Source organism: Trichomycterus rosablanca, chromosome 12 (assembly GCF_030014385.1).
Source record: "Trichomycterus rosablanca isolate fTriRos1 chromosome 12, fTriRos1.hap1, whole genome shotgun sequence".
Taxonomy (NCBI): domain Eukaryota; kingdom Metazoa; phylum Chordata; class Actinopteri; order Siluriformes; family Trichomycteridae; genus Trichomycterus; species Trichomycterus rosablanca.
Genome location: NC_085999.1, coordinates 8862572 through 8991573, shown reverse-complemented (window position 1 = coordinate 8991573; position 129002 = coordinate 8862572). Strand labels below are relative to the sequence as shown.

Below are 129002 nucleotides of genomic sequence, written 5' to 3'. Positions count from 1 at the left end.
TCCAATTCACCTGACTGCATGTCTTTGGACTATGGGAGGAAACCGGAGCACCCGGAGGAAACCCACGCAGACACGGGGAGAACATGCAAACTCCACACAGAAAGGACCCGGACCGCCCCACCTGGGGATGGAACCAAGGACTTTAACTAGTAATACATAAATCTGGAGAACATGATAAATGGACTTGTAGCCAGCAGTTGTAGCCTAGCGGTTAAGGTACTTGACTAGTAATCGAAAGGTCACTGGTTCAAGCCCTGCCACTGCCAGGTTGTTACCCCAGGACTCGAGGAAGACAAGCATCAAGGCTCTTCTCTGTACTTGCACCCAAGTGGTGGAACAAACTTCCCTTGTCTGTCCGAACATCTGCCAAATCTCTCAGGGGGGGGCAATTGTTGCGATGATGGCCAAGGTGACCCGTTCAATGGGTAAATTAAAGCTTAAATAATTAACATCTTGAGTCATCTGTCAGTTTGCCCTCACAAATAACTTTGAACATGGAGAGAGACCAGCTTTACCATTAATCATCAAATTAAGTAAAGCCTTCACACTAACAATTTAATTCAGTCGTTATCAGATAGCATTTTATTTTAGGTGCAGCAGATCCAGAATAAAGATTGGCATCGGGGCTGATGTGCAATGAATAAAGAAGTACAATTAAACAATTGGGGAGATACAATAAGTGCAATCACAATTCACTATTAAAAAATTACATTACTTACTTGTAATTTACTTGTGACTTATATGATCCCCCTCCCCTTTGTAGATTTGGTCTTGGTGGCCCTAATTCTTTAGGGCCACCAAGCTAATGGTGTAGCTAATTTATCCTGATTACTACGACGACTGAATGGCATTTCCCTTAATGACATGATGGAGTTCCTCTGAACTGAGGTAATGGTAGTCATGGTGACGAGATCGCGAAACCAGGTTACGTGTGACGCAAGCACGTAAGTGCGTGTCCTCCCGGAACTCATTTAGAATGTATTGCAGTGTCTGCAGTTTGAAAAAAAGAGCCTTAACATGAGAGTCTATGAGAGCAATCCAGGGCGACTTTCAATCAGACTGAAATCGCCCCAAAAGGGGCGGTACTGTACGGAACACAACTCGACGCTGATTGGACTACGATATTCTGAGGCAAGACTCCAGAACAGTCACAGCTGTGATAGAAAAATTTCTTCCCTTTCGCCCTTTGGTGGTGCGTTGCCCGATCGCCCTAAGGAACGAGCCGCCCCTGCATCTGAGTCTCTTGCTGTCTTTAAAAAACGATTAAAAACCCACCTCTTTACTAAGCACTTAAGCTGACTTGTACTTACTTACTGACTTACTTACTAATGCTCTTAATCTTATTCATTTTTTGGAGAAAAAAAACACCTTTGGTTCTAACAGGGTTTCAGCAGGTTTGTATTCTTGTACTGCCTTCTACTTAAACTAGAGTAAGGAAATGTTTACTATGGAAGCAATTCTGTAAGTCGCTCTGGATAAGAGCATCTGCTAAATGCCGAAAATGTAAATGTAAAGTGTCACTGCTGGGCCCTTGAACAAGGCAACTGACCCTTAATTGCTTAGACAGTATACTGTCGCTTTGGATAAAAGTAGTTTACATACATGTATAAAAGCAATTGCATATTATCTCAGAGGAAACAGAATCCTAACACAGAGATCCAGGCTAAGCTGTTTTGTTCTCATCCTTCCTTTCAGTTACTTGCAGACACACCACAAAGGGCCCTGTATTTGTCAAATGCAAACAAGGTAGCCAACAGTGCTCAGATAGCCATGCTTCAAGCTCAAGAAGAAAGTATGACCTCTGTCTTTGTAGCTTAAACGGTAACTACTGTACTACATTCTGCTCTCTGGACCCTTCATTTAAATTTCTCAGTCATTTAGTCAGTAAAAGTCAATATTAAAACAATTGTTGACACATTTAAAATACAATATTGTGTTGGAGGGTGGCACAATAGTGCATCTGGTAAAGTCGGTGTTGCACAGCAGTGAGGGTCCTCGGGACTTTTGTATGTTCACCCCAGGGGTTTGAGACACCTATAAACATGTAGATGGAGAATTCCTACTCTAAACTGTCCCTTGGTGTGAGTAAATATGAGTTACCCCTGTGATTGATTCCCAGCTTGTTTCCAAGTTTTCAAATAGTTTTCAAAAATACATTTATCAATATCAACCTAGTGCTTAGTGTTTGTAACAACATCAAGTATTGTAGGCACCCTACAATACTTGATGTTGTTACAAACACTAAGCACTAGGTTGATATTGATAAATGTATTTTATTCAGTGATGTATATTTGTATTCATTACATCTGTGTGGATGTGACATATGTAAGCTAGACAGTTTTTTTTTTTCCTTTTTTCCCAATTTTTCTCCCAATCTAGTCATATCCTATTGCCTAGTTGTATGTTGCTACTTCTTATGCTGCTGGCCTCCACTTGTGACCTAGGAGAGCAGCAACAAACACGCCCCCTTCAGCAGGTGTGCTGCAGCCAACCACTTATTTTTCACCTGCAAGAGGCGAGCTCATATGGAAACCCGTACAGAGCATGGAGAAACATGCACCAATCCCATATCCCCTGTCATTTTCACCCTTCAGACGAGCCAATCATTCTTTGTACATAAGCCCACCCTGCCAATAGTAGAGCTGAAATTCCAACTTGCGAGTTTGAGATGTCAGCTCTGGTGTGCTACCGTGTTTTACTACTGTGCAACCCAAGCGCTGCTAGACATATCAACACACACAACTCTTAACCCAGCTTTTTAATTTTTTATCTGGTACTTTCTTAACAAATATGGTTGCAAATGATTGATGCCTGAGAACTGTACTTGGCATTTCTTTTTGGAAGCAGGCATTGCACAACAAACCCGTAGTAATTTGTGGCTGTGGCATTTTTCTGGAGACTCTTGTTTTCTCCCACCTCCCAAAACATGCAGAAGGTTACCTGGCATATATAGTAACTATGAGAAAAAAAGAAAAGAAACTGTTTAATTGCCCTTGTTTGTTATATTAGCAAATTATATTTAAAACTGACTTATTTTTAATTCGTATTTATGCTATATCAACTGTTAGTGTGCCCTACTTTTGAAAAGACATAACAGCAGTTCTAAGAGCTTATTTTTCTGTCATGCACACATCTGATCTGCACACATAGCAAGTGGCTCACGGTCCCAGTGTGATGTGGCAGTTCAGTAACTTCCAGCCCTGCATTCCCACATGTCTGACTTTTATTTCTAACAGACCTCTGCTCTGGCAAATAGCTTATTTTGAAAATCTTATCAGCCGATGTAGCATGAACTCTTTATGTAATGGCTGTATTGCTTGTATTTTAAAATAAACAGCATGGCTATAAAATGTTTTACATAAGAAACACTGGACATAGCTTTTATATGTTACATAGCTTTTAGATAAATCTATAAAAGCTATAAAAGGCAAAATAATGCTATTTGTTTATTGTCTGTTAATACTGAAAGGACATATTTACTGTTTCTGTAAAGTGAGAGATCAGTAATCAGTGCATGACTCTCCATACATGATACTGATCCCTGTGTGAACTTCTCTCGGGCAGGTGAAAAAAGCTGCTGGGTGCTACACACCTAGTATGTAGAAATGTCTAGAAACAACTACAGCTCAGCCACAAAGAGAACACCACACAGTCACACAGCATTGGACAACCTAATGCTAAAGCGCATATGACTACCTCTGGGCATTAAAGGCAGGACAGAAAACATTGTAAAGAGTTTCATTAATTGGGTGTCCAAAGCTAAGTAGTTATACACACAAGGCATCAACATGTGAAATAACTGTAAACTGGTGCGGTGTAAAGCACACTGCTGCTGGACTCTAGATGTTGCAAATGGAAGTGAATTATGGAAATAACTCTGGAGTAAATACTTAACCATCTGGCAGTCTGAAAGAAGATTGAGTAGCTCCCACGTGTAGTTGTTTTGAGTATTTGGGCTGAGAAGTTTCTATTTTGAGTTACAGTATTTTAGCATTTTAGCAACAGAATACTGTTACCTGTTCATTTGAGGACCTTTTACCTGCCAGAGATCAGTTTAGGTCCAAATAAAAGTATTATCACATTTCAAATTCTCCATACACTCCTTACAATTTTGAGAAGAGGCCAATAATTTTGTCCAGTCCATTTCTAGAGCTCTGTGTACAATCTTTTCAGCTTTTTCTGTTGTTGTGTTGTTCCAGTGTAAACAAAAGAAATATGCATGTGAATACAAAGCAGCTGAAAATGCAACTGTTTTCTTGAAGTGCAGGAGTGCCAATATTTTTTGGCCATGACTGTATATGGCTGTTATTTCTGTAGAGTTGAGTTTGGCATTTCCGTCACTTATCTGCTTTTTCGTTCTTGGCTTGACTGAATTCACGCTTATCTGATGAGCTTAACTTTACACAAATATTCAGTCCTCCTCACGTACACAGCTGATATAATCTTCTTATAGCTTTAGGCACTACAGATTTAAAAGCATTTTCTGATGTTGTGCCAGGGGATTGAGATGATTTTTGTTGGTGTGTATGTGACTTTATTTATGAATTGCATGAGTCACCTCTTAGTCCCATATGTAATCCACATCCACCCACTGTAAACATGATCTCCATCTAATACAACACGAGATTATTGTATTTTGTAACCATGACATTACTGAGATAACCTTTTTGGGCTTTATGGTGGCACAGCAGATAGTGCAAATGCCACACAACTTTAGGATAATAATACCACTGTACTTGTGAATACACGTTAGACCTCATAACTGTTGTCACTCTTTCTAATGTTTAGCACAAAGATAGTATGCTGTATGTAAATAGTAGATTGCATATGTTTGCATATAGTTTTTGATATGCAATGCACTGATGGGTCTGGTTAGCATTTGTTAGCATATGCACTCCACAAGGACTCATATAAACTTTTTCTGAGAACAGCTGGCACTCTGTTTATCAACCACTCTTCCTGGTTGAGGTTGTGGCGGGTCCGGTTTTACGGAGAAACACTGGACACAAGCCAGAAACATAACGGAGAGAAAATCTATAGCAGGGTTTTAGCCAACCACCCTCAGACACCCAGCTGGCTGGTAAATAGCACCTCTGAGATTCAGACCCTGATCTCAGTGGTGGTGGGCTAGTGTAATACAGTGCACCTTTTCCAGTTATATTAAACTTTTAAGCTTATTAGAATGTCTAGGAACTTTGAAGCAGTAATCCATGACTTGCTGTTTCACTCAGTGTGTGTTCCTTACAGAGGTCAAATTCTTTTACATCTGAAAGACAAGAGACCACACAATTCAAATAGGGAAAAAATGTGTTGACCTTCATTATTCAGGAAATAGCTAAAAAAAAAGCAACTTGCCTGAAAATGCCCATATAGTTAGGACAATAATTAAAAAGTTCCAGTCATCTGTAACTGCCTAGTTGAGAACCTAAGTTTGTCACCCTGCATTAAAGGTGTGAAAGACTTTGCTGAATGTTACTGGGATTTTTAGTGGAACATTGTTCTACTGTCAGATTATACAAGAAATTAAACTTTTTGGCACTAAACTCTCAAGGTGGGTTTGGTGTTAAAAAGGGTCCTGTGATGTTGTTGGGCTGTTTTTTCTTCAAAGGCCCTGCAACGTCTGCCTCTGCCAAGAAATTAAAATGGCTTATCTTTGTATTCTTCAGCAGGACAATGACCCAAAACATATGTCCAGATCAACACAAAAATGGTTTAATGAACTCAAGCTTCTGCCATTACAATCTCACTTCCCTGAGAAAATGTGTAAAGTTAGCTAAAAAGGAGAGTGCACAAAGGAGGACCTAAAACCCTGGATAATCTGGAATAATTCTGTATTCACTACTCTACACTACCCTTATAAGGTGTTATATGTGAAGACTAAGTGCTGTTTAACTGGTGAGGGGGGCGGCACGATGGCTAAGTGGGTAGCACTGTTGCCTCACAGCAAGAAAGTCCCAGGTTCGATCCTCAGGTGGGGGAAAAACATGCAAATACGGTAAATTGGAGATACAAAATTGTCCATGACTGTGTTCGATATAACTTTGTGTGAACTGATGAACCTTGTGTAATGAGTAACTACTGTTCCTGTCATGAATGTTTTAGGTTTTAAAACAGATTTGTGTTCTTTGACTGTTGTTTTCCTAAACTTGAGAAATGAAATGTTCACTATAGAAACACTTCTGTAAGTCGCTCTGGATAAGAGCGTCTGCTAAATGCTGAAAATGTAAATGTAAATGTAATAAACAGGCCACTCAGGTGGCGCAGCGGTAAAAACACACACTGGAACCAGAGCTGGGATCTCAAATACATCGTATAGAATCTTAGCTCTGCCTGCCGACTTAAGCTAAGTGGCCACATGAACAACGATTGGCCTGTTGTTCAGATATGGGCGGGACTAAGTCGGATGGGGTCTCTCTCCCATGACTGGTGCAATTGCAACCTCTGCGGACCTGCACAGAGATGAGAAAAGAGTGCTGAGCTGCACTGCACTCGTCAAAGTGCAGGTGATAAGATGCATACGGCATGCTGCCCAGGGTTAGCAGGTGATAAAATGCATACGGCATGCTGCCCAGGGTTAGCTTCGTTCTCCACAATCAGAGTGGGGATCGGCATTGGTGGAGAGGAAGCATGACGCAGTCGGGCAATTGGACACGCTAAAAGCAAGAAAAAAGAGAAAAAATGCATAAACAAAAAAAATCCTAATAAACAAACAAACAAAAATATTAACTGCAGAGAAGCTAATAATTTTGGTACATGTAGTACATGTATTGTGGTAAATGGATTTTTTAAATTAGAGGTTAAATTTTTAAATTAAATTTTTCAGTGTGAGATTCAGGCAATTCACCAACCAAAAGAAATTTACTCACAACCTGGTTTACTCATCTTTTTCACAGGCGCCAATGTGAAGTAGCCTGTATATGTAAGAAGGATGACTTGCACTTTGGTTAAACAAAAACACAAAACTAAACAACTAGTGTGCAGACATGATCAACCGTCAAACCTCTCATTGTTTTCTTCCTGAAACTGGGACCAAACTAACAAAACAACCAAGCCAAATGTTATTATAACTTTTGGTTTATTCTACTGCATGGTTGAGAAGGATGCACTTAAAAAGCTTTCTAACATGACTCAAACCTGACATGTAATTAGCAAAAAAAGTTTTAAAACATTTACTAACACTGCAATAAATATTTGTTCTTGGTAAACAGTTGTGTGTAAGGCATGCATGGATGGCTCCAGTACCTCAGCAAACACACATGAGCCCAGCATGTGTGCATTGAATACTATATGCCTTCTGCACATCTCCTAGTAACAACCTTTAATCCAGACAGACAATTATTAACGGCGTCTCTCTTCCCTGCCCTCATTTCTCTGGAGAGGAGCGTTGTCAGGCCAACACCCCACACAACCACCACCCTACACTGAATCTGTTACTCTTAAGATTACAAAAAGTCAGGCTTAGTTTTGGGATGAATGTGTGTGCCATGCTGAGCTACGTTTTGATCCCCCACAGTAATAGACTAAAAGACTAAACTTAAGACATTCCAATATTTTGACATACACTGATCAGCCATAACATTAAAACCACCTCCTTGTTTCTACACTCACTGTCCATTTTATCAGCTCCACTTACCATATAGAAGCACTTTGTAGTTCTACAATTACTGACTGTAGTCCATCTATTTCTCTACCTACTTTTTTAGCCTGCTTTCACCCTATTCTTCAATGGTCAGGACCCCCACAGGGCCACCACAGAGTAGGTACTATTTAGGTGGTGGATCATTCTCAGCACTGCAGTGACACTGACATGGTGTGGTGGTGTGTTAGTGTGTGTTGTGCTGGTATGAGTGGATAAGACACAGCAGCTCTGATGGAGTTTTTAAATACCGTGTTCACTCACTGTCCACTCTATTAGACACTCCTACCTAGTTGCTCCACCTTGTAGATGTAAAGTCAGAGACGATCGCTCATCTATTGCTGCTGTTTGAGTTGGTCATCTTCTAGACCTTCATCAGTGGTCACAGGACGCTGCTCATGGGACGCTGTTGGCTGGATATTTTTGTCTGGTGGACTATTCTCAGTCCTGCAGTGACAGTGAGATGTTTAAAAACTCCATCAGTGCTGCTGTGTCTTATCCACTCATACCAGCACAACACACACTAACACACCACCACCATGTCAGTATCACTGCAGTGCTGAGAATGATCCACCACCCAAATAATACCTGCTCTGTAGAGGTCCTGTGGGGGTCCTGGCCATTGAAGAACAGCATGAAAGGGGGCTAACAAAGCATGCAGAGAAACAGATGGACTACAGTCAGTAATTGTAGAACTACAAAGTTCTTCTATATGGTAAGTGGAGCTGATAAAATGGACAATGTGTGTAGAAACAAGGAGGTGGTTTTAATGTTATGGCTGATCGGTGTATATCAGAGCAACACAATCACTATGTCACCTAAAAGTATGTAGACTCTTTTAAATTCCTATTTTTATTCATAAGCCATTTACACAAATATGAAGTTGGCTCTTTCTTTACTGCTTCTGAGAGGTCTTTTTTGTAGATTTTGATATGTGATTTCTTTTTTGCAAGTTATTTGCTTCAAAAGTACATTAAAACTCAATACCATCAAGAACCATTGCTGCTCCTAGACATACGATGGTTGTCTAGGGCGGCTTTTGCAGAATTAAGAATAGTTTAATTGTTGAAGAGGTGGTATGCTAGGACTGTACCACTGAGCTCTTTATTATAGCCCATTCAACTGCATCTGTGTTAAACATCATGTGTTAAGCTGAGCAAAGGTTAAGCCGTGTTGTTTAAGTAATACGTGGCTGCTTTTCTGCAAACAGTACTATGGCATCACGTGTTACTAAGAAAAACAGGGATTAAGTGCTTCATTTATCTTGAAGTGCTGTGAAGTTGATTCAGACTCCTGGCAACCATATGGATAATCTCTCCAAAACATTTTTGGTTCTTCAGGCTTCTTGATGGCTCGTTCATTGTTCATGTTATTGGCCAAGAAAAAAAGGCAACAACCCCAAACATACAGCCAAAATAACTCTTGATTAGTTTTTAATAGAAAGGTGAAGGTGTTTATAGCCGTAGCTAATCTCCTGACTTAAATTCATGTTTAAATTGATAAAGCATCTTAAAATTGCTAGTCCATTAGCATTTAATCACCTTGGAGGTTAAAAATATTTCTATATTATTTCAACAAAAAGTGTCATTTTTCCACTGTATGTCATATCAAAGTTTTTTTTTATAAAACAGATAGTTCCGGTCTTAAAATCTGATTGGCTGAGCCGCGTTCGAAGCCGTTGTAAAATCCCCGATATACGCACACCTAGGACCACCTCACATCATTCCATATTAATACGCCACTGAAAAGAAAAAGTACAAACTTGGTTGAACACTATTTTAAGTCATGTACTATACATGGAAATGTCCAGATTAATATAAACAGTAATCCTAATCATTAAGCAGGTGTTTCGTCCAAGAAATAGTGTAATCCCAGCTAACAGGGAACGTTCCCACAACTTTCACTAACGTTACGTGAAAGTTCTCCTAATGTTATGAGTAAACGTTCTCACAATAACGTGAATAGAACGTTCTATAAACGTTACGTGACCTTGATAAATATTCTGTTCAATGTGTAATATTATATGAACGTTCTTTTAACGTAAAGGAGTACGTGTGTGATATTCTTTAGACGCATATTAGGAAAAATTATATATACAGTGTATCACAAAAGTGAGTACACCCCTCACATTTCTGCAAATATTTCATTATATCTTTTCATGGGACAACACTATAGACATGAAACTTGGATATAACTTAGAGTAGTCAGTGTACAGCTTGTATAGCAGTGTAGATTTACTGTCTTCTGAAAATAACTCAACACACAGCCATTAATGTCTAAATAGCTGGCAACATAAGTGAGTACACCCCACAGTGAACATGTCCAAATTGTGCCCAAATGTGTCCCCCACAGTCCAAATTGTGCCCAAATGTGTCGTTGTCCCTCCCTGGTGTCATGTGTCAAGGTCCCAGGTGTAAATGGGGAGCAGGGCTGTTAAATTTGGTGTTTTGGGTACAATTCTCTCATACTGGCCACTGGATATTCAACATGGCACCTCATGGCAAAGAACTCTCTGAGGATGTGAGAAATAGAATTGTTGCTCTCCACACAGATGGCCTGGGCTATAAGAAGATTGCTAACACCCTGAAACTGAGCTACAGCATGGTGGCCAAGGTCATACAGCGGTTTTCCAGGACAGGTTCCACTCGGAACAGGCTTTGCCAGGGTCGACCAAAGAAGTTGAGTCCACGTGTTCGGCGTCATATCCAGAGGTTGGCTTTAAAAAATAGACACATGAGTGCTGCCAGCATTGCTGCAGAGGTTGAAGATGTGGGAGGTCAGCCTGTCAGTGCTCAGACCATACGCCGCACACTGCATCAACTCGGTCTGCATGGTCGTCATCCCAGAAGGAAGCTGACGCACAAGAAAGCCCGCAAACAGTTTGCTGAAGACAAGCAGTCCAAGAACATGGATTACTGTAATGCCCTGTGGTCTGACGAGACCAAGATAAACTTATTTGGCTCAGATGGTGTCCAGCATGTGTGGCGGCGCCCTGGTGAGAAGTACCAAGACAACTGTATCTTGCCTACAGTCAAGCATGGTGGTGGTAGCATCATGGTCTTGGGCTGCATGAGTGTTGCTGGCACTGGGGAGCTGCAGTTCATTGAGGGAAACATGAATTCCAACATGTACTGTGACATTCTGAAACAGAGCATGATCCCCTCCCTTCGAAAACTGGGCCTCATGGCAGTTTTCCAGCAGGATAACGACCCTAAACACAACCTCCAAGATGACAACTGCCTTGCTGAGGAAGCTGAAGGTAAAGGTGATGGACTAAACCCAATTGAGCACCTGTGGCGCATCCTCAAGTGGAAGGTGGAGGAGTTCAAGGTGTCTAACATCCACCAGCTCCGTGATGTCATCATGGAGGAGTGGAAGAGGATTCCAGTAGCAACCTGTGCAGCTCTGGTGAATTCCATGCCCAGGAGGGTTAAGGCAGTGCTGGATAATAATGGTGGTCACACAAAATATTGACACTTTGGGCACAATTTGGACATGTTTACTGTGGGGTGTACTCACTTATGTTGCCAGCTATTTAGACATTAATGGCTGTGTGTTGAGTTATTTTCAGAAGACAGTAAATCTACACTGCTATACAAGCTGTACACTGACTACTCTAAGTTATATCCAAGTTTCATGTCTATAGTGTTGTCCCATGAAAAGATATAATGAAATATTTGCAGAAATGTGAGGGGTGTACTCACTTTTGTGATACACTGTATATACTGTCAACTGATTTACATTGATTTAGAGAGGTCATAAGATGCACCACTGTAAGACTGAATTCATTGCTTACTACTGAACAGTTTTGCTTTATATAATATTTTATTTAATAAAAACTGCAGGACAAATATTACATTACATATCATTCAGTTAAATGACTTTATAGCGCTTTGTATTATGTCTATTCTGCACAAACTTCTCTTCTTTACACAGCACGTCAGTCTCCGTATACGGACAGTCGGACACCTCGTTCTGCACATGCGCACATCCGCACTTGACTTGAGACCGTTATTTTAACCAACCGTCTCTGCCTCGACACAGAACTTTAAGCGAAATACAAATGTCGTGTTTTCAGTTATTTTACTCTGAAACATGAGTCTGCCAAAGTACGTGCTTGTGTACTTCTCTGAAGATGAAATTCCTGCCACATGTGTTATTGAGTCAGTGCTTATTGAAGGTCAAAAGAATCTGACAAGATCTCATCGACGGCTAAACTGTTGTCGTCAACTTACAGTGAGAAATGAAGAAAAGACGCTCGTCATGCCCTGCTAAGCAACTGAAGTTCGATGGTAAGTTATAAACTTAAACAGTTTATAATAATAAACATGAAAAATGTTATTAAAAATAAGTGGTCATTGTAGAAAGTCGAAAACAACCCAGGTATCAGCATGAAATGTTTTCAAATAAGTAACTTGGGACATTAGCTAAACGTTAACATTAGCCTTCTCACTAAGCATTTTAATTACTTAGTAATGCTTGTTAACACTGGTGCAATTTGCTTAGTTTATAGTGCTGTTATTGTGCTGAACTGCACTATAATAAACTTATGACTTTTAATGATTTTAGGTTTACAGATAATATTACTTAGAAATGAACGTAGAGAAGTTTGTAAATGCTTTTAACATCTCTTACGAGACAATTCACCTATATGATGACATATCTATACACATATCTGTACACATGAATTAAATGTGGACGTTAACCTGCATGTTACACTTAAAATACTGGAGGTCCAAAATGTTCTTTCAAATAATAGGTTATATGTGTGCTTTAAACCACCTAAGCCCACCAACAACCCAGGTAAAACCCTGCATTTGTGCCATTGTGTTTAGTTATTGTAGCATTCTGTTAACTACAGATTTAAAATATGAAATTAAAAACAGGTTTTTTTATTCCAGGAAAATGGCCACATGTGAAGGAGGGCTGCTGAGGTAGAGAGAGTCTCAGTGTATTTGCCTTCATTCACATCAGCACAAAAGGATCGGTCGCCCATATTCAAGTTTATAATAGTGGCAACAAGTTTGACATTTAGTACACTGCTCCACAACCAGATTCACAGAACGTCAATGTTTTTGTAGCCCATATCCTAAATCAATTGAAGTAAGTGCTAGTTGACTTTTTTATTAAAATATATTGTGTTGAAAATATATTTGTGTAAAAATATTTTGTGAAACAACTCCCTTTTTTCAGTTCTGGTGCTGACAATATCTATTCATTCATCCACCTTTGTGCCCACTCGCCCACCTCTGTATGCTTAAAGCCCTGACTGTTATAAAATTTTGTTGGGTGTGTTCACCTGAGCTACTTTGCAAAATAGATGTACTGCAGCATAAAATAAAGAAGTTAAAGAGAGAGAACATCTGTCTGAGGCAGTGCATTAGTGCAGGTGAAGGTAAGTCATGTTTTTCAGCAATAAATATTTTGTGCACCATAAAAAATTATGCTGAGATCACAAAAGTTTATATATCTCTTGCAATATACTGACCACCCAAACAACAGATTATCTTTAAAAATTACATTATCTTTGAAAATAACGATACTCCCGATAGTCCCTTTAACTCCTGCTTAGGCTCAATCAATGTTGTAACCATTAAAGTATTTCTTTTCTTTTTAAAGATCGTTTTCAGTTGCTGCTACTATTAAAAAAAACATTCATAGAGTTTAATACCATATTGCAGCCAGGAGAGTTGCACTAAGAGACTGTAAGAAAAGTGCTCTTCCCAAGTAAAAGATTTAATCTGACCAGTCAAACCAGCTGCTGACTCACAATCAGAGCCATAACAGGTAAGTTTATAGAGCCTCACATTAGAATGTTTAAGCAAAATGGCACAAGTGAGAGTGGTGATACATTCTTAATAATATGGGTGAGCAAGAACAACATCTGGTTATGTGGACTGTACTCTGCTAGATGTGAACATTTAAATGGAACAGTATTTGGGCTGTGAATGATGACGTTTCTCAAGTCCGTAAGAATGCAAGTACAGAGAAGAGCACAGATTGAGGAAGCAACCAATAGCTGATCTGTTGCTGCACAGTTTATGTTAGTCGTCCTCTAGTCCTTCATCAGTGCAAAAACAGATTTTTATTCATAACTTTAATAGCATTTAAAGTATTCAGCATATTAATAACTTTAATAACTTTTAAAATACTCATCAGATTGCTCCAAAACAAGTTGTATTTTATCAAGAGTAACCCACATTACATACTACAATTCTTATACTGACACTTTTACCTGGTGGACTATTCTCAGTAAAAAGAAGATTAATTAGATAAAAAGATTAACACTAAACGTTTACTAACTACTACGTCTTTTTTTCCCCGTAGCTTTTTAATGTGACATATATCCTACATTTGTCTGAACAGTTTATAATCCTAAACTAACGTGTATGCACAAAACAACAATGCTTTACTTCACATGTAGGGTTGCAACTAACGATTAATTTCCTAATCAATCTGGTGATTATGCTATTTCATGATTTTAACTGTAAAATCACACATACGAGTAATTCAACCATTAAAAAAGAGCCACAGACACCTCTTGCACATTGAAGACTTAAATTAAATTAAAGACTGCAACAAGCTTTGTATTTTAGCAGCCCAGAATGACTTGGTTACAGTGTAAAATGTTTTACATGTACTGATAAATATGCAGAAATACTTAAAAAATCTCTTTGTTTACTTTGCAGGTGGAGAATGCAGAGACGCCCTGAATTACTACCTAACTATTTGTTTTTCCCCCCATTTTCTATTTATTCATTTACATTAGAATTTATATATATTTTTTCCATTTTCCATTGATTAATTTAAATTAATTGCTTGATAATAATAACATATAATAAATACAATATATTCTAACTGATTTTATTTCATTTTATAATGGATAGAAAAATTGAGGGATTGTTCTTTTTTCATTTTTCGTTCATTCAATTGAATTTGATTGATGATAAAACATTTTTTTAAATAAATATGTTTGCATTGATTTTGCCTCCGTTTATGTCAGTATGAATTGTTTGAATTAGACCATCATAGCAAATGTTATCAGAGTGATTCAGATATTTTTTTAATTAATGGTAATGTCTGAGGGGGTTGGGGGGTTCAAGACTGTAGTATATTAGAATTATATTTGGTGATATATAACTAAGTTAGTTAACGGTTAGAAGGTGGCAGTAAATACTTAATGATGGGGAAAGACTCCGCTTCGCGTCGTGCCAAAACATCCTTCCCCGTGATAAAATCGCAGTAACGCACGGTCTCTTGAGGCTTATTGCTTTATTTTACAAACCCAATTTTCAGAAAAGTTAGGACGTTTGTAAAATGCAATAAAAAGAAGGTTCTGTGATTTGTTAATTCTCTTGAATCTTTAATAAACTGACAAAAGATTTCCAAAATTTTCACTGATCAACTTCATTGTATTTTGTGAATATGAAGACATTTAAAATGTGATTTTTGTAACACACTCCATAAAAGTTGGGACGGGGCAAAATAAGAGTGAAAAGTTTATAATATATAATAATTAAGTTAAGTTAATAAGAAACTGGTTATGGAATGCTGTGCTAAACATGCCTCTATTCTAACTTCTTTGGTGTGTTACAGGCATCAGATTCTAAATGTGTTTATATTTAAAAAACAGTGTATTCCCACATTACGTTTCTAGGTGGTTCCAGGAACCTTGCCCAGTACAAAGCGGTTACTGGAAATGAATAAACGAGTAAAATAATGTGGTTAAAAATGCTGACAGGAACGTTTTGTCATCCTGGAGCTACTTTCCGAATCCACACAGTCATATAAAGATGCTGCCACCTCCTGGACAACCACTGTCTGCTATAATAGATCAGCAACACTTTAATGCCAAGTTCACACTGCACGACTTTCAAGTCGTCAGGTCGCTGTACAGTTCACACTACTCAACTGGATCTCTTGCACTCGGGAGTCTTTTTAGTCGTTGTGTATTTCACACTACACGACTGATCGGTGATAGGGGGTTTCACACTACACGATCTACCATCATGAGGAACTGCAGATGAGTCTGCCTGCTCTCCCAAACTACGTTTGTCACAAAAACACACGAGAAGTGACGAGGGGAATAATGATACCATGTTCAAAAATGCACGTCAACAATAAGCGAGTGATCAAAGTTGTTTGTGCGCTGATGCGCAGCGACCAGCTGGGATTATCTGTACTGTAATGAGTTGGAAGTAAACAAATATTTTTTGCAATGCAGAGTTGGTACTATGTTTTGTCGAGAACAATAAGGTCAGAAATACTGTAAAACGTGTGTGTACTGATGTATTCTGATAGAAACTACACCGATCAGCCATGACATTAAAACCACCTCCTTGTTTCTCCATTCACTGTTCATTTTATCAGCTCCACTTACCATATAGAAGCACTTTGTAGTTCTACAATTACTGACTGTAGTCCATCTGTTTCTCTGTATGCTTTGTTAGCCCCCCTTCATGCTGTTCTTTAATGGTCAGGACTCTCCCAGGACCACCACAGAGCAGGTATTATTTGGGTGGTGGATCATTCTCAGCAGTGCAGTGACACTGACATGGTGGTGGTGTGTTAGTGTGTGTTGTGCTGGTATGAGTGGATCAGACACAGCAGCGCTGATGGAGTTTTTAAACACCTCACTGTCACTGCAGGACTGAGAATAGTCCACCATCCAAATATATCCAGCCAACAGCGTCCTGTGGGCAGCGTCCTGTGACCACTGATGAAGGTCTAGAAGATGACCAACTCAAACAGCAGCAATAGATGAGCGATCGTCTCTGACAAGGTGGACCAACTAGGAAGGAGTGTCTACACACTAACACACCACCACTATGTCAGTGTCACTGCAGGGCTGAGAATGATCCAACACCCAAATAATACCTGCTCTGTGGGGGTCCTGATAATTGAAGAACAGGGTAAAGTAGGCTAAAAAGATATGTAGAGAAACATATGGACTACAGTCAGTAATTGTAGAACTTCAAAGTGCTTCTATATGGTAAGTGGAGCTGATAAAATGGACAGCGAGTGTAGAAACAAGGAGGTGGTTTTAATGTTATGGCTGATATATTATGGCGTATATTATAGTTCGACATAGGACTCATGTGAACCAAGCACCCACCAGTTGCACCACAGAGTGTCAAGTGGAAAAGTTCGTTTGTTTGTTTATTAGGATTTTAACGTCATGTTTTACACTTAGGTTACATTCATGATAGGAACGGTAGTTACTCATTACACAAGATTCATCAGTTCACACAAGGTTATATCAAACACAGTCATGGACAATGTAGTATCTCCAATTTACCTCACTTGCATGTCTTTGGACTGTGGGAGGAAACCAGAGCACCCGGAGCAAACTCACGCAGACACGGGGAGAACATGCAAACTCCACACGGAAAGGACCCGGACCGCCCCACCTGGGGATTGAACCCAGGACCTTCTTGCTGTGAGACGACAGTGCTACCCACTTAGCCACCGTGATGCCCCAAGCGGAAAAGAAAAATTTATTTCAAAAACACATCCATGTGCAACTTGTAAAGCATATCAGGTGTAATAATGGACATGAGCTCTAACTGACTTTATTTGAAGTCTTTTATGTTGTTACCTAGGAAACAGTGGCTGATGTAAGATCAGATCTTAGTTTGTGTCTGTATAGTAAGAGTAAAGCAAAGCAACTGTTTCGTTTGTCTCTTTATGAATTGCCATAAAACTGTAGAAGTCATTACACTGCTGAATTAAAATTGTGTGTGTTAAAAGCATTTGGAAAGAAATGAGGTAGTCCCTGCAGGATGTGTAATGTTGATGAGAAACACTCCTACCTTCTTTCTATTGCACTGCCTCTATCTCTTATTATCCTTGCAGAACTGAATTCCTCTGGGTTGCTGAGTGGACACTTTAATAATGAGACTCTGTGACACTGCTGCTTAGAACTCCTGGATTTCATACAACAGAAATGATTTTTTCACGTTTTTACACGTGTAAGAGTACTCTATACTGCACTGAATCCCATTTTCTATACTGTAAAAAGCACTCTTTGTGACACTGTCAAGTAGGGGTGGTATAGAATACACTTCATAACAGCACCCTTTTCTTTTGGAAGGGCACCTATTAAGACAGATTGTGGAATTTTCTTGCTCTAGAGAACACATCATCATACTTTATTGCAAGAAGGGTTTTCCCATGTGAAGGGAAGCCAGTAGGGCACTTTTTTCATTTTTTGCCACTTTAGAGGACACTAACATTGCATTTCAGTCTGCCAGTGCCAGTGGCCTATTATCTTTCCCTTTTTTTATTTTCTTTATGAATTGCAATAAAACTGTGATGGCCATTACACTGCTGAATTAAAACTGTGTGGGAAGCATTTGGAAAGAAATGAGGTAGCTGCTGCAGGATGTTTAATTTCGATGAGAAACACTTCTTTCTATTTCACTGCCTCTGTCTCTCATTATCCCTGCAGAACTGAATTCCTCTCGGTTGCTGAGTGGACACTTTAATAATGAGACTTGGGATTTGACCATATTTCAGTGGTATAATGGTCAATTCATACTGCTAAAATTATTCAACAGTGGTTTGATGAACACCAGGAATGGGTCAAGCACTTTATTTGTTCTTCTGAACCAACAGATCAAAGCATTATTGGACCTTCTGGACTGCGAACAGTGGAGTGGATCTAAACCTCCTAAAGAAATGAAAAAAAAAAAAAAAGAATAGTCCATCATCTCACCACAAACCATTCAGGACCTGTATGATGGTATTCTATAAAGGATCATGACAGTTTTGGAGGCAAAGGGTAGCCGTAATTCTTAGCAGTTTATTAGATAAGCTGTAACAGCCTCTACTCTTCTGAGTGTGTCTGTAGGGATTTGGTCCATTTGGTCAAAGGTGCATTTGTGAGTTCAGGCACTCATTGATGTTTGATCAAAAGTGCAGGCTCACAATCAGTGCTTCAGTTTATCTGTACAGTTCACAAATTGGAAGTAAATGACTTCACACATAATGAAGAGATATAATGAGCTTCTTCACTGGTCCCACTGCAGATATTTAATGATCCAGTTTCCATTTTGTTCTGACCTACTTGGACAAAATGCAATGACTAGGATTGGAAAATGAACTATGAATCACAGTTAGCTCCACCTTATAAGCTACTTAAGCAGAGGCCTAGGGCACAGTAGAGGCACTTGTCTGCCATAAAGCACACCTGTGATCTCCGATCCCTCAGGCAGCACGGCATCAAGAATCATCATTCATCAATAACTGATATCACCACGTTGGCAAGGGATTGGCAAGACAAAGCAAAACCACATGGTGCAAATATTCCAAAGACATGACTGTAAAAAAACAAAGGTACGGGTACTGGACTGGCCTGCCTGCAGTCCTGACCTCTTTCCAATAGAGAATTTTGAAACGAAACCCTGTACTGTTGCACAACTTAAGACGTGTTTGCAAGAAAATGGGACAAAAATAACACCTGAAACACTTTATTGCTTGGAATCCTCAGTGCCAAACAGTGTTTTGAGTGTCATGAGAAGGAATGGCAACATTACAAATCTATCTATCTATCTATCTATCTATCTATCTATCTATCTATCTATCTATCTATCTATCTATCTATCTATCTATCTATCTATCTATCTATCTATCTATCTATCTATCTATCTATCTCTCTCTCTCTCTCTCTCTCTCTCTCTCTCTGTGTGTGTGTGTGTGTGTATATATATATATATATATATATATATATATATATACCAATTAACCATAACATTAAAACCCCCTTCTTGTTTCTACTCTCACTGTCCATTTTATCAGCTCCACTTACCATATAGAACCACTTTGTAGTTCTACAATTACTGACTGTAGTCCATCTGTTTCTCTGCATGCTTTGTTAGCCCCCTTTCATGCTGTTCTTCAATGGTCAGGACTCTCCCAGGACCACTACAGAGCAGGTATTATTTAGGTGGTAGATCATTCTCAGCACTGCAGTCCTGGTATAAGTGGATAAGACACAATGCTGATGGAGTTTTTAAACACCTCACTGTCACTGCTGGACTGAGAATAGTCCACCAACCAAAAATATCCAGCTAACAGTGCCCCATGGGCAGCGTCTTGTGATCACTGATGAAGGTCTAGAAGATGACCAACTCAAACAGCAGCAATAGATGAGCGATCGTCTCTGACTTTACATCTACAAGGTGGACCAAATAGGTAGGAGTTTCTAATAGAGTGGACAGTGAGTGGACATGGTATTTAAAAACTCCAGCAGCGCTGTTGCGTCTGATCCACTCATACCAGCACAACACACACTAACACACCACCACCATGTCAGTGTCACTGCAGTGCTCTGAATGATCCACCTGAAGTAATGCCTGCTCTGTAGTAGTCCTGTGGGGGTCCTGATCATTGAAAAACAGGGTAATACCGGCTAACAAAGCATGCAGAGAAACAGACTAGAGTCAGTAATTGTAGAACAACAAAGTGTTTCTATTGGTAAGAGGAGCTGATAAAATGGACAGTGAGTGTAGAAACAAGGAGGTGGTTTTAATGTTTTGGCTGATCGGTGTATATACTGTATACATAAATAATTAGAGATATATAGATATATGTTCTTGTTTCTTGTGGTCACGTGGGTGTGCCAGTGGCCAGTGGTGCAGTGAGGGCACTACAGAAGCCAGTGACTGAAGCAGCCATGCCTCCAGAGTTAACAGCTGTATCAAGGTGCGCGCTGTCTCTCCCTCGCAGCCCATGATCTCGCAAAAGATGGTAGCAGCTCACACCTCTGCTCATTCCTCAGCCTCTTCAGAATGGATCGCCTGTCTGGACAAACGGTAAGCTGACACATTTCCAAATTCCATCACGGTGGTCGCTCGTTGTGCTCCAGGCTGATGAGTTGTATGATGCGGGAGCTGGACTGAAGCATGCTAGCGGTGGTTTGTGGGGAGGAGGATGATGTTGAACAGGTAGACCGACCGCAGTGGTGCGTTTCTAGAGCTTTCTTAACGGGAGTAGAGATCTGTAACACGAAAACGTGTCAGAGGAACGTTTTGTTTTAATATTACAGCTCGGGTTTATGATGCATTATAACCTAACGTGCTTTACTGCAAGCTCAGCATCTCTACAAACCTCAGGACGCATCATCTGACCTGCCGTATTCAGCACAGCCTCTGTGTTCCATACAACTAATTATAGCATTAAATAGCACCAATAAATAAATGTTATTATTATTTACAGATCAGTAAAACAAAGAAACAGCACTGTGAACTGTACATCTTTTTGTTCACCACCACCACCCAACTGTCTGTGCTTGATGTAACGTGTGTTAATAGCTTCTGGAGTAGCTGTAAAAACAACTGTTGTGGAATTGATCCATTTATTTATTACATCCACTAACCGCATTGTCATGGTCAGGGATGTAGTGGGTCCCACCCAGAAAAACGGGGCACAACGGGGCACAACAATACACTGTGGATACACTCACTTACAACTAAACAATTATTTTCCATTTTCAATAACTCCATCTTTAATGCTCCATCATGGTTAAGTCAGCAGGACACCGGCCGCTCAGGTGGGGTTTCGAATACATCGTATCGAACCTCAGCTCTGCCTCTCCGACTAGGCTGGGCGGCAGTATGAACAACAAATGGCTGTTGTTCATAGGGTTAGTGGTAAAAAGTCGGATCATAGGTCCTCATAACTGGTGCAACTGCGGCCCCTGCTGGCTGACTGATGACGCCTGCACAGGGCTGAGGAATAATGCTGATGGGGGTGTGTCCCTCCGTGCACAGTGCCTGTCAAGTATATGAACTCGGCTCGTGCGGTTGAAAAATGCACTATCTGTACTGACTGTGCGTACCGGAGGGGGCGCGTGTCAGTTGAGAGGCGTCCTCAGTCAGCGGTGAAGGGTCGAATCAGTATAGATTGCAATTCTATTGCAATTCTGAATTGTTTAAGGGAGCTGGCCGACAAACCACAGCCCTCATCAGGGTGAAGCTGTTAGTGAAAATAAATCAAAATAAATTGCCCCTAAATGAGAGGGAGGATGGATTGCCCCCCCCCCCCCCCCGCCCTGCCATACAAACAATCTTTTGACTGAACAAATTCCCACAGACACTCTACTTTAACACCATTTGTTTTTGAAATGGGATGTCCAACAAGCTCATGGTCAAGTGTCCAAATACTTTTGTCCATAGTGTATTTGGTTACAGTTGGATAATTTAGGGTTTAAAATGCAGGTAAGACTTTACCCCAGAGCATATACAGCTGCTGCCTGTGATGTGTACACAATACTGTTACCTTTTTTATTATACAAAAATAAATAATTAATGCTGTCCATTGTTTTTCAAACTAGGGTGTTTGTAGTAGAGCATTTATCACCTGAGGGAGAGCAGCAGCATGGCACTGACAGCAAACTCATTATGTTTTTGGCCTATGATGCATATCCAAGTAAAGCAAATAATGATAAAAAACAAGAACTGGTGGTAAAACAGACAATGAATGAATGAATGAATGAATGAATTGACATATTCATATAAAAAGTGCTTTCATATAAAAGGTGTTTAACCCCTGTAAGGTTGAGGTTGTGGCTTTGTGTGGGTCACAGTAGTTTATTCACACCAAACTCAATTTGTGCATTGGTGTATACTGTAGTTATGATGGAACAGGAAAGGGCCTTCCCCAGACTTGGCAATTTATTTCATATAATGGATTGTATGCATATATTGTATGTATGTAGCTTCTAGTATAGTTACTATCAGACACAGGCGGCACTGTGGCTAAGTGGGTAGCACTGTCGCCTCACAGCAAGAAGGTCCTGGGTTCGATCCCCAGTTGGTGCGGTCCGGGTCCTTTCTGTGTAGAGTTTTCATGTTCTCCCCGTGTCTGCGTGGGTTTCCTCCAGGTGCTCTGGTTTCTTCCCACAGTCAAAAGACATGCAAGTGAGGTCAATTGGAGATACAAAATTGTCCATGACTGTGTTTGATATAAGCTTGTAAACTGATGAATCTTGTGTGATGAGTAACTACCGTTCCTGTCATTAATGTAACCAAAGTGTAAAATATGATAATAAACAAAACAATACTATCAGACACACATACAAACCTCATTTTCAGAAAAGAAAATGAGAATCTGTTATTTGTTAATTCTCTTGAACCTTTAACCAACAAAAATATGAAGAGAGTTCCAGTGTATTTACTGACCAACTTAGTTGTATTTTCTAAAAAGGCATTTCTTTGTACTTTTGTCAGACTTAAAATAATGCATCTTACAAACTGCACTAATTATACTGGATTTTAAAAAAATACAAATTACCATCTTTGATACACGTAAACTTTTTAGGTCAATCTAATTCTAAAAAAGTGCATGTACTCCCTAAAAAATTGAATGAAATGGGTTAAACTTTTTCCTCCTGTTTTACACAACACAGTGGTTATGATGATTTGCTGATAGGCCACCTACAGGTATAACAGAACTACACAAACATGTTCAGTCCACGATTATTGACTTCTGTACTTCCCTTAATGTGTTTATGGCACAGACAGACCTCACTGTGCCAGCGTAATGATGGTCGACCCATCTCTGGCTGACGTTAATCGATGTATAATTTCGGAGTAAATCAATATAAGTACAGTTTTATAGCCATCTTCACTCAGAGAAGGATGTGAATGAGTAGGGAATTTAGCCAAATCACTGGGCGTGATGCCAGACAAAGCGATCTTTTAACAAACACTTCACTTAAGCTGGGGAACATGGGTTTCATTCCTGGTCTTTGTAACCAATTTTTTATATATTCTCTCAGTGTCCTTGTGTGTTTTTTTTATTGGATACTCCGGAACTTCCTTTTATCATCTTAAAGCAGGTTAAAAGGTAGATTGGTTACTTTAAATTGCCAGAAGTGAGTGAGTAAAGATGCGAGTGTGTAATACACTGGATTGGATTTTGTTCCTAGTCCAATCTATCTATGTGGGCTTCCTCTAAGTTCTCCAATTTCCTTTAATTCTTACTCTGAAAAAGAATGAATGCAGGTTGAGGTGTGGTGCAGGGGTGGTGCAGCAGTCTATTAATCTAGCCCAGCACCGCTAAGATCCATTGCTATTAGATGGCCAGGCATTTACACAGACATTGGCTATGTCAGGGGAAGTGGATTGGCGTGTTCATGCCTTGCGCCCAGTATTTCTTGGTGGAATCGGACCTATGATCCCGACCAGGATAAAGCGATCGATTAAAATAAAATAAACGATGAGGTGCGTCTGCTGTGCACAGTGGCTAGGCAGGTAATGTGAGTGCTGCATAGATCCAGTGTCTTGGATTTGATTCTTACCTCTGATTACTATGAAGTAGATAAAGAGGACCCAATTGAACAAACAAAAATATTATACTTGGTCATTTATTTATTGATTTTTGTCTGATTTTGACCAGTTTTGTCTGCTGCAGGCACTGCCAATTGTGCCTGCTAGGGGGTGCCCAGCCGACTGCTACCAGAGCTGAGATTCGAACTCAAACTTGTACTGAAACAAAGAGTTTAAGGGTTAAGCAAGTTATTAGTTTAATTATATGTGTTTGCTTTAAAACATATTGTCCCTGTGTTGAGAAATACCCCCATATGTGGTAGTAAAGCATTTTGTATTTTGTAAAGATATGAAGGCAAAATAGTAAAAATTACAGTGGTTTCATTTTCATTCTCCAAACACTGTGTTTCAGTTGCTTTCAAACCCCAAAACGCGTTACGCCAGAAATTAGTTCACCCTAGAGATCGGGTCCCTCGACACGAGTGTATGCTGTTAGGTGCCGGGAGGATTGCCGGGAACTGTACATCGGGGAAACTAAACAGCCACTGGTGAAACGGATGACCCAGCATAGAAGATCGACCTCTTCTGGCCAGGAGGCGGTTTACACTCACCTGCAAGCCAGTGGCCACTCATTTAATGATAAAGATGTGCAGATCCTTGACAAGGAGGAACGCTGGTTTGAATGTGGAGTCAAAGAGGCCATCTATGTGAAGAGGGAACGACCATCTCTTAACTGGGGGGCCTGAGAGTACATCTCTCACCAACTTACAATGCTGTGATAGGAGCTGTACCCCAATCTTATGTGAAAGGCACACATGGCCATTGTAATTAATGGTCATTGTGATTTGCATATGGACGTGATCACCGGTTTCATTGTTATGCAATGGGCAGTGATCAATCGTCATGCAAATCAACTGCATGTAAGGTTGGGGTTATTCACCATCAGCTCAGACTGAAGAAGTCACTTGGATGAATGACGAAATGTTTCTCTACAACAAACTTGTGTCCAGATGAACTGATTCAACTTTGTGGATTTGTGTACCTGGATTATTGAGCATGCATCAACAGAAATGGTTTCATTACTTCCCCTTTTATCTGGTTGATAATTTTTTACTTCAGAGTGTCAGTGTGTTCCAAGACAGGTCATGAAATATTAACACATCAGTTCCTGAAGCTGCTCAGGGATCAGAGTTACAGTGGTGTTCATAGGGACATGACGCACTGTGCCAGATGTGTTTACATAGTAAATGGGACTTCCATTTGGCTTTAACAAACACACACACATGCTGGGATAAAAGGGTGACAATCTGCAGTTTGCTCAGGTGGGTGGTACCTGTGGACTCTTTTTACGTGCAGAATATTTACCTAACAATATAATACCTAACAAGTTGTAATATTTGCCTGCTGTTCTCAGAAACTGATACAATTGTTATATGATGTTATAACCAGGTCTGAATCAGATCATTTTTGATTTATTTTAAGACTGTTGTCTGGTTTTGTTGAAAGATACACTGATCAGACATAACATTAAAACCACCTCCTTGTTTCTACACTCACTGTCCATTTTATCAGCTCCAATTACCATATTGAAGTACTTTGTAGTTCTACAATTACTGACTGTAGTCCATCATACTTTTAGGTGGTGGATGATTCTCAGCACTGCAGTGACACTGACATGGTGGTGGTGTGTTAGTGTGGGTTATGCTGGTATGAGTGGATCAGACACAGCAGTGCTGATGGAGTTTTTAAATACTGTGTCCACTCACTGTCCACTCTATTAGACACTCCTACCTAGTTGGTCCACCTTGTAGATGTAAAGTCAGAGACGATCACTCATCTGTTGCTGCTGTTTGAGTTGGTCATCTTCTAGACCTTCATCAGTGGTCACAGGGCACTGCCTACGGGGCGCTGTTGGCTGAATGTTTTTGGTTGGTGGATTATTCTCAGTCCAGCAGTGACAGTGAGGTGTTTAAAAACTCCATCAGCTCTGCTGTGTCTGATCCACTCATACCAGCACAACACACACTAACACACCACAACCATGTCAGTGTCACTGCAGTGCTGAGAATTATCCACCACCTAAATAATACCTGCTCTGTAGTGGTCCTGAGAGAGTCCTGACCATTGAAGAACAGCATGAAAGGGGGCTAACAAAGCATGCAGAGAAACAGATGGACTACAGTCAATAATTGTAGAACTGCAAAGTGCTTCTATATGGTAAGTGGAGCTGATAAAATGAACAGTTAGTGTAGAAACAAGGAGGTGGTTTTAATGTTATGGCTGATCAGTGTAAGACCTGGGAAACTGGGTTTGATTTAACACTTTAAAACACTTGCATCTCTCTTGCATCTGTGAGGGTTTCGTCTGTGTACTGGTTGGCCTTTACCTCCCAAAACATTGTAGTACGTTCTTGTATTGTTGCTATTAATCTTAGCCAATAATATATGCCAGTGAGGTGTCGATGTTGTAAGTTTGTTTATTTGTGTGTGTGTGTAATAGACCAGCAGAGCGATCTGGAGAAGACGTGGACATCATCATGGCTCATCTGAAACGGGTGAAAGCATTCGAGAAGTTCCACCCAGCCATGCTGCAGCAGATTTGTCTGTGTAGCTACTACGAGTGCCTGGAGAAAGGCGTCACATGTAGGTCACGTTACATAAAGCAAACACATGGTTGTTTTTGTTATTGGAAGGCTGATGATAAAATACTCTGCTTAATTTATTGTGCATGAACTATTAGATTGAACTAAAATAATATGAATGATTTTGCTTACTAACTTCCTTGAGCTTTATTTTTTTTCTTTACTGTAGTGTACCGACAGGGTGATATTGGCAGGTGTTGGTACACGGTCCTCTCAGGCTCTCTTGATGTAAAAGTCTCAGAAACTGCAAATCATAAGGTAATTTACATTTTAAATTCATTTCAGGGCATTTTCATTTTATTTAAGCTACGTTCTGTAAGCAGTACCTTTCAAAATAATATGAAACATAGACTGAGCAATACAAGCTATAAAAAATATTTATTTCAATCTCAGATTGATTATTGCAACGTCCTGTTTTCTGCTCTTAGTATGTCTGCTCGTGATCGTTTGCAGGCAGTACAGAATGCTGCTGCTAGATTACTTATTAGCTCAAATAGACGGTGCCACATAACCCCTCTGTTAAGATCTCTACACTGGCTTCCTGTGCAGTATAGGATCCAGTTTAAAATTTTAACTATTACTTACAGAGCATTGCATGATCAGGCTCCGATGTATATATCAGAGCTACTCCACCCATATATATCCGGGCGCTCTACTAAGTCTAACAAGCTGAACTTGCTGTCTGTCCCACGCTCCCGCTTAAAGACTCGTGGGGATTGCGCATTTGAGGTCAACGCTCCAAAATTATGGAACGCATTACCCAACTTTTTAAGATCCGCAGATTCTGTGGATTCTTTAAAAAAACAACTAAAGACAGGCATTTGAATGATGTAACTGGCACTGGGTTCTGCTGCTGTTTGTTTTATTAGGTGTTTTTATTGTATTTTATGTTGTGTGATATTATGATATTATGTAGATGTGTGTATATTTTATGTTATGTAATGTTTTTGGAAATTACTTTGTGATTGTTATCTGTGAAAAGTGATATATAAATACATTTCACTTACTTACTTACAATCTGTAAATATAAAAAGTGGGACTATTATTTTTGTGTCCACAAAGTTGAATCAGTTCATCTGGACACAAGTTTGTTGTAGAGATACGTTTCGTCACTCAATCCGAATGACTTCTTCAGTCATAGATGAACTGATTCAACTTTGTGGATTTGTGTACCTGGATTATTGAGCATGCATCAACAGATATTATTTTTGTGGTTAAATTATTAAAAGAAATTGTTTACACAGAAATATCTGGGCAGCATGGTGCTTTATAGATTTAGCAAACCAGGTCAAGCAATATGTAACAGATCAACAAAAGTCAAGCAGCTGCTTTAAAATTCTAACAGGAACACAAAAGACCCCAGAACTACATCTAAACAGCAGTAGATATCTATGTAGTAGAGTCAAGTGTTCACAATCTCACAACAGAATAAATCACTGTATATATAGTGTGATGAAATAATAAATTCCACTACACACAACACACTCTTGGGTGGCTAAGTGGGTAGCAGTGTCACCTCACAGCAAGAAGGTCCTGGGTTTGACCCCCAGATGGGGCGGTCCGGGTTCTTTTCTGTGTGACGTTTGCATGTTCTCCCCGTGTCTGTGTGGGTTTCCTCACGGCAAGTGACGTGAATTGGAGATGCTAAATTGTCAGTCATGAATGTAACCAAAGTGTAAAAAAATGACGTTAAAATCCTAATAAACAAACAAACAAACATTTACCTTGTGTGGTGGAGGTGATGTTTTTTTGCTGTGATTGTATAGTGGAGACTCAAAGTATCTATTATTCTAAGTTTGAAGCATTGCTGGTGGCTACTAGAGCAGGGCTGGTGCATAACTAAGTCCTAGAACTTGCAACAACTGAGCATAAAACCTCAAGAAAAGGCGAGAACAAAGCGAGCCTCCCGACAAAATAAAGCCTATCACTCACGTAAACAGAGAGATAGGCACCAGCTAGCAGACAATTACTGAACTACTGGTCATGGTACATTTCTCACAGGAATTTTAAACAATCGGATCGGACATTCAGTTTTCCAGATTTTGTCAATTAAATCCGAAATACGTTTAATTTAGGTTAAATACATTTTTTTTTCTTTTTTTAACAATGTCCTGAATTCTCTTAATTTATTGCAAGTATATTTTGAAAAATATTTTTAAACTGGTGGGCTTTTCACTCACACTATGTTTTGCATTTTTTCAGTTATATATATTTTCTAATAGAGCTTAGACTAGATTTAGAAGTACAAAGTGTCATGATACATCCAGTAATAAATAATTAATACTTTGATGTTTTTTTTGCTAAGTAAGCTTCTTACTCTTTCTCTCTGGTCATTGTGGAGGTGGTTTAAGTGGCACATTACCTCTTCGTCCTTTTTAACCTCGCACAGATTTAAGACGTTATATTACCTCCTGGAGAGGCTGGAGTCGGAAAGCATCATTAGAGCTTTGTGTTTGTATTCACGGCCCATAAGTGTTTGAGCATTAAGACTCAACTGTACTCAACTTGTTTCTTTCTGTTCTCTGTTTCATTAAGGATGCAGTCACCATTTGCACGCTGGGCATCGACACAGCATTCGGGGAGTCGGTTCTGGACAATACGCCACGTCATGCCACTATTGTAACCCGAGAGTTCTGTGAGCTGCTGCGCATTGAGCAGAGGGAGTTTAGAAGCCTGTGGGAGGTAAGAGAGCCCTCACTGAGCTACCGTGCTGTATCTGTTACATATACTGTACCTACATACATATTGTTATGCATGTGGATTAGTTATATATAAGTCATAATAGTACACTTTTGAATGGTGTACAATGTACAGTCATTGTAGTTAATGTTATTTATTTTTTAACGTTCAGGCACAGAAATATTTTGTCTCAACATGCAGTGGTTGATAGATTGATGCAGTGATGCGTTTGTGATCACGGACCAGCAGGGGGCAGCGTTTGGTAAAATACTGATTTGTCCTCTCGCCAAGCTTTGTGTACATTAGTAATTCAGATTTCCTTCATGGGTTTAGCAAAGCATTTGTCCTGGTCTAGTTTTGTCTTTGTTATGGTCTCTTTCCTAATGTAATATAACTGCAAAGTCACTTTTGACTATATTAAAATGTTAAAAAAAAGATTAATATCAAACCTTAAAAACCTGCTTTCACTAGAAAACATGTTTACTGAATGCACACCAGGAAAAACATAAAGTATACAATAAAACGTTTTATAAATGAATAAAATTAAAATCAAACTGATGCTAAACGTTATGATCTCAATACACCGATTAGGCATAACATTATGACCACCTTCCTAATATTGTGTTGGTCCCCCTTTTGCTGCCCCGTACACAACAAACTGCGATGCTTTGTGTATTTTGACACCTTTCTATCAGAACCAGCAGTAACTTCTTCAGCAATGTGAGCTACAGTAGCTCGTCTGTTAGATTGGACCACACCAGCCTTCGCTCCCCACGTGCATCAATGAGCCTTGGCCACCCATGACCCTGTCATCGGTTTACCACTGTTCCTTCCTTGGACCACTTTTGATAGATACTGACCACTGCAGACCGAGAACACCCCACAAGAGCTGCAGTTTTGGAGATGCTCTGACCCAGTCGTCTAGTCATTACAATTTGGCCCTTGTCAGACTCGCTCAAATCTTTATGCTTGCCCATTTTTCCTGCTTCTAACACATCAACTTCGAGGATAAAATGTTCACTTGCTGCCTAATATATCCCACCCACTAACAGGTGCCATGATGAAGAGATAATCAGTGTTATTCATAATTCATAATGTTATGCCTGGTCGGTGTATTGATTTTAAACTAAGCAAACATAAATCAATAAGCAATTCAGTGCTATAAATCTGCATGTTTTTCTGCATGGAGAATAATGAGGTTATGAAATTTTACAAAGTATTCACTTGAATAAGATCACTAAGTGTGTTTTAAACCTACCAGACTTGAGTCCTTTTGGACCTTGAGTACAGTAAACGTGGACATGCACAAAACAGTTCTTAAGCTGGATACAATCTCTGGTCTGCCGGGAATCATGTTTTACTTTATGTACTTTTCCCCAAACATACTTTAAAATGTTGACACAAAAGTTTATCAGAGCGTGTGAGGAGATCAGTGACCCGGGGAATGTCTCCTAAAGCTTTAGGCCAGGCACAACTAAGGGGGTCTAAATAATATCCTAGAGGACAGTGATGTCTGAGTGGTTTCCTTTGGGACAGGGAGCTGTCTCTCTGTGGAGACTGGTCATTCCCTTGGTATTACAGTTGTAGAATGCACATTGTTTTGGATAAGCGTGTCTGCTGTGGATAACAGGAAAGTAAGATTTGTGGGGTAACAGAAACGCTTCTGCTCTTTTGACTGGTTTGTGTAAGGTAAAAGCTTTAATTTGACTTTTTGGTGTCTTCTTTTTCTTGGCTGTATACTTTATTCTATTTAATTGTCAGTTTATTGTTAATTGTTATCTTAGTAGAACATTATTTTGGCATTAGACTGAGTAAATGATGGACATCATTGTCATTTAATTTTAGGTTTTGGATGTTTTTCTAGTTCCTATTCCTATTAAGCAAATTATCTAAAACTTTACTTATTAGTCCAATGCACAACTGTTGCCTTATTGAGTAAACTATAAAAACAACCAATACCATACAATATATTCAACTGTTTCATAATAAAAATAGAAGAGGCTTTAAAGTCACATTTTTGTACAGTGGCATTCATGCCCTTATTATGTGTGGTTTCATATGGACACAAATATTAAGTACACTATTTAATAAAATGCTCTTGAAGAAAATCAATCAAGATTTGATAACAGACTGCCTATATTGTTATGTCATCATTTGTATATATCAAACTAACATTATTACATCATATTACACTTTACAATGATTAATGCAAATCATGCAGACATCATTTATTTATTTATTGGCCACAGTGTGTGAAAATAAACTGCAACCTAAACACTATACAGTACACAATAATGTTAGTTAATGTTAGTTAATAATAGTGTTAGTGGATAACAATGTAAAATAACTATAAATGTTGTAAGTAAAATATTCTGGTTATGTTTTATATTATGTAGATATCATTAAGCTTATATAAAAAACTTATGTTTTTAAAAACTGCTAGGTGGCCATGGTATAAGGAAGTTAGGTATCCTGTTTCCTAGGGAAATAACAGATTTGGCTTTGCGTCATGGTGTCTCTTCTGTTATTTGCTTATCACAGGACGCTTTGCAGGGCATTTTTTGTCATTCCTTCTATTTTTGTACTTAGGAAGCATGAATGACCAAGTGTAAACAGAGTATTGTTAAAGATTTGTTTATAGCATTTATAACTTCACAAGTCATGTCCGCTAGAAATATTTAAGGATGTAAGATTTAATAATAATAGCAGGAAAATGATGTTGCAGTCCTGCAGTGTAGATATTTATATGTAGATTGTAGTTATACGGTTGTGTTTATGTTTTTTGTCAGTAGAACTTTGCTTTCTTTGTTATATTATTCAGATATTTGCTGCTCAGTAAATGTAGATAGTGTTTTAGCATTTAACCAGTTAAAGCAATTCATTACAACTCAGAACAATGTGAACTGCTGAGTGTGTGCACGTCTGACAACAGGAAGCCTCAACTAATGATTTGATGCAATTTAACACTACCCCTATCACATTGTCTTCTCAGCTTCTCAGAATTCCTTTAAACACACACACACACACACACACACACACACACACACACACACACACACACACACACACACACACACACACACACACAGAGAGAGAGAGTTTTATCAGTATTCTTTCTTTATTTAACATAAAAAACTTAAATTGAAATAATAGTTGCGGCACGGTGGCTGAGTGGGTAGCACTGTCACCTTACAGCAAGAAGGTCCTGGGTTCGATCCCCAGGCGTGGCGGTCCGGGTCCTTTCTGTGCGGAGTTTGCATGTTCTCCCCGTGTCTGCGTGGGGTTTCCTCCCACAGTCCAAAAACATGCAGTCAGGTTAATTGGAGACACTAAATTGGCCTTTAGGTGAATGGGTGTGTGTATGTGTGTGTGTATGTGTGTGTGCCCTGCCTCCGTCCAGGGTGTTACTGTGTGTCTTGCGCCCATTGAAAAGCTGGGATAGGCTCCAGCGGTTCTCTGCGGTTCTTTGTGAAAGTGAAAGCAAGACAATAAAGTGGGACAGGAGGAATATGAATGCCTTTAAACGTTGTGCTGACAGAGGCTTTGGAGAGTGCTGAAAGTTTTTACAAAATGACCCCTGGACTCCTGTTACAAGGTTTTAATAAATGAGTTTGCTATTTTTTCTCAGTTTGAAAGAAACTTAAATGAGTTCCTTCAATAAGTGTGTATGTTGGAGATCTTTGCACAGTTGGATCCATTAAAACATGTAGATGTCTGCATGTCTGTCTGTGTTAGGTTAATTATGGCTGAACAACAAGGAAAGTTGACTAATATAGGAAATGAAAGAGACACTGTGTTTAAATGTGTGTTCACTGCCCTTTAGCTTGGCCAGTTTAATGGTGTTGCCGTACCACCCACACAAGTCAGGATGCTCACACTGCTGTTTTTATACCAACACACATGCGCCTATCAGAACAATGTCCTTATTATCTCAGTTTCTATGGATAATGCAACGCTAGTAACACTGGCTTCTTTATAAAACAGTGGAAGGAGTAATGGTTGCTGATGGTTGCATGATCAGGTCATGTTGCTTTAGGCTTCTCCTGATTTGCCTTTAAATTATAAAAAACAGGAAGTGATTCACTATCTTAAAGTTAATATCAGTCCACACAACATGCACACAAATAAAAAAACACATGCCATCCTTAACAATCTTGGGTTAAAAAAACTCAGCTCTACAAGACACAAGAAGAATGGCTTAATGGACCCCAAGCAACAATTCATTTTTATGTTATGTGTCAAAACTATGCTCCATCATTCACTTCTGTGTTCGACTCGTCATCCAAAAATCACGAGTTTTGGCTTATGATGTCATAACCATCTGTAGTCAGGAGTCCAAGAGAGTTTATCAATGCATTAAATGCACTAACCAATCTTGGTGAGTTCATAACGGTGTTCAGCACCCATCTTGAAGCATGGAATTGCATAAGCTCCAGTTTGAAAAGTGGCAGCGGTTGATTTAGTCAAAAAGTCATTTGTGGGGTCAGGCACTAATTGTTGACAAGGAGGGCTGATTTGTAATCTCATTCCCAAAAAAAGACACTAGACTTGAGGTCTTAATAAATCATTTATTTCCCCATTTAAAAGTAACAATAAAAAGTATTAAGAATATTTAACAACAGCTGTACAATCAATACCAATATAACCCAGTTTTGATATACACTATATGACCACTGTATGGTGCAGGTGTTTATCCACACTCATTTGTAACAGGTGAATAAAATAAATGATATGCCACTGGTAAAAGTTTGGGGAGGGCTCCTTTCTGTTCCAGCTTAACTGTGAGCCTGTGGACAAAGCGAGGTAGAGTTCATTGTGGTAGCCTGACCAGCCCTAACCTGATCCTGACGAATTGGATTATCAATTGCAAGCCAGGCCTTCTTATCCAATAGTTTCTGACTCTATTGTCTGAATGGACAAGATATATAGAAAGGTAGATGGATGGATGGATAGATACATAGATAGATGGATAGATAGATACTTAGATAAATAGATAGATGGATGGATGGATGGATGGATGGATGGATGGATGGATACATAGATAGATGGATAGATAGATACATAGATAAATACATAGATGGATGGATGGATGGATGGATGGATGGATGGATGGATGGATGGATAGATAGATAGATAAATACATAGATAGATAGATACATAGATGGATGGATGGATGGATGGATGGATAGATACATAGATAGATACATAGATCGATGGGTGGATGGATGGATGGATAGATATTTTATTTATCCCAAAATAAATTATTGGCACAGAATCCAGCTTCCAGTAAGCAATCATAAGACTCACAAACAATAAATCTCATTTCCGTTGCCGATCTCTCTAATGGCAGCAGCACAGAAATGGGCTAAACCAAAAATGTCCCAGAGGCACATTACAAAATCTTGTGAAAAGCTCACCGTCACCAAATCATAACACATCAAAACACCAACCGAGTTGTGTTACACCTTTACAATACAGTTCCTAAGATTTTAGAATCTTTGCTATGGTGCATTTAAGCTGTTTAGAGCTCATTTTGGCTCAATACTTTCTGAAGAGACTTTTACATTTTCACCTACCTGTTTGCCCACCTACACAGAAAATATCTGTGCAACCGTAATATAATAGATGTAATTCTGACAGAAGCTTCAGGCAGTGTCCACACAGTGATCAATGCACATTTATAATTGGAAATAGTCCGGTGATCAAGGAAAAGGACACAAATTCATTCATTCATGTAAAGAGCCACACAAACATGCATGCACAAAATGCACCCTGTGTAGGAAAAGAAAGGGGCTCTGACAAAAACCAGCAGCACCTGTTTAGATGGCACATTTCTATTTCAAAGCTGGCGGCATCTGATTGTTTATTAGGTTGTCTTTGAATAAAAGCCCCCCCTTTGAAGCCACATGGCCCTGTAAGCCATAAAACCTTTAGAGAGGCAAAGTGAAGCTTTAATGCAAGCGAATGAGCGTTTTAGATAGCGTGTGCAGCCAGCAGGAAAACCATGTCCACTGTAGCTGTACCACACCAACATTTCTCTCGCAGCATCTCTGCTCAAGGCCATGATTCAGCTTTTGTTTTTGTGTTTTTATTCTGAACCACTTTTACATTAAGTATGTACCACAGTTGCCTGCCTTAACAAATGCTTGACGTACAATAGCCACATACTATAAATATACACTGATCAGCCATAACATTAAAACCACCTCCCTGTTTCTACACTCACTGTCCATTTTATCAGCTCCACTTACCATATAGAAGCACTATGTTGTTCTACAATTACTGACCGTAGTCCATATGCTTCTCTACATACCGTTTTAGCCTGCTTTCACCCTGTTCTTCAATGGTCAGGACCCCCACAGGACCACCACAGAGCAGCTATTATTTAGATGGTGGATCATTCTCAGCACTGCAGTGACACTGACATGGTGGTGGTGTGTTAGTGTGTGTTGCTGGTATGAGTGGATCAGACACAGTAGCGCTGCTGGAGTTTTTAAATACTGTGTCCACTCACTGTCCACTCTATTAGACACTCATACCTAGTTGGTCCACCTTGTAGGTGTAAAGTCAGAGACAATCACTCATCTATTGCTGCTGTTTGAGTTGGTCATCTTTTAGATCTTCATCAGTGGTCACAGGACGCTGCCCATGGGGCACTGTTGGCTGGATATATTTTTGGTTGGTGGACTATTCTTAGTCCAGCAGGGACAGTGAGGTGTTTAAAAAAAACTCCATAAGCGCTGCTGTGTCTTATCCACTCATACCAGCACAACACACACTAACACACCACCACCATGTCAGTGTCACTGCAGTGCTGAGAATGATCTACCACCCAAATAATACCTACTCTGCAATGGTCCTGGGAGAGTCCTGACCACTGACCATGGGTGATACTGTTTCCAGTCAAGCAAGCTTTGCATCCTAAAGCTTAAATGCTGTCATGCAAGAAACAAGCCTTAGCTTGTCCAAACTTCTGTGTCCATGTAATCAGCAACAAACCTTAGCTGGACATTTAGTTTACAGTCTATACTCAATTATGTCAGTTAGTCAATTAATTATTAACAGCTTTTAAGGTAGCATTTTGTCTAAAATATGAAAATGTGTGTTTTACACTACAGGGTCCTCCTGGTTCTGCTGGCAGGTATGCACTGCATCTTTAAGTACACTTATGAACTACAGCAGATCTGAAAAAACTGTAGATTACATACAATAAAGCGTGGAAGATAGTGTGTGTGAGTGTGTGTCTGTGAGAGAGAGAGACAGAGAGAGAATGAGAGAGAGAGAGAGAGAGAGAGAGATGCTGGGCTGGACCGGTGACTGACCCCTCCCTGAGACTGGAGTGGTTGCTAAGCAATTAGCATACTCCAATCATCATCATGCTCTGATGATTATTCACTGTCCTGCTCTGATCTAGACCATGCCACACACACTCACACACACATACACACACAGAGCGCTTGTGCTCGGCACTCACTGGGACCCCGGAGCAAATAACGAGGCTCCGTCCGTCTCTCTCTCTCTCTCTCTCTCTCTCTCTCTCACACAGGGGCATTCTGCTGTCCGCTCACTACACTTCCACCCTCAGGAGCTTCCACACACACACACACACACACACACGCATGATTCAGTACCGGGAGAGTCTGAGAATAGTGTGAGTGTTTGGTAAAGGTTCAGTTTGTGATAGAAACTGTGAGTGGATAACATGCTGAGAGAGAAGAGCAACAGCAAAGACTGCTTTCATATCACTACACCCATGGAGCTTACTGTACTCTAGGTGAGTTCCTCTTTTGTGTGGCTTATAGATTTATATACTCAAGTTAGTGTCTTCAAAATGATTTTAATAGAATTTAGTTCATCAAATTGCAAGAAATGATAGGTTTAAGTTGTGGGTTACACTGCAAGTACTTTGTTATGTACAGTGTATCACAAAAGTGAGTACACCCCTCACATTTCTGCAAATATTTCATTATATCTTTTCATGGGACAACACTATAGACATGAAACTTGGATATAACTTAGAGTAGTCAGTGTACAGCTTGTATAGCAGTGTAGATTTACTGTCTTCTGAAAATAACTCAACACACAGCCATTAATGTCTAAATAGCTGGCAACATAAGTGAGTATACCCCACAGTGAACATGTCAAAATTGTGTCCAAATTGTGCCCAAATGTGTCGTTGTCCCTCCCTGGTGTCATGTGTCAAGGTCCCAGGTGTGAATGGGGAGCAGGGCTGTTAAATTTGGTGTTTTGGGTACAATTCTCTCATACTGGCCACTGGATATTCAACATGGCACCTCATGGCAAAGAACTCTCTGAGGATGTGAGAAATAGAATTGTTGCTCTCCACAAAGATGGCCTGGGCTATAAGAAGATTGCTAACACCCTGAAACTGAGCTACAACATGGTGGCCAAGGTCATACAGCGGTTTTCCAGGACAGGTTCCACTCGGAACAGGCTTCGCCAGAGTCGACCGAAGAAGTTGAGTCCACGTGTTCGGCGTCATATCCAGAGGTTGGCTTTAAAAAATAGACACATGAGTGCTGCCAGCATTGCTGCAGAGGTTGAAGACGTGGGAGGTCAGCCTGTCAGTGCTCAGACCATACGCCGCACACTGCATCAACTCGGTCTGCATGGTCGTCATCCCAGAAGGAAGCTGACGCACAAGAAAGCCAGCAAACAGTTTACTGAAGACAAGCAGTCCAAGAACATGGATTACTGGAATGCCCTGTGGTCTGACGAGACCAAGATAAACTTGTTTGGCTCAGATGGTGTCCAGCATGTGTGGCGGCGCCCTGGTGAGAAGTACCAAGACAACTGTATCTTGCCTACAGTCAAGCATGGTGGTGGTAGCATCATGGTCTTGGGCTGCATGAGTGTTGCTGTCACTGGGGAGCTGCAGTTCATTGAGGGAAACATGAATTCCAACATGTACTGTGACATTCTGAAACCGAGCATGATCCCCTCCCTTCGAAAACTGGGCCTCATGGCAGTTTTCCAACAGGATAACAACCCCAAACACAACCTCCAAGATGACAACTGCCTTGCTGAGGAAGCTGAAGGTAAAGGTGATGGACTAAACCCAATTGAGCACCTGTGGCGCATCCTCAAGTGGAAGGTGGAGGAGTTCAAGGTGTCTAACATCCACCAGCTCCGTGATGTCATCATGGAGGAGTGGAAGAGGATTCCAGTAGCAACCTGTGCAGCTCTGGTGAATTCCATGCCCAGGAGGGTTAAGGCAGTGCTGGATAATAATGGTGGTCACACAAAATATTGACACTTTGGGCACAATTTGGACATGTTCACTGTGGGGTGTACTCACTTATGTTGCCAGCCATTTAGACATTAATGGCTGTGTGTTGAGTTATTTTCAGAAGACAGTAAATCTACACTGCTATACAAGTTGTACACTGACTACTCTAAGTTATATCCAAGTTTTATTTCTATAGTGTTGTCCCATGAAAATATATAATAAAATATTTGCAGAAATGTGAGGGGTGTACTCACTTTTGTGATACACTGTATGTACACCGATCAGCCATAACATTAAAACCACCTTGTTTCTACCCACATTGTCCATTTTATCGGCTTCACTTACCATATAGAAGCCATTTTTAGTTCTACCATTACTGACTGTAGTCCATCTGTTTCTCTGCATGCTTGGGACTCTCCCAGGACCACTACATTTTAAGTATTATTTGGGTGGTGGGTCATTCTCAGCACTGCAGTGACACTGACATGATGGTGGTGTGTTAGTGTGTGTTGTGCTGGTATGAGTGGATCAGACACACCAATGCTGATGGAGTTTTTAAACACCTCACTATCACTGCTGGACTGAGAATAGTCCACCAACCAAAAATATATCCAGCCAACAGCGCCCCGTAGGCAGCGTCCTGTGACCACTGATGAAGGTCTAGAAGATGACTACTAAACAACTAAGTAGGAGTGTCTAATAGAATGGACAGTGAGTGGACACGGTATTTAAAAACTCCAGCAGCGCTGCTGTGTCTGATCCACTCATACCAGCACAACACACACTAACACACCACCACCATGTCATTGTAACTGCAGTGCTAAGAATGATCCACCACCTAAATAATACCTGCTCTGTGGTGGTCCTTTGGGGGTCCTGACCATTGAAGAACAGGGTGAAAGCAGGCTAAAAAAGTATGTAGAAAAACAGATGGACTACAGTCAGTAATTGTAGAACTTCAAAGTGTCTCTATATGGTAAGAGGAGCTGATAAAATGGACAGTGAATGTAGAAACGAGGTGGTTTTAATGTTATGGCTGATCAGTGTATGTGTCCATTTAGGAAGAAACAGAGCAGGGAGATCAGAGAAGTAAATCTTTGATTTGGATTTGGTTTATGGTACTATTATATCAGATTTTTTTTTACTGCAGACACTGCACAGAAAAATATAATGAGCAACCTTTTCCACCACTTTGCTGCAAAAACTACAATTTTCTGATATATATTGTTACTAGGGATGTAACGATGCACCACAAGACAGTTAAAAATCAGTGCACATGTGCCACGATTCGAATCGGTTATTCATTTAAGATGAATCGATATTTACTTTAAACAGCAGAGGCACTGGCGCTACTGACCTCGCCTGGTTGACGGCACTTCACAAAGTTGCCAGGTAGGGGATTTTCCAGCCAGATTTATTTATGTGAGGATACTTTCTTTATTTGTATTATTCATTTATTTATATAATGTGGGATTTGTTTTAACATTTTATTTAAGTTTTTTTACACAATAAGCATTATTTGGCGTAGTTTGTACTCACCTCAGAATAAAAGGGGATTTATTATTTAGATAAATAAAAGAAAAGCACAAATGTAGTATTTTATTTTTATTTTTTATTTTTTTTTAATAATAAAAGGAATATTGTCATATATACATATACAGTACATATACAGTATATTGTCATAATTTGTCTTCAATTTAATTTTGTTCGGGAAACATTGTATCGTGAACCTAGTATTGTGAATCGTATCGCATCGTGGACAGAGTGTATCGTTACATCCCTAATTGTTACTGTAATAAAAATAAAGTGTACTCTGAAAAATACTTAGGCTATAGACTTTTACCCCCAATATATAAATGTTAAAAATCTTAGAAGGATTAGCTTTAACCCTTGGTTTCAGAACAGGTTTTGTTTTTTGTACTGCTATTAATTATTAACTGCTATCATAAATTATTAAAAGCTACTAATTTAGGATATAGCAGTACTGATATACACCATGGGAAACAAATCAGCCAGTCATCATCCAAAGTCATCTTATAATTGCAACATCCACAACTTGCACAACTCAGTGTCTTATTTTATTTTTAATTTCCTTTTTTTTGCATTGTCCCAATTTGGATATACTTAATTTCCCTGTGCAAATTGTAGACCTCTGCCAGTTAATATGCTTGTCAAATTTGATGGCCAAGTAGCACCACAAGCTAGCCAGTTGCATCTGTATACTCACCAGTTGCACTTTTTAAGACGCTGCTCTCTCTCGATATTCCTCCACCACTCATGTTGGCATTTAGACCAGACAGTTGGTGTGGATTTTTCACTGGCAAGAAGGTAAATCCCCATCTAGCCTTCCTTCTTAGAGACGTGGCCAAATGTGGGTTTCAGAGGTGGTGGGCTAGTCTATTCAACTCTTGTGCCACTCAAGTGCCCTGAAATGCTTTAATAATAATTTTCAATAAATTTCAGATAGACTTTTTTCCTTTCTTATGTTGTCATAGCACCACAGCTGTAAGATCGGGTGCCATACACCATTATTCCTGCAGGGACCCGAATTTATACTTTAGAGCCCCTGATTGAGGAGAGCGAACTGACACACGCACTTTCCGACACGTGAGCAGTACCCGACTGCATCTTTTCACCTGCACGAGGCAAGTTCTCATGCCAATCAGCCTTGTGCACGGAGAGCCACACCCTGTTCAGCATTATTCCTCTACTCTGTGCGGACGCCATCAATCAGCCAGCAGAGTTGTAATTGCATCAATTATGAGGTCCCTATCCAGCTCCCTCCCTGTATGAACAACAAGCCATCGTTGTTCATATAGCCGCCCAGCCGGATGGCAGAGCTATTTGAAATCCCAGCTCTGGTGTGCTAGCGTATTTTACAGCTGTACCACCTGAGTGGCCTTTTTGTCAGCATTTGTAAGAAGTTGTAGGTTCTAACAGTAAGTGGGTTTCCTTTAATACTCAGATTTTTATCCAACCTCCCAGAAACATTCAGAAAGTGGTCTACTGTGAGTACATACATACATGTGACTGTCTTTTCCTTTGATATATTGTCACCCGGTCCAGGTTCTATTTCCGGCTTGCTCCTAGCATGAACCCACTGGACCCACCGTGACCCTGAACACAATGAAGCGCTTTAATGAATGCAATAAAATGTAATTCATAACTCACTGATAACTCACTTCACACTCACTGATTTAAATTCATTCAGATTTGTCATGATATCAGATTGCACCATCACACAGCTAGATTGCATTTTCTCTTTCCTGCTTCTCATTTCCTTTATTTCCCCTCTGTATCCGAGTTGGCAGGCGTATGACATGACAGTTATTTTTACTGCTCTTTTGGGTCAAGGTGGTAAAGATCATTTCTTGCTTTATAAAAACTCTGATGCTAATGTGTTGGACCAGGAGACTTTTTTTGATGCCTGTGCACACAGGGCTCTGGTTGTCATGGAGATGTGGACTACTATTGCTAATTTATGTTGCATCGTCTGGTGGGGCTTGTATTCGGCAGATGGTTTAGTCCAAATCTGTGGACTTCAAGTTTTAACTAATGGAATTTGTATAAAGTGTAATTTAACATTATAACTCCTACACTATTAGGTAAATATGGATAGAACAGCCCATATACATACTTTTCATGCTTTTTCATTTGCTGTATTGTTCTTGTTCTTGTACACACAGGATTCACTACAGTGATTTAAGTAAAAGTAAAAGATGATCTTTGTCAACAGTAATGAGGGTATTATATAAATGATCTGCGTAGTGAATAAAAGCACTCAAATTAGTTTGAGACAAAAAAAATGGTCATTTGGCATATGGATTACATTTCATTTACTAATGACCCTTAGTTAGAAGAAGATGGGTTTTAAAAATATTGCCTTACTTCGATTAATTTATCAGACCAATAACTATAATCAAATCAGACAAACTGCTTTTCTAGCATTTTGATACAGAATGTGTTTGTTTTATCAGGACAGATCATTAATATTGTGGCAGCAGTGCAATAATTATGTTGTTAAATGAAAGTATAAATGTATAAATGGAAAACATAATTGTAAGGTTAGAAATTCTAAACCCTATTTCCAGAAGAGTGCATAAAAGAACAAGAAATTACGATGGTTTGGCTGTCACATTTTGAATCTGATGCTTGCAACACACAAGAGCAGAATAATAGTGAAAGATTTATAGAATTTACAAATTACTACATAGAAACATTCAACAATAAGCAGGTGAACTGGTAACAGGTGAGGGTATCATGATTGGTTGAAAAATGATTATCCACCAAAAGCTCAGTGTTTGTAAACAAAGATGGGTCGTGGTTCACCACTTTGTGCCAAACTTTGTGACAGAATTGTCACAGCTCAAAGAGAACGTTTCTCAAAGCAAGATTTTGTAAATTTAATTACCCTTCTTGACCAAGGACCAAGCGTACCAAAGCTGAATGTACGGAAAGAGTAAGAAACAGTGTAGAAGTGTTGATTGGTCAAGGAGACTCTCCACTGGTGTAAGAGAATACAAGCATCATATTTAGAACCCAACTGCAATAGATAACTGCAATGTAGTGAAAACATAAACGGGGCTACAGAAAACTAACCACCTCAACATCCACAAAGATGCAAACCAAATATTGTCCTTTTTTTTTTGTTTGTGTTTTCTTCATTAATGCAAAATTTTAGGGTTTCAAAAAATGAGGGTTCTAAAACTTTTGTTCCTGCAAGTGTATACAAGCTTTACCATCACTGTTACATTAGCTGGTTTACGAAGTGCTAAGCTTTAGTCTCCCTAGTGAAGCTGTAATGGGTGTAATTCTGAAGTAAATGGACTAATGGGCTGTAGCATTATTAAACTGAATCACTGTTGCAGTAAACTGATCTTCTGTAGTGGAATATGTAGCTGTGCAAAGTCAAAAATCCAGAGTAGCTGACAATCTTATCAATAAATCAATAAGATTTAGCTATAAAAATCAAAAAGTGAAAAAATTCTTTGTTGTTCTGAATGCTTGAACAAATAGCATATTTTCATTTGATTTATATTATATTTAACGTTACATGTGACTTGATTTGATATTGTAGGAGACGTTATTTGCTGACAGTATTTACAGACCTGAATTACAGAAAAGGAGGACAGAAGGAAAAGTAGAAAAAAAGTAAATAAAAATATCCTTGACAAGAACAAGTCTAGATATGTAAACTAATAAGCTTGGTTGTTTTTTGTATATACACATGCTTGTTCTAAAGTTGATGGCTGCAGCATGTTCAAATCATTACAAAACCATTTGTAATCGTTTGAGTATTAGGGACACCAGTTCATTGTATTGGAATTTTTCCATTTTATCTTAATATTACACTTTAGCTGTTCAACATTCTGGAGTCTCCCTTGTTGTATGCTGTGCTTTCAACAGGTCTGGAGTGCTGACAGGCCAGTCTAGCACCTCACTCTCTTACTACAAAGACACACTGTTATAACATGTGCAGAATGTGGCTTGGCAATGTCTTGCTGAAACAAGCAGAGGCGTCCCTGAAAAGATGGCAGCACATGTTGCTTCAAAAATGTATATACTTCTTTAATATTTTGCACAGACGGGCATAATTATGTTGGTACCATTCAGGATGTTTATCTCTTTCACCCGTAAAACATGCTCATAATTGTTTTAAGATCAGTGTAAAACATTTTAAGGTTTCACCTTGTGTCAGTCTATTTTTGATGGGCCTGAGCCAGAGAGTTCGGCAGTGTTTCTGGATGTTTTTGATATATAGCTTCCACTTTGTATAATAGAATGTGCATTTTAGTGCAGTGATCAACTGTTTTATGACAACAGTTTTCTGAAGTATTGCAGAGCTTTTCATTATATACAGTTATATATATTTAAGCGTATGCTGTCTACGGTAAAGTCACATGATGTAGTTTTGGCCTTGATTTCTCCAGATTGTACAAATCTTTTAATCATGTTATAGACTGTAGATGGTAAGAATTCATCGCAAGCATGCTTTAAGTGCATTCGTAAACTGGACGTGTTGGACTATTCAGTTTGACCCTTCTTGCCTGTAAATGACTTTACTGCCAGTCATGATAGCATTAGCTGTTACCTGTTCACCTGTTTACCTATGCAAAAGGTGTTTTTAATCATTTAACAAACTTTACAGTTTTGTATTGCTGTGTCTCAACTTTTTTTTATATTGCTGTCTCAACTTTGTAGACATGAAATTAGAGACACATAGCAGATATGTACAAAAGTCTATAGTGTTAACAGGATACAACAGTAAATATTTCCTCTTTCTGTTAATTAAAATTAAATACTGTCTTCTTTTTATTTGCATTTTACCTCATGTTTCAACTCTTGTGGAATTAAGCTGGTAGTATATTTATGATATGTAACCCCCACCCACATTAACACTCATACATAACACTCTGTTGTTGGAGGAAGTGGTCCCCAGGGGGGGAGAAGCATAAAGCCTGCTGTACAGCCCCAGGTGTCGATACTGACTAATGGATCCATCCGTGTATGTCATTACTCACATTGATTATTAATGATAAAATGACATTTTAAATAACAGATATTTACAGATACTTTATGTATCTGTCTGACTTATTCTTTTTTCAGCTTTTGACCACGATCCTACCAGTAAGCGTTCTGTATAGACAAACATACAAAAAACAGGGCATGGCAGTTAAAATTTTTCATACTAGCAGGTCCCAAACTTTGTCCACAAATTAAAAAATAATTTATCTAAATACTTTTCCTAGCATCCTTTTATGACTTTGAGCAGATAAACGGTTAAAGCAGTGCTCAAAATATGCATGAATGAGGCACCAATTAGCCCCATTCATACACCAGCAGATTACAGATGTGTATGATTACCTAGTTTTGCATGTTTAGCAGTATAGACATGAATGCCACTGCCTCCAATCAGAAAGCAGAGCCAATCATCTCCTGGTTTAATCTTAGCTTTCACTACATTTTTACTGTATTAAATCTGTAGTTTTGTCACAATGGCTCACCTTTTATTAAAATGAAGAGTCCTGCACTTGTTGTGAGCTGCAGAATGTCTGTTTGCAACAAGGCAGCAAGATCCTGGTGGGACTGAATAGCTAATCAATTGTGTTGTAGCTGATCATAACAGTGGGATAGTTGCATTAAAATAAATAATAGTATGTAATGCAGCGGTCCCCAGACTTTTGTGCACCACAGACTGGTTTCATATAAGATATAATTTCACGGACCGGCGTGCTGCTGCTCCCACCTAGTGGTGATTGGGGACAATAACACCTGAAGAGTATTGAACATTTGAAGTATTGAAAATTTAATTGCTCTTGTAGCAAAATTGTATTGCTCTTGTAGCAATCTCAGATTTTTTTTTTTGTGCAGCCGGGTAATAAATGACCCATGGACCGGTATTGGTCCGTGGCCCGGTGGTTGGGGACCACTGATGTAATGGGAAGCAAATGTAACTTGATGTCGATGTAGTGGACAAAAAACCTGATAAAATAATTTTGTGATAAAACGAACAAACTAGTTTCCTTTTACCTGTCTTTATTTTACCCCCTGCTCTAGTTTTACATCAGTTCATACACTTTTTTCTCCATTTTATCAGCATACACTGCAATTTACTCATTTACTTGTTTTGAACCACTGACAGGAACCTGGGGATGGTAGTCTGAGGAATAATCTTGTAGACTTGTTCCATTGCTAGGCAAGGCCCTTGAGGCATGTACAGCCATGGATGAGATGCATTGATATACCGACCTGATGGAGGCACTGCTCATGAAGTTTGACATCTCCTCTAAGACATTCAACCACTGATTCAGGAAAAGGTTCACACCTATCACTGCCTGAATGGCTGTTTGGTTAAATCAGAACTACTCAGTAAGAAGAAGGTCAGAGCTGTTGTTGATGGTCCTGTAAGCAAATGTCTGCACCTTGCTCCAGGAGCATGAGCCTGTGAATGGACTAACTTTAGCACAGCTGGCTCAACAGTACCTGAATGCTCAAAAGGACTCGCAGCAGTCCTCAGCAGTACCACTGTGGGACTTGTTGAGGTTATTGTCAGTTGTCATCCAGAACAAGGGCAACCTCAAGATATGTTTTGATTGATTAAAATGATGATCAATATTAATTTCATTAACTGGTAAGAATCAGGTGTGGACCAACAATCAGACGGCCACTTAAATTTTACTCAGGACCCAGAAATAGCATCTAGCTCTAAAATGCAAATGAATGCTGTCTCAAACAATTGCTGCCAATTACCTGGACCAGGACCACGATAATGTAGCAGAATAACAGGTTGGGTTGCACTTTGAAAATGTAAAAACATCTGACATTTCTGAATCAAGCAGCAAGAGAACCCTGCTCTTATTTGTCCTCTGTATGTCACTTCTTCTTTGATGTACCTGTCTGTAGTCTGCTGCATCCACTAGAGACTTCTGTCATTTCCATTAACCTAAGTATAAAACCCATTACATCACCACTACTTTCTGCCTCTGCCTCTAGCTGGAAGCCTCTGATAACTGCACTAATGTATCGTTGAGCCATCTGCCAGGCCCATTCAGACATCTGTGAATACAAATCCTATCAACACAAACCTACACGTGCAACAGTGTTTTTCTATACACAACCGTCTGACCCTCCTAATTAACCTTCATTCCCAAAAGAGGTAAGAACAATAGTTGGGGGGGAGGTGTCTTTGGTTAGCTAAACTGTAACTCTAAACAAAACTTAATGCAGACACGACCAATAATGGGAGTGAAGGCAGACAGACAAGACAAGAAATGGTATGGTCTACTTTCAGGGTGTCTGACATTATGTGTGTATGTATATGAGTATACACACACACATACATACATACATATTATAATGTTAACCCCCCCAATTGTCACTGTGTACACATTCAGTGTTAAAATCCACCTATTGCAAATAGAATTGATTGAAAATTGGTCCACCTGGCACTCAGGCGTTGCAGCGGTAAAACACGCTAGCACACCAGAGCTGACATTTCGAACTTGTCAGTCTGAAACTCAGCTCTGCCATCCGGCTGGGCTGGGCGCCTACATGAACAATGGCGATGGCTGTTGTTTGTACAGGGTGGGAAGCCGGAGAGGGACCTCATAACTGGTGTGATTACGACCTCTGCTGGCTGGTTGATGGTGCCTGCACAGAGTCGAGGAATAATGCGTTGATCTGGGTGTGGCTCTAGACAAAGCTGATCCTTGCAGGTGACATACTGAACACGTGTCGGAGGGGGCGTGTGTTAGTCTTGCTCTCCTTAATCAGGGCGGGGATCGGCATCAGTAGAGAGGAAGAAAAATTGGTCCACCTGGGTCAGTAAAACCAAGCCAATTCCAAGGAACTTTCTGTGGATCATTGCAATCAAACTGTTCTGTTAGTGGATTGTAAGCATTTCGGGATGAGTAGTATGCCACACTATCCAGCCATGTCATCTCTTTTTCCAAACTTAAAACAGCACTAAGTGCCAAGCACATCACTTACCCACACACTGCTTTCCAACTAGTTTAATGCAGAGGTAATTTGGTATGTGAGAAAGTGACTTAGAGATGGCAGAGAACTGGTCTTTAAGTCATGTGTGTCTATGTGATGTCATCTGTCCTGAACATTCAGTCAGTGGATTGGCTGCTCTATAATGAACATTGGGTTGACTGAACAAGCAAATAGCTAACTGTCTGGTTCATTAAAATGCATTTGGTATGTCCTCGCCTTGCACCCAATGTTTTCCTGGTGGAACCTTTCTTGACTCTGATCAGGATTAGTCACAGTGTAGTGTAGGCAGACAGGACAGATGTTTAAAACTGTACTTTAATACCAGACTACTGTATGGTTAATGATTATGTATTTTACTAGTATTTTATTAGTTGTGATATTCTGCAGTTTATCCACATACAGAACTTTTTATAAGATAGTATGGGTAATGTCATTGTCATATGGCTAATGGATGTTAATGTTCATTGTTGAGTAATAAACACTGTTTGTGGTATGTTGTTTTCTCTGCAGAAGTATCGTCAGTGCATGGCTGGTCTCCTGGCCCCTCCGTATGGTGTTATGGAGAGTGTGACCAATGATAGTGAGTCTGCTCTGTATTTTCTTAACTGTACTTTAATTTGGAGTATTTTAATTTTGACAAGTATTTTCTTCTTTGATTATTTTATTTTTCACTAATAGACCATTTTTAGCAATATGTATAAAAGGGTTGAGTCTCAGATGGGATAAAGGATGTGCTGTGGGAGAACTAAGAGATTAAAGAACTGGATGTTCTAAACATTTGTAACCTTACTTGATGACCAGACCTCCATTCCTGACCTCCCTCAGGATGTGCTCTTACAGATTACACACTTCCTCACCCACACTTACCATTACCTCTCAGTAGCTGGCTCTCATTCAGGCTGCATTTTATAGCTGTTCTTTAGGCTTTAGCTACAGTCTAAAACAGCTGTGTTTTAAACTGGTGTAGCAAAGATTTCCATTACAATGCAGGAGGATATACACTGATCAGCCATGACATTAAAACCACCTCCTTGTTTCTACACTCACTGTCCATTTTATCAGCTCCACTTACCATATAGAAGCACTTTGTAGTTCTACAATTACTGACTGTAGTCCATCTATTTTTCTACATACTTTTTTAGCCTGCTTTCACCCTGTTCTTCAATGGTCAGGACCCCCACAGGACCACTACAGAGCAGGTTCTGTTTGGGTGGTGGATCATTCTCAGCACTGCAGTGACAACAGTTGTGCGTGTCACATTCAGGGATATATTAAATGTTTGGGAGTTGTAGTACACATGTTAAATGCAGCAGATATGTGCAACCATAATGACCGAAGTGACCTTAATAAAAGCCAAATTGTTAATTCCGGGTGGCTGGATTAAACGACAAGGGGTACTAACAGGCAGCTGTGGGAGTGCCCATTGTCAGTGGATCAACGAGGGATAAGCTACGAACTGCTGACAGGTTGTAATGTCAGAGGACATAAAGGCCTAGTGGTCCTAATGTTTTGGCTCATCAGTGTATATGTGTGCATATCCCTAATTTGTCAACAACAATGATTTTGTTTTATAGGAACACTTGACAAAGAGAACCTTGGTGACAATTCTCTAGGATCAGCGGCAAAACAGTTGAACAAGGTATAAACAAACAACTTTTAACAGCATATTTTTCCCTTTCTTCAAAACCTACAATCAATATTTTAAATGTCAGATTTTGTTGGTTGTTATAATAGTGTAAGTGTATAATCTATATAGATGTGTGTAAACAGCATACTTTATGTTTCTGTAAGCGTAAATCCTGATAATGCCTTTGTCAAAATTCTATATCTGATAAAGCCACCTGGATTTCAGCTCAGTTATATTGTTATTCATCACATACTTGAGACGGCCATAGGTATGTGGACACTTGACCATGAATTTATTGGACAATCTATTTCTTATGTAATGGATATTAAAACTGTTTGCTTCTTGTCCTTTGTGGCTGTAACAGCTTCCACTTTTTAAAAATCTTTTTACAAGATTCTGAAGTGTGTCTGTGGGATTTTTCCATGAAAGAGCATGTTTGAGTCTAGGCTTTAACTTTGAGTGTTTGTTCAAATGAATTCCAAAGGTGCTTAGTGAGGTTAGTGAGTTAGAATTATAACTACATATAGTGCAGCTAACTACAGTCCCTTCACACCATTGGTCTTTGTGGACCGATCTTTATTCACAATGGCACCTTCCCAAGCTGGTGACACAGCTGGAATCATGTAATTATTTTATAATATAGATTTTACTCTCTCCCATTAGCAGCAGGTTTTGTTAAAGAATCAAAACTTTAAAATTAAGATGCATGTCCACATAATTTTGGCCATATAGTGTGCACATTTTTAATCAGATCTTTAATGTGTTTCTACAATTGTGGATATGCAAAAAACAGCTGTTAAGAGATAAAAAGCTAGACTCACATACCTTCAACTCACATATTTGTACAAAAAATTACTTCCCTAAATTAAGTTTGCACTTGTTAAGACTTAACAGATTTGCAAACACTATTCAGACATTTATGGAACTAGTGTTGAAATAAACCTGTAGAAATATGTATTAGTTCCCCAAAGAGTTTTAGTTTTAGTAAGACTGTGCCATACGACATCTGCAGCCAGATACTTTAAGATTAGGTACATTTTTAAATTGCAAATATTGTGAATTTGCATGAATTTGCAGACAACTTTTTGAAAGACCTGCTTATGTATTGTTAGCTAGTTGGCATTGAAGTATGTGGTTTGGAATGCAGCCACTGAATTGTCTAATCAAACACAAAACGGAGTGAATGCCTTATATCTGCTATGTACATGACCTGTTCATTCCAAATTATACAAATAAACTAAATTAAATAAAATGAAATGCTGGTACGGAGCACCATGGTTGTGCGTATGTTCTATTAGATGTAATGAATGTTCCATATTTACTTTTGTTTTTAAGATAATTGTTATCTGCCCACCTCTCCAATATGAAATCAGGTACTGGCTTATGTAATAATAATAAACAATATAAAATTAATTATTTAATGGTCATTCTCAAATGAGCTATGAGGAATACTAGCTATATATCTGTTTAAAGATCAGAAAAGCACTCATCAGATTCAGTAGACAATGTTTAAACAGTGTGATGCATTATTAAATGTGTTTATGTAGAACAGTTGTATGGTTTTATGCATAATTGAAGATAAGTGTGTTTTAAAAGTGTGATGAGCTGACATGTGAATAGGAGATGGCTGTGGGAAGAGACAGACGGACGATCTCCTGCAGCCATGGCCTGCTGTTTAGCACATAATGTTCCATTATGGCCTTTAATATTGCAATTACTGTAGAGGAAGAAAAAACTTAAAACCTCTGAACACTATACTAATGGTTTATTCTTTCACACTGAGTTGACATCTACATACTTAAGCCACTTGTTCATTACCTTTTACCATTACCTTATGATTTGGCGACTTTAATGATTTATGTAACTTGACTGTTCTTCTTCTGTGACTAAATGATTGGAATACACACATTACCTGATTTTTGTGTTCTATTTTTCTTCTATTTTTTGTCACATTCAGATCTTCCAACTAATTTTAATATAAGATAAATACACAAGTAAGCACAAAATGCAGCGTTTGAACAACCATTCAAGATAAACACTATTTCAAAACCTATATCAGATTTGTGACTAAGTATACCTATTAGTCCCTAAACCTAATAACTGGTTGTGCTACCCTTGGCATTAACAACAGCAGTCAAACGTTTGCGATCACTTGTGATGAGTGTTTTACATCAATGTGGAGGAATTTTGCCCCACTTTATTCTGCAGAATTGTTTTATTTCATCAATATTGGAGTGTTTTCAGGCATGAACTGGCTGTTAAAGGTCTTGCCACAGTATCTCAATAAGATTCAGGTGTGATTAATGACGAACTGTCTAATGAATAAATAAAAAAAATTACCTATAGTTACCTTAAACAGCCTTCAAATTTGGATCAGTTCTTTTTTTTAATGAATTTTTCTCCCCATTTTTCCTCCCGATTTAGCGCATCCAATTTGTCTTCCGCTGCTGACAGACACCAGATTTTGCATCTCGTCCGTGCTTCCTTCTGTCCGAGTCTCTTCTGCCAATCAGGGTCCTTACACAGCGTATGAAGACCCACCCACCCACATATAGTCCGGTCCCCACCCTGCAGATACGGTGGCCAATTATTATTTGCTGCAGGCACTGCCAATAATGCCCGCCAGATGGCGCCCAGCCGACCGGTGGCAACACCGAGTCTCGAACCCAGGAGTTCAGAAACTCGGTGCTGGTGCGTCAGTGGAATATCCCATTGCACCACCTGGGAGCTTTTGGATCAGTTCTGATCTGTACAGCTGATTCTGATTTGCTTTACAGCCTAATTGGCTAATGGCCATTAGGAGGCTATTAAAGGCCATTGAAGGCCATTTTAAGGTAACTATGGGTAAAATTTGTATTTATTCATAATTTTTTACTCATTTATTCATTAATCACACTTGAATCTTGTTGATATACTGTGGTACATATATTATGTCAGACATTAATGACATTCGAGACTGCAATCTTGCACCTAAAATATTTCAAACAGCATTTTAATGCAGCTTAAGTGCATTTTTTCTGGCTCACATGAATATTATTACTATGTAATACATTTTGATTTCTGCAGTTAAAATAATGAATCTGCTAAATGTTATTTTGTGTTTTCAATCAACTAATATGTTAATTTCTATCTTAGTTCAATGCATGTGTTTATCCTGTATGCTTGTTTATTTACTTTATTTTATTTTTATGTTAATTTATATTTTTGTTTACTCCATCATGTTTCATTTTTATCAAGCTCAGTGTCTCTTTTACGTTCGATTTTTCAGAGATCATTTCATGAAAACATTGCCCATCTCAATCTCAAATCTATCATAGAGGTACTACATTTATCCTGTCAATAGATTATGAGGTAATCCAAGTGCAGTGTCCACTGGTTTATTTGTGATACAGATACTTCTGAATTTATAGGTACCATCCGAGAAGATCTTGAGAGCAGGTAAAGTACTGAGGAACGTCATCCTCACCCAAGCATCTCACATGATTCGGGACAGGAAGTACCACCTGAAGATGTACAAGTACGTATCTTAGGAGCAGTCAGATTCTAAGCCTTCTTGATGTTTAGCATTTGTTCTAAGTGTTCTTTGTGTTGTGTGAAGGCGGTGCTGTGTGGGTACAGAGCTGGTTGATTGGCATATGCAGCTGGGTTCGTGTGTGCACTCAAGAGTTCAGGCTGTTGGGATGTGGCAGGTGTTGCTAGAGGAGGGCGTACTCAACCATGGTCAGTCACCCTCCAAAATGTTAATGTCAAATGGATGGTTTTACACTTTTAGTCTGTTTTATTAACAAATTAATTGATTTATATGTTTTTTCTACTAATGAATAACCAATATGATTTTTTTAATATGAAGGATTTCACACTTTGTACTTTCTAAAAATTGAAAACATCAGAGCAGATGTTTTACTCGAATATACAGGCTTTATGGATCTCTGTTGGCACATGAGTTTGAATCCAGTCCAGATCTAACACAGCTTGCTCTTTACATGCATTAAGATTTAATTAGACATCTAGTTCAAGTTAATGCAGATTGATGTTACTAATGCCACATCAGGTTTGTGTGTTTCTGTACAGTTCTATAGAAAAGTATGGGTACCCATGGCCACATGACATGATTTTATGCGTTTTTCTCCCATTTTCTCCCAATTTAGTGTAGTCAATTTGTCTTCCGCTGCTGGGGGCACGCAGCCCTTAATGGAACCCTTTTACACACCCATGCACTCTGCACAGGCGCCTCTCTATCTGCTAATCAGGGTCCTTACACAGCGTTTGAAGACCCCATCCACATATTCCGGTCATCCCTCCCTGCAGGCACTGCCAATTATGCACGCTAAATGGCACCCAGCCGACCGGTGGCAATGCCGACTTTCGAACCGAAGAGTTCAGAATCTTGGTGCTGGTGTGCTAGCGGAATATCCTGCTGTGCCACCTGGGTGCTGACATGATTATTTTTAAAAATTATTTTTCATAATTTTAAATTCTGCACTTAATTACTTGATCTTTGAAGCATAGATGGATGGATGGATAAATAGATAGATAGATAGATAGATAGATAGATAGATAGATAGATAGATAGATAGATAGATAGATAGATACTTTATTATGAAATGAAAGATTAAATTAATTAAATTAAATTAGTTACACACTACAGTATATTTAATTTACTGGTAACAAATGGACACACACTTCTTAGATATTCTTGTTCTGTCTTGTATACACATAATGTTTAAGATCTACCCACAGATTTTTCAAGTAAGATGTTCCAAGTCAGGGGACTTTGAAGTTCCAGGACAAATCCAAAATAATGGCTGAAGCTCCAGCTGGCATTTGTTAAAATACAGTGCAGTCAAAAAGTATTTCTCTCATCATGATTTCCTCTTTTGAGACACAGTGATTTTTTTCTGATTTTTAAACATTTAATACAACAGGACAACCTGAGTAAACATAAAATACAGTTATGCAGCATCATTTAAAAGTACTTGTCCACAGTTAATCAGGTATAACCAAATATAATTCATAATTGTGTTACATTAGACTTGATATACTCAGACAGCAGCCAGACTGCAGCCCTGTTCAATTTAATCATTACTAAAATCCAGTAATGTGAAGTAGGCTAAAATGTTAGAAAGTTTTTTAAAATCTGGCATTTCTACGGCTCTGGACCACAGAAAACCACAGTTAGAGCCATTATATTTAAAGAAAAATTGCAACAATGTTGGAATTTTCCACATGTAGCCAGCTTATCTCATTTTGTCCGACAGTGCAGTAATGACTTATCTGGGAAGTCACAAAAGAACCTAAACTAACATGTAAGATACTGCTGATCTTACTTGCCTCAGATGAGGTCAGCATAAATAAACTCTATTAGAAATCTATGGAATCTATGGAAGAGTTGCAAGCTGTAAAGCACTGTTAAAAATGATAACATAAAGCTTATCTCACATTTATCAAACAACATCTTGGTGACTCCTAAGCTTTTTAAAATAATGTTCTATGGACTGATAAATCAAAGGTGGAACTTATTAAAGCCATGTCTTATTAAAGCCACAATACAGCTAAAACAGCATTTCACAGTGATGATGGTAGCAGTGTGATGGTGTGGGTAATGTTTGCTGCTTCTGGGCCTGAGGGACTTGCCATAATTGACAGAACAATCAATTCCGCCCTTTACCAGAAAATCCTAAAGAGGACGTTCGATCATCAATCTGTGATCTGAACCTTAAGTGCAAATAGATTAGTAGACGACAAGACAAGATTCTGAAGCACGAGAGCAAGTCCACTTCTGATTGGCTCAGAAGATTGAAGTGGCCTAGCCAAGGTTCTGTAAATGGCTGATCTCTGGGTGTTACAATCATTTGGTAGCAGCTGCTAAATGTGGTACAACCAGTTAAGTTTAAGAGCAATTCCCCAATTGCAACATCACTGATGCGTATCCCCACCCTGACCAAGAAGAGCTTGACTGCTGACTGCTATTTTTTACGTGCCAGAAAAGGAGTCACACCACGAGCACTATCTGTAAACCCACCATCTATTTGGCATGATGATGCAACTGCAGTGGCAATGGGGTTCGACTATCAGGCCAATCATGTTTGTGTAGGTGCACGGCTGGTTGATAGCACAGCTGGGATTTGAATTCAGTGGTGGTGAGCTAGTGCATTAGACTGATGTGCCAACTGTGCACCCTAACATTATTTATTGACATGGACAGTGAAAATTGAACCAAGTGCTTTGATATATTTTCATTGTCTTTTCCTGCTTCAGAAGTGTCGGTTAGGCTCATCTGTAAATTGTTTGTCAGCTGCTTAGAGCAGCTTGTGGTTATTAAGTGTTAGCACAAGGTTTGAAGAGTAAAAATTTATTACACACTTAAACTGTCATCACCTGTCATCACCTAAACGACAATTCTCCTTCTGTATTGTGTTACAGTTGATCAAGAGCAGAATTTCCAGGACAAGTACCTGTTCTATCGCTTCCTGGATGATGAACAGGAGGATGCACCATACCCCAGTGATGAGGAGAAGAAAGAAAGTGAGGAGGAACTGCAGGACACCCTCCTCTTCCTGTCTCAGATGGGCCCTGATGCCCATATGCGCATGATCCTTCGAAAACAGTACGTTCCTGCCCCAGAAAAAGAAATGACCTCTAAAAATGTATGGTTATTATGTTACCACTTAAGGACAGGACTATAAATAGAGCTGCTATGAAAAGTTTAATCTTGTAATTGAAGCTAATCAAGCTCAAGTTCAGAAACATACAATGCTGTGAAAAAGATATTGTTCCTTCCTTTTTTTCTGTTATTGCTTATTTTTTGGCTCATAATTAATTTATTAGGGATGAGATATTAAACAAAATTGTATTTTTACAACAATGAAATGTATTTATTTAAAGTATTAAATAAGTTTAAATTCACAATTTAATATATCACTAACACTCAACACCCTAAGAATCACCCTATTAAAGTTTACTTCCCCTCTTGTTTTTTCAGTCAAACCGTTCACCAGTCTGACTAAAACCAATGCCTGTTTTTGGTAGTTTTTGACTTACCAATTAATCTATAGCAATGACATTCTTTGTTGAATTATTATTATTATTATTTTTTAATTTAGAGTTTCTAATTATTTTGTCTCTCACTCTCATTGTAGGCCTGGCCAAAGGTCAGTAGATGATTTGGAGATCATTTATGAGGAGCTGCTTCATATAAAAGCTTTATCACATCTCTCTACTACAGTAAGTGCACATCATACAATGAGAAATTACCTAAAGTAACCGGGGTTGCCAATAAATCACCCAATAAATGTGAGTGTGTTAACACACACACACTGATAATTCGATCAATACAATATTTAGCAGTTACCTGACAGATCCTTATTGTAACTAGCTAACTATGAAAAATCTGATAGTCACCTAGATTAAGTGTTGTTTTCTAGAAGATCTTGGATTAAATTTGACTTCCATTATTTAGCAGATATCCTTTATAACTGTATATAAATTTTAACTTGTACAACTGTATACCCTTAATAAGATTTCTTTTTTCTTTTACAACTGAACATATTAAATCCTAAAACCTTAACAATTCATAAATGTTAAAGCTTGGCTTTGTTTCAGACTAACTAAGAAAGGTGGTATATGTTTTGAAATACAGTCCTTGCTTCTGTCCTTTAATATAAATTCATAATAAATTCATAATCATTCATAAATTGCTGAAGTACACCTGTAGATTTATATAGTATACTTCAAGTATAAAGCATCATCCACTATATGGACAAAAGTATTGGGACACCTCTTGTAATTTTTGAATTCATGTGTTTCGGCCACAACAACTGCTCACAGGTATAATAAATCAATTATATGAACAAAATTATATGCTTCCAACTTTGCAGCAACTGTTTAGGGAAGGGCATTTCCAGTTTCAGCATGACTATGTCCCATGCACAAACAAGCTCTTTAAAAACATGAATAAAGCTTGGTTTAAAGAAACTCCAAATTCCCACAGACATACAAAGTCTCATGAGAAGGCTCCCCAGAGGAGTGAAAGATGTTATAGCTGAAAAGATCACAGATGTCACTCTATTTTAATACCATTTGTTTTGGATGTTCAACCTGTCTCATGATCAGGTATATAAATGCTTTTGGACATGTAGTGTAAGATCACCATTCTACCACTTGGTCAGTAAAATTCTGCTTGATTAAATCTAGCAATGCTTCTTTGTAATACTTGAAGCTAACATCATTACTACTGGTAGCAATGTTACTGGGAAAATCTGATTACTCATTAACATGCTGTAAGCTTTTAATTTTTACATAATTACATTACTGAAGTGCATCTCAAGCTGTTTATCAGATTACTGTTAAATTAAAGGATTTTTGCAGTTGACTAATCATACTGACATATTGCTGATTTCAATACATATTGGAGGTTTTCTCTAGATTTCCTCTAAGTACTCAGATTTTAGCAAAAGTTGGAATGACTGCTCAATTCCTTGGTGCCTTGGTGTGAGTGAGTAAATGTGTAATTCTGTGTTTGAAATGATGAGTAAAAATAAAAGAATGAATATGTAGATATAGTTTTTAGCTATTGTGTGTTTTGTTCTCCTCAGGTAAAAAGGGAGCTAGCAGGTGTCATTGTTTTTGAGTCTCATGCAAAAGCAGGAACAGTATGTAAGTAGCTACATTTGAAAATACCCAACAGTTGTTACAGTCTCTCTGGGACAACAGAAATATGTCCGTGTCTTGATTCTGATTTTGTTTTGTTCTCTGCATTGACATTTACGTCATTGTCAGTGTTTAATCAGGGAGAGGAAGGCACCTCGTGGTACATCATCCTAAAAGGATCAGTTAATGTAGTTATATATGGGAAGGTGAGTTCACTTCTATTCTGGGTCTTTTTTAATAAAAATCATATCATTCTCTCTGGTTTCAATAATATGGATATGAATAAATGGCAATGCATACACATGCATTTATTCAGTTCGGGTCAACGTTGGAAATACCACGCTCAGTGGGGTGTGAACATGCTGTGTGTGTTTTGCAGGGGGTGGTTTGCACACTGCATGAAGGAGATGATTTTGGGAAGCTTGCTCTGGTGAACGACGCACCGCGTGCAGCCTCGATTGTCCTGCGAGAGGATAACTGCCATTTCCTGAGGGTGGACAAAGAGGATTTCAACAGGATCCTCAGGGTGAGAGGGGGATTCGATTTGAATTCGATTTCATTTGCATTTTCTTAAAGGTGGTATCAGTGTGGCAAGATATTCAATTCTTTGGTTCTTCAGTCATAGAGCCTGATTCTCCACTGTCAGAGTGCATCTTTGTCTATGGTTATCTCTCTCAATCTCTCGCTGTCTCTATGCCAGTGTGTAATGCCGCTGTCTGCTGATGCTAGCACAGACAAATTCCTCTCTAGTCGCCTAGACAATAGGAACATTTGCTCAGGAAAAGCAATGCAGTGTTGGACCTGATAACCTGTCTGTTAGTCAGTGAATGTGTATGTGTGGTGTGTGAATGAAAAGGTTTTTCACCTAGAAAACGTAAGCAGGATTTAGTTCACATCTAGTTAATAATCACTGTACAATTAGAATAAACTTTTTGCTATAATTTCTGAGATTATGACTCATGTGATTGAAGGCTGCTGCTCCACCAAAACATTTGGACGTTTTTCTGAGAAGTGTTTTGACTGATGTCTCCCTCTGTTGGGTATTTTGCAACATTGCAAATTAAAAGAAAAAAAACCCATGAAGGTCTTTCACTGCACCCTAACAGACATTTCCAAAGTCTCTTTAACTGTACTGGCATTTCATTTACAGCATTTTCTCTCTGCTGGTGGTTTATACTGCATTCTAACTTGTCAGTCCAAATTTCTCCAAAAGTGTTGAATCCTATAAGATAGCACAATTTAAACAAGTGGCACGGTGGCTAAGTGGGTAGCACTGTCGCCTCACAGCAACAAGGTCCTGGGTTTGATCCCCAGGTGGGGCGGTCCGGGTCCTTTCTGTGCAGAGGTGGCATGTTCTCCCCTTGTCTGCGTGTTTCCTCCAAGTGCTCCTGTTTCCTCCCGTAGTCCAAAAACATGCAGCCAGGCTAATTGGAGACACTGAATTGCCCTGTGGGTTCCTAGCCACTAGGATGCATAAACCAGTGCATTGTAGTGCCGGTCCCACGCCCGGATAAATAAGGATGGTTGTGTCAGGAAGGGCATCCGGCCAAATCAATAATGCGGATCACGATCCGCCGACGACCCCTAATGGGAGCAACCAAGGAAATAGAGAGAGCAGTCCCCATGCAGCCAAATGTAAGTGATTGATTTTACACATCTGGTAACAATGGGTGTGATCGAGACACCCAAACTCAGTAATTAGCAGGGGTGTCCACATAATATTTGGTAATTTGTTGTAGATGTTGCACATAAACACATAAATTCTATTCCCTATAAACAGGAATGCTATAAAAATAATAATAATTATGATAATAATAATAATAATGTGTGTTTGTGGTTGTGTGGTGTGTAGGATGTAGAGGCAAATACTGTGCGGTTGAAGGAACATGAAGAGGATGTTTTGGTTCTTGAGAAGAGCAACATCAGGAGTTCTTGTCATGCAGTCTCCTCACCATACAAGTATGTCCCATTTATTAAGAATTTATACCAGTCAAAAGTGAGCAACATAAAGTCTTAGTCAGGTTTTGGGCTTTTATGACCCTCTAGAACAGCATTAATGTGCTATGGCATATTTTCTTCAAGTCTCTAGAACTGCACTAAGATGACAGGTCTCTAAAGAGTGTTTCCATGCTGGATGAGGGATGTGCCTGCTTCTTTTATAGCTGCTCCCATTTTTTCTGCCGTGTTCCCTTTCTTAATTCTGGACTGATTAGCTGGCTCAGGTCACTGTCATCCTATCCTCAATGTGTCCACTCTCTCCACCATGAATTGCATATATTTCATGGTTATCTTTCTGTCTTCTAGGTACACTGTGATGTCAGGAACTCCAGAGAAGATTGTGGAACACTTCCTAGAGACCATGAAACTAGATTCTAAGTTTACAGAGTCAGGTACTCTTACCACAGCTTACACACAACAGTTCTGTACTGAAGCCATATCCGTAACAAGCCAAAACTTCAGGGTAACAAGTTGCTGTCCAGTCCTCATCTTATTCACCAATCTTTTATATACTCTTGAAAAAAATATACAGTGGTACCTTGTAACTCAACGTCCCCTAAACTCAAAATCTTTAAAACTCAACGCCTTTCATCGATTTGTACCCTTAAACTCAACATTTCCCTTAAACTCAACATGTTCATCTTTAAAAAAAAACCTAATTTATTTAATTTCAAATTAACATTGAACAGTCACTTTGTTAAGTGCTTCACTTGAGCGGTGCAGTAAGACATCATCAAAGTGCACATATGAGACGAATCTGCATTTGTGTAAAATAACCTGAAAGCTCCACAAACTCCTTATCTGTGTTTATCTGGATTTTTCTTCTGTTTCATTTTTAAACTTGTGTTACAGCTTAAGGTTCTGAGAAATTGTGAGAATCAGCTTTTTTTTGAGAGTCTAAAACGCTTAATGTAAAAAAAAAAAAAAGCTTAACATGACAATGTATTAAAATGATGACAGAAACACTCTTAATAATTACTGCTCATAAGTTCTCTCCACTAATGAAAATTCCTCGCTTTGTGCAACAGTTATTTATTATTAACTGTGTTTAATTGTATTTCAGTGTTTTTAATATTATATTTGTATTATTTTTTGTGTATAAGTGTCAAAAACAACCCCATTATTTAACATGAGCCTAAAATATATCCAGTTCCACGGGACCATGGAACACATTAACAGGTTTCCCAAACATCTTCATGGTTAAAAATACCTTGAAACTCAACGCCTTTAAAACTCAACGCCACTCCCAGAACCAATTGACGTTGAGTTCAAAAGTAACCCGTATATGAAAAATATTGGTTAATTGAACTCATATTTATACAAACCCCTTTTTCATAAAAGCTGGGACATTTTGTAAAATGTAATAAAAAACGATAATCTAGGATTTGTTTATTTTCTTGACTCTTTTATCTTTTATATTTAAAAATAATGAATAAGTTACTCAGGGAAAACATACTGAAACATTTAATACTTTTGTCTGTTCATGTTTTACTAAGGTATTTGAATAATATAATGCTATAATTATTTTTAATACTTAAATATACACTTTATTTAAATGGTTTCTAAAAAATCTAGCATTCCTCGGGTTGTTAAGCTAATATACTGTGTTTATATGCATATGTATTTACAGCAAACATTAAATTTATAAATAACAAAACGATTTTATTATTTAAATAGCTCTGACTGTACACATCAAGTTTAAATGAACAGAGTCCTGTATTTAAAGCCTGTAGCGTCTTCTTACTGAGACCAAACGAGGACATGCAAGAGATAAACTAATTCATAACCTTCTATATTTAGCATTAAAAAACAGCCACTGATGCAGAACAGGTCTAGCCATGTGCTTATTGTGCAGGGATCTGGTCTAATCTTTATTAGACACTAATATGTTAACGTTTGTTTTGAGTATTCATCTTTATCTGTTTTATTTATGTGTCAATCTCATTTTTCATTTTTCTTTACTCTGCAGAACCAGCAATAGATGACTTTTTGCTTATGCACTGTGTATTTATCCCCAATGCTCAGCTATGTCCACTCCTGAAAGCTCAATATCCTTTAATGTTTAAAAAAAAAAATCTCTTCTGGTTATCATGTTTTCCCAAAAATAAAAAGCCTAAAAACATGATCTTTACATTTTATAAAACCAGAAGCTCTGAAATATCAGTAATATGCAGGTGAAGAACTTTTTAGTCTAAAATGTGATATAAACTATGAAGTGTCTAGTATGTGGATGTTCTGAATGATCCATGTGTTTCTAAGCAGCTGTAGCCGGTCAGGTGTTGTACTGTGTGTTGTGTCCTTAACCTCAGTGAACCTACCAGGCACAGGCGTCTCAGGGCAGCGAACAGGAGAGACTGGACTACGATCTGAATAACAAGCGCAGGGTCATCCAGCTGGTGCTGCAGTGGGCTGCTATTAACACCCCCCACCTGCAGGAGGAGGACAGCTCGCTGGCCTTCCTCCAGGTCTCCTCCAACACAAAACCACTATGAACAAATCCTTATCTTTAATAGAGTTGCATTCCCAATTCTGCAGGCCAAATTATAGAAAATTATTTATCATTATTTAATTAACAACAGCATCTTACATGTTCTTATTTCATTAGTGTTAATTTTATAAAATACAGCAGATATTTTAACAGCTTTGTATGCCTGACTTGCCTGATCCGGGGTTTGTTCTGTTTGTAGGAATTTTATATATCAGTGTCTGAAGATGCCAAACTTATTCCTGCACTGAAAGATCAGCTTTCAGAGCTGGAGAAAGTCCTCAAGCAAAAGTGAGATTTGTCCTTGTAGTTTCTCAGAATTTTTTTTTTATATATAGGACTAATTTTGCTAACTGTTAACAAGCATTTGTTTATATTTGTTCTCAGTTTAGAAGATGGGAACCCCTCTCAGAAAAAGGTGAGAGAAATAGTTCAACCAATAATGTAAAATAAAGTCATGTTTTATTATAGCATATGCTGCTCTGCATGCAGTAGAACATATTTATTATTATTTATTTATTATCCCTCTCCTTTTAGCACAAGGTTCTCCTCCGTCAGTTCAGTATGGGTGATGAGAAACGGCAGCCAATCAAGAGCACAGATGAAAGTGAGTATCTCATTATTCTGCTACTCATACTAGTACAACACACACACACATACACACACACACACACACACACATACAGTATATATATATATATATATATATACTGATCAACCATAACATTAAAACCACCTCTTTGTTTCTACACTCACTGTCCATTTTATCAGCTCCACTTACCATATAGAAGCACTTTGCAGTTCTACAATTACTGACTGTAGTCCATCTGTTTCTCTGCATGCTTTGTTAGCCCCCTTTCATGCTGTTCTTCAATGGTCAGGACTCCCCCAGGACCACTACAGAGAAGGTATTATTTGGGTGGTGGATCATTCTCAGCACTGTCCCTGCTGCACTAAGAATAGAACAGCGCCCCGTGGGAAGCGTCCTGTGACCACTGATGAAGGTCTAGAAGATGACCAACTCAAACAGCAGCAACAGATGAGCGATCGTCTCTGACTTTACCTCTACAAGGTGGACCAACTAGGTAGAAGTGTCTAATACAGTGGACAGTGAGTGGACACAGTAATTAAAAACTCCAGCAGCGCTGCTTTGTCTTATCCACTCATACCAGCACAACACACACTAACACACCACCACCATATCAGTGTCACTGCAGTGCTGAGAATCATCCACCACCTAAATAATACCTGCTCTGTGGTGGTCCTGACCATTAAAGAACAGGGTGAAAGCAGGCTAAAAAAGTATGTAGAGAAACAGATGAACTACAGTCAGTAATTGTAGAACTACAAAGTGCTTCTATATGGTAAGTGGAGCTGATAAAATGGACAGTGTGTGTAGAAACAAGGAGGTGGTTTTAATGTTATGGCTGATCAGTGTATATATTTACAGTATATACTTAAAGCAACAATCATTTATTCAGTCAGTGTAAACAGTTCTTAAATGCTTTTAATTAAACTTGATCATATTCTCATATTATTTACTACTTGAGATTAAACAGAGTGGGATTTATTCCCCACCTTTGGGTGCAAAAACGTAAAGGTATGATTAGCTCTATTTATGTAGACACAGAAAAGTCACCAGCTATAGTCAATCATAATCACTATCAGAAAATACTTATACAGCAACTTTCCATATCACTAAGTAAAAACTAAGGATATTTTCCCCTAGACATAAGATTATGAGTCCCAGTCATTCAAATTATTGCAGAAATAATTCAAATACCATGGCTGCCATGAAATACATGACATCCTTTAAGAAAAGGGTGAAAGCTGGATATTTTGGATAGTTATATTTTTGGCAAAGACAGTTTCATACTGCTGTAATTCATAAGACCACCTCTGTATTTCCTAACTTTAGTCCTGTTTAAAGTCTACTGCATTGACCACACTTACACCACCATCCGAGTGCCTGTTTCTGCCTCTGCCCGAGAGGTTGTGTCTGCTGTATCAGATAAGCTTGGCTCACAAGACGACCTTCTCCTCGTTCACCTGAGCTCATCTGGAGGTAAGAACATACACACAAACAACATTATTTTTCCTAATAAAGCTAGTTCACTTCATTAGTTTTGGGAAATGTTTGGCACATTCTGTCATTTAGAGTAATTTAACCCTGTTTAAGTATATAACTCTTTATTAAATCTATATTTACTGGTGTGTATAGTACTAATGCAACTATATTTGCAAGTTTAAATGATAAATTATATCTTAATGACCTTGTAGACCACTACCAGTCACGTGATGCATTATTCTCAGCTGTGGCTGCGGGAAGGAGGTAGATTCTGCTCATTTTCTCATCATTGCAGCATACCTTAATGTTACCATCACAACCGCAACATATGCACATATTCAAACACAGATATACACACATATATACAGCGTGTACATGGCATAAGAATTATTTCTAATAGTGTTTCTGATAGTGTCTGTAGAGTCTCAGATAGTATTGAGACTAACATGGTAATATGAGGCTTCTGTGCTGTCAGTACTTGGTCAGAACACAGATGTAATGCAGTAGAACAGGAGTTTAAGAGGAGAGTAAAGGCTGAGGATTATTACGGAACAGCAAAACCTCTGTTATGACAACCAGACAGGGTAACACACAGTCGTGTCCCTGCATCAGAGTTCATGTATGTAACAGTAATAATAGTGGACTATTTATAGAGTTAAAACACCACCAGAGAATTTTTAGCAACCAACATTGATAACAATGCATCAAGTCACTGATTAGACTTAGTGCCACTGTGTGAAATCTGGTTGGGCTTGTTTTGAGGTCTTAATTTTTTTTTTTTCTCTCATTATTAGGGTTTGCAGTTGATTAATTAATTTTTTTTTAATGTTTAAACTAAAAATCACTAGTTAAAACAGTAAAGGTTGCGCTAACCCTGTCACACTAAACAATGTGTGTGTTTTTTTCAGGTAAAGTAGTGCTGAAGCCCAAAGAAGTGTCTATCTTCTCCTCTCTCACTATTAACGGCCGCCTGTTTGTCTGCTCCAGGGAACAGCTTAACTCTTTGGTACAGAAGAAAAACAAAACAAATTCAGATCCTTTTTTCATTTAGATTATATTTAATTGCTATTTTTATCCATTAATATACAATTAATCGTTCATTTGGTCCTTTTTAATATTTTGTAGAAGCTTAGAAAAGCTGAATTATCATATAAATGTTTTAAAAAAAGATAATTGGCATATCTATTTATGCTAATTTAAAAATGATAATTGCAAAAAAAAACTAAACTATTTCATCATTTAATCAGTATTTCATGAAGCAACAGCTGCTGCGGGAGTGCAAATGTACAAACTAATTGTTATGCTTTCTTGTGTTTGTGTAGACTCCACTGCCAGAGCAGGAAGGTCCATCTGGTGGTTCCATGTCCAGCTTTGAGCTGATGAGCTCTAAAGATCTGGCCTACCAGATGACTCTGTACGACTGGGAACTTTTTAACTGTGTGCATGAGGTATCCAGACACACAAAATCAACATGTCATTCTGTTTGTGCCTAAAGTTCTCTGTATTAATATAAAAGCAGTTTTCTAGCAAGTGTGGAGTTCTTGTGTAATACGCTCAGGTTCCTTGGCAAGACGTGGCTGGGATTTGCTTTAATGTGTTAAAGTTTTACATTAGCAGGGAATAAGACTCTTTGATTGGCAAATAACATAGTATTAATTATTGATGTCTATAGTGCATTTAAAGCATTAAACATAAAAGTACAGAAATACAGACAAACTAACTACATGTTTCTATATGTTTTGAATGAACAGTCTGGCCTAACAGTTAAACTTAGTTAACTTAGACATTTTGTAAATTTATAGAAATGTAACTATGTGACTTTAAATGACATCCTTTAAACAGTCGATCAGTGGCAAGCAAAAGTAAAGAATGGTGTAGACAATGTGTTTATTGAATAAAGTTATTTTATATTATACCAATTTGGCAAAAATTGATTGTACAGCCAACATGAATTTTTGCACAATCTAAAAATGTATGGAAGGTATTAATCTGTGTATGAACAAATCTTAATGATAAAACTTGAATGTTTGGACTAAATTTGAAATCTACAATGGTTTAAATGGGCTGCACGGTGGCTCAGTGGGTAGCACTGTCGCCTCACACGTTCGCTCTCCAGGTGGGGCGGTCCAGGTCCTTTCTGTGTGGAGTTTGCATGTTGTCCCTGTGTCTGCTTGGTTTTCCTCCGGGTGCTCCGGTTTCCTCCCAGGACATGCAAGTGAACATAGCTGTATGTTAACAACTTTGTGTAATGAGTAACTACCGTTCCTGTCATGAATGTAACCAAAGTGTAAAACATGACGTTAAAATCCCATTAAACAAACAAACAAACAAACAATGGTTTAAATTCTAGGAATAGTACAAGACAATTGCAGGACACATAGCGGTATGATGGGGTAACCCAGAGATTTAAAAATTAATGAAAGTAAAGCAACCAAATGTTTCTGTCACACTGCATGCAACTTTAATTAACATTATCATGCAGTAATAGATAAATCTTAAACAGACAGTAGGATTAGATGATTAAATGTTCATAATAAAGATTTCATTAGGATGCCTATCGGGTTTTAAAATAAGAAACCAATTACATCTACAGTAAGTAACTTTAAACTATTTCTTTTGTGGATTGAACGTATGCTGTGCTCTGTTTCAGCACGAGTTGATCTATCACACATTTGGACGGCAGCACTTTAAGAAAGCTACGACAAATCTGGATCTTTTCCTTCGTCATTTTAATGAGATCCAGCTATGGGTGGTGACAGAGATGTGCCTTTGCCCAGCCCTCAGCAAACGTGTCCAGCTGCTGAAGAAATTCATCAAGATAGCTGCTCAGTAAGAATGAGTTTTCCTTTGACATAATTATCTGTTTTTTTATTACCAACACAAACCACCCTAACTCTGACAAAGAATTTTATTTGTCAAGTAAATGTTATACAATAGATGCAAAAAGTATAAATGAAAAAGTGTTATTAGTTATTATTTAAGGTGTTATTATTTATTTTTTGTGTATTTGAGCAACTAAATAGAAACCATGCATTAAATTAGCAGAAAATGCCATATTTTAGAGAAGTAAGTGACAGTAAGGGGTGGCACGGTGGTTCGGTGGGTAGCACTGTCGCCTCACAGCAAGAAGGTCCTGGGTTCGATCCCCAGGCGGGGCGGTCCGGTTCCTTTCTGTGTGGAATTCGCAAGTTCTCCCCGTGTCTGTGTGGGTTTCCTCTGGGAGCTCCGGTTTCCTCCCACAGTCCAAAAACATGCAGTCAAGTTAATTGGAGACACTGAATTGCCCTATAGGTGAATGGGTGTGTGTGTGTGTATGTGTGCCTGCCCTGCGATGGACTGGCGCCCCGTCCAGGGTGTTACTGTGTGTCTTGCACCCATTGATTTGCACCCCACAAGCTAGGACCGCGACCCTAATTGGATAAGCAGTTAAGAAATTGAGTGAGTGACAGTAAGATTTTTAGAAAATTCATTTTAGAAAAAAGAACTTCCCCAGCAGTGTCCAAATTGTATTCACTGAAATGTGTTCTTTTTCTCTCTCCAAGCTGTAAAGAGTTTAGAAATCTGAACTTGTTCTTTGCCATTATTATGGGATTGGGTAATCCAGCAGTAAGTCGACTTAGTCAGACGTGGGAGGTAAGATATTCTATTAAAGCACACAAATTAATTGGACTTGCACACATAAGAAATGGTAGATCTGAAAAAAAACAATGGCTGTTTATCATTAAGACTGTGTCTTTTTACTTTTACCTCTTACAGAAACTGCCAAGCAAGTTTAAAAAATGTTACAAGGAGTTTGAGAGCTTAATGGTAAGTTATTCATTTAAAAAACTCAATAATCAAAACATCTGTTGATATTAATTGTGACTTGCCACATATGTTGTAGACCGTATTTCAAACATATAATTTAAATACCACATATTTCCTCTATCGTCTGTCAGGACCCCTCTAGGAACCACAGAGCATATCGCCTCACTATGGCAAAACTGGACCCTCCCATCATCCCCTTTACGCCTTTACTCATTAAAGGTGGGTGCACTGGTCATCTGTTTGAACAACCTTTAACACTCTTAGTTTTATTTTACATTCACCTTGAAGACACAGCACATTAGTAAAATCCACAGAAGGAAAACAACTGTTGGTGCAGGTTATAATCAAGTTTATTAAATGTTATAACAGCATAAATCTAGTTGTTACTGCAGTACATATTGTGTTCCAACAACATTGTATTAGATTGTACGTATTTTATCTGATTGTATCAGAGTGTAGATAGATTGTAATGCATTTAAAATGCATTATAACAGAGAGTACCTGAAGTTATACTCAGTGCATAGACTTGGTTATAACAGAGGCTAAATAGCGCTACATATTGCATATAAAGGGTTATTATAGAGGGGAACTTTGGCTACACAGTGCATAGCCAGGGTTATAACAGAGGGCAGCTAAGGTTACACAATGCATAGATGGGGTTTTAGCAGCAGGTAAATTGGGTTACACAATACAGACAGGGTTTTAACAGAGGGTACATAGAGACACACATTAAATAGACAGGTTATAGCATATGGTAACTAGTTCTACATAATGCATATACAGAGTTATAACAAAGGGTACATAGAGACACTCAATACATATGTTTGAACATATATTAACTAGTACTACATAATGCATATACATGGTTATAACAGAGGGTACTTAAAGACACACAATACATAGGTTATAACATATGGTAACTCGTGCTACATAATGCATATATAGAGTTATAAAGAGGGGAAAGCATAGAGACACACAATACATATGTTATAACATATGGTAACTAGTACTACATAATGCATATACAGGGTTATAACCAAGGGTAAATAGAGCCACACAATACAGAGACAGGTTATAACATAGGGTAACACGAACTACACAATGCAAAGACAGGTTATAACATATATAGGGTTATAACAGAGGTGCTACACAATGCATAGACAGAGTTATAATGCAAGCTGTAAGTATGTGACAATCCACTACTCCACAATTGGGACAATAAACTGTGTAGGTGCAAAGCATTCTGGGGACCCAGGTTTAAATCTTGCCTCTTGTCACTATCAGGGCTATTACACAGTAGAAATGAAGGTATAGCAACACAAAGTTCACAAGGGCATAAATGGAGTTGTGATTACATATACTGTAAGGTTATAACTAGCATATTACTGTTATAACAGGGCATACATGAAAGCATAACAAAATCTAGGAAGAAATTAAAAGAGACAGGTAATATTGTGTAAAGCATATGCATAAAACATAGAGCGTAATCATGTTTTTCTCAAATCAGATTATGTTTACACCAGAGTTTAGGTGAGGTAATATAAAACAGGCATAGGATTGCCAAACAAAGCAGAGATTATGAGATCTAACCGATTTCATTCATGTCTTTTTCTTTCTCTCAGACATGACCTTTACTCATGAGGGCAACAAGACATTTACTGAGAATTTGGTGAACTTTGAGAAAATGGTGAGTTTTCTGTAAGGTGATCTGTATGCTGATTTCGGCGGATATAAAAACAATGTATTATATATGATATACTGTATAATAAACTGTGTATTGTTCTTAATGCATGTATCAGCGAATGATTGCCAACACGGTCCGGATAATGAGGTACTGCAGAAGCCAGCCATTCAGTAAGTACACAGAATGAAAACATATGTTCATAATGACTGGCTCAAGCCCCATCAATGTCAGGTGGCCTCTGTTCTTTTCAATACATGATTTATTTCTTGATTTTATTGCATTTTAGAAAATGTTTCCAACTTTTCTGGGGTTTGTATGTTTATACTTTTTCATTAGGGTGAGAACCGTATTTTATGTATTATATAGAAACTTAAAATATCAAATCAGGTGTGGTGCTTCTATACTGTAACAAAGTTATAAACAGAAAATATTCATGAAAATAACAAAAAAAACAAACACTTAAAATCTGACTCTGTCTGTTTTTTCTATTTTTTCTCCCCCTGATCTACAGACCATGAATCTCCTTTGGCCTCTAAGAACAATCAGGACATTCGGCTCTACGTGCGACAGATCAGTGTGATTGACAACCAACGTGCCCTGTCACAACTTTCTCACAAGCTGGAGCCCCGGCGGCCCTGATCCCAGCCCTGCATTACCCATGCTGCATCACTACTGCCAGTGAATAAGCTAGCTGTGTATGTGTCAAGCATATAAAGCTCTTTCTCCCATGATCAGTAGGAACCCAGGCATACACACAGTAATATTGTATGTGCCATTTGTTTTGATTTAAATGTATTGTGAAGTTATTCAAGACAATCTTTTGCAGTTTTGTTTTTCTATATGTGTATAATATATTTTATTATTTTGAGATGTTTACCCATATTTCCAATTTTGTTTTTGGATCCATTCAAAAATTACAGGAAAATTAAGCTTACTTAATAGATCTGCTGGAATTGCTGTAAAGGAATACTCATGCATCCTTAATCACATTTGTTATAAATAGGTGATTGCTGCTACAGAAAAAAATTCAGTGCATTTTTCCATACCAAAAACCCAGAGAGCATGTTTACTAGAGTCTTATTTATAGTACAAGTATATGTGTAATTGTTGGGTCAGTCAGGAGACATGTATTATTGTCCACTTTAATTAATTCAGCCCCTAACAGTATTCTTTAAAAAAATAAAAAGCATTTTCCCCAATTTTCTTCCCAATCTGGTTGTATCCAATTATCCTATTGATTTAGTTTCCTCTGCTGCTGCTGACCGAGGAGGGCCGTGACTACCACACGCCCCCTCTGACTTGTGTGCAGTGGCCGACTGCTTTTTTTTTACCTGCACGAGGGTTCATATGGGGATCCGTATTGCACATGAAATCATGCACTCTATTTCCTCGGCTGCTCCCGTTAGGGGTCGCCGGCGGATCGCGATCCGCATTATTGATTTGGCACAGCTTTTACGCCGGATGCCCTTTCTGACACAACCCTCCCTATTTATTCGGGCTTGGGACTGGCACTACAATGTATAGGACAATTCAGTGTCTCCAATTAGACTGGCTACATGTTTTTGGACTGTGGGAGGAAACCGGAGCACCCGGAGGAAACCCACGCAGACATGGGGAGAACATGCAAACTCGGACCTGGACCGCCCCACCTGGGGATCGAACCCGGGATCTTCTTGCTGTGAGGCGACAGTGCTACCCACTTAGCCACCGTGCCGCCCGTGCACAAATCCCCATTATTTCCCGTCTCTGTGCAGGTGCCATCAATCAGCCAGCAGAGGCCATAATGCAGCAGATATGAGGAATCCCATCCGGAAATCACACCATTAAACAGGCCAATCATTGTCTGTATAAGTGCTCGGCCTGCCGGTATAGCAGAGCTGAGATTCAACCTTGCAAGCCTAATAGTATTCTTAATTAAAGTTCCACATCTGTATAGTTTATGCTTCCAGAGATGGGAGTATTATTTCAGAAGTATATGTGGTTATGTATTGTGTACTGTATGTGGGTTTGATTCTGCATGCAAAAGCATTACATCCTGAAATTACTTTCTACTGGAATACTCTATTGAACTGTTACTATTTGAGGTGGTAGTCGTGCTGTTTTTAGTTGTTACCATTTTCAACTGCTTGAACAAATGTAAGTGTAAAGTTCTGACTCCTGTTGCAGACCGCATGTCTAAAACATGGGGCTTTTTGGCTAATAAATTTTAAGTGCGCCCACCTGCTGCGCCGTGACCAGGATAAAGTGTTGGTAAAGCATAAACATGAAATTGAATAAATATTAAGCCAATGATATGCAGTCATAAAATAATAAAACATCAGAAAAAATCTACTTAAACATATTTCGCATATTTGCAGCTTGTTTGGAAACTGGGGTCAGATTCATCAGTCAGCTATTAAACTGCACCCCAGCAGCCAAAAGAGTTAAGGGCCCAACAGTGGCATCTAATGCAAAGCCAGTATTCAAACAGTGGACCTTCAGACTAATAACCCAGATATCAAACCACTGAGCTAACAATGTCTCATCTGTTAACAGTGATAATTTTTAATTAGATAGCTGATTTAATTAGATAATTTAAAAAGTTTTTGATGAAATTGAACCTTATTGACCTTAGGCTTTCATTACAAGTAAGTTTTTTTGACTAAACTTGTTTTCTGTTCTTTTTTATTACAAGCAAAAGTGTTCAAATTATTGTCTGTGGTTATCACAGATTTTATACAGATGGTATAAAGAGACTTTAATAGAAAAACTCTTGGTTTCCTTCAAGGTTACTGTCAGGTTGACAGAAAGCCAGAGCTGGCAAAGATGGCACTGTATGCGTTACAAACAGTTTATGAAAACAAGACCCATTTGCTGACATTAAGTCAGGTTTATTAGCCCTTTTTGTGCTTTGTGGTTTATTACCCTCATTTTGCTCACTCATTTGACATAGTTTAGGATATACTTCCAAAATATATTGTTTTACTTGCATGTTTTCCAGATTTGAGAGAAAACCCAAGCAGACATGGGGGAAAACATGTCATACTTTACAATACAGAAAGTGAATCAAACCATGGAGCTGTGCAGCACCTGTTATACCTGCTGTGCCACTATTTACCTTCATACCAATACATACGAAGGGATACATATGAAGGGATACAAAAGAAGGGATACCTGCTGTGCAATCACTCAACTTTATACCAGAGATACCAGTGATAAATGTACTGTTTTTAGGTGTATAGAGGTGTGAATACATCATTCATTTAATCATTTTATTACAAGGTACCAGTCTAGAGTGCAATTTGGAGTACTAAGTTGGGAGAAATGTATTTATTTATTAGGATTTTAACGTCATGTTTTACACACTTTGGTTACATTCATGACAGACACGGTAGTTACTGGTTACACAAGATTCATCAGTGCACAAGTTTAATGTCAAACACAGACATGGGCAATTTTGTATCTCCAGTTCACCACTTGCATGTCTTTGGACTGTGGGAGGAAAACCGGAGCTTCAGGAGGAAACCCACGTGGACACGGGAAGAAAATGCAAACTCCACACAGAAAGGACCCGGACCGCCCCATCTGGGGATCAAACCCAGGACCTTCTTGCTGTGAGCCAGTGTGCCAGGTGGGAGGAAAACAGAGCATACCAAACTCCACACAGACGGTCTTCGAATCTCAGGAGAGCTGTACTATCACAATTTACAATGGAACACACAAGTTCAAGGAAATACTGTACGGCGCACTGGCCTAGAGAATAGTAGTTAAACTTAAAAAATAAACGGCAGTGTCGTTTCTGGCCGTCAGGTGGCGCTGTGGTAACGCTTGTGTGTGCCAGCTGTTGACGCGTGTGGAGGGATGGATGGAGGGTGGAACCAGCGCCGTATGAAGCTGTTTATACAGTTCGGTTTAATGACAGCAGTTGAGTAACACGTGAATTCCCGGCTTAAAGTCGAGTACGAGGTCACAAGCTCTCTGAGAAGATTTCAACCAGCCGCCATACAAGTTACAGGAGCGGGAGAGGAGCTGAAAAACAACAACAGCAACAACGACGACGACTGGTATGCAGCAGTTGGTTTCTCCTCTCTTCTCCTGTATTAGTTATATAGGTAATAGTGCAGGGTAGATTTCAGTGCAGGAAGTGACGTAGGTAGTCACCAGTCACTCATTCATCCCGAGTTTAAACCAAGTTAACCACTAGTGACTCAGCAAACGTGGAGGGTTATAGAGCACATGTTAGTCTCCATACTACACCATATATAGTCATTATTATTATAAGTAGTATTAGTATGGTAGTGTGGAACAGTCCACTATTGCATCAGGGTTGTCCTCTGATCTCAGACTGTACACTACTTACAGACTGTTAATAGACCTACTCATTTTTTTTTTTTTTTATTAGGATTTTAACATCATGTTTTACACACTTTGGTTACATTTATGACAGAACAGGTAGTGTGACTGGTTAAGCAAGTTAATCAGTTCACAAGTTTAATGTCAAACACAGTCATGGACAATTTAGTATCTCCAATTAACCTCACTTGCATGTCTTTGGACTGTGGGAGGAAACCGGAGCGTCCGGAGGAAACCCACGCAGACACAGGAAGAACATGCAAACTCCACACAGAAAGAACCCAGGACCTTCTTGCAGTGAGGTGACAGTGCTACCCACTGAACCACCGTGCCACCAATAGACATATTGAACTACTGTCCTAATACTATTGCCATTATGTTTACTGATAATATACCTAACCTATACCTAAAGTAATGACATGTGCGTATTCATTCATTGTCCGCTTTACCACCATTTTATCCTAGTCAGGGCGGCGGGGGTCTTATTTATTAAGCGAAAGGCAGAAACACCTCAAACAGGTCGTCTGTCCATCACAGGGTACACACAGTATCACACTTGGGGCAGTTTTTGGACTCCTGGAGGAAACCCATGCTGACACAGGGAGAACATGCAAACTTCTCATAGAAAGGATCCTGGCCACACAGCAAGAGAATTGAACCGACAATTAAGAATTGAGGCGACAGTGCCACCCACTGTGACATACTCACATATCCCTAAGATTGCAAGGTTGTACAGTTTAAAGGTTAAAAGTTTCCATACACTTCTAAATTACATGCATGAACATGGCAGTCAAAAATCTGGGACAGGAACAATATCAATGCCTGTGAACTTGCCTGAGAGGACCTTGGAACTAAAGCAAAACTAACATTTTTCTCAAAGCACAGATAACCAAACCAAAGCTCTCTTATTTTGGACATTATGAAAAGAAACAATTCATTGGAAATTAAAATTTCCCTGAGAACATGCAAACCTCACAGAAAAAGAACCCTGGCCACCCGCCTGGGTATTCAAACCCAGGCTCTCCTTGCTGTGCCACCATGCCATATATATGTTTGTGTATGTGTGTGTTCTGTAAGGTGCTGGAAATACTTTATGTGGTTTTACTCTGTGGCTGGTGCTTAAATTCTTCTGTTGCTCTGCTTACAGCATGGTGTGCTTATTACACATTATAGCCTTTCAGATTTTACTTTCAGTTTTCAGTATCTGTCACATGACTGCCTGGTACGCATGTCTGTGTCTTCTGAATGCACATATTTTGAGGGTAAAAAGCAGTTCTGTTGTCGTGGCTCTATCCTACTAAATTCTGTATGAACAGACATATTTTAAACTAATAAAGGCCAACATGTGCTAAGTGACTGACTGAAATGAAACTTGGTTACTAGTAAGAGGAATCCATACAGCATAGAATTAATCACAGTGGTCTGTACATCTTATTTAGACCAAATGGTAAATATTGTTAATTATCAATTATGTATATAGGTTTATATAGTATATGACATTTAATTTTAAATAGTAATGGAAACAGTTGACAGTAATATTTGTACAATTATGATAATAATAATTAAGGATAATTAAGAATAATTAGTCTTTGTTGTTGAATTTACATACATCACTATTTTTATATGACATTTTGTGTTGTAATAATATATCTACATAATACATAACACTACGACTAATAATACTTTACTGTCAATAAAGATTAAACCATTATACAGAGAAATGTAAGTGCATTGATGAAGTAAATAATAATATCCAATGCAAAAACATGTAGGATTGGCACAATTATGTAATTAATAAGGTGCCTACTAATAAGAGAAACACTGTAATAAAACAATAATAATATATAGACTATGAAACCTATATATTCTGATATGAATTGTTGACCTCTGTTATAGAAACACATACAGGGAGCATAAAGCCCTCACCGCTCCCTTTCCTGTTGTTCGGTCTTTGTGAAGTAGCCTGTAGCTGAACTGCTTTACTAAATATAGACCTGCAGAATCCCACCGAGAGAGAGAGAGAGAGAGAGACATGGAGAGAGAGAGAGAGAGAGAGAGAGACATGGAGAGAGAGAGAGAGAGAGAGAGAGAGAGAGACATGTGGAGAGAGAGAGAGAGAGAGAGAGAGACATGGAGAGATAGAGAGAGAGAGAGAGAGACATGGAGAGAGAGAGAGAGAGAGAGAGAGACATGTGGAGAGAGAGAGACAGCCATAATAATATCATTAACATGAAAATTAGTGCCTCATTTTTTTTCTAACTCTGTTTTCATCCACACTTAGTTTAGACTTTGTAACCTCTGAAGATGAACATTTTTAAGTACATGTCTAGCTTTTTTTAACTTATTACTATCTAGTTTATTTATAACTTTAAGCAGTTATCAGATAAATGACCTACACGATGGTAATAAAGTGTACAGAGAAACAGATGGGCTACGGTCATTAACTACATATCCACAGAGTTGGTAGATGTAGCACATAGGTGTGCCTAATAAAGTGCTCGGTGAGTGTATACATGTATATTAGTCATTTGCATACCTTTGGGAAGCTCACTTATTTGCATATGTAATAACATTTGATATTAGTATCTAGGAATGAAATAGCCACAGCCAGCCAGCTAGAAACTATAGTAGTAATATATATACTGTACACTGATCAGCCATAACAATAAAACCACCTCCTTGGTTCTACACGCACTGTCCATTTTATCAGCTCTGCTGTGTCTGATCCACTTATACCAGCACAACACACACTAACACACCACCACCATGTCATTGTCACTGCAGTGCTGAGAATGATCCACCACCCAAATAATACCTGCTCTGTGGTGGTCCTGTGGGGGTCCTGATCATTGAAGAACAGGGTGAAAGGGGGTTAAAAAAGCATGCAGAGAAACAGATGGACTACAGTCAGTAAATGTAGAACTACAAAGTGCTCCTATATGGTAAGTAGAGCTGATAAAATGGACAGTGAGTGTAGAAACCAGGAGGTGTATATATTACTACTATAGTTCCTAGCTATATATATATATATATTATTATTTTTTATTTTCAAAATTAAAACTCATTTAGAATGATAAAATTCTTGTTTTTTACCAACAGTAAAATCTATCTCTTTACGCTATTCATCTCTCCAATTACTGAATTATGGGTATGTAAGGGTAGTTAATATTCTAGCTTTAATAATTGTCTAGTGTCTCAATTCTGTTTATTAAATGACTACTTTAATCTTTATGGTGGAAACAGTGCATAATATCTTCCTTCTTCAAACTGCTCGTTGAGTTAGCATACTAAATAATAAAGTAGTGTGTATTATGTTTTATGTTAGCATAGTAACAATACAGTACACTCCACTATGAAATTCAAAAAATTTTGTTAGAATGCAGTCTATTGCACGTTCGGTGTTTCCTGACGCATGCTCAGATGACCTGTATTACCACTATGGCTTCTTCCAGGCGCTGTGGTTTTCTTCCACCTATTAAAAAATGCCAGTAGGTAGGCTGTCTACTCTAAATTCCCCATAGATGTGAGTACGTGGATGTGTGAGTTTGTTCTAATAACTATTGATCATTTATTATTCTATGGTGATGTGTAATAAAAAATAGTAAAGATGCTCAATAAAAGTATTTTCACAGGTGGTCTCAGACTTTTGGCCCCCACTGTATTTACTCACATACCTTTACTGACTGGTAGCAGTGGTAGCTCAGTGGTTAAGGTACAGGACTAACAATCAGAAGATTGCCGGTTTAAGCCCCATTACTATGCCTATATGAAGCCAAGTTGCTACTGCTGGGTCCTTGAGCAAGGCTCTTAACCCTCAAATGCTCAAATCGTGTTCAGTCATAATTGTAAGTCGCTTTGGATAAAAGTGTCTTCTAAATGCCGCAAATGTAAATGTACTGACAGTTTAAATCAGCCAGTTCACCTTCTGCATGTCTTTGGAGGTAGAAGAAAACTGCAGGTTGAAAATCACTGAGTTAGTTTAAGATTGTGCTAAAATTAGTCATTCATTCTGGCTAAAGTTAGCTGCAGCTAGCTGTTTCGAAACATCAGACAAACCCAAACAAATGCATTTCCTTCCCCCAAAGCTACACCTTTGAAACACATGCTGGTGTATGAGGAGGAGCTTTTTAAAGTATGTATAGACTCTTTCATTGGCTAGTTGATTGGATGTTCCCAGCCAACATGTTCTTTTCTTCCAATGCCAGAGAGTGAAGTCACCATGGATATCACCACCATATATTTTTTAAATAATTTTTAATAATATTAATTCAAAGAAAATTGCTTAATCCGAAGTGCTGTAACTTTGAAGTTGTTATCATTGGGGTGGCGGACAGTGGCATAGTCGTAGCATGATGTGCCCTGGGTTAGAGGAATGTCATTGTGCATATAGAATGGAACTGTTAGCATCCTTCTCCATGCAGAATGATCTGGCCAATTACACTGGATAACCTTCAGTTTGAAAAGATGCACTGGCCAGCTTCACAGCTCTGTTTACCCTCCTGAATCAGTTTTACGGTAGAAGAGACGCATTTGAGTGAAAATCGATAGAAATAGGGATAAAAATCATTTCTGACCAAAATCACCTCCACTGTTTTCGGATCGGAATTAAGATTTCCACATAAACCACCATCTCTAACTACTGCAGCTTTATAGTATCTACTTATCCAGTAATCTTTGCCAGCAGGGAAAATTATTTAAAAAATAATCATTTGAGAGAGATCATTAGAAGGATTAGATTAGGTTTAGATTTATTCTAGATTAATTTTGGTCTCCTTTCTATGAAATCTTTGTTTCATGTATTTGCTAAGAAAGCTCTCTGCTTATGTATTGTCTAGAACTGTAGTGACTCAAGTCTTTCATTTATTTAATCACTGTATACATTTATTAATCACGGTCAGCGTTGAGGTGTGTCCAGCGCTCACTGGGTGCAAAGCCAGGAACACACCCTGGACACAACACCAATCTATAACAAGATTATACACAGACAGTTCCTTACGCACACTGAGATTTGGGATTTAATGCAGTCAGTTTACCCTCTGTATGATTTATAGTAAGTAATAAGTTTGAAGGTGACCTGAGTATCCAGAATAAGGGAAACCACACAGACTCATGAACATTGACATAAATTAAGAATCAAACCCAGGACCTCCTTTGCACCCTGAGTCAGTTCTTATGAATGAATCATTGTAACTTTATGAATCTTTTACTCAAGTGTGTGATTATATAAACATTCTGGAAGAGCACAGTGACTGATGACCCTCGTGGTACGAGTTCAATATGTGAGTGTGTTGAATGCCTGAGATGCTTTAGGTCTGAGGCACGGTCCAGGGATCAGCCAAAGCCCGAATGCTCCATATGAGTGAATCTGACTCATACATACACTCAGGTTAGGGGAAGCGTGAGGAATGGCACAGACGAGAAACATCACACACACACACACACACACACACACACACACACACACATACACTAGTAGTCAACGATATATAAGGGTAATCCGACCGTATATATACAAGGGTTTTTCAGAAAGTTTAATCCTTTTTGTGACTCTATTTAATAAGAATATCAAAAACAAATAACATCACTGTTCTACGTAGTTACATTCTGAAGCATTTTTCCCCAGCATCTTACCAACTTTTTATGCCATCAGCAAAAAATGTTTTTGGTTAAGCTCGTAGCCACTGATGCAGCTCTGCTTTCATCATCATCATCATCATCACATGAAAATCTTCTTCCCCTTAAAGCTTTTTTGAGTGGTCCAAAAAGGTGGAAATCAGATGGCCATAAATCCAGACTATAAGCTCTCTCAGACACGACCAATTACTACTCCTTCCGCCCTCACCGCTTCCAACCAAAATATAAAAGTGCGGAAACTTTTTGAAGATCCCTTGTATAAGTGTTAGACTTCATAGATATGCGACCAAGTAAAAACTACTAAAACATTTCTCCCAAATTCAAAACAAACAATTCAATTACAGCATTTGTTTCAAGGCCATAATTACAATATATATTTGGACATATCCCCCAAAATTCAACATACTTAAACATGCCCCCCCCAATATGCTGATTCCACTCATTAGCTTTGGGTAATGTTAGGATCTGTCAGTGTTCCCATCAGTTATTAATGGCAGGAATGTTTTAGAATGGCAGGAACCAGACCCTTCCTGTTAGATTTTAGGTGCTGCGTAATGTTCAGTTCATGGCGATGGCTGTGATTTATTTGCAGAAAATGACAGCTGATCAAAATTACAAAAAGAAACAAGTTCATAAGAACACAGTAACATATTTCTTGTTAACAGTGGTGGAATAATCCTGATTTTTAATCATGTAATTACAGTACAGTCACTGCAATTGACGCAAAGGTGTCCAGTGGGGATCAGGTCAGGGATTTGTGAGTGGCCAAAGTAAGACTTTATGGACCTCAGTGAAACAGAAAAGAACCTTCCTCAAAACTGGATGCATACAGTATATCTTATGTAATTGATTTTACAGGTGTTAGCAATAGATGTGGGCGGCACGGGGACTCAGTGGGTAGCACTGTCGCCTCACAGCAAGAAGGTCCTGGTTTTGATCCACTGCGATGGACTGGCGCCCCATCCAGGGTGTTACTGTGTTCCTTGTGCCCATTGAAAAGCTGGGATAGCTCCCCCGTGACCCTAATTGGATAAGCGGTTAAGACAGTGATTGAGTGAGTGAGTGAGCAATAGATGTGGCTTAAACACGTGAACTCAAACTTAATAAGGGTGTCCAAAGATTTTGGACATGGATATACGTGCAGGCTGCTTTTATTTGCAACACACAGTGACTTACATACAGTGTCACTTATAGAATATATTCCTGCTCCTACTGCGACATTCAAACGCCCCCCTCTCCACTGGGGCACATGTCTCTTGCTGTCGAGAATTCCAATGACACTAGAGACAAACCTGTTAGAGTAAGTGCAGAGTGAGCTCAGCGTGTATGTAACACTAGCTTTGTGTGTGTGTGTGTGTGTATTTGTCTGTGTATGGGTGTGTGTGGAGGTGGAGGTTGGTAGATATCTTTATCTGTGTCACTCTACAATAGTGCCAAAGTGGGCACAAGAGCAGCTCAGACCTGGATGTCATTGGACCTTAAATCAACTTCACCTCTAATTTGCCAGTTTCTCTGCCTCTTTTTCTGCCTACTCAACGCCTGTACAGGAGAGCGGAGTGTTTTAAAAGTGCCATTATGCCATGGCGTCTCTGGGCGCCTCCTTCGTTCAAATCAAATTCGATGACATCCACTTCTACGAGAACTGTGGCGGCGGGAGCTTCGGCAGCGTGTACCGTGCCCGCTGGATCTCTCAGGACAAAGAGGTGGCGGTGAAAAAGCTGCTGAAGATTGAGAACGAGGTGGGCGACGTAATTGCTTGAGCTTTTCATATGCGAGTTTTAATTGTCAGTGTGATAATCATTTTAATTGCCTCTCTGCGTGTAGCGCCTGGTGCTGACTTTTGTACCCACCAGTCTTGAATAAGCTTCCCCCCTGCTCTGAAGAGGGTGTGTGTGGTGCCAAGGGGTTTCATTTGCAAGCGAAGATTCATGTGCTGTGTTTAAAAGGAAAATGATCGCATAAATAAATCATATTAGTCTCGTGTAATAACTGTATTGGGATCTGAATCACTTTGAAGTGATGAATTGGTTAATTTGCCTCTCATTTTTAGGTTTTAATTTTAGCTCAGTGTATGACATGCTTATGTATCATGTTTTTGCATTTTTTTGAAAGCATGGCTTGTACAATCAATAATCTGGACACATCATAGACGTCATTATACAAAAATAAGCCTGCTATTGTGATCTATGTCAACTTTTTATTGAGTTAAGTTTCCAACAGTACTTAGTAATCTTTAAGCTGTTTTTTATTTTTTATTTAATACATTTGTTCCAGAATAAGCATAAAAACTCACATCTCATGACATAATGAGGTTTATTTTTGGTGCTAATCTGTCGCCCCTGTGCCACAGGCTGAGATCCTGAGTGTCCTCAGTCATCGAAATATCATCCAGTTTTATGGCGCGATTCTCGAGGCCCCAAATTACGGAATCGTCACAGGTATGTTTGACGCTCGTAAACCTTCTGTCTTTTCTTGTAAGTCACTAGTTTATAATCACTGTCCTTTCCTGGCTGAAGATTTATTTGTTTAGATTAATGATTAAACCACTGATTTATGAATATTAATATTTGCTTAAACATTTTAATCAGTTTTTATTGACGCGTTCTAAGAAACATCCACACTAAGTCAACATCTAAGTCAAGACTGTATATTTTATCTCGACTATCACTGGTTAATATCTGTGTTGTGGAGGATGTGGAAAATTGTGAAGGCACCAGGGTGATCATTCCGTCTGGCGTCTCAATGATAATGTAATTTAACCTTCATTACTCATTAAGCTGTCAAACTTACTGTGATTGTTTTCAACCTTTAATGATCTGCACTGCATTGACAGTACTATTATAATGATATACGTCCACAGACCATTTGACCTGTCCCACATTTTTATTGTCCACTGTTCATGAAAAAATCCTAGTCTAAACAGTTCTAATCTTTGTTTGTAGAGACAAATCTTTACATCTAAAGACCTTTTCCAATTGCGTCATGCTTGTTCTGCCGAATGCCAACGTGTCATATTTTCTGACTGCTGGATCCTTTGCTGTTAGTTATTGATCCGTGTAGGCAAACGCTGTCCACCACTGACATTTTCTCCATCTATGTTAAGTTAGTCGTCTTTCCTGTTATCATGATGTTTGCATCTTCATATTGACCTGAAGTCACAAGTTCTCAATCTACTAGAATTCACCAGTTAGGGTTCACCAAAAAAAACGACTACATTCTTCATACCAAAAGATGGACTCGCTCAATTATTATTGCAGATACATGGTCTGGAGCTGATTGTGGAACAAACCATAGACATCACTTGATTAGGCGGTTGAGCTCTGGACATATACATGTTTTGGTTTTTTTTTGAGTGGGATGTTGGAGAACACCTTGTTTTGGAGTCTGTGAAGTAGTGTGAAACCACAAACTTCTAACGTGTGAGTCCTGAGTAAAGCTAAGAAAAAAACAAGCCTTCCAAAATATGACCTGGAGAACATACCACCTCCTTAAGAAAACCATCAGGAAACGATTTGAGATGATGGACATTATTGACAAGGAACTATAGATAGATAGATCGATAGATAGATCGATAGATAGATAGATAGACAGACAGGCAGACACTTTATTTATCCCAAAGGAATTTATTAGAGGAGCTATAAATGGAACTCTAAGACATCATTAAAGAAGAATCAGAGAATAACCTGGGAAATACTGAAAAGGAGGACGAAATCAAACTGTATGATCCAGTGGAGATTGCAAAAAAAGAGGAGAGGCCAAAATCAAGATTAAAATCTTTAAAGGGAACTAAACTGTAAATTCCAGAGAGCTGCAAAAAGGAGAAGGACCAGTACTACAACATCTGTAAATCTGTTGATTTTCTTCATACCACACCAGTAAAATTATGCTAAGGATTATTCAACATAGACTAGAGCCTTACATTGGAAGAGAGCTGCTAGATGTGCAAGCAGGATTTCGAAAACGCAGAAGAACTAAATTATTCTGGATTGTAGAAGAAGCCCAGGAATTCAATAAGAAAATCAACATGTGCTTATTTGTTGACCACACAAAATTATAGAATGTCCTCAGTATGATGGGAATACCAGAGCGTCACATCGTTCTAATGAGGAATCTCTACACTGATCAGCAAGCCACAGTCATGGCAGAAAGTGGACAGACTGGTTCCACGTTGGCAGGGGATCGACAAGGCTGCGTTTTGTCACCATTCCTGTTTAACTTGTACACTGAACATATTAGAGAGAGAGACAGGACTGGAGCAAGATAATCAAGGATTCAAAGTAAGATAAAAAAAAACATCAGTAACCGTCAATGTGTGGATGACAACACTCAAAACAGATACATTAAAGACTAAGAATATGGGACTTAAGTATGAAGAAGACAAAAGGCATGAATGACCAGGACAGGAAAGACCACCAGATTTGCCTACATGGATCGATTAATAACAGCAAATGATCTTGCAGTCAGAAAATAGGGCACAGACTGGCACCTGGCAGAGTAAGAATGAAGGAACTGAAAAAGATCTTCAGATTTAACATCAGTTGATATTTTTGTTGATGGTGCAACATCAATCACACCACCAGTCCTTTTTATGACCATATTGGGAGCTCCAAACTTAACCTAAGACCACATCTTAGGATCGCACATGGAGATACCAGTTACAGTAAATATGACTTAGTTCTAGCTCAGTGGTTAAACTACTGTAGTAGTTATAGGAAATTCTCTGGTTCAAGCCCATCTGCTAAGTTGCCACTGTTGGGCCCCTAAGTAAGGCCCTTAAATTTCAATTGCTTAAATTATATTTAAATGATAGATTGTATTGTATGTAGATTGTAAGTCATTTAGGATAAAAGTGTCTGCTAAATGCTATTAGCGCAGTAGTGGCTGTGCAGGTAAGGTACTAGTACTAGTACTAGTTACCAAAAGGTTGCTGGTTCAAGCCCCAATACTGAAAGGCTATTATTAAATCATAGCATAGTGAAAATGCCCTTATTTTCAGCCAAACTGTTAACTCCATGTGTTGCTTATTCTGTGTGTGTGTTTTTTTTAATTACACGCACACCTATTTACACTAATAATACTTTAAATCTGTGTCACAAGCAGAGACCTTAAGATCAGGTGTGGTAACCATTATTGTTCTGATCACACACCAACAGGAATTTCTAGAATACGTTATGGCATGTTTCTTAGAAAGTCTTAAAAAAAAGTGTAGGAAATGCACAGCTATAGGGCGTGTCTCATGAGAGAACACAAAGTCCACAGCAAAGAATAATGAACTGGATTTGACAGTTTTACACTCATGTTGTACTGACTAGTATCAAGGTTTTTTTTGTGTAGGTTTTTGTATAGATGAATCCAGAAAGCAAAACATAAAAACATATATATTGGTTCTATACATTTATACATATACATTTGTGGATTTGTTCCAACTACTAAAGAGTAATTAAGCATTAAAATGTGCTGAAATAAAGTTACCAGGGACGCTCAAACAGTTGCATAACACTGTATGAGTCCATGTTGATACTGTGTTTATAGAAAAGGGAACTTAGTTCCGCATGTTATCTATACACACACACACACACACACACACCTGCATGTTTACACATCTAGAAGACTTTGGAAAATGCAATGTTCACTTTCCCATGAAAAATACTGGACAGCAGGGGTCACTCTCATCCTTTCAAGACAAGAAATATTCATAAAGCACAGCAGGCACATACTGGCATGATGAATTTGAGAGATTATTATCTCTTCCAAACTCACTGAGGCATTTAGCGATGCTATGTGGTCAGTCAATGGAAAGTATGCAGCAGCACTCCCAAGAAGGAATTAAGTTGGCTGAATGATTGCTTCCCAAAACTGCCTTATAGGTTTATGGCTGTAAAGTTTACATTTATTTACTGGAATAACAAATGTTGAATAGTAAATAAATATAAATGATTTATAAATATTTTACGTCAGTAAGAAAAACTGGACATAAATGACATATAGTTCTAGCTGGACTGCAAACTTAGCTACAATCAGTAAAGCTCTGGTCAGATATTTGAGAGAAGATTTTGTATTTCTAGAAATATCAAATTTCAGGTCCCATCATTATCTCTACAAACAATTGTCAGTAATTGCAAAGTACATGGAAGAGTGGTCTTGTTGACAAGGTCGAGAAGAGTTTTCTCTTAATTAAATGTGTGCAATTAATTAAAAGCTGCTGGAACAAAGGTCTGTCCAGAGTCAAGCAAGCTTCACATCACCGAAGAGGCCTGACTAAACTTCATTGCCAATCACATGACAGAAAAAGGTTTTTTGGCTCAAAGGATGTTATGGGTGAAAAAGGTGACACATTTAAACCCAACACTGCTGTACCTACTGTCAAGCATGGTGGTTGTAGTATTATACTGTTAAACTGCCAGTAAAATTGGAGCATTGCAGAAAGTGGGTGAAATAATGGCTATATGTCCAATAGGACAGTAATTCCAAATACAAATAAAGTTTTTAAAAGGTTCTGACCTGAAGAACACACAGCCTCTACAGAACAATTAAGTTTGTGCTGGATAAAAACAGATTTGGTTAAATGTTAACAAATCTGGTAAGTAAAGTGGTTCAACCTGTTTTGGGCTAGAAGCTTGTTGATGGTTATCAGAAGTGGCTTGCTGAGATAAAAATAGCTGAAAGATATCTTTGAAGAAGCAGATTTTGTTCTTTAACAAGATTTTTTTTTAATCAGACTACAATGACTTATGTATGTATTCCTGTTTCATAAAAATATCAAGAATGATTTATTTCTTTAATGAATTACTTTTCACATGGTCTGTAATAATAATAATAAGAAGAAGAAAAATGCTGATTCTGTGCATGTGTGTATTTTAGAGTATGCCAGTGGGGGATCCTTATATGAGTATTTATCTAGTGATGCAAGTGAAGAAATCATCATGAAACAGATTATGACCTGGGCAACAGAAATAGCTAAAGGTAAACACGAACATCCACCAGAATATACATATAATGCATGTATTAAAAGAGCAGTTTTGTAAAATGCATACCCTGAATGTCACTGCTAACAAAAACTCTATTACATGGTAATACATGGTAAAAGCTGCTGTTCTGACTAATATAACTACTTTTGTATTGCTCTCTTCCCACCGTCTGCAGGAATGCATTATTTGCATGCGGAAGCCCCAGTGAAGGTCATCCACAGGGATCTGAAGTCCAGAAATGGTATTTATACCAAATAATGCACATATTCAAGAAAAATTCTCTTCATCCACCTGTAAAACATTTAGCAACAAACTATAATTAGATCATAATGATTTTTGTCTGACCTTTTAAAGCATCATGTGTTTTTTTCACAGTGGTCATGACAGCAGACAAAGTACTCAAGGTATTTCAGTATGCAAAATCAATTATTTATTTATTTATTTATTTATTTGTGGGATTAATAGTTATAGATAGACTAATAGTTTGTCATGTTACTAGTAAGTTTAAAGCATAATTACATTTAATTACATTTAAGTTACAGTTCTGGCATACCTATATATCTAATATGCCTACATGTCATTTAAAATACATACATAACGTCTGTGTCATTCATATAATTTCAGATTTGTGATTTCGGAGCATCCAAGTTTCACTCTCACACCACACACATGTCACTGGTGGGCACATTCCCCTGGATGGCACCGGAGGTCATTCAGAGTCTTCCTGTATCTGAAACCTGTGATACGTACTCCTATGGAGTGGTAAGTTCATAGAATGTGACACAAATGTTACAAGACGTATTTATGTATAACAGTAAAATCTAGGCAGACATTAAAATATTTAAAATATGTATGCATGAGTGAAAAGATAAATAAAATAAAATACTGGTAAATATACAACTCTTCTTTCTATAGGTGTTATATCAATGTTTTATTTTTCTATATTCTATCAGATTCTATATTGTATCAATCTAGTGCTTTTGTAATAAACATGAGCAATTTTAGTATATAAAAACTAGCAATAAAATACACAAAGTTAAAAAGCTAAAATGTTTCTATGAGAACCTGGGGTGGTCTAGCGGCCTAATACACTAGCCCACCCCCTGAACTCATGAGTCAAGAGTTTGTAAAAGGAGACTGAGTGGGTATTCACCACCATGCTGCTGCAGCTGTGCCTCCGACTCTGTCCTTGAGGCACTGAGACAAATATATACAGTGGAAATAGTGACGGTCTCCGTTTGTGCTTAGACTCACTGCTGGTCAATGTAAAGCAAGGGTGTCGTGTGGCAGGCAGAGGTTGCCAGAGTGCACAAGAAAATTAAGCGTATTCCAACTAAATGCAAAAATAAATTATATTCTATCAAAGTTTTGGCTTGTATTTCTGTGTTAAACATTAAAACATGTACAAATAGGCACTAGTGCAGAGATCTTTTCTGACAACGACAATTAAAATATGATGATTAGTTATTTGATTATAATAATGGTCATTGATAAATTACACACCTAACAAATCTCATCCACTCAAATTAGTACAATAAGCCTAATTAGTGCAATAATTGTGATTACACAATTAAGTAAAAATGTTACAGGCCTAACTGCAGCATAGCAATGCTAAAGCACCATCTGTCTTATTTTGTGTGTATATGTGTGTGTTAGGTTTTATGGGAGATGCTGACCCGGGAGATTCCATTTAAAGGGCTGGAGGGACTGCAGGTGGCTTGGCTAGTTGTGGAGAAAAATGAGGTAAACAGTAAGATAACTTCAGCTCTCTGTCTCTTTATAAAAGTGCTATTAGCTGCTCTTTTCTACATCCAAGCAGAAACAATTGTTATGAACAATTACACTTATCAGGGCGGTTGTAGCCTAGCGGTTAGGGTACTGGACTAGTAATCAAAAGGTCACTGGCCAAGCCCCACCACTGCCAGGTTGTCACTGTTGGGTCCTTAAACAAAGCCCTTAACCCTCAATTGCTTAGACAATATACTGTCACAGCGCTGTAAGTCGTTTTGGATAAAAGCAAGTTATCAGGTGTTTACACTTGGGCCCAGCCCAAAGCATTGCAACACTTGCTAGACCTCAGTAATGTGATGTATTGGGCAGTTCTAGCATTTTGGGATATAAAATTTTAACATTTTGAAATGCAAAGTACCCTATAACTACAGCTTGTTTTGAATGGAGTGATTTTGAAGTGAAATCAATCACAGTGCAGAAGTAAATAATGTCTACTTACTTAAAGATCAAATCTGGGTGGTGTAAGGTCTTCCAGTTCTTTATTACCCAGTCATATTCAATATCTAATAATAATTACATGATTATGAGGTCCCCCATAATTCCAGAGGTACCTAGCTATGACTAAACTAAAAGCAAGGCCAATTAGTGAGCCTGTGTGCTATCATCAACTACAAAAAAAGGAATAAAAAGGAATAAAAACTATAGAATAGTTGAGACTTTGATTTTGATTTATTTTTTGTAGTACCTGCAACCAATGCACATGAGCTAATTAGTAAGTGGACAGTCTGGAACTGGCTTGTTTGCTGGCCTACTAGACGGGACCACTTGATGTAGGCTGTCTACAAAAATGCAGTTGTAATAGATTTTGTGTATAAATTTGGCAACTACAAAATAAATTGCATACAACAGAGATTCCTATACTATAGATTATGCTAGGAACCCAGTCAATTGACACCACTGATTTAATGTGCAGTATTAAATTGTGGGTGTAGTTTATAGGATGGCAAGAGGACACAGATGCTTTGTCACTTTGCTTGTTAATAAATGTTTACAGATTGTAATTTATTGCATTTATGTCCCCCTATATAACTAAAACAGTTGCATGTTAACCACAGTATTGTTCTTCTTTGGTCTAAGCATTTGCACCTGGCTTCTATTTTAGTTTTTGCAGGTGTGTGGATTTGCTTTAAGATTCAATTAAAAGGCACACCCAGCCGCATCAAGCAAATACTAATATCATTAGTCATGCCAACACATTAAAAGTAATTTAAATAAAGGTTTATGACATTGTACAATTTAGAGATTATTGTTTATATAAATGGGATTTGTCGGTTGATTGTTTGTAAGGTAAACAATAAGTTATTTATAATAAGTTAATTAAATTTGTAATAAGTTTTATGTAATTGTTTGGTGTGTGTGTGTGTGTGTGTGTGTGTGTGTTTCAGAGATTAACCATTCCCAGTAGTTGTCCAGCCAGTTTTGCAAACCTGATGAGGAGATGCTGGGAAACAGATCCAGTTGTAAGAACTGAGTCACCTCTTATGATCTAGATTTCATTCATTTCACTTTACATTATAAGATTATGGCTGCGAAGATAGTTTATATAATTTAATCAAGTTTCTGAATAGATCAAACTCACAAACCTACAGTCATCGGTACATGCTCTTTTTAGAAACTGTAATGTTTTATATGTGGTACTGTGCTGGTTTATGAGCTGGTTTGTCACTGTGTGTATGATACAGATCCTTTCTCTGTTTTGCAGCGAAACAGTGCCAATTGGCGTAATTACCAACACATTAACAGGCTTAGAGATGTGTGACTTTAGTTGGGTTTAATTAAGCTGACTGAAGCTTCTAACCAGCGGGAGAAAGTAACCCTAGGTCACATATTGTTGTTAAGATAATTCGGAAATGATTTTTTAAATGTGGGTGTTTAGACAGACATTTTTAATGTGCATAGTTGGAAAAAAGAAGGTATGTGTAATTTATAATGCTTTGCATCTGCATTCGTAGTGCAAACCAGATTTAGCATGTCACTGAAATTGTTTTTTTGGCCCTGTAATACTGTGTGACACAGTCAGTGTATCCAGCTTGAGTTATTAATACACCTCCAGTAGCACAGCAAACACACATTCACTAAGAGTAAGTGAGTCAGCGTACTTAAGACATGACCAATATAAAGACACCTTCCTTTTTAAAGCTTGTCATTCAGAATGTATGTATATGAACTTCAGCAAACTTCTGTCACCCTCCTATATAGGCTATAGTACCTCTTTATTTTAGTTTGGCAGGTTACATAGTTCCTAAAACACTGCTTACCCAGTGAATGATAACTAATAAATGGCTGTTTCCTGACCCAGTCTTTAACATGCTAGTCATTAGAAGGGTCAAGAGTTTTTTATTGAGACGGAGTTCCCCTATACATGGCATGAAATTCCATTGTTATTGTGTAATCAGAAGCTGTTTATAAACCACAAAGGGATTTTTCCTACATACTGTAGACTTCATCCTTTCTTTGGATAACTTATCATGTAATACACACACTGCAACTGATTTAACCAAGTATATGTTTTTAATAACCAAATTATAATACAAACTTGTATTTGTTACACCCTGGACATTTGACTATGCTGTTCATTAATAATCAGATGTTACAGCAACATTTTACTGAACCTTTCTGTAATCAGAAAAGTCTCACTTAAAAGTATTAGAAGGCAACGGATGTTAGCAAGTAGGCCTTTTCAATGGAGTCTCAAAATGAATGCAACTATAAGAACAAATTTATAATCTACGGATAAATAATAAATAACCCACTATTTGATGTCACTATCATTGTTATAGCTATTAAATTCAAATGTCAAACCCCATGTATCAGAATCAAAAATATGTAACCTGTCATCAAATTAAAAATAGCTCAAATTTAGCACTGCTGTTGGTAGGTCTATATCAAGGGTCGGCAACCCGCATGCGGCTCATTCATCCTTATACTGCGGCTCCTCGTGGCTTGGGAAAATAAATTATAAGTATTTAATTGAAATGTATTTTATTTGTGTTTAAATTGTAGTTCTAAATTGGAAGATTATTGTGATCTTAAATATTAAAATAAAATTATATTTTATTATTTTTTGTTGCTCAAAATAACCGTCACACTCTCAGAAGCCGGTATACCCGCCAAAACGCCGTGCATTTATCGAGATATTTATGCAGATATTTTGCAAATATTTATTTTTCATTGTTTAGTGGCATAGTGTTTTTTTTCCAATTTATTTTTAAAATTCAGGTCAAGGCTCCGCTACACGCTCCGAAAGCCCAAAGGCGATATAAGGATGACGGCTCACGGCATTTTGTTTGCTACATGGATAATTAAAGTTCAGCTTTTTAATTCATTTGAAAGAGACCTTCAACTCGGCATGTTTTTTTATTATTATTTTTTCAAAATGTGTTCATTACATAAATAAAATTTAATTTTCTCTGTAGCACTTCATGGATTTCATAAGCAACACACTATAGTTGTTTATACAAAGCGTAAAGGTAAAAAACAATATATACAGTGTTATCTTCATTTTAGATGTCAAAAAGTATTTGCGGCTCCCAGTGTTTTCTTTTCTGTGGAAACCGGGTCCAAATGGCTCTTTGGGTGTTAAAGGTTGCCGACCCCTGGTCTATATGAACAAAAGAAAGGGTACATCAACTGCTGCAATTATGAGCTCTACTGGCTGATTAATGGCTCCTGCACAGACAGGGAATAATAGACAACAGTGCTTGACTCTCCGTGCACAATATGGCTCTCCATAAAAACTCGCCTAGTGCAGGTGAAAAAGAAGTTGTTGGCTACTTCACACAGGGGTGTGTGTTAGTCATGGCCTTCCTTGGTCAGGAGTTGAAGTCTGCAGCAAGAGAGGAAGCAAAATGTGATTGGGTAATTGGAAACTATTTGTCATGATGTGTTAGTTAGGAAACAAAGACAATGTAAAAATCTATAGGACCTTAAAGCCCTGGTGTAATACAAAACCCAGGAATCTGTAGGATTATCCTAGTTTTATTACTTTTCCTGCATAGTATATTTATACAACTGAGGAATCTGTAGGATTATCCTAATTTTATTAGTTTTCCTGCATAGTATATTTATACAACTGAGGATCCATGTATTCGAATTTATATTATACTGTAAATAACTGATTTTAAAAATTTGAGATTTTGTCGGAGTTGCAAATGCTTTGTGTTGATTGTTGGATATGCACTATAGCTAAATACTGTATATGTTCTTTCTTTTGTAGAAACGGCCCTTGTTTAAAGAAATCCTGTCCATACTAGAGGTCATGTGTAATGACAGCCAGCTCTCCGAACAATGCAACTCATTCTTGCATAACAAAGCAGAATGGAGGTAAATCCCCCCCACATACAGACACGTATATGTTCATTAATGATGTATAAAAATGAACCATAATCCACTTTCTGGTCTGGTGAAGTCTGTGGGTCAACCAAAGTACAAGAAATCAGTTTAATTTAGGATGTTCATTGGTCAAGTCATTGTCTTATTTAAATATACTTGCTTTAGTACATAGCATGAGACAGTTCTCTATTAATGGCTGGGGGGTATAGTTTGTCTGCATTATTTGTCTACTCTGGAAGATTCCGACTGTATGAGCTGTATGTTGCTATATTTAATCTGGCTGGAAAAGGACATCAGCAGATTCCTGTTCTTTAGGTTCTTTTCTCAGAGAAACAGAAAGTGAAAGGTGCCAACATGATAGCTGCAAAACAAGTAAACCAGGAGCACATGAGAATGTGAAATTCTATAGATGTTTGTCAGAAATGTGGCAAGCATAGAAATCAATTAAGCTGGGAGTTTAGAGTTGAAGGGGAGGGCTGGTCACTGGGAGGGCACTAAATGTGAGGGGAAGACCCGGTTGCATCAATTCTCTATAAATAATAATGACGCCAAGCTGAAAATGTACTGCAGACACACTGCGCCCTCTGGTGGCCATTATTACAAATTATTAAGTCCTGAAGCATGTTGGCTGTTCGTTGGTGGACTATGTGAAAGTATTTATAATTCATCCAAATATAACTATTATATAGTATTTCATTTTAAAATATGATTAAGTCTGTAAATCAAAAAGATTTATGATTTATCTTTTATTTATTTATTAGGATTTTAACGTCCAGTTTTACACTTTGGTTACATTCATGACTGGACAGGTAGTTACTCATTACACAAGATTCATCAGTTCACAAGTTTAATGTCAAACACAGTCATGGACAATTTTGTATCTTCAATTCACCTCACTTGCACGTCTTTGGACTGTAGGAGGAAACCGGAGCTCCTGGAGGAAACCCACGCTGACATGGGGAGAACATGCAAACTCCACACAGAAAGGACCCAGACCGCCCACCTGGGGATCGAACCCAGGGCCTTCTTGCTGTGAGGCGACAGTGCTACCCACTGATCCACACAAGATTTACGATTTACTAAATACTATAACAGGCAGCACGATGGCACAATGGGTAGCGCTGTCATCTGACAGCAAGAAGGGCCTGGGTTCGATTCCCCAGCCAGGGCCAGGGTCCTTTTCTATATGAAGTTTGCATGTTCTCCCTGTGTCTTCTTGGGTTTCCTCTGGAGCTCCAGTTTCCTCCCACGGGCCAAACACATGCAGTCAGGATGGATAAGTGGTGCTACTAATTTACCTAGGTGTGTGTCTGCCCTGTGATGTACTGGCAACCTGTCCGGGTGATCAATTTCCTGCGTTTTGCCCAATCAATCAGACCCGCTGTGACCCTGACCAGGATAGAGCAGTGGTATAACAGACAATTAATGAATAAATAAAAAACAGTAACAATAATGCATAGCACATATCATAGATGTGCTAGCCCTCCCCCGCTTGGCTGTGTCTGAAGAAAGGAGACCAATGTGATTCATCAATGCAGCTGTAAATGCAACTTTTGCAGGCTGATCGAGGTGCTTGCACGAGAAGATGCTTTGTCAATGCTATAAATGTAAATGTAAGCAGAGTACTATTAGCACACAAAGTATGCCCAGTATGCTTAATGAGTTACAGCTTTAGCAAATTTAACGCTTATTCTATTATAATCTGCAAACACCTTTTTGCCTTCATATTTCTAGTACTTAAACCTTTAATAAATACTGTATCTGTATGATTGTGATTATGAATAGTGTTGACTCTATGTGTGGGTTAGTGTGTGTGAGCGAGTGCACCTGTGTTTCAAAGAGTGATATATGTGTGTGTGTGTGTGTTTTCCCTTTGTGAAGGCGTGAGATTGAGGCGACTCTGGACCGCTTGAAGAAGCTGGAAAGGGACCTAAGCACCAAAGAGCAGGAGCTTAAAGAGAGAGAGCGCCGCCTCAAGATGTGGGAGAAGAAACTCATAGAGCAGTCCAACACTCCGGTAAGTTCTTACCTTAATCTAGTTCTGATCACACCTTCATCACAAGCAGCTTTCTCATACAGCACAACCCCACTCACTCACCCCCTGTCTGTAGTGTCACATGTTGGTGAAAAAAGTGCCATAAAAATAAAAAACTGAGAATGAAAGAACTGTGTTTGAATGGACGTGACGGCTTTACACAGCATGACAGCACAATGTGTACGTGTTGTTGATCTACCACCTATTCACCTTTTCAGTCATCACTAATTTCCTCTGTTTACTTCTGTTTTGGATTCTGAAATTACTATGAGGGCAAATGTATTTGAACACCACATACAAAATACAATGAGAGTTTCAAAACGTATATGCTTTCAGATTTAGGGAAGACCCTTCCTGTTTTAAAACCATGATTTCCTAAAATGTAGAGGCTTAATTTTCTTAAACTTTTATTTCACTGTCAAAACTACAAAGAAAAGATTTTCAGTGTTTTCACTGACCCACTTGATGGTGAAAAAGGGTTCAGCAAAAGGCTGTGTGCAGGTCGGTGGAGGCGTGAGCAGCAATATACCCACCTCGACTGCAATCAGGGATCCCCCAGCAGCGGAAGACACATTGACTACGCTAAATTGGGAGAAAATGGGAGAAATTGCATAAAATATAATGGAAAAGATAGTTAGACAGGAAAAAAGTTTTCAGAATGTTCAAAATTCAGCATTTTGAAACATTACACATAAAACATTTAAATGGTACCATCAGAAATAGGTACAAATAGAGGATCCACCAAAAATGGGTTGTGGCTCATTAATTTATGCCAAATTTTGTGAGAGAATTGTCATCATTTTAAAAAGAATGTTTTTTCACCATCTACCGTACATAATATTGTAAAAAGATTCAGGAAATCTGGAAGGATCTTTCTCCATTTGCAAGGACTTAAACCACTCTTGAATGGGTGTGAACTTAAATGAGAAACTGTCATGGTACTATGAAAAAAGCCTGTTTGTTTGTCCATAAACATTTGCCCACATAGTAATTTATTATTATTTCTCTACCTCTGCTTGTTGTCTTTCTCCATCTTTTTGTGCTTTTGTTGTTCTGTCTCATGAGTCGTTTTTCATTTTTATTTGTTCTCATTTTCTTTGTCCCGATTTTTTCCCCCTCTCTCTTCCTTCTCCCTCGCCTTTTCCACTCTTCAGTTCTTTGCCCCCCTGGCCACTAAGATAAGTTCCGAGTCGTATTTTGAGTCTAAGATGGAAGAAACGCGCAGTTCGGAGATGTCGTGTCAGATAACACGCTGCTGTAATGGAGGGCTGGGAGATTTGGCTCTGCAGGCAGTGATGAAGGGCTTTGAAGACGTGTTTACCCTGGACGTCCCCTCTGTCCCTGTCCTCAACTCGGCCATGCAGGTCAGCATGCAGGCCACACAGAACTCGTCCAAGACCTGCTCCATACGAGAGGGACACAAAATCAGCATGGCCGCCTTTAGCTGGTCCGACAGCAGTGACAGCGAACGGGAGTAGCGTCTCCTGGATTAGTCAGTAATAACCCGGACCTTTTAAGCTTCCTGCGAAGAAATGGTGAAGATTTTGCATCTACCCCGATGTATAGCTGTAGCGCTTTATATGCAGTGCTGATCAGTGCTATTCTTTTGTGGATTTAAAGTAGTTTTCTAAACATAGCATATCACACAAACCTCTTCCGAACAAGCTATTAAAAATGAGTGAGCTCAAAAGGTGAAAGTAGTAATTGTTTCTATGTATGGACTGCATTAGCCAAGCAGGTTCTACGCCTACGAAGTCCTTATGGATGTCATTTATGGCAGATGAAGTGGACGTATAGCAGCGTTCTGTTGGGGGGGGGTTGAGCGAGTGAGCGGGCTGCGTGTCAGTCTAGGGAAGATTCAGTGCTTTTATGACGAAGTGACATTTCGCTGACATTAAGATTGGCCAATTTTAAGCAGTGAGGCTGGGAGACACATGGGCTAGAAAAGCTACCGAGTGATCGAATAACAGGGAGAAAGTGTGTAAGTGAATAAGTGAGCGAGAGTCTGTGAGAGATTTCCTTTGGTAAACAACCCATAATGCTTTGCAAACAGTTATTTTTTGGTAATTTCATAATGCTACTTAATATACAAACAAAACACAGCGTTCCCTAAAGATAACTGTAGTAATGTTAAGTCACAGTTCTGTCCAAAAGTTTAGGCACCCCTGGCCATTTATTGGGTTAATTAATGTGCCGATTACATATTTGTTAATTAATAAATAAAATAAACTGTGGCATGAGCAAAAGTCATTGACACCCTATTAGGTCAGTATTTAGTACAACCCCTTTGCTGATATCATAGCTTGCAAACTCTTTCTGTAGTCAGCGGGAAGTGTTTCTCTTTTTGCTTATAAGATTTACACCCAATTTTCCACATTACGCATCTAGTTCTGACATGTTCTCCAGCTGTCTGGCATGAAAAACATCTTTTAGACTGACACATAACATTTTAAGTAATGTCCAAGTCCAGGGACTTTATTGGCTCTGTAACAGTTTCAAGCTTGCATTTTTGAAGTTCTTCACGGTGGATGTTGATAAATATTTTGAATGGTCATTGAATGGTCAACTAATGACTCAGAGGAGTCGAATGTTGTTTAATGTCAAATTTGAGACTTGCTGCTGAAAGCTTTAGATTTTTGACCGTGCCATAATTTATTTCTTTTCTTCAAAACAATAATATTAAGGAAATTTGTGGTGGCACTTGGCACAGTGGGTAGTGCTGTAGCATCACAGCAAGAAGGGCCTGGGTGTTTCCCGCCTTTCTCCCAGTGAATCAGACCCAGTGCGACTGGTAAAGTGGTGGTAAAACAGGCAGTGATTGAATGAATGAATGAATATCAAAATTTAAGAGCAAGACCTGTCCCATTTCTGTAACTTTATCTGATGATTGTTATTAAATAACAGCAATAAAGCTTTTCATTTTTTGTCATGTAGACTTTATGCTACTCTTTCAATTAAGTCAATGTTAATTAAGTGATTCATTGGGCCGCTCAGGTGGTGCAGTGATAAAACGCGCTAGCACACCAGAGCTGGGATTTCGAATACATCGTTTCGAATCTCAGCTCTGCCATTTGGGGCCACATGAACAATGATTGGCTGTTGTCCAGGGTTCCTCATAACTGGTGCAATTACAACCTCTGCTGGCTGATTGATGGTGCCTGCGCAGAGTTGGGGAATAATGCTGATCAGCGTGTGGCTCTCCGTGCACAAGATCCACATATGAACTCACCTCATGCAGGTGAAAAGAGGCAGTCATTACTGCTCACGTGTCGGAGGGGGCGTGTGTCAGTTGCAAAACTCCTCAGTCAGCGGTGTAGGGTTGTATCGGTAGAGGTGAAGTGTAACGCAATCAGGGTAATTGGATATGACTAGATTATGGGAGGAAATTGGGGGAAAATTCGGAGAAAAAGAGAGAAAAAAAAAGGGATTCATCAATTTTTTGCGGGTGAAAAACTCTTAATTACTGTCATTCAAATGAATCATGAATAATAATATTGAGAAGTCAATATTGTGTTATATAGGCATTTAAAGGGCAATTTAGTTTTGTTTAAATGTATTGATAGAAAATAGATACTACTATTAACTGCATGGTTTGTCAGGGTAAACACATTGTGAATGAATTATATGAGGTTACATTTACGAGTTAAATATACAAATATATTCATAATTATATAATGAAATGTTCACATTCTAGTCTTCACCTTTATTCCTTTGTGGGTATTTGTACTTCTAGTTCCATTGTTTACAAGAATAAATTTTACTCCAATTTAGTGTTGAAAAATTGCTTTACACCAACACAGCCAAATGTTACATTTATGACTTCAGTATTCAGTAATCTTACAGTTTATACCGCTGTAATAGTATTAAGTCAATTGAAAATTTGAAAAAGCCACAGGGCATTTCTGACTCTCAGATCCCGGGTTTTCATTAGTATTTTATTATTTGTGTTCATGCTTGTATGTTTTAAGCTGATTTCTTTTGCCTTTACCCAGATATTTTGCAATAAACTTTATCACAAATGAACACAGACGTCTGTTGAAATATTAATAATATTTTGTATTTCATGTTTTGGGCTGTATAAATGCTTATATGGAATGTTTAAATGAATTTGGAAGTTTCTTTCCAATGTGAGGTTCTTTGTGTTTACATGTAAATCCTTCTACAAACTGCACCTGGTTTCTTCATAAAAGACGTTCCCATTGGTCGGGAAGATTTTGTGCAGTGAGTACCAATTATGGTAAAGGTGAATGAGCTTCCTAAAGTTCTTTGAGACAATACTTTTAATTGAAAGATGATGATGATAAACATAAAAGAGAAGCCAGTACATGGACAGAGTGCACTGCACCCACTGACCTACTGAACTCTTCAGAGCTCTTTAAGGAATTGCAGTAACAATGTGGATTGTGCTGACTGTTATCACGCCTTTCTCCATCCATCCTCTCTGTTCTGTCAGCAGTCTGCTTCCCTTCCACCTGAGAGTATGCGAGTCAGTTGTGAAATACAAGATAGCTGCTTGAAATGCGTTATGATGTCACTATAATTTGGATAAATGTATTGAGCAAAGTGGTGGAACTTTAGTATGAGGCAGATGTTTTTTAATAGTATATCATTTTATTTACTCCCTCTGACTAGGAGTGAAGGGCTCATTTGTATAAACACCACAGTTGCTCTCTGTCGCTTTTTCATTCCTTTTATTTGTCTCAGATGCAAATACTATAAGACAGTGGTGTCCAAACTTTTTTCAAGAAGATTCATATTTGATCATGTGAAAGTGCCCGAGGGCCAACAATCCCTGATGACATTATTTTAAACAATAAAATATAAATGCATAAAAATACACTGTTATTTAATAATTTTATTTTCACACAGCAAACAACAAAGTAACCAAATGTAAGCATTCAGATAAACAAATCAGAACATACAGAACAAGCTACAGTAGACCCTTGAGTTACGAACGGATAACCATACGAACATTTTGGGTTACGAACGATCTTTTTCAACTTAACGTACAAACAAATTTCGGATTACAAACCGAAATTCGCGAAACACGTGACGTCACGAACAAGTTGACTCAGACCATCTCTCTCTCTATATATATACAGTGAGCGAACATTTGGACAGCAGACAGTGTTTTTTCGGTGTTTTCTTTATGTTTTGTAAAAGAATGTGCAAAGGAATTTATTGTATTTATAACAAAAAAGACCACTTAGGACATTAGAAAGGTTAGGTAAGGGGGTGATTTGGGAGGTCTGGCACGGATTAATTCTATTTACATTATTTCATTATTTTTACATTATACATTATTTTTTATGGGAAAAATAGGTTTAACTAACAAACATTTTGACTTAAGAACAGCCCTTTGGAACCATTTAAATTCGTAAGTCAAGGGTCCACTGTATCTGAATTTCTAACCGAAATTTAAAACTTTCAAAAACTGAGAAACTCAGAGACTAAAAGACAGAGTGCATTTACTGAAAAGAAAGGTTAACGTAGCTTTAGAATGACACAGGAACACCGACTTTCTCTAAATTATTACTGGTCATTTTCTCTATTACTGAAATTGTAAGGTTGTTTTAGTACAATACATCATGATAAAGTTTGTTCCAGGTCATTGTTGTTTGTACAGCCTGTCTTGTTTTTATCTCGTCATATCATATCATACGTCTCATTCATGGTTTTGCCGCTTCTCATATGAATGCGTACTTACACAGTGTTGCAGCCACCATCTGGTTAAAAGAGGACTTGCATGTTGAATTTGTATGATTTATTATTTTTGTTTGACTGTGCTGGCGGGCCACAAATAGTGCAAAGACAGAAGACGCGGGCCTTATAAAATCCGACCTCTGGCTGTGATTGCCTGCTACAAGAGGTCTACTATTCTCTCTTATTCATTTACTCTCACAGCAGTATTCTAAATTACATTATGTGAACATGATGCAGTTTGGGTTTGACTGGTATTTGCCTTTTTTCACATTCATCCCCTGGAGTTTGTTGAGACATTTTATACAAAGTGCTGTGTATTTAAGACGGCACTGCAAACAGACCAGATAAGAATAATCTAGTGCAGGTGGACTGCCTTTATTTGTCATACTCACATACACATGTGTACATAACAATGAAATTCTTAATATTCGCAGATCCCAGCTTGTTCAGCCTTCATGGAGCCAAAGGACCAAACAGTGGTTGCATAGCAGACCTGGAATTCGAACCCACAACCTTCCAGTTGATAACCCATAGTTCTACCCACTTGGCTACTGATTTCCCAAACACACTGTGTAGTGTTTAATATTTAATGTGCATTTATATAGAACGTACAGTTTATTGCTGTGCAGTTTTTGAAGTGTGTGTTATTGTACACATGTACTGTACATGTACAGAATTTGTGTGGATATAAGTAATATTTAATATTATACACTGAAAAAATAGAAATAACAAGGAAAGAACATAATAAACTCAAGTGACTGAAGATGAGTCACTGTACAGAAGTTTTATATAAACTTCATTTAAAAAATAACTTTGAAAACACATCTAAAACCAAATACAATAGTATATATATACTATGAAAACTATGAGCTGCCCAACTCTAATGGCCTGCATTTAATCCTCACTGTTATGTACTGTGTGTGTGGCTGTGTGTAGTTTGACATGTTCTACCTTCTCTACCACCTAAGATGTGTTTGTAACTGTGGCTCATATTTACAGGACAGGGTCCAGATGTTGTGATACATGCAAGGACAAAGCAGTCGCTGAAGAAGAGGAAAGAATGTATAAATAAATGACTTTCTGTTTTCTCTCTGTAGCTTCTTCCAAATCTGGCCATACACGCTTGGACGGAGGAGCATGTGGTGAGTATCAGCAGCCACTACACATCGTATTTTAACTTTTATTAGTGCAGGTCTATCTAATGTCATCTCAGTGGAAATTTGTTTTCCAGGAATAGGCACATGGCAGGGTGTATACACTGATCAGCCATAACATTAAAACCACCTCCTGGTTTCTACACTCACTGTCCATTTTATCAGCTCCACTTACCATATAGAAACACTTTGTAGTACTACAATTACTGACTGTAGTCCATCTGTTTCTCTACATACCTTTTTAGTCTGCTTTCACCCTGTTTTTAATGGTCAGGAACCCCACAGGACCACCACAGAGCAGGTATTATTTAGGTGGTAGATCATTTTCAGCACTGCAGTGACGCTGACATGGTGGTGGTGTGTTAGTGTGTGTTGTACTGGTATGAGTGGATCACACACAGCAGCACTGCTGGAGTTTTTAAATACCCTGTCCACTCACTCTTTTAGACACTCCTAGTTGGTTTACCTTGTAGATGTAAAGTCAGAGACGATCGTTTATCTATTGCTGCTGTTTGAGTTGGTCATCTTCTAGGACACTGCCCACAGGGCACTGTTGGCTGGATATTTTTGGTTGGTAGACTATTCTCAGTCCAGCAGTAACAGTGAGGTGCTGAGAATGACCCACCATCCAAATAATACCTACTCTGTAGTGGTCCTGGGAGAGTCCTGACCATTAAAGAACAGCATGAAAGGGGGCTAACAAAACATTCCAAACAGATGGACTACAGTGCTTCTATATGGTAAGTGGAGCTGATAAAGCGGACAGTGAGTGTAGAAACAAGAAGGTGGTTTAATGTTATGGCTGATCAGTGTATATTCACGATGTACAGTAACTATTAACTCAGAAATATCTGGATATGATGTCTATTAAAACAAAAAAACATTTTAAATGGAAAAGACAAGGTTAAAAATAAAGGGAAAGGTCTTTTTCTTAGTGCCAAACTGTACCAAGATCCTATTTTTGTTCCTGTGTTTTAATATGTCATATGTTGAGTTTGTCATGTTACTCTCAGGTGTGTGTTGGTTTATTTTAAATACTCGTTTCCTTATATCTCCTTATAACACATGCTAATAGGTGGACTTTTCTAAATTGCTTTTAACTCTGATTAAGTGAGAATAAATAAATGAATTTCTCATACCCTGTGACATCCTGGCACCCCATCCAGGGTGTATTGCGCCCCATCCTCCCAGGCTTTGGACCCACAGACAACTGGCTCAGAATTAAACAGTTACTAATGATTATTACATGATTAAAAATATACTACAATGTATCAAGTAAAACAAAACATGCAGATTTACTATTTTATTTGTTGTAAAGGTTTTTGATTTTCCATTTCACAGCACTTCTGGATGTCACAGATTTTTGGGCAAGGTGAGAATTTTTATTCTGAGATTTTTATTTATTTTTATTTTATTATGTATTATTATATTTTATGGTACATGCAGCATGTGTTATGTATTTTTGTATGCGTCTGACCTGGTTGTGTTGTAACAGGGGAAGCAGAATGTGAGATGCAGCTTTATGCTGATGTTTTTAAGCAGAACCACATTACAGGGCAAAGACTGCTGCTCCTCACAGAGGCGGATATAAAAGACATGGGCATCACCTCTAAAGGGCACATTATACATCTAAAGGTAAGTCGATGATGTACAATAACAAAAATAGGCCCACAATAAATAAAATGTGAAGAGCTGACCCTTGAAACACATAATGAACTGCCTAGATTTGTTCAAGCCAGTTTGGTAATAATATAGCTTACCTACAATCTTAAACAATGCAGTTATGTGTTTTAGCAGTTATGTGTTTTAGCAGTTATGTGTTTTAGTTAGCGACAGACCCTGTACCCGCAATAATGTGATGTGAAGTGATTATAAACAGTGCAGTTATGTGTTTCATTTATCCTGTTAGCAACAGACCCCGTACCCACATTTGCAATGATGTGATGTGATGTGATTATAAACAGTGCAGTTATGTGCTTTATTTATCCTGTGAGCGACAGACCCAGTACCCACATCTGTGATGATGTGATATGATTATAAACAGTGTTGTGTGTTTTTAAGAAATAATATTCATCATTTCTTTCAGGCTGAAATTGAAAAATTAACAAATGATTACCTGGCACTGTTCCATTTCCCACCATTAATCAAGGTATGCTTTTAAAAATCTTCTTTATACTGGTTTAATTTTAGGTTATGTGCTTAGTTATGTCAATAATATACAGTAATATAGATATTTCTTCCTCTAAAAGATAATAGTATGTGCTCGCCCTGTTACAAACAATTGCAGATGGACTTATTTATTCATTCATTCATTTATTCATTCATTCATTGTCTGTTTTACCACCACTTTATCCTATTTGGGTTGGGGTGGGTCAGAACACCCTAGACAGGTCACTATTCCATAATGGGGCAGACACAGTCACACACACACATACAATTTTACTATCTCCAGTTGGCCTCTGACATGTATGTGGCCTTGTGGGAGGAAACCAGAGCATCTGGGGAAAACCCACACAGACACTAGGAGGAAATGCAAGCTTTACACAGAAAGGACCCTGGCTGCCCAGGGAACTTAAACCCAGGCTGTTCTTGCTGTGAGGTCACACCACTGCCCACTGAAGAACTGTGCCCACCACCTAAAATGTATATTTCTTAATAGTAATAACGACAATAGCTATTCATTTTAATCAGAATTTGGTGTAATTTGATTTAACTAAAGTGTAAATTGGCGGCACGGTGGTTTGGTGGGTTTCACTGTCGCCACACAGCAAGAAGGTCCTGGGTTCAATCACCAGGCGGGGAGGTCCGGGTCCTTTCTGTGTGGAGTGTCCAGGGTGTTACTGTGTGCCTTGCGCCCATTGAAAAGCTGGGGTAGGCTACAGCACCCCCACCCTAACTGGATAAGCAGTTAAGAAAGTGTAAATTTAAGAACCATTAATGCAGTGAATGAAAAAGTCAGAATCAATTAGTGATTTTTTAGCGGTCCATAACGATGTTTCTTGGTGTTCAATTTTCGTCTGCTTTCATGTTAAACATTCATTAATAGATTTATAAATTTAATGTAATAGATTTATGTTTTTTTAAAGAGTTTTACTTGTTAACAAATCTCTGTATTGTAAATGGTTCAGCTGCACTCTTATATAAATAAATGTACAAGCACTTCCACCTGATTTACATGTTTACCATGGAAACAGTGCAGTGATAAGACAGTCTTGACAAAAATTACATCCTGCAACCATCAGGAAAACTGGTTCCATTTGTTTGCATTTAGCATCACATATTCCTAAAGGCACTGTTATGTTCGGTCTGTTTGAAATAGCATGTTAAGACATGAATGTTTGATGTATGTCTTGTTGAACTGCCTCTGGTCTCTTTCAGGATGAGTGGGAGAAAGAGGAGGACGAACAGGCAGCTTGGACTAAGACTGTGAATCTGGAGCTGGTGTTTGGCTACCACTGGAAACCAGGAACTGGCATAAAGGTTAATCATTACTATAAACTACAAAATTAATTAATTTTCATCATCAATTTCAATCATCAAACTTCATGCACTGGAATGTAGAGAGTTGAACATATGTAGAGAAAGGACTGTTTATAATCTGTAGGTCAGAATTAATTTATTTGATTTAAACTAAATGCTGGTCAGGATAGCAGGCATCATGGTGGCTCGGTAGGTAGCACCGTCACCTCACAGGAAGAAGGTTGTGGGTTTGATTCCCAGGTGAAACAGTCTGGTCCTTTATGTGTGGAGTTTGCATGTTCTTCCTCTGTCTGTGTGGGTTTCCTTCAGGAATTCTGGTTTCCTCCCACAGTCCAAAGACATGCAGTCAGTTAATTGGAGCTATTTAAATTGCCCTGGGTGAGTAAATGTAGGTGTGAATGTGTGTGTGTGTGTGTGCTCTGTGATGGACTGGCAACCTGTCCGAGGTGTTGCCGAGTGAATCGGAACCACTGTGTTCCTGACTTGGATAAAACAGTGGTAAAACAAACAATGAATGAATGTAAGCGAGTGTGAATGGGTGAGTGTATGATGACTGGAGAAGGTCTGCAGCCTATATTTCTTGGATAAGCTCTGGACCTACTGTGACCCTGACCATGAGACAGTGGTAACTAAAAATATATAAATACCACATTTAGTTTGAAGATTTAGTTTTTGATTTAATGTTTGTCATATTTATTAGTTCATTTTCTGGAATCGTGATAATACAGACTGGACAGGGTGGCACTTTATTGCAGGGCATCACAACCTCAGTTAGGGAATCACACCTAGGGGTGGTTTAGAGGTGCAAATCCACTTTCTGCATGTTTTTGGGATGTTGAAGGACACCAGATTACCTGGAGAAAACTAGTGTGAATATGGAAGAAATTGGGGCGGCACAGTGTTTAAGTGGGTAGCACTGGCGCCTCACAGCAAGAAGGTCCTTGGTACGATCCCCAGACGGGACAGTCCGGATCCTTTCTGTGTGGAGTTTGCATGTTCTCCCTGTGTCTGCGTGGGTTTACTCCAGGTGCTCTGGTTTCCTCCCACAGCCCAAAGACATGCAAGTGAGGTGAATTGGAGACACAAAATTGTCCATGACTGTGTTCGATATGTGACCTTGTGAACTGATGAATCTTGTGTAATGAGTAACTAACGTTCCTGTCATGAATGTAACCAAAGTGTAAAACATGACGTTAAAATCCTAATAAACAAACAAACAAACATATGGAAGAAATTGTGCAATTTGGGAAACTCTTCAAAGTAGAGGATCGAACTCCAGTCCAAAGGTCCCTGAAGCTGTGCTGCACCAGTTAATTGGTCTTTTGTTCCCCGTGTGATGACCTGTCGTCAGCGTAGAGAAGCGAGACTCCTAAGAGTGTCAAGATGGCGGCACTTACTTGAAGTTGCCATTTCCTAAAGTAGAGCCTCACGTTGTTCTCCCTATTGACCACCGTCTCACTGAGCACATTTTCTGTTTGCAAGATTGATTTTCTTTCTTCCCCTCTCCGTTAAAAATAAACAGAAAGCAACGATAAATAAATCTTCCATTTGAAGTGATACATAGCATCCACCCCCTCTTGCTTGCGAAGGCTTTGTTCGGGTCTCAAAGAGGCGAGAAAGGCCGCTTCTCCACTCGCTGCTCGAATTTAATCAAAAATGGTCCATTTAGCCAGAAGTCATTTTCTTTTAAAAAGGCAAATGTTATTTAATCTTTCAGCTGTTCATTGTCCCATCATAAATAGTCCCCTTTCAGTGCGTGCGGCGGGGCTGAAGCGAGGCCGCTAATTGCCTCCCATTTCTCCTGACATGTGGTGGTTTAGAGGGGAGGAAACTCAGCAGGGAGAAGGAAACAGGAGGCTGAGAAAATGAGAGCTAATTATTTTCCCCTGCCTGGTGTCAGGCTCTGTGTCAGCCTTGTTTTTACAAACTGGAAGGTTCTTTTGGACTAAATAAAACAAACCCGCTCTGCTCACTTTTCCCCACTCGCTTTCTCTCTCTCTCTCTCTCTCTCTCTCTCTCTCTCTCTCTCTCTCTCTCTCTCTCTCTCTCTGTCTCTCTTCCTCTCGCTTTCTCTCATTCTCCACTCGCTCTTCTCTCTCTCCTCTCGTACTTTGCTGGCGGTGTCACGGTAGCAGCTGCACTTCTCAAAGACTAAATGAGGGGCCTGCGATTGTGCATTGGCCATCTGACAGGCAGCGAGTGTGCTGTTAATGAGGATATCAGCGCTGAGTTGAGGGAAAGGTGCTGAATTATGTATGAGGCGTCATTAGATGCGCGCCGCGCTGGCCGCCATCACACCGCATTGTTTCTGCCGGTGTGATTAGGCCGGGCCCAACAGCGCCGGGCCAACACGATAGCAGCCTGTTCCAATAAGGAGGAGTCTGGCACCTTAGCAGCCAGACACGGTTACTGACATCCACGCGCTGAGGACCTCTGACATTGCCGCTTTGAGACGGATCCAAGGAACGCACATACACACTCATGCATACAATACGTCCCCCGAGCACACACACACACACCCCACACACTTGTGAGGATTTACAGATGAGTGCGTTGGTGTTGGTGGCTCTCCTCGAATGGTTTCTCCTCTGATCACAGTACACAGGCGATTGGCTTGCTACAGGACCAGTGTGCTTTAAGTAATGACCTATGAATGGCGACCAGGCCCTGAGGAATAGACGGATCATTATTGCTCTGTCAGCATGTGCCCATAGGGATTAGTATCTCATATTTTTTCCTAGTTTAGCATTTAGCTTTAGTGTAGCTTAGTGTACGGATTAGTGTTTCATATTTTTATGTAGTTTAATATAGGGTGTACTATTTCATGTTTGTTCTTGTTTAGCATTTAGCATTATCTAAGCCTAGCACAGGGTTTAGCTAGTAAGTTCTGTTTCCCTGGTTCTCATATTTCCTGTCTGTGTTTGCCTGTAGTTTCTAGTGTTTTTGGTCAGTCATTGTGTTATTCAATAAATTCAATATGTATATCATGTCTGTACGCCTGTGTACTGCCTGTAGACCTGATGCACATACGCATTAGTGTGACAACCCAACAGCTTGAGTAATTGATAAATTAATCTAGTACTAAATCAACAGTTCTTTGCAGCTTTAGTTGTTTGTGACAAAAGATGGGGAAAATATAGTAAAACATAACATTTTATTTATATAAAAATAACATTTGAGCTGTTCAGGTGGCGCAGCGGGATATTCCACTAGCACACCAGCGCCAAGATTCTGAACTCCTCGGTTCGAAACGGCATTGCCACCAGTCAGCTGGGCACCATCTAGCGGGCATAATTGGCAGTGCCTGCAGCAGACACGTTTCTGCTAGGGCAGGATGACCAGACTATGTGGGTGGGGTCTTCAAACACTGTTTAAGGACCCTGATTGGCAGATAGAGATGCGCCTGTGCAGAATGCATGGGTGAAAGGGGGTTCACGCTGGTCGGAGGAGGCGTGAGCAGCAATATACCCACCTCGACTGCAATCAGGGATCCCCCAGCAGCGGAAGACAAATTGACTACCCTAATTTGGGAGAAAATGGGAGAAAATGCATAAATAAAATAATAATAATAATAAAAAAAACATTTTATTAGGACCCTAGTAAATTAGGACCTAAGAGTAAAAAAGGTTTTGCTGCTAAAACGTTTATTAATTCATTGATATGCCAATTTACACACAATCTATTGTTTTCTTAGGGATGTGCTATTGATGTAGCTGTAGCATAAGAATAAACTGCTGTACTATACTGTAAATTCACTGATGTTCTCAAATGTTGAATTCAGGCAGAAGCCCAGAATCAGTCCAGAGTTTGCCTCTTTAGTTTTAACTGATGCTACAAGGCTAATGTTGCTGACATTCTTTACTGCATTTAGTAAATGTACCAGTGAGTGATCAGTATTGCACCTAATTTCTTTTGCCTGTCTAAACCAGACGTAAACCACACACAGTATTGTTGCGGAGAGTTTGTTGGTTGTCAGGTTATCAATCATCCACAAAAATGAGATAATAGTTAATTCCACACAAATTATTGCATCACAGTTCTGTATGCAGTAGTGACATCAAATTAATCAGCAGTATTATTGCCCTCCATACTGTTTACAGGTTCTGACACCATTGTTTTATTTAAAATCCCTTCATTTAAAAGTAGGTGTAGACTTTTCTGATTATTGATCTAGATGACATATCCAGCAGCACATAGGGCTCATGGAAATGTAGCTACCCGCTCTACACATCAATGTCATACTTAAGACCGTACATGACCGTACCAGTTTTGTTTTGATGGGGCTTGAGCCCCTTCCAGTCAATAGTCCAGTTATTTAAGCATTGACCCACTACACTACCCCCTGACATCTTAAATACACAAAAGAACATCTGCAATCCATGTAAAATCAAATCCATGTATTCACAACAGTCTCTAATAATCAACTTTTCTACTTTTTGTAGGACTGCAAATGGAAAATTTACCTGGAGCTTGATGGTGATGAAATTGCCATAACCTACATCAAAGATGTTACCTTTAATGCAAACAGGCCAGATGTGGAAGTGTCAAAGATGACCAAGGTACTTTGTGGCTTAATTTCAGTAATCTAAAATATTATGGGTTGTAAAATGACATATAAAATGAATGTACATTAATTTCTTCTCAGCCCCCGTTTGTGATGGAGAAATGGATTGTTGGCATATCTGACAAACAGACTGTTGAGTGCATCATAAATTATGAGGTAACTCAGGATGAGGTTGCCTCATCTCTGCTATATATTTATTCTGCTTCTTAACAGTGATATTTCCATTCAAAATGTCATGAGTAAAATGCAACTAAAATGAATTTGAAAGTCTAACATCCCTTCTTTGGGCAAATCTGGAATCATTTTTTTTTCCATTTTTCTTACATTTAACTTTGTAGATTAGGAATAACTAAGCCATTAAACAGAGTTCTAGCTCAACCAACAGTGCAGTCTATATTTTTTAATATTCTTATCCATTCATATTGCATTTGTACTGAGAACTGGAAGAAGATTGTAGAGTTTGGTTCCTGTTTGATCCTGTGATTTACTCACCAGTGCTTATTGTCTCATCAGGGTGATGTCAGGTCTCCTAAAAGCACAAGACATGTGCACTCAGTGCAGTGGAGCCAGGCCAGTAGGGCTGATGACATTATAAGTGTAGAGCTGCTAATAGTGTCAGGAGCAACAAATGGAGAGGGAAACAACAGGAGACCTTCCACCTCAGGTAAGAACCTTTACTCATCATGACCATAATGGAGTGAATAAAAGGTTCATCTCTAGTGCAATACATTCCTAAGTAATGCTGACTAATAGAATGTTATATATTAGGTCTTATTAAAATTTCCAGATGTGTTGTTTATGTTTTGTACTATATGATTTATATTATCTTCTAGATGTGGATCCTCACTGGATTTCCAGTCTGAGGTCAAAGCAGCTTAGAGAGAACCTCAAACAGGCTCGCAACAGTGCATCACCACTCACTGGTTCAGATAACATGACCCTTCCGCAGTTCCTGACTGCTTTCGGCAACCAGTCATCATACGCCTCTGCTGTACGAAGATCACCCAATCGCAGTCCACTTTCACTGTGGGCCAGCTCCAGAAGCTCCTCCCCTACACTTTCAACCAAACTTTCCAACCTTCATCTAGGGTCAAAGGGCAGCAGCCCATCCAGCACAACGTCAGAGAGCACATCAGAAAGAGAGCGCCCTCGTAGTGATAGATCCATGTACAGCTATCACAGAAAGAACTCCTACAGCAACACTTTCAACACGGCTGGAGGAGGAGAGCGGAGGTTTTCTAGAGGGGCTAGTCATACACATCAGGGTGGATCTAAAGGAGGACGACCACGGACAAATTACGTAGTACCACAGAACCAATCGCGGATTATTCCAGGGATTGCGACAATAACAGGAGGAGAAAAGCAGAAAGAAGAGGCAGAGGATGCCAAAGCCACAGATAGTGGGTGGATTAAAGTAGAACGCAAAAAGCCTTCCAAGCCAGACCAGAGACAGTATAGAAACCGCCCACGGAGAGGAGGACGAGGTGGAGGTGGAGGAGGGCGAGGATGGACCTAAAGGCTTTTATGCTGGATGTGAACTGAGGAATCATTTGAATATTTAAACCACTATTCCAAAGAATTTAAAACCATGTTTACAGAGGGTAAATATATTAGTAAAATACCAAACAGAAAAGGGTTTTATACTGCTTATGAAATCAATATAATTCTGTTTCTATAAATTGTAATTACGAAAACATGTTTGGTATACACAGAAGTTTAGAAGCTTATTAATATAAAAATAGTTTTTAAAATGGCACTTTCAAAGAACGTTAATAGGATGCCAGAATATTTTGAACAAGGTGAAGATAAAAAGCTGCAGTTCTGGTTTTACATAATTATGAATGATCAGGCAGGCCTTCAGTCAATAATACTATGTGTAAGGTTAACTAACGTGTAATACTAAGACAAAAACACATTACTACAGGTAAATATGTAACATTTATCAGAAACATTCAGTGTTTTATAATAACATTACAGTTAAAGGATTACATTGGAAAATATAGTCGGTACATATACAACAATCACTACACTAAGCTTTATGGGTTAAGTTAAGGAATAGGCAGATATTCACTCAGAGTGACAAGTGGTACAAATGTGACGTTTATAAACCTAAGACCACTGTTAAACCTAAGATCATTGATATTTTGTACATCGGGGGACTTTTATGCAAATACAGCAGGACTATGTTTTATTTGAAATAATATATTAAATAAATGAATTTTATGTAAAGATGTAATAAATTAATGAATTTTATTACATTATTTTTTTATCAAGTTCAGTCCAATATGACAGCTATGGTTTCTATCATGTAGATAAAACACAGCTATACATCTGAATGTTACAGCTAGTAAAAAACTTTAGTGTTCTTCTGATGGCAGGAATCTGCACATTGGAACCAAGTAATAAAGGGGTCCTTTTTGCCCTAGACTTTGGAACCTGTAGGTACATCATATTTTTATATGTTTTGTGTACAGTTGTTAGAATACAGCTTACAAGACCTAAACTCACAAATGTTTTCAGTATGACAGTTTCAATATTTAATTCTGTGTACAAACATTGCAAAGGAAAGGTGAAGATATGCAGTTGTTATTACTAGTGATAATTAAATGTTATGGAATGTTATATGTTAGCCCTGTGTATGTGTTAGTGTGTGTGTCTGTGTATGGATGCTTCACTATATCAGTGATCTTGATGTTTTTTTGTCTCAGGTTTAATGTTAAACTACAAATAAACCATTACACCAAAAATATCATATCACTGGGTCGATAAAGGGTCTAAAATAGGTTTTATATATTTACATTTACATTTTCAGCATTTAGCAGACGCTTTTATCCAAAGCGACTTACACAGTGAGCGGAACACAATGAGCAATTGAGGGTTAAGGGCCTTGCTCAGGGACCCAACAGTGGCAACTTGTTGGTGGCGGGGCTTGAACCGGCAACCTTCTTGTTTACTAGTCCAGTACCTTAACCACTGAGCTATCTTTGGCCCCTATATATTGGCCCCTGAGCTATATATTTACCTATAAAATGTATTGATATTTATTTTGAAGCAATTTATCACCCATAAAATGTCACGTGGTGCAAACATTCATTTGTGGAATAATGAAAAAGTTTAAACTAAGAAAACAAGTTTACCAGTTATTGTGCTATTAACATAAAGACACTTTAAAGACAATTGCAAATTTAATAAACGTGGCCAATTTTTTCCTTATTAATTGTAATGTTGTTTAAAATTTTTTTTTGCTACATGCATGCAACTCCAACCTTATCTGAGGCTAATAAGGCCACCCCTGGGAAGATTCCTGTTAACTGATCCATTATTTCAGTTTGGAGATGGCTTACTGTGTTTCACTGGAGTCCCATAACTTTAAAATGGCTTTGTAACCTTTTTGGTCTGGATTATTTATTTTTTAAAGAAACTTGCCCTTTATGCCCTTTTTAAAACTCTATTTATTTCTAAATTTCAAAAACAAATTAAATCACTTTTCTACATAGTCAACTTCTGATGCATTTTTCCAGCATCGAACCAACTTTTTTTCTTCTTCACCTTAAAGCTTCTTTAGGCGTCCAAAAAGGTGAAAATCAGATGGTGCTAAATCCGGACTATAAGTGCTCTCTGTCAGTCTCTCAGAAACAACCAATTCTTACTCCTCCCGCCCCCAACGTTTTCAACCAAAATAAAAAAACCAAAAAACTTTTTGAAGATCCCTTATAGTTCATGTTCAATGTGCTGCTTGTTTAGGCAATTATGCCTATTTTATATTCACCAGAACCTGTAGTACTCAAGCCTGGGTGTTTCTAGCTTAGTTAAACTCGGTTACAAATAAATTGTTTAACTGATTAATTAATAAACTATTACTTTTTTCACACCATTTGGTGTTGAATAACTTTTTTAGAAGACCTTTTGTTAACAAATGTGATGATCATTTAAAACCTGTATTTTGTGTTTACATAGGCAGTCTTTGTTCTGGCATTATTGTACAATACAAAAAGGTTTGGGCAATATACCATTTACTGGCACTACACGTTTACTTACTTACATACTCCTAGAGCAATTTAGAGTAGCAAATCCCCCTTGTTTTGGGAGGTAGGAGGAAACCATAGTACTGTGAGGAAACCCACACAGACAGATGGAGTGACCAGTGGCAAGAACTAGGTTCCCAAAACTCATGTCAAGGTTCCCAAAACTCATGTAGCTTTGTGGCATCTAGTCTTTAATGCACACCAACGTCCGGCTCATTGTGAAAGCTTCATATATTAAATCATGAATCATTTAATTAAAATTACAACCTCACCTACTGACATTTTAGACCTAATGCAAATACAGTGTTTACTTAAAGGAGGGATTGTAGCATTGGTGTAAATAGGACCTCATGGGCCCCAGTGCAAAAAATATTTTTGGGCCCCCCTCAACAGATTTCATATATATAAAAGCAATGTGCAGTTCATGTCGTGGAGGGGCCCCCCCCCTTGCCATTAACTGAGCTGCTGTTAAGTACACAGGGTGAGTGAGCAGACTCACTGAAACACTGATTTGGCTGAACCGACTTTACTCCAGTCCGTGAATCTAAGTAATAAGTTAAATATTCCAATAAACAAGCGGTTAAACTCACTGACGTTCGTTATGTGGCTGATTTTATGCACATGCTATTATTATTATCAGTAGTCAAGGTATAGATTAGTAATGCAGCATATTTTCTTGTAAGCAAAACAACAACAAAATATAGTTATATTATTATTAAAATGCAAATGCTTAAAGGCTACTTTAGTACTGTACCACTTAAGGAGTATCATAGCCCCCATGGTAATTTTAAACCCTTGATCCATTAATATACCCATCTGATTGGTAGGTGAGTCCACTCCTCTCTCCTGCATGATCAAGATTCCACTTAGAAAAAAGTGTCAACTTGTCACTGATAAGAGAAGTGTGAGGTGCCAAGAGAATTAAGAAAGAAGGATTTATTTACAGAAGATGAGTGCACAGAAGACAAGTGATATTTGGATGCAGTAAATGCATCGCAATCAGAACGTCAGTACAAGTGACTCAACTGACCCAAGTAAACTGGATTACATTACTGAGTGACTCAGATTAACCCGAGTCCATAAAATGAACCGAATTTACCACAAGACATGCAGGTGAGGTGAACTGGAGACACTAAATTGTCCATGACTGTGTTCAGTATAACATTGTGTGAACTGATGAATCTTGTGTAATGAGTAACTATCGTTCCTGTCATGAATGTAACTAAAGTGTAAAACATGACGTTAAAATCCTAATAAAGCAAAAATAAAACAAATTTGATGGGGTTTGGGATTTCATGTTGACCCAGTTGCACAGTGTGGGAAGTTTGCCAGTGGAGCTGAGCACCGCGCGCGCCTCACGCCCCCTTATGCAAACAAGTTTGGCGCCACCGCTGAAGGTCCTAAAGCTACTGCATTCTTAAAACTCTACGTCTCCAATATATTCCAATTACTTTACCTATAATAACATGTATTATTTGCCAATACATTGTCATAATAGATTTACAGTATCGAGGGGCGATTTTCCCCCCAAAATTGAACCGAATTTTTAAAGAAATTGTTATGGATCTTACAGGACTTTGTGGTGGCGCGTAAGGAGACCACGCCTCCTGAAAATTTCCCGCGAACATTTACAGTGTAAAGCGTGCAGCTCACTGTTTCTCCTACATTTCTGATTCAATCTGAGGCTGAGTAGGAAATTAACTGAAATAACTTGCACGATGCCCATCAAGGTATGTATGCATGTTAGTTTATTGTTGTGATTGCACAGGTATTTTAACTGATTTGGTTAGTTTCCTCTGGTGTGTTGTGCAAGATTGTTGGATCACTATTGCTTGCACGCCACGTTTTAAATGTGGAGTTTTATGGTATAGATGAGTTTTAATCTGGCTTTGTTGGGGGTATTTATAATGCATGGATCCTAAAGTCGCCCGTTTCTTAATGTGTAAAATTTATATTCCATTTTGAGCAATTGAATTGTCTGGAAATAATAAAAAGTTCTAGGGCTGGGCGGTATGACGGTACATTCGGTATACCGTCTTTGATTCCTCATACCGTATGGATTTTTTTCCACATACTGCAGTATAATTAATACAACAGCTGTAGGCTCCAGTAGGCAGCAAATCATATAATCATATAATATTCCTCTATAGACAGCTGAGGGAGAAGCTTTCAGAGCAATAATTAAAACAGTGCATTCCAGGTTTGTCTTATGGGGTGAAAATACTTCAGGTCAGTTGCTAAACCAATGTTTTAAGAGAACTAGAGTATATATAGATATAGTTGTCCACTTTTCTACAATAGAACTGTGGTCAAATTGTACAGTGGAGTTTGCAAACATCAGAGAGCTACGGGTACTTGTACAATACTTAAATATTAAATAAACAATAAATTATTTATTGTAACTGTTTGATGTGGACTGATTCCATCATATATTGATATATTGTGCCATTTTATGGGGCCAAGCAAAACTTATAGAACTCAAAACCTTCATTATATACATTGTGAAGTTAAAACTTTTTATATTCTATGTACTTATAACAGTAGATCAAGCCACAGACATATAAAAAGTCCCAGTAAGACACACACAAACCATACCGTGATATACCGTGAAACTGTCAGAATCTTAAATACTGTGATTCCAATTTTTTCGTCATACCGCCCAGCCCTAAAACCTTGCAGCGCATGGCTGATTTTTCTTGCTATTGCATTGAATTGTATTGTTTAAGATAAGACTTTATTGATCCCCTTAGGGAAATTAACTTGTTACAGCAGTAGGAAGTCAGGAAAAACAGAAAGAAATACAACTAAGTTAAAATATTGCACACATAGTGTGTAGTTGTTTACAATAAATAATAATAAATTACATATTGCACTTCTTATTACACCATGAACATGTAAGTATAGGTATGAGTGACATATATTGCATATTATTATTGTTGTTTTTTTGCCAGTGTAAACCAAGACAACGCAGACTCCTAACTTGGGAAGATTTTTCTTTTTCAAGAATTTTCTGGGTTTTTCTTTACAATATGATTTTAGTATGTAGTGGATTCTAGTAGGATTCTTCCTAGATCAGTTGTTTATCAATAGTAAAAACTGCTAAAATTAAAGCCTCATTACAGTTGTTATTCAGTGTGGTCACATTTAATAAAAATCATAAAGGTAATTTTCAGGATTTGTGATTTTTGGATTAGTTCTGTCTGTAAGGACAAGCTTTACCCTGATTTTCTGCTCAGCTCACACATTACTCTGCTTATTTCCCGCCACAGAGACAGCAGGCCACGCCCACTTCCACCAGAATGAACCTGAGAAGCTACAGGAACTCCGCCCTGGTTCCGATGGAGTCTTCTTCATCTGAGGACAGCTGTGATAGCTTTGCTTCTGATGGCTTTGCACCCATGGTAACTACTATCTAACTTTATTAAACCCTATAGTGCTACTATACATTTATTGTCTGTACAGCCCACTGAACTGCCCACAACTGGTTATTGTTTTTTGTGTGAAGTAATTGTTAGCCTGATGTTCACTTAATCTTGCATTCAGGTGTTTCTTAGTTAAGTCTGATAGAATAAATGATTCTCCTAAATGTCATAAATTCTGTATTTTATAACTAGAGGAACTATTACTGTATAGCAGAATTCCAGCTTTGCCATGATGCCACTGTTGGGCCCTTGAGCAGGACCCTCAAACATTTCTGCTCTGTTGGTGCGGTTCAATGGCTGACTACGCTATTGCCCCAGCTTCCTACCAAGCTGGGATAGATATATATATATATATATATATATATATATATATATATATATATATATGGGGAAAAATTCATTTTACTCTGTGCATTATGTTTCATTTGCTTTAGATAATTTTTATGTCTAAGGACATTTCTGTGTAAGGGTTTCTATTCTCTACATATGTTGTTTCTGTTCTATAATAGTATTATAGTATAGTGTGTGAATTTACAGCATTTAAAAACTGGCTTTATTAGTTACTGGTTTTCTACCATGGTTCAGTATTGCATTGCATTTCCAAATATAACTAAAATTTCTGACATTGTAGTTGGACAGATGTTTGACTTGTACTTTACCCTCACAGAAAAGGCCTCTCCGGCAGACTAGAAGCTCCCCTAGAATCTCATCTTTAAAGGAAAAAGTCACTGGAACCCCACCAGTGTCTGAGGAGGAAGCCTGTAGTGACTTTGAGGAGAATGAATTTAGTAATGACATGAATTCTATGGTAAGTGGTGGCAAATTCCCTTAACTGCTCATTACAGCTTGTATATTTTGAGTACTCGTAACCTTTCACTAAAATTGATTTTGTGCTTTTTAGAAAATGGATTCAGACTCTGAGATGTCACAGCCCCAGAAGAGAGCTCGTCGCTCCTTTACTCTTCAGGTGGCCATGAAGTTTCCCACCAAAAAAGCTAATCGGAAAGAATCAGCAAACCATGAGCCAGTTTCTGAACCCAAAGAGAGACAACCAGACTCGGATGAAGAGGATTTTATTGCAAAGAGAGCACTGAACATTAAAGAAAACAAAGCTGTGGTGGGAATTGCTTAAAATTTATATATATTTTTTTAAACTCAGTAAAATACACTTCTTAAATGTATAATTTAAATGTATGTGTGTATATCTATATTTATCTCTGTGTGTACATACATGTACCATCAAGGAGATGCTCAAAGATTTCATTGTGCACTGTGCAATGACGATAAAGGCATTCTATTCTAACAAAACATTTTTTCCTTGTAGTTGGCTAAACTAATGTCCGAGTTGAATAAAATGCCTGGAATGTTCCCCAAAGAGGCATCATTATCTGCAGCCAATACAGTAAGCACAGTTAATAAACAAGTGATTTAATAAAATCCAGGATTATTCTGGTTTATTTGATTTGAACCGGCATGTTTTTTGTGTAGCCTCGTCGTGTGCCCTGCCGTTCTCTCGGAACCCCTGGAAATCGAAGGCAGAATCCGGAACGCTCGTCACGTCCTCGCACTCGCTCTCGCTTGCTCCTGGAGGGTCCAGCCTCTCCCGCTCCTGAAGAAGAGTCTGAGGACCGGTTTAGCCTGGTGCGCAAGAGCCGACACAGTGAGGATGATTATGACGATGAAGTGCCGGTGAGACAGATTACATTTAATGCAGTTTTTTAGGGCTTAAATGCATTGCAAGCTGGTCAGTATTTGACTTTTAGCTGTGTTGGTTTAGGAGCCACGTCGTAGGCGAACCTACACCGGTGCTCTTGCCATCCCTCACGTGGTGAGGCCTGTTGAGGATATTACCCAAGAGGAGCTTGAAAATATCTGCGACAACGCTAGGGAGAAGATCTACAATCGTGCCACTGTAAGTCACAGTCGCACCACACTTTGCCTCTCTATGGAACTAGGAGCACGTGCCTGAACTTAACTGTGGAGAAATGGTAGAGATTGCCATTCATAAGCTTATAGTAAAACATTTAGTTTTTAATTGTCACAGAATTGGCCACACCAGAGTAACCTACCAATACCTGGTAAAAAGAGAAAACCCACCAACCTGTGAAACCTGCCAAACACACAACAAAATACACAAAGGAAAGACAAGTGCACATGCCTGAAACCATAAAAGAAATCCTTACACAAGACAACACAAGAACAGTAGTAACCTACCACACAGAAAATGAGTGGAACACCCAGACCACCAACAAACTCCGTGAAATACACCCAAACATCAATGCTAAACCAAGAATTCACCAGGGACGACGCATAGATCAAGTCATATACGCAAGGTGCCGAATCGGCCACACCAGAATAACCCACCAACACCTGGTAAAAGGAGAAACCCCCCAACCTGTGATCTGCCAAACGCCTGTAACAATAAAACATATTCTGATGGAATGCCCCAAGTACACCAAGGAACGAGAACAAGTGCACATGCCTGAAACCATAAATGTTCTTACACAAGACAACACGAGAGCAGTCTTAACCTACCTCTCAGCCATAAAAATAAAGATAAATATAAGATGGACCAAAATATAAAGACAGATACATAATATCTATTGTTGCCATTAAATGACGTGTTAAACAACCTTGCAGCCATAAAAATCAAAATATAAAATGGACCTAAAGACAGATTTAAAATACCCAGTTCTGCCATTAAATGACGCACGTGTTTAACATGGTGTAAAAAACCCAAATAAATAAATCGGTCATTTTTTTTTAACAGATGTTAAGTCTCATTTTATTAAAACTGCGACACTATAAAAGAAACTTATAACACAGTTTTAACCTACTTGTAATTGAAAATATATTAAATATATAAAAATATAAAGACAAGATAAAATAGACAAACATACCTATTTTTCCATTAAATGACTCGTCTTAAACATGGCATTTACACCCAAATAAATAAATTAAAACTGCAGGTGAGTTTTAAAATGCATTTGATTTTCTTGAGACAAAGTAAATTCTTGTACTAAATCGCCTAATAGTGTCTAATTTACAGCTTCTCGAAGGCCATTACAAATCATCCAAGGTGTGAAAAACATGCAGAGCAATTACACAATTCAGTTCTTGAATGGCAGCTTTTTTTATTTAGGGCTGCAGTGGGTCCTGTGCCAACTGCATGCTCTGGGCTGCCAATCCTTTGCTAGGCAATAGTCATTTACCTGCACCTGGGAGCAACTAGGCATGACATTCACCTTTTGCTTCAGGAAGTCAACTGACCTGAAGTTGTTGCATTTGACAGCTGAACACTATGCAATTTACAGTGGTAGCCTAGTGGGTAGAGCTTTGGGCTTTCAATTAAAATGTTAAGAGTTCTAACCCCAGCTCTGCCACTGAGGGCACTGTACAATGGCTGAATGCCCTCTGACCCCAACTTCCAACGAAGCTGCGATTTATGTGGGAAAAGAATTTAGTTGTACCATACACCTGTATAAATGGGCGCACAGTGGCTAAGTGGGTAGCACTGTCACCTCACTGCAAGAAGGTCCTGGGTTTGATCCCCAGGTGGGGCGGTCCGGGTCCTTTCTGTGTGGAGTTTGCTTGTTCTCCCCGGGTCTGCGTGGGTTTCCTCCGGGAGCTCCGGTTTCCTCCCACAGTCCAAAGACATGCAAGTGAGGTGAATTGGAGACACTAAATTGTCCGTGACTGTGTTTGATATAAACTTGTGAACTGATGAACCTTGTGTAATGAGTAACTACCGTTCCTGTCATGAATGTAACCAAAGTGTGTAAAACCTAACATAAAAAAGGATGTTAAAATCCTAATAAACAAACACCTGTATATATCATAAACAAAGGTGTTCATTCTATTTTATGCAAATTTGAATGTTTTGTAAGTGCCACTGTTAGACTTTTTTTTTTTTTTGTAGGGTAGCACCTGTCATCAGTGTCGTCAGAAGACAATTGACACCAAGACTAACTGCCGCAACCCTGAATGTGTGGGGGTCAGAGGTCAGTTTTGTGGCCCCTGTCTGCGTAACCGTTATGGAGAGGAGGTCTGTGATGCACTGCTGAATCCGGTGAGTATGCAAATTTTTTTTTGGGACTAGTTAACATGGCTTGCTCGTGTTGCCTTACTTGCCATTTGTAATCTATGAAAGTCAGAATGATTTCACAGGACCATGTACCTCTGTTGCAGGACTGGCAGTGCCCCCCATGCAGAGGCATTTGTAACTGCAGCTTTTGCAGGGCCAGAGATGGCCGCTGTGCTACTGGTGTGCTTGTCTACCTGGCAAAATACCACGGCTATGACAATGTCCATGCTTATCTGAACAGGTAACATTTGATTTGTCATACATGTCGAAAAATGAAATAATAGAAATGAGTTGTGCAGAATCATGAGCTTTTGCTTCTTTCACAACAGCTTGAAGAAAGAGCTGGAGGAGAGTGAAGAGCACTAATGGTGACGACTGATTTTCTCCACTGTAATTGTTGGATTGTGTTTTTCCAAGGTTGGAAGATGTGCAGATTTCTGTGCCTTTTCAGTAGATGACAAAGTCTATAAGATTTTAATTTACATTGTTTTAAATGTAATGCTGCCAAATGCCATTTAATGTAAGTGACAGCATTTGTTTTTAGCTGTTTGGTGTCTCACAGTTTTTTTTTTGTTTTTTTAAATCGGTAGTTCAACCCAAGATGGATCTGCTACTTAAAATAAAATCTAAGTTAGACTTCAGTTGCACAGTTTTAAAGGTGCATCAACAAGTAAATATCATTTAAATAGTATTTTTTTGTAGTAATAGTATTTTTGCTATTAAATGTTGATTAGCAAAGTGTTTCACCAATTAAGTTGTTTTTAATTCCTTGTGGTTTGTAGTTGGATCATTAAAATGCTCTGCTTGCAATGATTCTCATTAATAACCCTCCTTACACACTCACTCCCACCAGGAGCTGTGCAGTAATTTTGGACTCTTCTTTGTATTGTTTTAACAAGCTTACACTGATCAGCCATAACATTAAAACCACATCCTTGTTTCTCCACTCACTGTCTATTTTATCAGCTCTACTTACCATATAGAAGCACTTTGAAGTTCTACAATTACTGAATGTAGTTCATCTGTTTCTCTACATACCTTTTTAGCCTACTTTACCCTGTTCTTCAATGATGGTCAGGACCCTCACAGAGCAGGTATTATTTAGGTGGTGGATCATTCACAGCACTGCAGTGACACTGACATGGTGGTGGTGTGTTAGTGTGTGTTGTGCTGGTATGAGTGGATCAGACACAGCAGCACTGCTGGAGTTTTTAAATACCGTGTCCACTCTATTAGACACTCCTACCTAGTTGGTCCACCTTGTAGATGTAGTCAGAGACGATCGCTCATCTATTGCTGTTGTTTTTGAGTTGGTCATCTTCTAGACCTTCATCAGTGGTCATAGGGTGCTGTTGGCTGGATATATTTTTGGTTGGTGGACTATTCTCAGTCCAGCAGTGACCGGTGTTTAAAAACTCCAGCATTGCTGTGTCTTATCCACTCATACCAGCACAACACACACTAACACCCCACCACCATGTCAGTGTCACTGCAGTGCTGAGAACCTACTCTGTGGGGGTCCTGACCATTGAGGAACAGCATGAAAGGGGACTAACAAAGCATGCAGAGAAACTGATGGACTATAGTCAGTAATTGTAGAAATACAAAGTGCTTCTATATGGTAAGTTGAGCTGATAAAATGGACAGTGAGTGTAGAAACAAGGAGGTGGTTTTAATGTTATGGCTAATCGGTGTATTTGAGATTTAACCCATAACTGCAAGTTTGTTTTTGTTTGCTTTTTGTAACAAGTCTAACATTCCATCTAGAAAATGACAAACATGGTAAACGCTGCCACGTATGTGAAACGGTGGAAAACTAGTTACTGGGTGAATTGAACGCTGTAGAAGACGTGTCTTTTATGTCCCTTTAGACAATGTTCTCCATCCCCTTTCTGTCCTTTTACTGAGCCTCACTGATGTACAGCATCGCCTGCTCTGATCCTTCATTAGAGAACTGCTGCTAATGAGGTGGAAATAATTAGCAGACTCTAATGGGGAGTTTCATACCTGTAAATCATATCTGAGCATGTTCGCTTTTGGCTCTGTAAAAATGGCATTTTTTTAATCACCTAAATGACAGTGATGGCATGGGTGTTTAAAGCAGTGCTATTCTGGTGCTTGAACTTCAGTTTCTGAACAGGCCCAGTATATTGAGAAAAGCCAGCGTGATCGTTTATAGACCTTGTTTAAAGTGATCACAGGCAGGAGAAATACATGTCACACTGCCTGTTTGTCCTAATGTGGAGCAACTTGGGTCTTACAGGAATGGAATCGCTTGAAAAAGTATTATAATTTGCATAATAAAGATGCACTTGAAAAATACTGGCATTAAATACCAAACGATCATCCACTTTAGGGCGATGAATATTTAGGGAAATAATTGTTTACGACGTTCGAGCATTGAGCCGATCTGGCAATCAGGCTATGAAATACAATATTTATTCATTAGAGCAGATTTAATGAGGCCTTGCGGCGCTAATTAGGAAAAGCAGCGTAGCGCTAAATGAGGCTTGCAGAGCCGCGGCCTCTCCACACTGCCCTACCTGCACCACCACCACCACATGTAGGAGAACAGACTGGGTCCATACTGTATTGGTTAAATGCAAAAGGTGGTGATACCGATTCTTTAAATTCTCTGTAATGTCTGGGTTGGGTCTGCCTGGATTCCAATTTCTGAATCTCTGATCAGGATTCGTTCTGAGTCCTGGTTGTAAAAAATATGGGATGCCTCACTTCACCATCTTACACAAATTGTAATACATTTCTGCCTTGGATATTAGCACTGTTTTGTACTACTGATCTATACTGTTGTACAAACTGTACTAGCTAGTATTTGTAGTGCTGAGTATTCAGCCCTGCTACTGATAAAGAAATAAAATGATTTTATTAATTAATTTATTGTGTGTGTTTTATTTGTGTGTGTATGTGTGTGTGTGTGTGAGAGAGAGAGAGAGAGAGACCTCTTGCTGCAGCCCACAAATGAATTGCCATGCTGGGTAAAGTCTCACCTTTGTCAAAAAGCTTTAACTTGGGTGACTATGTGAGTATGTTTAAACAGAAAACTGAAGTTGAAAGGAGCAGTGATTTATTTGTTTTTACATGCAAGCACTAGAACGATTTGAACTGGGTTTAAGTTATAGAAATTTGGAAAATTTTATTAACCAAGTCCATAATTCTTCATAACAAGTAACGTTAAGCATAGCTTTATACCATGTACAATGTCCATGGTTTAATCTCCAGAATTTGGATCAAACCTGTATCCAAGGATCTATTCCTAAACCAAATCTATGAACAAAATTAATCTAAGGTTCAATTTACAAAGCTAAAACTCATCCCCAAACAAGATCCATTAACAAATGTACCAGTGTTATTTTTTTTTTGTTGCTAAATTGTAATCTTAACCATTTTAGTATATTGGTGTAAATACTAAACAAAAGGTTAACCTGTACCTAAAGACCTATACTGTAACCAAGTTCATACATTTGGGAAGTTTTAAGGTGTTTCTAGTGTCTGACATTACAATTGTTTTTAACTAAATGGGCACAGATTCCTACAGACTCACTCCAAACTCTTGATGAAAGCCTGATGTTTATGATGATCACAGGTAATCTACACAAGATAGTTATTAGATAAAGTTTTTTTTATAACTTAATTCTTGTTAAATTATTTGGGAATCCTCTTTACCATAGCTGCTATGCATTACATACAAAACCAGGTACAAGTCACATTACGAACACCTATGTATGTACAGTATATTATGTACACATTCTTTGTACATCAGTTACATCTACCAATTACATGTGCATTGTGGGTACGACAGCAACTGTAATTAATTATGTAGATTCCTGGAGTTCAGTCTTTCATATTGCTGTGGAGGAATTTGAGCCCAGTTGAATTTATCTGTATTTAGAATTGCTTTAATTTAGCCACACAGGAGGGCTTTTGTCTATAGACTGTCAGTTTAGGGTCCCATCACATGATCTCAGTAGGATTGAAGTCAAGACCACTTCAAAACCTTATTTTTTCTTTCACATTTACAACATTTAGCAGACACTTTTTTCCAAAGCGACAGTACTGTGACAGCTAACTGTCTAAGCTATTGAGGTTTAAGGGCCTTGCTCAAGGCTACAACTACCCTGGATTACAACTGACAATAACAGTGATTCGAATCACTGACTGATGGCCAGACAGACATTCTTTGTCCGAATTTTTGTTAGAGACATCATTGGTTCTGTGAATTAGGAAAAAATACCCAAACTATAAAGCAACAAAGCATTCCCATGCTATCAAACTACCATCAATATAAACTAACCATAATAACCACTCATAAAATATTCAACGTTCAAATTATTAGTCCTCAGGACTAAAGACTTGAGGGGTATTATAGTGTTTCTTTGACAAATGTTAGACTAATTTTGACTTGCAGTGGTTACTGCCTTGCAACTCTCCCATAAACACAATTCTTGCTCAGTCTCACTTGGTACAATCACAAAAGCTGACCTTTTTTGAAGAAATAAAGGACTGCAGTTCCTTCCATCTGGTTTCTTTGCAACTTCGTGAATGAGTCATTGGTATTCTCTTGAAGAAATGTTGGTAGACTAATTGCACTCACTTTGATTTACTGGCATCCCAAAAAACTTTGATTTGTACCTGTTTTATGGATGAGAAGCTGTGATGGATTGGCATTGTCTGGGGTGTATTACAACAATGCACACCAGTGATCCTGGGAGAACTAGACCCACCGCAATGAGTGGTAAAAACATAAAGCAGTGGTGAAAGCATGAAAATAAAAAAAATGCAGGTCAGGCATTTTCATTCATCATGGCTTGACCTCGCACATGCTCAATTGCTTAGTTGTTGCCTAGTGGTTAAGGCACTGGACTAGTAATCAAAAGGTTGCTGGTTCAAGCCCCACTACTGCAAGGTTGGCACTGTTGGGCCCTTGAGCAAGGCCCTTAACTCTCAATTGCTTAGACTGTATACTGTCACAGAACTGTAAGCCACTTTGGATAAAAGCGTCTGCCAAATGCTGAAAATGTAAATGTGCACAAATTCACAGAGACTCACTTTAAAGTGTTATAGATGCCTTCCCATTAGACAATACTAAACAAATGTTTTAAAGTACAAATGCTTGTAACTATTTATAATTAAGGGTGTCATTTAAAATTTTAAACCAAAGAACTGTAATTATAAATATATTTACATGAAAGTTACATGGGTGGCACGCAGGGGCGATTTAATGCACGGGCTTACCTGGGCTTCAGCCCAGGGGCCCTGAATAATTGAGGGCCCCGGATTGGCTGTTTTATGTTTTATTTATTTTGTTATTAATGGGGAAGCTTACAAACCAATGATTTTGTAAATCATTTACACGTTATTCATATTTCTGACTGGTGATTGGCCAGATAATCTCTAACCAGCTGCTGTAATTCTGATTGGTGGTTTCAGTTAAGCAACGTGAATGTTAGAGCTAGTATGTGAGTGACATTCAGCTCAGCCAATCAGAATGCAGCACCAGGTTTATACAGGTGTGTTCGGACGTTCTGCAGTTAGTTTTGTATATGAGACTCGCCTTATGGTCCCAGAATGGAAGTTCGGGTTCTGGAGCTCGGCGGTGTAAAGTGCTGTAACGCTCATTGAAGTCCTGATTAAACAGTTAAAGTGACTCTACCCTGTCGTGTGTGTTTATTCCCACACCTCCACCACCGCACAGCAAAAGACCCGCAGCATCCCCACCGGACAGCGGCTAGGTGAGCCGACCCTCTACGGTAGCAAGTGGCTAATGCTAGCAGTAAAGTGCTGCGATAGCGAAAATAAAAACACGACAATATTTTCGTTAAGTAAAATATAAAAATAACTAAAAGACAATGAAATATCAGAATACATGTAATCACAATACACAGTGCACAACCTGCTTAACGTTACAAGAGCTATGTATATATATATATATATACAGTATATATATATATATATATATATATATATATATATATATACACAGTATATATACTGTATATATACAGTGGGGCCAAAAAGCATTTATTCAGCCACTGATTGTGCAGGTTCTCCTACTTAGAAAGATGAGAGAGGTCTATCATTTTCATCATAGGTACACTTCAACTATGAGAGACAAAATGACAAAAAATAATCCAGGAAATCACATTGTAGGATTTTTAAAGAATTTATTTGTAAATTATGGTGGAAAATAAGTATTTGGTCAATAACAAACAAGCAAGATTTCTGGCTCTCACAGACCTGTAACTTCTTCTTTAAGAAGCTCTTCTGTCCTCCACTCATTACCTGTATTGATGGCACCTGTTTGACCTTGTTATCTGTATAAGAGACACCTGTCCACAGCCTCAAACAGTCAACCATGACCAAGACCAAAGAGCTGTCGAAGGACACCAGGAAGAAAATTGTAGACCTGCACCAGGCTGGGAAGAGTGAATCTACAATAGGCAAGCAGGTTGGTGTGAATAAATCAACTGTGGGAGCAATTGTAAGAAAATGGAAGACATACAAGACCATTGAGGGTCAAGATCTCATCCCGTGGGGTCAAAATGATCATGAGAACGGTGAGCAAAAATCCCAGAACTACACAGGGGGACCTGATGAATGACCTGCAGAGAGCTGGGACCAAAGTAACAAAGGCTACCATCAGTAACACACTACGCCGAGAGGGACTAAAATCCTGCAGTGCCAGGCGTGTCCCCCTGCTTAAGCCAGTACATGTCCAGGACCGTCTGATGTTTGCCAGAGAGCATATGGATGATCCAGAAGAGGATTGGGAGAATATCATGTGGTCAGATGAAACCAAAATGGAACTTTTTGGTAAAAACTCAACTAGTCGTTTTTGGAGGAAGAAGAATGCTGAGTTGCACACCATACCTACTGTGAAGCATGGGGGTGGAAACATCATGCTTTGGGGCTGTTTTTCTGCAAAGGGGACAGGACGACTGATCCGTGTTAAGGGAAGAATGAACGGGGCCATGTATCGTGAGATTTTAAGCCAAAACCTTAAAAGAGCATTGAAGCATTGAAGATGGAACGTGGCTGGGTCTTCCAGCATGACAATGATCCCAAACACACCGCTCGGGCAACGAAGGAGTGGCTCCATAAAAAGCATTTCAAGGTCCTGGAGTGGCCTAGCCAGTCTCCAGACCTCAACCCCATAGAAAATTTGTG

At 38.6% G+C, this 129002-nt stretch overlaps 3 protein-coding genes and 2 long non-coding RNA genes across 11 annotated transcripts; 4 read left to right on the top strand and 1 right to left on the bottom strand.

The window, feature by feature from the left end:
- Positions 1 to 11651: 11651 nt before the first annotated feature.
- On the top strand, positions 11652 to 14527 carry LOC134324557 (uncharacterized). Of its 3 annotated transcripts, none has more exons than XR_010014189.1 (5): positions 11652 to 11928; positions 12538 to 12739; positions 12830 to 13031; positions 13318 to 13423; positions 14326 to 14527. It is a non-coding gene; the product is annotated as an uncharacterized LOC134324557 (long non-coding RNA). The 3 variants fall into 3 exon arrangements; XR_010014188.1 differs by having other exon boundaries at positions 13256 to 13423; XR_010014187.1 differs by lacking the exon at positions 13318 to 13423.
- Positions 14528 to 20368: 5841 nt separating this feature from the next.
- rapgef4a (Rap guanine nucleotide exchange factor 4a) lies at positions 20369 to 71166 on the top strand. Of its 4 annotated transcripts, XM_063006639.1 has the most exons (31): positions 20369 to 20451; positions 26407 to 26549; positions 26718 to 26806; positions 29084 to 29230; positions 48486 to 48555; positions 49550 to 49614; positions 52871 to 52921; positions 53013 to 53119; positions 53201 to 53322; positions 56026 to 56209; positions 56742 to 56826; positions 58197 to 58257; positions 58381 to 58457; positions 58631 to 58777; positions 60104 to 60210; positions 60556 to 60641; positions 62219 to 62297; positions 62564 to 62714; positions 62937 to 63025; positions 63122 to 63152; positions 63272 to 63341; positions 64653 to 64799; positions 65711 to 65808; positions 66125 to 66250; positions 67453 to 67631; positions 68345 to 68435; positions 68559 to 68609; positions 68741 to 68828; positions 70232 to 70296; positions 70409 to 70463; positions 70805 to 71166. In XM_063006639.1, the coding sequence occupies exons 1-31, from the start codon at positions 20369 to 20371 to the stop codon at positions 70930 to 70932; spliced, it is 3072 nt and encodes a 1023-aa protein (XP_062862709.1). In that variant the 3' UTR covers positions 70933 to 71166. The 4 variants fall into 4 exon arrangements, with proteins under 4 accessions (XP_062862709.1, XP_062862710.1, XP_062862711.1 ...); XM_063006640.1 differs by lacking the exon at positions 52871 to 52921 and having other exon boundaries at positions 20373 to 20451; XM_063006641.1 differs by lacking the exons at positions 20369 to 20451; positions 26407 to 26549; positions 26718 to 26806; positions 29084 to 29230 and adding an exon at positions 30871 to 30916.
- On the bottom strand, positions 26366 to 27233 carry LOC134324712 (uncharacterized). The gene is made up of 3 exons (XR_010014219.1): positions 27134 to 27233; positions 26685 to 26792; positions 26366 to 26530 (listed from the first exon to the last, which is right to left on the bottom strand). It is a non-coding gene; the product is annotated as an uncharacterized LOC134324712 (long non-coding RNA).
- A 3038-nt stretch (positions 71167 to 74204) lies between the features above and the next one.
- map3k20a (mitogen-activated protein kinase kinase kinase 20a) lies at positions 74205 to 111914 on the top strand. Of its 2 annotated transcripts, XM_063005667.1 has the most exons (20): positions 74205 to 74336; positions 81807 to 81998; positions 82610 to 82697; positions 87121 to 87222; positions 87403 to 87468; positions 87603 to 87631; positions 87852 to 87989; positions 88884 to 88970; positions 90404 to 90478; positions 93235 to 93341; positions 95232 to 95367; positions 102186 to 102230; positions 103584 to 103614; positions 103738 to 103877; positions 104329 to 104391; positions 105621 to 105722; positions 110165 to 110281; positions 110368 to 110442; positions 110800 to 110950; positions 111120 to 111914. In XM_063005667.1, the coding sequence occupies exons 2-20, from the start codon at positions 81840 to 81842 to the stop codon at positions 111800 to 111802; spliced, it is 2394 nt and encodes a 797-aa protein (XP_062861737.1). In that variant the 5' UTR covers positions 74205 to 74336; positions 81807 to 81839; the 3' UTR covers positions 111803 to 111914. The 2 variants fall into 2 exon arrangements, with proteins under 2 accessions (XP_062861737.1, XP_062861736.1); XM_063005666.1 differs by lacking the exons at positions 102186 to 102230; positions 103584 to 103614; positions 103738 to 103877; ... (4 more) ...; positions 110800 to 110950; positions 111120 to 111914 and adding an exon at positions 96540 to 97819.
- A 4042-nt stretch (positions 111915 to 115956) lies between these two features.
- On the top strand, positions 115957 to 122777 carry cdca7a (cell division cycle associated 7a). Its single transcript, XM_063006379.1, has 10 exons — positions 115957 to 116041; positions 117581 to 117712; positions 118401 to 118541; positions 118635 to 118850; positions 119058 to 119135; positions 119222 to 119422; positions 119511 to 119645; positions 121653 to 121802; positions 121922 to 122058; positions 122147 to 122777. The coding sequence occupies exons 1-10, from the start codon at positions 116030 to 116032 to the stop codon at positions 122181 to 122183; spliced, it is 1239 nt and encodes a 412-aa protein (XP_062862449.1). The 5' UTR covers positions 115957 to 116029; the 3' UTR covers positions 122184 to 122777.
- The last annotated feature ends 6225 nt before the right edge of the window (positions 122778 to 129002 follow it).

Bases quoted from the DNA above. Each gene is read 5' to 3' on its own strand.
- cdca7a (XM_063006379.1), top strand. The intron at 118,542-118,634 runs GTAAGTGGTGGC...TGTGCTTTTTAG, and splicing joins GTAATGACATGAATTCTATG to AAAATGGATTCAGACTCTGA. The intron at 122,059-122,146 runs GTAACATTTGAT...CTTTCACAACAG, and splicing joins GTCCATGCTTATCTGAACAG to CTTGAAGAAAGAGCTGGAGG.
- map3k20a (XM_063005667.1), top strand. From the start codon at position 81,840: ATGGCGTCTCTGGGCGCCTCCTTCGTTCAAATCAAATTCGATGACATC. The intron at 87,223-87,402 runs GTAAACACGAAC...CACCGTCTGCAG, and splicing joins GGCAACAGAAATAGCTAAAG to GAATGCATTATTTGCATGCG. The intron at 87,990-88,883 runs GTAAGTTCATAG...TGTGTGTGTTAG, and splicing joins ATACGTACTCCTATGGAGTG to GTTTTATGGGAGATGCTGAC.
- rapgef4a (XM_063006639.1), top strand. From the start codon at position 20,369: ATGATCTCGCAAAAGATGGTAGCAGCTCACACCTCTGCTCATTCCTCA. The intron at 20,452-26,406 runs GTAAGCTGACAC...TGTGTGTAATAG, and splicing joins ATCGCCTGTCTGGACAAACG to ACCAGCAGAGCGATCTGGAG. The intron at 62,298-62,563 runs ATATCCTTTAAT...ACCTCAGTGAAC, and splicing joins TGTCCACTCCTGAAAGCTCA to CTACCAGGCACAGGCGTCTC.